Genomic DNA, 144,179 nt, shown 5'->3' with positions numbered 1-144,179 from the left:
CCTTGTGAGTCGTCTCCTGACAGAAGTTGGCTCCTTGAACACGATATTACTCACTAAAATAAACTACAAAGCCGTATCTAAAAGCTCTTAGGGTACTTCCAGCGGTTACACGCCATCCGTGACCTTGAGCGCTCCATCGGTCATGATTTCAGTGCAATTCGTTCCGGAGGATAACAAAGTAAACTAAGTGCTTGCTCTTTCACCCAAAAAAATAAGCTTGCTCACAACTATTCCCGGAAAATCTGCTCGCAATCAAATGCACGCCGCAGGCATTGACAGCGCTCGACGTCTGTTATTGTGGTCTTTGGATGGTTCCATAACCGATTTTTTAAGCGGTTTTCGTTATTCGGGAAGCAGAAGAATGCGGCAAGTCTTGCCCGATTGATCAGCGCATTCCACCATGCAACAACTCGACGGCTTTGAAAAAAAAAGGAAATTGGGAGTCCGCTAGACCAAATCCACCACGTCACTCCGCCAGCGGTGGGATGTTTTGCCCACCTCACCAAGCCACGCCCATAAACCCTCCTTTGAAACGTCATTCTTGGCGTAGCCTGGCAGAGTTCTATTGGCAGCTGGAAGAGAAAAGAGCCATCAATGACGGAGCGAACGGTGTTTTCTTATCTCTACTTCCGAGTCTTTCGGCGGCCCTTGACGAGGCAGGCATTGTATTTTAATCAAGCCCGAGCGACGAGGGCTTGACTCGAAGTTTAATCGACGGGCCTCCATTCTTCCGTAATGAAAGTGGCTTAGGCACCAAAATAGGAACAAAAAATAGAAGCGCGGAGTCTCTCATTACCTCCCCATTTTACTTCGTGTCGTCAAGGTGAGTAATGCTGTGTCTTAGCTGGCGCTTGACATAAGAGGACTGGGGAGAAATTGAAGTTTGCCTCCGTGGTCGGTGCGCAGCGCCGTGCCTTAGGTAGAAAGTTAGTCACTATGAAGCTTTGATACTTCGCTCGCAGGAATGATTTCGTCTGAGTATTATCAGCTCTTGTTCCCATACTAGCCTCCAGAGGAGCAGATTGGAAGCGAAATTGACGGTGAAATCACGTTTGAGTCGGATCCGAGTTCCTCACTCCGTCATAGTTAGGATATGAGGCGGCGACAGAAAAACTGCGCGATGGTCTAGGCACGTTTTACTAAAGATTTCGCTAGAAAAGACTTGTATCTTAGTGTTCATTTTTTTGTGATCACTCTACACTGCGTACTTTTGAAATTTTGATATTTTATATGCTTGTACAAGGGGCAACTCATCAATACTTTTAACACTCACAGTTTTAAGAGAGACAAGAAAGCGTCTTAGTTCCCAAACGACCTCTCCAATGCAAAGAATAGTGGATCGGCCAGATTTCTTGAAGAAGCTGCATCCTTTCCGCATGTGTATCTTTTACAGATATGTTGCCGTTTTACTGCAATATATACTGGACATCCCGCACTAGTTCACCAGTATTTTTCTTATGGAAGTACCATAAAACTAGGGAGAATATATATCATAAATGTTTTCTTCTATTCATAAGATACGCATGACAGAGTGCTAAGAGGATATTGAAAGCCTCAAGAAAGCCTCTCCTTAGTTAAAGAGAAGAAAGGCACGGTGAACGGTCGTGGAAACAAATGTCCATTTTCAAAATTTTTACTTGTCGCATTACAAATTAAATCTTTTTGTTGGCGAAGACAGGGTTAAGTGATCCTTAATTACACAAATTTAGGATTGGCTTGGTGTAGATATGAAGCACAGACATTTGCACGGAATAGAAAATGGCCACGCTTGCTGGCCGTCGATAATAGCGTGAGCAGAGTAGAACTTGTGGACCATTTTATTTCAGATCAGAGCAGCAGTAATAACGTACGGTACTACTGCAAGCATACACCACGCAGGTTTCGCTAGCAGAAGTCCTTGCACAAACTTCATGTATAAAGCATTGCCCAAGAGCGCCTGAAAGTGGATGCCGCCTAAAGAAACTTCTTACAAAGACTGAATGAGCTTAAAAGAAATCAAAACATTCACGAATGGGGATGGATAGCGTATATTTGTCTCTATCGCAGTCAGGTGTTACAGCATGTTAGTGCGGAAATCAGTAAAGGAAGCCTTCTGAGAGCTAACAGTTGACAAGATATTTATTTTCTGAACCCTTGCGCTAAGTGCTTAAGGATTAGGTCCAGTGTTTTCTCTCCTGAGTCTGCATACGTTTAGCGCACTATGAACATTCAGTCCCTGGAACACAAATAGGCTTACATATTTAGTTAAGGTCAATGGTTAGCTCGCTAAACAGGGCACCGCATTAAGCACTCGCAACGAGCTCTTCTTCTTATCCCCCAACCACCCCTCAACATTTCACAAAGCTAGAGGCAATGCGTCTTCCAACACAGCCCTGTCTTTATGGCGTATGCTGCTTTCGCCCTCTGTTCCTATTCATCCTCTCTATCTGCGTTGTCGCCTGGAGGTCGCTCTTACCACAGTTTTGGCCACAGATAACTTGTTTTTGTATAGAGGCTGCTTAGCTTCTCGTATACACATGCGGTCACATTGAAATGCCCACGCATGCACTCACATTGAAGCGAAGCCAGGGGTTAAGAAGATAACCGAGAATATACGAACAATGTTTGTGCAGGCGCTGTAGATTTTTGGTGGTAATGAAAGCAGAAGTTTAGGCCGTGCACGTTAAATTTCTATTCAGTTTGCTACTTGCTGTCCAGGTCATGATTTAAATACTTAGAAAGCGCATGCACGCCGGCGCAAATCACTTGCTAATGAAGATTTCTGCTGACAACTAAATGTGCTGAAAAATTTAGAGACCAGCTTTGATATTATCACTTTAGCACATCAGATGTTATTATGATTGATCTGTTCCTTGCATAAATCCATGCGCAAATTGATGAAGGAGCTTTTGAAGCCATATTAATTATGAAGGTGAAGCATGTACATTCATTTAAGTTTTACAGGAGCTAGGCCGGATCTCTGTATCTTGATAAAGTTTTTTTTTTTAGGTCCATGCACACTTGTGCTCGTTAGCATATTGACTTCTCTACAACGGCTTCTGTCGTCTACAGTTGTCAGCATCGAAACTTACCTGTTCAATCGCCAACTTTGCTCAGTAGAAAAGCCCAATTCGCTACAGGCTTTAGCAGGCTATGAATATCCATGGAGGGGCGTGTTCGGAGGACAGAAACAGCGAGAAAAACACGTGACGTAGGACACCGAGCTCGAGCTGGATGCTTCACCCGCACTAAGAGGCGACGGTGCTTTTGAAATTGCGCTACCAATTGCCGTGGGTGTGGTGGAATCCTTACCGGTAGCATTGCACCTGCTGCTGGATGGCTTTAAGACTTGTACAAAAGTCCCCTAGTGCTTCTATCTGCGACAGAACAATGCCCTCTTTTGGCTTCTTACATATTTTTTACATCTTTTTTTGCTGACCTTGATGACGTTTCCCAAGTTGTTTTTTGAACTTTGCTGCCGCGTTCCCATGCCCACATCGAACTTCTACGTTGGCAAGAGCTCAGTTTTGTCTTTTCAACGCTAAGAAACAGTCATGTGTAAATGGAATTGTACTTATGTCTTTTTGTCACAGACCAACAGGACTTGGCTCATCGGGTGAGAGCAGAGGGGGTGTTCAGATAGCGCAGTAACAGGCTCGTAGCACGGCTGTTGCTGGTGATCTGTCAAGGTCTCTCTCGAAGCTCGGCCGTCGGCGAACGAAGCCGACACTGGAGTTCCAGGAAGCGTGTCAAGTTCTAGGGCGGTGGTGCGGATGCGCTGTTTTTTTTTTTTTTTTTAAGTCGAGAGTGCCGGCCTGGCCAACTCGGCGACGGCTGTCACACAAGATATGTCTTTTCCGTTCCCTCCTGCCCTCCCTTACCGCGCGGCGCTCCGAGGGATCCCCTCTCCCCCGTCGTCACCGCGTTGAGAAAAGCGTCCCGAAGATGAGGGGAAGGAAAAAAAGTGTGCTGGCTGCCGGCCTGTCCGGGCTGCAGGGAGCTGAGGACCGTCGGGAGGAGACAGGCAGCTAAGGAGATTGGGTAGTGTGTTGCGGGCGTGGAGGGCCGAATTACAGACCCATGGCACGCATTCCATCGAGCAAGGCCCGCAGCCTTCGAACCATCGCCGCATCGACAGCCCCCCAAACTGGAGTCATCACCTCGGCCCCCGTATGAGAATTTTCCTCCGGACTTTTTCTTTTCCTACCTCTGTAACGTTTTGTATATTCCTACCTTTAATGCACTGTACGCCTTATTGTTGTTCGCTATAGTTGGATGAGTTTGTTTTTGTATTGTCTGTCTCCTGATTGTCGCGTTTCGTGTTCTGTATAGTTAATGCTACTGCTCTGTCTGTTTTTACCTTTTTTGTGTTTCCCTGCCTGTAAGTAAAGACTTGTTTTAAACCCTTGAGTTTCTTCTCAATGACCGACACACTTGCACCACGCACGGGCTCACCGAACTTAACAAAAAAATGTTGTCCAACACTCGCTTTTATGTCACAGGGAATCATAATGCGGCCCTTGAGCCTCAACAGCTTGCGACAGGAAGCCGGTTGACGAGCGATAGCTATGACAGTTGTCACTGCTGAAGTGGCGTTTTCTAGCAAGAAGAAAGAACGTAAGGGAGAATTGGATGTTGAGGTTTTTCATTCGGCAAACACAATCTACCACATTAACTTCTTTTACTTCTTTCAGAGATTTTTTTGCTTATTGTCCAAATATGCGTGACACCAGGTGGAGCCAGCAACACATTGTCCCTAGCCTCGATGCAGCTTCCTTCAGGAAAGCGTATCGCAGGCACCCTAGGGTCAGTAGCGGTGAGCACTATCTTATTCCTCTGGCACTCAAACTGCATTTAAAATAATAATGTCCAAAGTCGTGCCGCTTTTGGGTTATGATCACGCCGTATGCATCGCGTCAACGTGGAACACGCGTGCTGTAGTTAACGTGACAACAACGAAGTGATAACAAGGTTGTGATAAAATGGCGGTAACAAAGGGCAGAAAGTAAAATTGAACGTTAGTCTGCTTAACAATGCCTTACTTTGAAACAGCTTCCAAATATCTAGCAAATGGGCATCGCTTCTTCAGACTTCACGCCGACGTGTTCTTAGATCTTAGTAAAGAAAAAACAAACAAAAACCCAAAGCTGGCAACTTTAATGGGGCGCATTTTGCACTAACTGCTGTATTTCTCGAATTTAAAACAATTAGAACTTTCTTCCTAGGCTGTTTTCAGTAAGTATTCGTTTTTCTTTTATAAATGTTCGACGGCCAAATGTGTGTCATCTTCTATGTGTCCGTCTTCACGCGCCATAGATTCAGAAGGCTCCCAATCATTTTCTTTTTTCAAATACTACTTTCCTGCTTGGCTTCTTGAAAAAAACGAACGTAAGCCTACCGAAAGCGGCAAACTACGAGTTCCTTTATAGCGATGTTTTCATATTGTTTCATACTCTTTCCATTAATATCGACAGCAAACAAAAGAACATTATGTGATTTTCATAATTACTGAAGTTGTTAAGCACGGCTGTGCCGTGTAGATGCCCAATACCGAAATCAATGCCATTAATGCTATTGCCACGTATCACTATAGTGGCCGTTCGTTCGCGCTCAAGGCCGCAGGAAAGGGGTGTTGTCATTTTTGTTTGTGACGCAAGAAGCGACTGGACTAATCTCGATTCATCACAGGCAAGAACAGCTGCATCTACGTTTTTCCAGATTACTGTAGATGATCTTGGCCTGTGATGTCGAAGTTTCCTCGCCGGCTTTCAATTGAGCGATGCCACGAGCGGCGGGCATTCGTAGTTCGATGACTGACGAGCACGTTTGTTGCTTACGCCGCCGCCGAGTGATTCAGTTCTTTTGCGGGCGCAAGTCAGCCCAAATAAAGAGCTTCGTTTTCAAGTCTTGTTGGTGTCTTCCTGACCGCTGGACTACCGTCACTACAACGTGACACTATTGAGAACATTTCCGCTGCAAAGTGAAAGTAAGAAAGAATGCTAATATTTATTTGCGAATTTTGATTGATAGGCTTTTCGACTGCGCAGCCAAAAAGAAGGCGGGGGTAATAGTGCCGCGAACAGCTTCCTCAAGAACAAAATGAATGAGAATGAAAGCACCTATGTCGGGAGTGAAAAAATTACCGACGATTACGTTACTTCCTAATGCGAAATTTGAGCGCAGCAAATAAGCTGTTTCACCTTTTCGATAGATTGAGGCAAAGAAATCGAGCAACACATGTATGCGCTATCACAGAATTTTTTTTTTATTTTTCACACGTATTCGCAATTTCGGCTCGGGCGGTGCACATATACAGATCCGCCGCCACCGATCTGGCTCTCTGATTGCCACCGCACAGGGGTTGCATTGGAGGAGGAGCGAAGAAAGGAATTAAGTTCGAGCCGGCGCTTTGACAACCGGAGACTCGCAGGAAGAGGGGGGAGGGGGGCGGCGTGTACACCCAGCGGCAAACGATGGGGGCAGAAGCGCGCGCAGCAAGCGGACAACACGATAAAGGGAGGAGGGAAGAGATAGCAGCGACTGACTGATGCCGCTGACGCCGATAGCGCTGGGGGGATGAAAGGGGGGCGGAGCTGGTTACGAGGCCGACGCCGACGACGACGCGAAACCCAGGAACGGACGCCAAAGAGCTGCGCTCAAAAAAAAAAAAATAGAAAATCAACCATGAGCGATCTCTCTAAATCTTTACTTACGAATCGACACAGCACTGAGACCTTGCACTGTATCAAAAGCGATAGATTCTTTCTATCAAAAGCGATAGATATCGGAGCCCTACTGACTTAGAGAGAAGGGGTACGGGACGGTTTCTTCGTATTAATTTATGCGGCTGCCACGACTAAGCGAATTCGCTCCTACGAAAGGCAGCAGTGCTAAACCCACTACACCGCGAAAACAGCAGCTTCGAAAATCGCTCGGACCAGGAGGGAAATTCCTCCTTCGCATCTTATTGATTCGATAATGTACTGATGTGTGCTCCGAGCAAGAAAGAGAAAACAAGGAGTGTAAAGTGAATCGGATGAAGCAAAAGAGGCCTGCAGTTCGGTTCCCTCAGCGCGACTGCATACATGCAGGAGCGCAGAGAGAAAACCCATCAACTGAAGAACAAATGAGTCATAATGATGGGTGCATGAGTTCTACGACAGATGGGATATAGAAGAGAGTTCCACGCGAAAGCTGTGGACAAGAGGAGAGGAAGCACTCGAGAGAAAGATGGGATACAATAAAGCACTGCGACTTCGTTTCAGTACCACTTTGACAAGAACGACCGCATTTTCATTGTTGAAGCTGTTCAAGAAGCTTGATTTTTTTTTATTTCTTGAGGTGGTGCCGCATGATTTCTGTGTTTCGGGGGCGAGAGTAAATGGGCTGATTGTTGTAAATTCACTGTACATGATCGAAGACGAGCGTTCCGAGCCCTTACACAGAATTCATACTTGAAACAAAGAAGCAATATATCAAGCGACCTTCACCCTCGCCCTGTTTTCAGTGAAAAGTCATCCAGTAAAACATTCTTTTAAGAATTCAGAAAGCTTAGTCCTGGCCTTTGACTTCACATCAACATCGTAGTAGCTCAGTGTCGGTATTCGATTATATAACATTGATGCTCGATATATTGTACGTGCTAAACTCTGCACCGCTTCGGCGTGCACGCGAAAAATGATTTTAAAAAATCTCAGAACAAAATACTACTCTAAATGTTAGGAAATTAATGGTGTAGTTACTCTCACTAAAAAGAATATTCTGCCGCTAACCACGTAGTTTTTATTGGCAGAATGATGCTTCTAGAAGCCTTTGAGTGAACTAGAGAAACGCTAGTGTAGAAAGGAGTGAATCTAGAGCCAAGCTGTTCGCCCTACTGTTGCTGCTCAAACGTGATGGCAAGAAGGAAAGAAAATACGCGCTCAAATTTGCGCAAAGAACAGGCAGAATCGTCTTGGCGCCACATTAAAGGAAGGAGAAACGTTGAGAAGGAAAGAAGCAGTGCTGCTAACTTTACTTTTGATGAAAGTAAAATAGCTGCCCTCTTCACTACCTTGTTGCCATCCCCTTCACAAATCAATGATCCGGCTCCTACCGCCTTCAACGATATTGAAAATCTTGGGTAACTCCTGTCGGCACGTGTGGCAGGATCTTCCACTTGCGCAACAAAACACCACGCTTCTCGAAAAGGCCATTAAACGAAGCGTAGTCAATCGATGCGCTTCACATAGCACCGCTAGACATCGGAACTGAAGGGGAGAGGCCGCGAGCTCGGGAAGCGCTAGAATCCGCTGACAGGATCCATATGCCATGGTGTGTCATGCTTGGGATAGCACAAAAGCCCGATGAGCCGAAAAAGTAAAGACAGATGATGAAGAAAGATAATGAAGAGAATGAAGAAAGAGTAGAGCGACTTCGAAACTGTGCATGCTTAAATGCGCGTAAGCGTTTCTTCACCTCCGTATGTGCACGCTTGTGTTCCTGATCTTTGTAAGCCTTTTGTCAGATGACTAAGGACAGGAACTTAGAAAAGCTAAGTACCGAGAATACGTTGCGCAAAACTCCCGAAGTTTAAAGTCGACAGCGTTGCACGTTGAGTGTGCACGGAAGGTTAATCAGTCACTTGCTACAATTTCCCTCTTCGGTTAAAATAAGAGCAACGTACCCTGAAAGTCTCCGCAGCTCAATAATGCGAAAAGAAAAGACCAGTGAATTATCCAATTTTTCTGTATTCCATTTCAATTTTGGAAAGCGACAATGGGTGCGGGCTTTCTGAAGACTTTGCAGACAATGAAGTATTCCGAGTATGGTAACTCGAAGGATTAACTCCCCGAGGGCCATGAGTGGTCGCTTCTTGACTTTTCATTCCTGATTGAAGTCTAAGGTTGTCCTGACCCTATTAGCGATTACCTTAGTAAATACCTTGCAGGCAACAGACACTGAGCTGCGCGGTCTGTAATTCTTCAAATGCTTGACGCCTCCTTTCTTATTAATTGAGATAATGTTAGCGTTCTTCCAAGCTCTAGGTACGCTCGAGGTCAAAAGGCATTGCGTATACAGGCTGGCTAGTTTTTCGAGCACTATCTCTCCTCCATCCTTCAACAAATCTGCTGTTATCTGATTCGCACCAGCTGCTTTCTCCTTTTGCACTGCTCCTAAGGCTTTCTTTACTTCCTCCTTCGTTACTGGCGAGATGTCTCATTGCTGTGCTCTACTGTCTCTATCAATAACATTCTGATTACAATCGCTACTGTATAGATTCATTACATTATTTATTACTTCTATTATTAATATTATTTATTACTGTATTTATTGCTGTCCTATGACTGACCTCTCTTTTAGCTCAAGTATGCAAGAGCTTGTCTGGAGGGGAGAGACAATCTTGCCAGGGTTAATCACTGCCTGTTTACATTAAGTGACCTGAGGCCTGGACTGGAAAGAGTTGGAAATATGAGTCAATGAAGAATACCTAAGCAATTTGCGATTCGCTGATGACATCTAAGCCACTCAGGAGATGAACTGCCACGCTTACATTTTAATGCGGTTGCGTTAAAAGCCTCAACGGCGAAAAATGTCGACTGTATTCGGTGCTCGCAGGCCTCGTCTGTCATAGAATTCGCTAATTGGCTTGCGGGAAGTGACTTCACGATATTTTAAGTGATTGTGAAGCTGCCACCTGAAAACCGTGTTAGACAGTATTGACTAGTGACTAAGAAAATGTCTCAGACGACAGAAGGCCTACGTGCAAAATGGACAGCCTCCGAAAGAACTATTTCTGCAGAAGAGAGGCTTACTCGGGCTATTACTTCACCGCATTGCTCAGGAAGAGAAACCAGGGTCTCACAAGCCCCACCAGTAATTTACTCTAATGGCGCCAACAGCTTCAAACGCTGGTGCATTGCCAACACAAACATTTTTTGTGTATATGTAGCTGATTTGGCAAAGTCCTATATGTCCACCGAAGCGTTGGAACGAGAAATAATCTGACAAGACTCAACATCAACCCATGTTTCTGGATCAGCCGGTGCCAAAGTAAGCGCTCTGAAAAGATTAATCGGCGCAACCAGTCCACATAGGGCTCGGAATGTCAACCCGATCCTTGGGACTATGCCTAATGTGTTGCAGAAATAATGCCAGTGCTTTCTGCCTAACTTCAGCAAACACCTACGCATGACAGAGTGTTATGCATCTTTTGAGCCTTACGATATGGTTTTAAGGAGTCATTTCTACGGTAAGACCTTTCCACTCTTCTTCGAACAATCTTTATTCCTCATTGTCTCCATCGATGTTAGTGAACTGACCAGGATAGAGACTTCCTTAATAGAACAGCTCACTTCGTCTCATAGGAGCGATTTCAAACCATCCAAGCCAATGCCAACGCCAGATTGTTGCGATATTTTGGAAAGAAAAGCCTTTAAGTTCGCAGGGTTTGGTTTGGCGCCTTCCTGCTTCACAGCGTTGATGTGGGTTTCAAGGAGCATGGGAAGTGGTCGCTCCCACAGATCTGAATGTCTTTCACCAACCCGACAGCGGATGCAAGGTGCCTTGCAACAAGAGACAAATGTTTACATCGCTGATATCGGCTGCCGCTCGAAAAACTCGAAGAGTCGTTGTTAAACTCACATAGCTTAAATTTTTGAGGAGCAGACTCAACGTTCCTTCTAGGGACGTCGAAGTAATCTCCACCCCAAGTAGTAATGTGAGAACTGTATTCTCTACATATCAGCCAGTTTTAGCCCGACATTTCAGCTTGCAAGTGTCTTCTGTGCCATGTATAGAAGAAAGCTACATTTTTTCGTAGATAAGCACATATAATAGGACCTAGCAAGCAAGCCAGATTGAATCACGAGTAAGGCATAATTACCGAATTAATAGAAACACAAGAAAGGACCTAGAGAGACAGCAGTTGCTTCACAACCCAGAAAGCGGCAACGACCTGGAGGAAGAACACTCAGTGGTATCATTATTGCTAATATTTGGATCGTATATATCTTGTGTTCCGTCTAGATAATTCTATCCGCTCACTGCTCGAGCAAGCAAAAAAACGTGAAACATATATATTTTTTTATTTCCATGGTAGAGTGAACTGATGGTTGGATAGCTATTTACAAAGCAGTAACGGGCAGTTGCTCTAGCAATTAAAAAAAATCAACCTACGGCTGGCCTCTCTTTCAGCTAAAGTACGAGGTCTGTTAGAAAAGTATCCGACCTTTGGCCGTAGAAAAAAACTTGCATAACTGGAACGTTCCAAACCTAGTCACCTTCAAAGTAGTCTACTTGTGACTCCACACCCTTCTCCCAGCGGTGCTGCCATTTTCGGAAGTATTCCGAAAAGGCCCCTTTCGGAATGGAGTTTAGCTCAGCTGTCGTTGCAGCCATAATGTTCTTCCTTGTCTGAAATCGCGCTCCTTTCAATGACCTTTTGATTTTGGGAACCAGCCAGAAATCGCAGGGGCCATATCAGGATAGTAAGGAGTCTGTTGAACTACAGGAGTCTGGTTTTTCGCCAAAAAATCTGAATCAAGTGAGAGGAATGTGCACGAGCATTGTCGCGATGGGTGCGCCAATTTCCTGTTGACCTCAGCTCCGGGTTCTTGCGCCGCACAGCATCACGTAGGCAACGGAGGACATCCCTGTAGTAATCTTTGGTCATTGTTTGACCCTGTGGAGTGCGTACTCGTAGTCTGCCACACAGAGGGTGTCAAAGAAAGCAGTCAGCATCACTTTCACATTGCTGCGCACTTGGCGGGCCTTCTGAAGTCTTGGTGTCGTGTAATGCTTCCGCTGTGACGACTGGGATCTGGTTTCCGGGTCGTACCTGTACACCCAAGACTTGTCACCAGTTATTATGATGTTGATGAAGTCGGGGTCACTGTTTACGGAATCCAGCATGTCCTGCGAGACTTCAACACGAAGCTGCTTTTGCTCTACGGTGAGCAGCTTCGGCACGAATTTCGCCGCAACTCTCTCCATGGCCAAATCTTCGGTGATAATGGAATGTGCGGAAAAATTGCTCATGTCCACCTCTTCGTCAATTTCTCGGATAGTCACGCGATGGTCCCGCATCACCACAGCGTTCAGTTCGGCAATCACCTGGTCATTTCGGCATGTTGATGGCCGATTGGAGCGTGGCTCGCTCTCCACCGATCTCGCCATCTTTAAATCAATTGTACCACTGCTTAATCTGTGTGCTGCTCATAGCATCGTCACCGAACGCCGTCTGAATATTCCGAATGGTTTCCACTTGGCTGTCGCCCAGTTTATGGCGAAATTTGATGCAGTAGCGCTGCTCCTGTCACTCCGCCATTTTCCTTGCAATAAAAAACCGACGAGAGCACTGCGCACCGCCTCACTCAAATGCTGCGTGCCAGTGACTGACGCTATCGGCAGGCGGGAAAAAATTCGTGCATGCGCATGAAGGTTCAAGGTCACGTGATGCAAGCGCGCTTGTTTCATATCCATCGGGTGTTCGCAAAAAAAAATAAAGTCGGATACTTTTCTAACAGACCTCGTATGCAAGAGCTTGTCAGGCAGGGAGACAGAATCTTGCCAATGCTATTCACTGCCTCTTTACAGGAAGTATCCTGAGGCATGGACTGGGAAGAGTTGGGGATATGAGTCAATGGAGAATACCTACGCAATCTGCGATTCGCTGATGAAACTGTCTTTCTAAGCCACTCAGGAGATGAACTGCGAAACTTGATGAACGAGTTGGACAGGCAGAGCAGAAACATGGGTATAAGATTAACATCCAGGAAACCGATGTAATCTTCAACAGTCTCGGAAGGGCACAGCAGTTTACAATTGATTGCCAGATGCTGGAAGTGGTAGGGGATTAGGTCTATTTAGGGCGGGTACTGGCGGCATATCCGGCTCATGAAAGGTAATCTATTAGAAGAAAAAGATTTGGGTGGAGAGCATATGGCAGGTTCTCTCAAATGATGAACCTACCAATAGCCCTCGGGAGAAAAGTATACAACAGCTGTATCTTACCGGCACTGATCTATGGCCCAGAAACGTGGAGTCCAAAGAAAAGGATTCAGCTTGGGTTAACGACAACGCCGCTAGCTGTGGAAAGAAAATTAAGTATAACTTACGAGACCGGAAGCGGGCAGAGCAGGTGAGGGAACAAACGCGGGTTAATGACATCCTAGTCAAAATCAAAAAGAAGAAATGGGCTTGGGCGGGGCATGTAATGCGAAAGCATGACAACCGGTGGTCCTTAAGAGTAACACAGTGGATTCCAAGAGAAGGCAAGCGTAGCAGGGGGCGGCAGAAAGTTTGTTGGCGGATGATACTGAGAAGTGTGAGGGGATATGGCGGCCGTAGCTGGGATAGGACAGGGTTCATTGCTGAGCAATCGGGGACACCTTTGCCCTGTAGTAGGCATATTTTGGCTGATGACGATAATGCAAGAGCTACTATGATTGCAGAGTTGTGAGAACACGAAGGAAAATATACAGAGAGTGGTGGGAATTAAAGCTGAAAGTTTAGGATATGTTCTGAAGACCTTTCACATTTATAATACGACCTATTTAAGTGACGATACCTCGCTATAATACAAGCGTTGTTTACTTAAGATAGCATACAAAAACAAAGAATGCTCTAATTTCCACACAAATGCCCAGAAACATTTCGAAATTCATAAGAACGGTTTGGCCAAGTTCGCTTTCAGTGAGATAGAAAAAGTTTCATTGCAATTTCTTCTCTTTTCCCTCCGCACATTTTCTATGAAAGCATTCCGCATGATCTAAGGGCTTGAGGGCCGCCGTATAACATCGTATATATTTCCGCACGAGGTAGAGGGGCATCGAGCAGTGCAAAGTGAAAACACGAGCAATACAATTTTTCACAGAAATGGTTATTCCAGTCCCCAGCTATGGCATCGAAATTTACTTTGTTATACAGTTTTATTTGATCTGTTTAGCTTCCTTTTACTGCTGATCTCTGTATTTAATTTGGTCGCCGAACGCGTCTTTACACTTCATTGGCCTCCGCAGATATTTGTCTACGCCAGAAAGCAGCCCAAGGTGAGGAAAGCCGTCCATCACAGTCAAGGCCCGTTCACACTTGCCCAAAAATCCGGCGAGTGAAGCCGATTCGGCCGCTTTTGACGCCGAGTGACGCGGAAAGCGGCGCGGCGAAGGCGATCGGGCTGGACCCATTTCCGCCGCGCGGCGACAAACATGGCGGCGCGCTTCGAAGCCGGACCCCCCGCTTCGGATTGAATTCTCGTTGTTGCTGCCTTTTTGAGTACGTTCACTAGCCAGAAATGCGGCACAGCTCTTTCGCTTCGTCTCACCTCGCCTCCAAGGAAACGTAAAAGTGATAAGTTTGCTTTCTATTTTTTTCAGAGTGACGATTCCGCAGCTTTTAGGCGTAACAGCAGAGTCGGTTTGTTGACAGTGATGGTTCCCGGCCTGGCAACCAGATGGCGCCACTACACGCTGAGTTTATTTTTGCGTCTGTGCTAGCATACGCTGAACTAAAAGTGAGAATGTGCGTGCGTTGAACGTACGTAAGCATGCATACGCTTATGGTACGTAGACAGCAAAAATTTATGCTCTTTCGTCACTATATCTGTGTATGCCGCTAGCAGCGACGCGGTGTGGAAAAACGAGAAACAGCAGCGGCGCGGCGGATCTGCCTCACCCGCGCATGAACAAGTGAGAACAGGTCCTTGTTTTTGCGGCGAGCGAATCCGATTCGCTCGCCGGATTTTTGGGCAAGTGTGAACGGGCCTTCACTCTGAAAAAACAAGTAAGAAAGCCGGCCGACAATTAAAAAGTAACACAAAAGAACCCAGAGGAGATTGGTACAAGATACACGCGATTTGACGTCGGCTTTCAAAGAGAACAAGGACTGCAATAGCCGGGGGACACAGAAAAAAAAAGGCCTTCGGTACCAAAAACAAAGAATAATAATGCGAGCTTCCGGGATACACTGGGAGGCATTGTTCTTCTTTTTTTTCTGTGTCCCTCGTTTTTCTCTCTCAGTAACTGCTAAAGGCCTCTGATCTCTGAAGAAACAAGTCTTTACGCCCGACTTCCCTTGCCTTCAGTGTCGTGCTCTCTACCGATTTTCTGCAGAAGCCTTTGCTTGTCTTTTTCGGAGGCTTCTGTTAGGGCAGTAGTAGCCATTCAAACATAAGCGCTAGTGCTTGTTTAAGGTTGGGCCAGCGATTAATTATCAATGCTGTGGCACGCTCGGCTATATCGAGGTTTTTGTTCGTACTTGCCTCCGGGATACTGGTATTTGCCCCGTACGCCAGGCGGCCTATATCGATTAGCGAAGCCGCCGACGCGTGAAAACGCCGCCTGTGGGCTCAGCGCGCTCCACTTGCCTCCGAGTCTAGCTCACTGACTTCCCCGTCTGCAGGCGTGTCTTTGCTTTGCTCTGGTGAAGCTGCAGCGACGCTTATGTGGGATTCGCAGAAGCTGAACGCAGCTGTACGAGCAGCTGCGATGAGCAGAGATTTATGCAGACAACGCTCGTCGCTCCTGTTCTTGCATCAGTGCACTAGGCGCCTTTTTTTTTCATAGGCTTTAATAATGCGTTTTAGGCACAACTTCACGCCTTGCTTTCACCCTATAAAGCGTGCCTTCAGGGTAGAAGTTGGTGAAAGGAATAGGCGGCGGACACGCCGTACATACAAAAAAAGTAGCAGACAGCTATTTTTTTTTTTCCTGCGCATTCTTTTCTACGATGCCTTCTCCGGTTTTGTTTATGCCGGCGATGGCACCTTAAACTCTTCGCCAAGCTGTCCTCCTGTACGTACGACACCTAGAGCACACCGTGTACCCTGGTACAGTTACCGTAATAGTACCGGAATCGCGCCCACCGCCAATGCGCATGCGCTGATTGGTCCCAATGCGGCAGACTTGCCTGCATCTACCGGGCACCTGGTGCCATCTGGCGGCTTCAAAGCAATCTGCGCACACGCACTCATGGCGCGCGAGCTCCCCGTACTCCGGCAACGGTAACATGGTACACACTATGCTATGGTATCTAATGTCGTAGTCTCACGGAGATGTGTGATGTAGTCTATGCTGACCCGAAAAATGCGCGAAAGAAAGGTGCACTTACATAAGATCGCATCGAACGCCCCGATAACCTGCTGGCCTTGTCGGTTCATTCTCACTGAAGGCTATAGCTAGAGGTTTCCACTCCATGCTCCTCTTCTGTTTACCATTCACCGGCATTTCTTGCCAAGACTGGACTTTTCGTTGCATTAGAGACGCGTTGGGTTTTTTTTCTTCCTGAACCATTTTTTCCGGTTTTTGTCGCCGCCATGGAATTAGTGTTAAGTGACATTTTTGCGTTGTTGTCGTGAGAGAGAGAGAGAGACTCTTTAATGAAATACAGAGAATTTAGCCGGCGTTAAAAAATCGCTGGCATGCTACTCAGCGTAGAGAGGGGAATTTGGGAGGTAAAGACAGAAGGAGAGCAGTGTGGAAGACGTAAAAAAAAAACAAAGATAAAATGCGGCCATGAAATGGGTACTAAGGATGAAATGGCGAGTATTGATGTAACCTATGGAATGATGGAGTGCATAGTCCGACTAATGGGCTGACGAAGTTCACTGCATGAAGAATGCATGAAGGTAATGTGCAAATGAATTTAAAGCTTATCGAGATGTCCAATGTCTTTCTAATATGTAAATAGAAAGTTCATTGCAAGTCTTTGTTGCCTAAGGCAGGCTAAGGGACCTAAAATTTTGTCCATTGTTAGGGGCACTGGGCAGAGCTTCTGCATGCAATGTTCATAGTACGCACGCTCGTTAGCATACGCACGGCACTCAAGCAAGTTATGTTCCACAGTTTCTATCGAGGCACAGTTGTCACAGTGCGGACTGTCCACTTGTCCAAAACGGTATCGCAAGCCGTTTGTATATGCAGCATTCAGACGAAGTCGATGATAAAGTGCTTCCAGATATCGAGGAATTCTGGGTGAGAGTCTTGATCGTGGTGTAGTACGCCACCGGGAAAACTCATTTATAGCCTTGACCACGACAGCCAGAGTGGCAAATGTTAGTAGTGGACCCTTCTAAGTTTCAAAATAACCGCGCTTCAATCAAGGCACGCGTTTGACAGATAAAGCAAGATGCTACCGAATGAAGGAAGCCCGAAATTTGAGAAGCGCTTTATGTGCGGGTACTCGTGACAGCAGAAAACTAAGCGGATGTTATGCTCTTGCGACACGCCCCAAAAGATGATAGCAATGAGAATGGTGCAAAAATTATAGGGTGAGTGAATTGCGTGCAAGCATAAATGTTTTATTATCTAGCGTATTAAAAGCAGACCCCTCCTTGCAAAGAGCACGTTCTGGTTTCTCAGGGACGCAAGCGTTCGCATGGGTCAAGCGCGAATGTCTGTGCTCTACCGATGTTCGTCGAAGTCCATTGGGCGCTCCTCAAAGTTATTTGTCCTGAACTTGTCAAGCCGCCGTGAGAAGGAGCTATAAGAGGGCAACTAACACCGTTCTGTATTTTATGTATCAGATGACAAGGAGAGCAGGGCTACCACCGGCAGTTCTGGACAGAATGCATAATCGGCGGATTGCAGCGCCGTTTACCACTCCACAAACATAGTAAACAGAAACAGTCGACTTTTTGAACATCATTTGGCCGAGCGACGGAATCTAGATACATACTAGCTCGGTAAATAGGAGCGCAAGAAGGCCTTACTCTGGTTCTTATTGAACTGACTAACGAGATGAAAATTTCAGCCATGGGAAAAACGGTGATCGCTTGGAAGCCTAGCGGATGAGTCCTGCTCTTGCCATGCTCCCTCAAATATTACTTCATATAGGACTGTGAATTCTTGTCATTTGCCAGATATAAGGCGGTTATTCTTGTGGCTTCTCCCATATTACATCCACATGGCTAGACAATCTCAGCTTGATTGGGTTGAACGTTCACAATGCGGACACCAAGTAGTACAAATGGCTGTTTCCCGACCCTCTAGCCTTCCCGCTACTACGAGAAGAATAGTTTATGGCAAAATGTGCGGCACGAAGCACGTGGTTGCGACCAAAAGGCGTTTTCGCAAATTAAGGTCGGTTGACAGCGGTTTGTTTGGATGTCATTTAAAATTAGCATACAGTTAAAGCTCTGCGAAAAAATGTATCATAAAGGCGCCAGAACACTGCAAAAATATTATGTAGAAGGAAACAGCCAAGATCAGCTGTTGAAGCGTTGTCCCTCATTTCGGTAGGTGCTCATCTACAGTGCCTTTAAACTTGGGAAAAAAATAGACTTCATAGACATATACTGCTAGTTCTTGGCAGCTCACAATGGAAAGGTGACGACGAATGTTCGAGATCAGGCGCCTACCTGGAACATCTACGATAATATCGAACATTGTAAAAAACGTTGCCCAATTAAGTCATTCCACTGAAACATGATCACCTCTCGCATGACAAAAAAAAAGTATGGCGTTTGCTGGCGGCTTTGAAGACATAAAATTTAAAAAAGAACATGTTAAATGTGGGCGCTTATGTGGGGGAAATCAATGCAATAGACAAAGAAGTAAAAAGTAAAGCAGAAAAAAAACAACAGAGCGAGTAGCTGCTGCGGAAAACAGATTTGTATGCTCAACATACTGCTCTCGTATAAACTATTCGCAATTACGCTGCAGTGTATAACTGCAGATATCTTTCTTAATGGTGGTATATAGTGGACATTATTATCAGACTGTACGGTTACTGTAGTTGTAGTGCACTGTTTTTATTAGGATATGTTAATGAATTAAAACGGTTTGGTATTGTTTATTGGAGTTTAACGTCCCGGAGCAACCCAGGCTATGAGGGACGCCGTAGTGAAGGGCTCCGGAAATTTCGGCCCCCCCGCGGTTCTTTAACGTGCACTGAGATCGCACAGTACACGGGCCTCTAGAATTTCGCCTTCATCAAAATTCAGCTTGCCTGGCCTTTTTGTAGCTCCGCTCCTGAAGGGGTCGCGGAAAGCGAGCATATCTCTATATCCCTATGACGAGGGGTTCACAGTAAAACGATGCCGAAGGTAGCACGTCATTGCTAGCCAGTTCCGAAGCGCAATCAGCTACGGCATTTATGTGAAATCGACTAGGTATAGCGACGACAATGGCAGCAAGGAGCAGCGCGCAGTTCGTAGCCCGGCGCACCCACGGGTGGCGTCTTTGCCGAAAGCTCGGATCGCTCAATGATTGGCTCCGTAGCTTGCGAATTGCGCACGCAAGGTTGAAAATCGAGCAGCGAGCGACTGGCCTGCGACTGAGCGAGACATTATGCCCAAGTTTGAAGCACAGATGAACAAATTTAGCACTCATATATGCATGGAATGTCGTCTGCGCTGCGGGATTCCTAAGCTCGTCCTCGACGCCATCGGCACCGTTCGGGCGGCTACGGCCTCTTCCATAAGCAAGGCTGAGTGGTGGGCTTGATGGTATGGCATACTAACGATTTTTTTTTTACCAGCCAAAGAAGGCCCATACACAAGAGAGAACCACACAGGACTACGGCTTTTACCAGCCCTTAATTGTCCTGTGTGGTTCGGTCTTTTGTATGCGTTTTTGGTTGGTAAAAAATTCGTTAGCATGCCATAACATCAGGCCCAGCATTCAGCTTTGCTTATTAAGGAAGAAACCGTAGCCTGTTTTAAGTGCGCGGTTCTGGGCTTAGGATGCAATGTATAGGGCCCCAGGGTTGCCGTTGGTGGCTACTTTGCATCAAATTGGCTACTTTTGAAACCTGTCTGGCAACGAAAATTTTAGGTTGGCTCCCTGGCTACTTCCTGGCTACTTTTAACTTTTATTTTGGTGCATTTACTAGCCATTTGTTTTAACTCGAAGCATACTCGCCGGCAGGGTCGGTGCTCATCGAGGCACCCCTACGCAAGGCTAGGGTAGCTATGTAGCTTACATGCGCGCGCGGCGCGATGCTCAAGAAGGTGACATTTCCCGGGAAAAGATTTCATTAGGCCAAGGAGCCTTGATAAAGTGCTGGTTCTAGTTCTTGAGCAAAATGGCGATACAACTCCTGCACGGGCTTCCAAATGCCTCGCACTTAGAAATCTGCACGCCATCAATCCTGATGGCAAAGAAAGCACGAAGGGCTGTCAGAGCGTGCTGAAGCTGCCTCTGCATTTTTTATGGATGTTCCTCCATCGAGCCGGAGTCAGAAATGCCGCCACTGCAAACAGTAAGCGTGAACTTGATCACACATCATGCAATAAGCGTGAACTCCATCATACATAATGTTCAAGTTTATAGCACGCAGTGGCCCGATCGTACACAGGCACCTTCAGCGAATGGCGGTTTCCCCACCTGGCGCAATAAAGCATAAAGTTCTGTCACTTTGAGTTTCCAACTCTGATGCTGAGCGCGTTTTTCTGTGATAACTTGGTTAAAAAAAAGGTGCGGAACAAAATGAAGCTTGACTGCTTTTTGCACGAATCAAGTTTGATCACGGCTTCAAGGCTAAAACAGCCTCAATGTCCTACTGGCTTGCGTGCTAGAACATGAAAAAATTACTCTCGTAAGATCAAACCATCTATACATTCAGAGCATTGAATAATTCAACTATCTGCAACGTACCTGTGTCTTGAAGACCAAGGAAAAGGGCTAAATGTTGTGCTCTTTATTCCATTTCTCGCATTGATTTGAAATGTTGTGTTTCTTTGATAAATCATGTTCCTAATACTGCTTATATTATAGTTAGCTACAAATCTGGCGGTAAGGTTGTATCGAAAGGCTACTTTTGTCTACTTTCGGCTCAAGTTTTGTCTTCTTTTAAAATGTTTCCAGCGGCAACCATGTAGGGTCCTTTGTTTTTCGGTAAAACCTGGTTTCTCCCAATTCTTGCACCCCAAAAAGATTTTAAAAAATCAGGTCATCTTCTGCATGCAAATCAGCCTGAAAGAAAGTGTAGTTTGCTGGTGCACAAAGTTCATGAACCGTTGCAGAGTAGTGGATGTCTTCTATTTCGTGTGAGGTATATTTTTAAGAAATGCTGGTTCTTTTAATTTCTGTGTAATGCTTGTTGTTGTTCGTCGAGTTACATATAATTTTAGATTAAGTTTGGAACTACAGGTACTGACTGGTATTTAATTGCAATAATTATCCCCATAATTATTCAGCCCTGTTTGAAGGTAGGTGCGCATTTTGCATGTATTTCTTTATTTTAAGTCACACTGGTGGATGTGTCTTCTGTGAGTTTTCTTCAATGGAACGAAGGCCACTGGAGTGACTGTTTGTTACTATATGTCACCCAGCCAATACTTCTCCCACAGGACCAGCAAGCTTCTGAGTATCTATGGCTTAATGCTCGGAGCTGCGATTGCCCTCCGAGGCTGTCTGCGTGAACAGGTGCAAGGCCAGTGGCTCGGAGCTAACAAGAATTTCACACCATAGAACTATACGCAGCCGTGCTGGCGCCGTGAGCAAATCATTGCTATCGAGGTCTTGGTAAATGGCGTTTACTGTATAAAGCTAGTGTGAAATGAGACTAATTGTGCTTACTGAAAATGCTGTTTTTTCTCTCATTGAAACAATGCAATGCATGTCAAATTTATTATTTTTTGCTGATTCCTCAATTTTTTTCACGTTAAAGCTACCAAGAGTGGCGTGGAAGTGAAGAACGCCACAAAGTTGCGTGTGATTTGTACCAGCGACCATGAGCAGCCTGGGTAGATTGCAAATCGCCAGTGGTTACATTCCCTCAATAAAGCAAGCTTTTACTGTAAGTACAGTGCTTTTGGCACTGCATTGCTTTGGGATGCATGCATTGAGCTGAATGCTCTGCAGCTACCCATGTGTATGCAGCAAAATTGCTTCAAGATCAATAATGGGGTAGAGTAAACAAGACGCGAGATGGACAGCACGACAGACTACAAGACAACAAGACAGGCTACAGGAACACAAGACAGACTACAGGACAACAAGACAGACTACGGAACAACAAACAGACTACAGAACAACAAGACAGACTAGAGGACAACAAGACAGACTACAGGACAACAAGACAGGCTACAGAACAACAAGACAAACTACAGAACAACAAGACAGACTACAGGACAACAAGTGAGACTAAAGGACAACAAGAGAGACTACAGGACAACAAGACAGACTACAGGACAACAGGACAGACAACACATACGACATGCCAAAAACATGACAGAACAGAGACAGACAACACAACAGAAATTTTCTGTTGTAATCCTGTTGTGCTTTTTCACAGGCTAGGTCCCTGAAGCTGATGACTGGCGAAGGCCATCCGTGTAGGAGGAGAAATGCGGTCTTATTAGCATAAACGGACCCACAGTAACAAGGGGCGTCCTCAAAGCCTCCACTGTGTAGTGTATCATAACTCTTGTTTTGCGCATTATGTCAACCGCCGAAACTTGCGCCAAATACAGACAACGAAAGCGCCGTGACGATGAGCCATTCGCGCCTTGGACTGCTGTTGCCAGGCCGAGTAGGGTATGAAGGTAGCGCTTTTCTCCTATTGTGGATTTTTAAGTTGGGACCGAACGCACACGTGTGCCGCCAGAAGAGCAGAGAAGGTGCCGACTCTCAGGGAATGGATTAATTTCAAACAGCTGAAAAAGCCACTTTGGTAAGAAAGCCGTAAGCATCCGCTGATCATTGAATGCGTCAGGTACTGAATGGGAGTCGGCAATTCCGTCTGGTGCTTATTTGAACCTTTCATTTATTATCTGTTGATACCTGCCTGTGCAGCTTCTTCACCTAAACACCACGCTGCCGACGTCGGTAAGCATCCAGCATTTTTTTTTATTTGTTTCTGCTAGAAGCAGGTGCTACTGGCAGGTGAATCGAGATGTCTGTTCGTTTCTTTTACGAAAGATTCGAGTGATCCCGTTGAGTAAAACCAACATAGAATATGTTTTTTTTTCATATGTGTTTCGGGCATTTACTTCTATATCAGGAAGCAATATCTGATTGAAAAAAAAAATTCGCAGTAGCTTAGCTATGCTCTGCCAGGATATACGTAGCCTGAGATGATGGCGAGGCGTCCATATCTCGGTGGACACCTGAACCAGAGGGAAGGCGCATAATTACCCTCTTGGAACAGTGGACATATCAACTGTGCGTTAGGCTAAGTGATGGTAGATACAGGCGTGCGTTGCATGCGTTTGCACTGACAACGATGTGCCAGAAACGCAGTGCTGAAGCCATAGGCCGTCGGCGTTCATTGTGTTCATTGGCGTTGGCGTTGAGAACGTTTTACTCTCCGATCAGTTCAAGGAAAAGATTGCGACTACCCTCAGCGAGGCACGCCAGCTGTGCGTAGCGACGTCACTTGCTCCTCGCGCATGCGCAGTATGGTCGTGCTCTTAAGAGAGCACGCGAAACGGGGTGAGGTGGGCAATGTAGCTCACGCTACAAAAACATCCTGGTCATATTGGACCGAAGCTGGGGATACCTTGTTCTCTTTCAAAGGCGCTTTGGTATGCTGCTTCCGAAGCAGGTTACGAAGTTTAGCAGATTCAAGCGGAATTAACATACTGAGACTAGTAGACAACGGCTGTCGAAGCTCGAAGTCGAAGCAACTGCGCCTAACGGTAAAAGGTGGCAAAATATATCCATAAATAAAACTGAAAGAAAAAAATTTTGTTGCTTCTTTGTCATGGCGTTTGTTTCCTAACGAACAAGACTCCTTTGCAGCTTCATTATCATCATCATCAGCTTGACTGTGCCGTATGCAGGACATAGGTCTCTCGCATGTCTCTTCAATTAACCCTGTACTTTGCACTGCTGCTGCTGCCACCGTACTGCTGCCACCGTATTCCCTCAAATTTCTTATTCTCATCCGCTCATGCCGCCATCATTCTCATGTCGCCCCTAGCTGCTATGCTTGCCTTCTCTTGGAATCCAATCCGTTAAACTTAAGGACCAGCGGTTATCTTGCCTTCGCAGTTTGCACAGCTTTAAAAGCATCACGTGTGGAAGTACTCGATGACTGTACGCTGGAATTTCACTTTGCATTTAAATGTTTTGTTCTATTTGAATGGAGATGTCGAACGCTATGTAGATATCTATCTTGGCTCCCGGCATCATCAGAGAAACGTACACTTTGCTACTTTGAGAAATCAATCAGAATTTTTTTAGGATTCGCGCTTTAGCGCAAAGAAGGCATCCAAAGCCTTCCGTTTTTCTCATAAAGTTTGTAAACAGCCTACTGTTTAAGCCGAGATATCTTTGCTTCCCAGATATTTCGTCACCCATTATCGTTGTTACCGCGAGCATAAAATAATGTGCTTAGCGAAGAACGTATGTCAAAGAGTCGCCAGACCTTTCCCCTGCTTGGCGAAAGAGAACTGGTCTTGCGGCTGGGGAGACAGTAGCGAGGCACGCAAGGAGAACGGTGAAAAAATAGGGGCTGCGTGAGACTATATAGTCTGCAATAATGCAGCACAGATAACTGGGTGTTAGAACTTGCATACGGAGCAGCGCTGTAAGGAAACGTGAGGTCAGAAAGGAATCTGAAAACGATGTGTCGTTCTAGCCCAATGAAGATATCATCGGAATTTGCCACGAATGTGTGATTAGATAAAGTAAAGAAGTGATCTGGACGAAATGAAACTTGTGATAAAGTTTTGGGTTTTGCAGTGTTCCTTAATTGCGAGTTTGTAGGCGATCGTCTCGCCTAAGTTCCCAGTGTATGCCTAGAGCAGCACAGGTGACCGGAACTGAAAATGCGGGTCACCTAATGAACCACACTAAGGAAAGAACCTTCGTCGACAACGTGCACTCGGCGACTTCGTTTTGGTGAAGCTATCTTTGACATGCTCTCGTTCCCTGCATGGAAGGAAGACAGCCAGCGATGGTAGCCGGAACGTGATGTCGAAACGTATCGCTATGTTTAATGGAAATAAACTGGAACGAGGTAGAAATAAAAATATTATCCGTGTAAAAAATGAATAAAAATTTCACGTCGATTTGTTTTTCTGCTGCGTAAAAGACAAAAGCCGAGAGAAGCCAGACAAGGAGGGCACATCTAAGGCAGTAGCACCATGAAACCAGCCAAGCGAGAATGCTCCACCGGTCGTCAGTCAACGTCCATTCGCCTTAGCAGTTCTGTCAACACAGAAGCGTCGGTGGATAGGCTTTTTCTTGCTCTGTTTGGCAGTCTCACTCTTAACTGTTTGCAATAAGAAAAACTAAAAATAACACTTGCCGGCCTCGAGCGTGGTTTTTGTACCGGGAACAGGTCGTACAGGCGGACCGTTAAGGTTGCGCTTCAACAAGCTACACGCCGAACAGTAAAATAAACAGCGAGCTTAGTTGCCTGTTTCAGAGAATAAGCAACTCTTGTGAAAATATCGCGAATCCGAATAAAGAAATAAAAAAGAGCTGCTGTTAAGGTAAGTGGAAACAATACTGAGAGAATGAGCCGGAAGAATACATGAATAGATGATAAAAAGCGCCGCACAATAATGGAAAGAAATTGATGTTCCACGTTAGTTTAACAGCAAAGAGTGACATAATGTTAAGTGAAAACGCAGACTATCAGGATCTTTTGTCGCAGTTCGTTCTGTTCATGGTGAATGATACAGTGGGTAGTTGCTGAAAGACCAAAAACAACCGGATGCGTAAGTAACCAATGCAATGAACTGAAATGCTTCCTCTTTGCCTGTCCTCAAATTGAAAGGTACGCCCTCCTGTGTTTGCTACGATAGCTGAATATCTGCTAATCGTGGGAAACCTGCTACGAATTGAGGCTCCTGAAGTAGTTCAGCAAAAATTGAAATTATCAACAACAGCTGGAAGCGCTATAAGCCCTTGTTCTCCCTGAACATAAACCCTACTGTGCGAATTGAACGATTATTTTTTTATTTGAAATATTGTACCATTTACTTGTCCGGCATTATCAGAAATAAAAGACGGCGGCACCGAGTGAAAGGGGAGATACTTAGGGCTAGTGATCTAATTAATGGCCTTTTTTTGCCGGCGTGGGTTTTCAGTAGTTTTGGTTCGGTATCACAAACCCGGTACGACGAGACCTGCTGTTTGAATATCGCTTAGAAAGTCATTTTTATCATACAGCTCTCCCTTATTTTGAAGCCTTAATGTCCACCCGCAGAAACTGTTTGTCGTTTTGTAAGTGCGGACTTGTACAGCTTGCAGTCTGCTTACAGCACTTGATCCGGAACTTCACACGTTAGAGTGCTGCCTTTCGGTAACCAATGACATCTTAACGCGAGAATTTTCTTTTTTTTTTGCCATTATGAGTCATTGCCTACTTCTCCCCACTTATCATACGAAGTAATGCTACTTTCATGTAATCGCCAGCTTGAATTTGTGGAGGAGGGTTGTTGGGGGAAAGACGTAATTTTTCCTATCTCCCGCCGCTGAACAAACAGTACTTTGCTCACACTACATAACTTCTTTCCGTCCCTCCTAATTACTGAAATCTCTAATGAGGATGCCCAGTGCCTTAACAGAAGCGGTAAGAAATCTGCTCAATCTAGCACCTGCAACAACTGGACGACCAAAATAAAACACAGCTGCTCATACGAAGCACGCGCGTGCCGTGTTTAATTAATGGTCAAATGGCAAAGCACGTCTGTGTGATATGCAACTCGGGAGCGCTGACTCGAGAGGCTCAGCCATTACTTGGCTCTAGCCCTCATTAAATCCATCCGTTTTACCCCTGGGTACAGGGCCGAAAAAAGAAAACCTCCATCATCACTTCTATCAAATAACGGGCTTTTATGCTCAAGTAATTAGGAAGGTTTTTCCTTTCCCAGGCATCTTTCTTCGCCATTACCGTTCTTCTTATCCCTTAACTCTGCTCAGGAAGCTTTATTCTGCAAGTAAGGCAATAACGTAGATTTCTGCTCCATTCTTATATTCAAATCTTTATTTCAGCTATACAAAGATGCAGCCGACCCGCCGCGGTGGCTCAGTGGTTACGGCGCTCGGCTGCTGACCCGAAAGACGCGGGTTCGATCCCGGCTTCGGCGGCGGGATTTCGATGAAGGCGAAATTCTAGAGGCCCGTGCACAGTGCGATGTCAGTGCACGTTAAAGAACCCCATGTGGTCGAAATTTCCGGAGCCCTTCACTACGGCGTCCCTTATAGCCTGGGTTTCTTCGGGACGTTAAATCCTAATAAACCAAACCAAACCAAAGAGATGCAGCCTTCGGGATAATAACAGCATGCGTAGTTAGAAAATGTAATAAACAGCGATTAGAAACGAAGTTGGGATGGAACACGGGAAGATTGGGAAAAAGCTAAGCAGCGGAGCGGAAGCAGTCTTCATTCCATCAGGACCAGCAGGTACCTTAAAATCTGGTAGAATTTTTATCCTTGGGTTAACAAAACTAACATCAATCAACAAGCCTTAAAGCAGCACGCCCTCGCTTTCTTTTTTTTTTTTTCAGTGTGCGTTAATGCACTCCATGAATAAAGCTCTTCCACTTCCTCCTCTCGAAGATGCAGTCAGCATTTACTGCCCTTTCGAACTGAGAGAGAAATAACACGCGCGCTTTACTGGCACAAAAACCTTCTCTTTTACATAGCGGACGTGTTCAAAGCATAGCGTTCTTTTGTCATAGTTTCAGGCGTTGCAACGGATGTTTATTTTTTAAAATAAAGTCTTCTCGCAGCGGATAAGCGGACTGTGTATTGCATTCTGACGATTATTACGAGGATTATGATGATGATGGATTTCTATGGCGTATGGGGCATCTGTAGCCAAAGACCGCCATGGCATAAGTTTTTTTTTTTTTTTTCTACTCAAGGTGGGGTCAAAGACCCATTTCTCAAGCATTTCACCCTAAAGAAGCCGAGCACCAGGCCAGGGGAAAGCTTGTACCCACTGTATCACCGGTAACTACCTGGTGTAACTGAGGATCGAACCCCGCGCGTACCGCATGCGAGGCGGATGCTCAAACCACTAGGCTACCGCTTCGGTACTATTGCATTCTGAGGATGGCTTCCTGAATAATAGGAAGAAGCAGTTTCCCCAAACCCGTCGTGTCTGTACCGGAAACAGACAAAACAGGGGTACCTTCGAGGAACTGGCAAAAAAACTGGTGTAAGGAACAAACTGTCCTTCTATTTTTTTTTTACATTAACTAAGATGCTGTATGAATGGCAACACTGTTACAGAATTAGGCAGGTTCTTTATGGAAGAAAGAAAGGTGCGTAGCTATTTCTCGAGCTGTATTTGTAGGCCAGAATTCCAGGAACTAGTTTGTACTTAATAATGAGCGGCAAATAAATATAATACGAAAGTAGCGTGTGGAATAAGTTGCAGAATAACAGTGGTCAGCGGATTAACTAATAATGAAAAAAAAGATGCGATTACCTCTCTTCACACACCTGGAAGGCATAATGCATCAACGGCGATTCTCATAATCCTCATGGCAGCCGTTGTTTAGAGGCCTGAATTTTATTACTTACCTGCACAGAAATGTGCAAGGCATCGTTTACAAGAAAGATAAGAACAGGTGCCCTAGGAGCGGCGACAAAGATGACATTTGGCGGAGGTAGAGATAAAGATATCTCTACCACCGCGCAAGCAGGAGCGTCGGACTGTGCAGCACAACGGATAATATTTGCGCGAAAATCTATAACAAATATATGGTGCATGAATCAATATTAACTAATGAATGTTTATTTTATAGTTTAGAGCTCAAAATTATTTTGCGAAATTGCATCCTGTCCATACCGAAATGGAGCTTAGTTTTCAAACTTTCGAAATCTGATTCACGGCTCAAGATATCATCCGTCAGAGACATTAGCAGCCTCCTGGCAGAAGTTCAACAGGCAGTCAAAGTCAGTGAATACGGTATAGGCTGTCCATTAAATTATTTCCAAGAGGAACTTTAAGACAGTCGTCGGCTACCAAACCATAACTCGCCGAAATTGTAGTTCTGTGAAGAAGCCGCATGTCTCGAGAAATGACACAGGGAAAACTTAGTTCAGGATAACATTATTATGAATAACACCATCAAAGCATACAAGTAGCAGTTTCTTTTGTGCTACAAAAAAGAAATTCTCGTACTTTATTTATTTATCACTTTTAATTCTGTTTCTTTTTATGCTATTCTTCTGCCGATGTAAAAACTTTGCAGCCAGCAGAGTGCTAAGCCTCCAATAACCTACCACTGACAAAACCTGCCTGCCAGGGAATGGCAATTAAGGGACTGCATTACGAGCTCGTGCTAATGAATTGCAAGAGTGTTGCCCATGGCGTCTCCGGCATAGAGCCATTAAGGCACCCTTTCTTTTCGCCTTCTGGGTCCTCTCACCTCGTTTATATATTTTTTTACACCTTTTGATACTTTAGCCTGAAACATGTATGAGCTATTAGGGCGGTCACTTTGTCCTTTCTTGTTCTAAGCCTTCCTTGTATCTCTGCAAAACGTAGTCACTCGAGAGTGCCAAAACGCCAAATATTCAATAGTTACGAGCTACTGCGTACTTCGTGAAGAAGTCATCTCCTCGTACATTGGGTTAAAAACAAAATTCATTTGGTTGCTGCACTCTGTGCCGATTGCAGAGCATGGATGATTGATATGAAAAGGCGGCTTACCCTCAAGGCAGCATAATTGTGGTTGGTCCCGGGCTATTAAAAATCACTTTAAAAATTTATTTCGTTTTTTTTTTGTGAACGATCATTCGTGAAACAACGTTTTGGAGCGGCACAAAAAAATGGCCTCTTGAATTTGACGTCCTTACAATACTTGACATGTAGCATTCATTCAAAATATGTAGTAGTTTCGGTGGCATATAACACCGATGATGGTGGTGATATCTCCTGATAATCAAGAACCTGACTACAAAACATTTTTGTTCTTGCACGAAAAATTAAATATATTGCTTTGAAGAGTTATTATACATCTTCTCCACGGACGAGATGGGAATGGCCCAAAGTAACCGTCTATACCACATTCTTCAACACTGAAACAGCTGATATCACCTACGCGAAGCACAAAGCGCAACGGGACTGATCGGCAACCCGGGTGAAAGTGAAAATAAATTTGCAGAAAATTTTTATGTGTTCCAAATTCGGGAACAGAAGAATTTCTACGTATATTCCACGCTCCATTTTTATTCCTTCTCCACTCTTGGCGTAAGCACGATAGACAAGCAGCGCCCATGAATGAATAGCCGATTTCTTTTCTGCTGTCAACCCTAACAATACTCTAAATGTAATTTCATCAACTCCTGATAGAGGCTATGCGCAAGCGACAAAAGTGAACATTTGTGTTCCGGAATATGCAAACAAAAGATCCGAAGCTTTGGGAGACTAAACAAATTTCCTAACGACGGTTCTCACCCGGAGATCATTCCAGCCCGGGGTGCTCCATGCTGCTACGGTCTGCTCCTTCTCCTGCCTTCAGAATCGAAGGGCAGTCCGGTGAAAATAGTTGACTGATAGAAACCCTGCGACGGTACAACCTCTCTTCAGCTCCCAGCGCAACCCACGTGGTGAGAAAACCTGTATTCCTTCATTGCACACGGGCACACAAATTCTCTGGGTTCAGGAGGCCCGCCGAGGATTCCATTCAAAGCGCTCCTATGTGGAATAGACCTCTTCGCAGGGAAAATCTCACCCGTGCAGCATGAAGCTTCCGTACGTTGCAAGAACAGCCACGAAAACATTGAGGGCTTAGGAGGGCGTCCTACGTGCATTTGATGCATATAATACGAGGGGGTACCCAAAAGAAACCGGACTAAATTTTTTGGTCGGCAAAGCTTCTGTGGTACCGCGTTTCGCCCCTAGGAGCGCATAGAACGAACATTCCGGAGTCAGTAAGCCGAGTGCCGTCGTTGAAGGAGGTCAGACTAGTTTAGGCAGAGTTTTAGAGTGACGACTGTTTTGTGTGAATGTCGTTTTTGCAATGGCTGATTTTCGTGAACAGCGTGCGCCGGTGAAATTCTGATTTTTGCTCGGAAAAAGTTGAATGGAAACTCTTGAAGTATTAAGAAAGACGTACAAGGACGATGCTATGGGGACAACTCAAGTGTTCCTGAACCGAATCGTGAATCAAAGCAACAATCATGCCAATAGAAAACTTCAAATTCATCTCGCCTCAAGAAAGCTCATCAGGTGAAACCAAACCTCAAAACAATGCTGATTTGTTTTTTCGACCTGAGAGGAGTCGTCCATTGTGAATTTGTTCCGCAGGGTCACACAGTTAGCCAGGTTTTCTACGATGTTTTGAAAAGATTGACCAACAGTGTGCGGTGTAAGCGGCCAGATTTGTGGCGGTCGGGTGACTGGTTTTTCCATCATGGCAATGCTCTTGCTCACACAGCCCTGTCTCTACGACAATTTTGGACCAAAAATGGCATGACCCCTATTCCTCAACCCTCATACTCTCCCGACCTTGCCCCGTGCTACTTTCTTTTTTTCCTAGAATCAAAAAATAGGTGAATGGAAAGCGTTGCGCTGATGTTGCTGAGGTGAAGAAAAAAACGACGTAGGCACTGTCAAGCATCACAAAAGATGAATTTAAACAATGTTTTGAAAAATGGAATGAAAGATTCGACAAGCATATCATTGCAAGTGGGGAATACTTTGAAGGAGATTGAAGGTCTGTGCTTAAAATGTGAACAAATAAGTTCAAACCAAAATAAGTCCGGTTTCTTCTGGGTACCCCCTCGTATTACCCAATTTTCGCGTTTCCGTTCAACACTACGCAAGGTGCCCATGGACGTTTTGAATTTAATACAAAAACTTAAACTCGCAGCAAGGTTACCTTTCCGGAGTGACTCACAGGGGTGCGAAAAGCGCCAGGGGTGTCGACACAATCTTCGCCCTTTCCTCGCAGTTAGAAAAGAAGGGAAAAGAACATAGTTGAAGAAAGTGGTAAAGCTCAGTATTGAAGGAGCGGATAGCCTAATGGGCACTGCATGACCGAAAGGGAGCTAGTATGCAAGAATAGGAACAAGAAAAGAAGGTGTCGGGAATCATCCTTCGTCGTGCAGTGATCGCACAGCACGTGAAGCGTGTTTCAAATAAAAAAAAAAATGGCTGGAAATGAAACCTGGAATGAAGGATGGAGGAGCCTGAGGGAAAAAATGGGCAGAAGGAAAGGTTAAATTGCATGGACAGCCAGCTATATAGAGCGCAGATTTAAGGCTGAAGGGCCCGAATTTGCATTTTAATCACCACAGGCACTCGAAGCTGACCCGTCGGCCTCCGAGTGCTTCTTTCTTTCTCTGCGTGGAAGAGGTCGTTCAAATCGCCGCCGCCTCTCTTCTAAAAACATTTGTAAGGATACAAAGGCGGTGCTTTAATGAACTGAGTCTTGGGCGCAAGGCTCCTTCTTATACACCACGGGAAAGAGAAAAAACTTCCGCGGAGCTATGGGCCTACAGCTCAGCGTAAATGCCCTTTCATCGCCCACTTTTTTATATTGTCGTGACTGTGTGCAGCAAAACATCTGCTGCACCCAGGGGCGCTCTTGTTTCATTGTTAGTGCGCGCAGCTCCGGGAACTATTAATATGAGAAGTGCATTCACGTTGGAGTCACAGCCTCTAATGAGGATTACCGTGTGTACAAGAGAGAAGAAAGTCCACGCAGGCGCCTGACGTCACAGCGCAAAAAAAAAGAAAAACAGCAGCGCACAGGCAAACTCGGAGATCAGTTCGAAAGCCATGTTATTTACTTTCATTGTAAAATTAAAGCTCTTTCAGGATATAAGTAACTTAAAAGACACTACTCTTTTTTTCTGAAACTGCTGCCCTCTTCCTGCACCAGTTTGCGGGGTCAGGATGCGTCGTAAAAATAGAGCAAAACGGCTAGGCCTCTTCTTTTCTTTTATTTTGTGTTTCTTTCCAGTGCAGGGGTACGTCATCGGGTGATATCGTGCTGGGCACCAAGTAATTAATTTGTGTTTTAGTACATGCAAAGTACTAGGTTTTTGCAGCATGAGTGCAATATTCCTAATAAATGTAGAACAAATACTTTCTATGCATGATTCAGTATCGATTTCCATCTGACCGAAACACAAAAACTAGAGCTCTTTTTTTGCACCGGTACATTCTGTGGAATGCATTAATGCGACTTTGTTTTCCCTCATATAGCTAGTGACTTCATAGTGCATGATAGATATTGATATTTTTGGGAAAATCTACAGAACTTATTTCGCTCTTTGCTGTCCTAAGTGAGACTCTAAATGCCTAACTTTGGCTCCTAAAGTATTCCTCCCTCGTTTGTTTTACGGCCCGGGCGAACCAGGACTCATTAACTGCCAGTCGGCGACAAAACTGTAAGTATGTGAATTTTATTTTCTGCGCCGTTCATAGTGCTTTTCCTCTGCTACCTCCCTATAGAGGCGCAAGCAAACCATCTCTAATTATGACAACTTTCCTCTCTAAAGGGAGCGTAAGCCAGAAGCTATTTCCCGGCTTCGAACAAGCTCAGTAGGTTGATAACACATACCCAGCCTCAAACAGCGATGCGGAAACTCCACTAGCCTGCTTTCAGCGCAACTTGGTCTCTATCTTGAAAAAAGCCATCGACAGCCTTTCTGGACACTTCTCGGTTCCTCGTTCACCTGAAAACTGCCGGCTCATTCCTGGTCTGCTCCAAGTGCACCCCATATCGTTTCCGGGCGCCAGTTTGCTTAGCAAATGAACTCTCGGTGTTCACAACTCAATTGCGCACATCCCTAGCTGGCTCGAAGCAAGAGGTCACACCCCGTTCCCTTCTCTTCTGCCCGTTGAATTCCTTTTTTTTTCTTCCAATTATTGCATTGAGTTATGCAACAAACGACATGTAAAAGTTCGCTTCATCGCGCAATGCCCCCTTCCTTGGTTTCTCCTACAGACTGCAGAGTATCCATAATCCCCTCTTCTTGAATTTGCTTCCGCCTTCCTGCGCCAGAGCCGAGCCACGTTGGCTCAGTGCCTGCGCTCCTTGATTCATGTGCGGCAATTAAACTTTATCTTGCACACAAGCCAAGTCGTAGCGCGGAAAGTCCTAGCTATTTAGCATCTTCACTTTAAGAGAGATGTTTTTCTGCATCCAGGCCTCTACTGCAAAAAGGAATTTTGTCGCCTAAGTAGGACGGAGAGACAGGCTACGGAAAAAGGGAAACACGACGGCGTGGTAGCGGACTAGAAAAAAAGTCGGATAATATTTCTAATAATAATTCATCCCTCCTTTTAAACACACGCACATAAAAGCGAAGTACGGGAATACGATGTACACACATTCACGATGAGGCCGTCGTATAGGGTTCGCACTGTCTTTTGAGTTTTTCTGATGCTTCCTACTCAGATAAAACTTCATTTACTCTTTTCACTCGAACATCACTCTAATCTTCGTCATTTTCTCTTTGCCTATCTGTCCTCTCTATCGTCTTTCTTCTCATTAAATACAAACCATCTCATCTTACAGCACATTAGGGCGCCTTTACGAGCCAGCCGAGTGTGAAGGAGGGGCGAATGGAGGACAGGCGGAAGCAGCTTGGAAGCAAAATCGGACGTATGTAAATGCATCGACTAAAACAAGTTTTCCTCCAATGCTGCTCGGGCCGCCACTCATGATATTGCCGCTCTTTCTGGCGAGGACCCCGCGTGCATTTTTAGCCGGGCTGTTCCTTTGTGCAATAAAGTTCTCTAGCCTCCTCTCTTAAAGTGCCCTCACTTCCCCATTTCTTCGGGCCCTGCTTTCCCTTGGCGCCATTTCTATTACTGTCTATTCTTTGTGTGAGATAAAGAAATCCCGGCAGCAGGCATGAGTCTGTCTCGCTCGACCTGTTCTATGGTTTCAACTGCTTTGCGCCCGACTGCGTCATATAAGCCGTGAAACATGTGTGGGGCATTACAACCGTATACGCAGTATTGGTAGACGAATTCGGTCCGTTCATTTTCCACTTACGACTGAACCAATGACTCCAATAAAACGGAAATATGGTGCAATCGGCACTTTAATGCAGACCGGTAATTTCCAATTAAAAAATCAGGTCAGTTTAGAAATAACCTCATGTCACAGGAAGAAAGGCATGAATTTAGAAGTAAACAAAGGGCAAAGCGCTACACGTGGCATTAAAAAAGGCACTTGCGCCAACAGCCAACTCATCTGCAGTTCTATTTTTTTTTAACATACAGATAGCTATGAAGAGCTCCAACCCCAACATTTTTAACTGTAAATTAGGAAGGCACTAAGCATTTTACGAAAAAATCCAATTTCTTACAAGGAGTAAGGTCGCAGAAGGAGAGCAATATTCATTCTCCGACCACGGCTGTCAGTGAAGCCCCAACTCCAAACCCGCTATGGCAAGCACAACAGTGCTCAAGCGGACCGCGGGGGGCCATGCTCTTCGTGTAAAAAACAATACGATAATGTGCAGACAAAAACGGGACTTACCGGTGCTTTGAATATTAAACCCGGATAGCGACATCCAGCGTGAGATAGATAATTTTTATTTAAGATATTCAAAGTTCATGGACACCATTTGGTATTAAGGTTAACAAATTAAACGTCGTGCTTTATGCCATCGACCGCTTTTTTAAAGTCAACAAAACCGCGCCGGCACATTTACCTGAGTTAATTGCCGATCTAATATGGCCAGCGAAACATGCTACGACAATGTGTGTAGCTAGAGGTGCTTGGTGATAATGTGTTTATGGTAAAATTGAACAGTTTAGATTTCAAGCAATTTGTAGGTATCTTGATAAGAACGAGCGGAATCGAGATAGACCTTCACGGAGTTATTGTAGTGCGTTATTGTACCAGTTTAAAAACTGGTATTATCTTTGCCTGTTTCAATACTTGACGGAAAGTATTAGTTGTGAAAATAAGAATAAATATACGAATGAGCAGACATCACACACGTATTTCTTAACCAATGTAATGTGAGCAGAGTGTATGCATTCTTGACCAGGGTATGTTTTCCTTAGGTTTGATTCTAATGGTTGCAATATTATGAGGTTATGTGCGATTAATAAAGAATGAATAGAATGAGAAGAATGAGACGAAAGAATACGATTACGCGGGGGAACGGATTGCATGCGATACTCAGCTTTGCTGCGGAGTATCGCATACTCCGAAACAGGGAATACGAGGTCTGTTAGAAAAGTATCCGACTCTATTTTTTTTTTTTGCGAACACCTGATGGATATGAAACAAGCGCGCTTACAGCAGCCGACCTTGAACCCTCGTGCGCATGCACGAATTTTTTCCCGCCTGCCGATAGCGTCAGTCGCTGGGAAGCAGCGTTTGAGTGAGGCAGTGCGCAGTGCTCTCGTCGGTTTTTTGTTGCAAGGAAAATGGCGGCGTGAGAGGAGCAGCGCTACTACCTAAAATTTGGCCAGAAACTTGGCGATAGCCAAGTGGAAACCATTCGAAATGTTCAGGCGGCTTTCGTTGATGATGCTATGAGCAGCACACAGATTGATTAGTGGTGCAACTGGTTTAAAGACGGCCGCACATCCGTGGAGAGAGAGCCACGCTCCGGTCGGACCTCGTATAAGCACTGTCAGGATTTGCACAGTCATTACTGTTGCAGGCAACCGTAACTTGACGTCTACTGCCTTAGAGCTTCTCTACGTGATGCCATCGCTTTCATGACTATATAGACAAGTTAAGTCGCAGGCGCCAACCGCCTCGCAGCATGAAGAGGTCCGGGGCTGGTCAATGCTTGCTCTGCAGCCGATGGGTGCACTTTTATATTTATTCAACCCCTTTACAGATGGCCTCTCATATAAAACACGCCCTCAGAATTTATTGTATTTTCACGCAGCCAGGCGCGAAGTCTACAAGACGTACCTCACCCTATGACTCCGCTATCGCAACTCAAAGAAAGGAAATGCCATTGTTCGAAGAAAAAAAAAAACAAGAATACGAAAAATAGACACACTCCCTTTCTTCCCATCGCGTTGGCGCTGCTAACGAAATCTGGCCGGCCAATCTATCAGAGAGTTGGCCATTCCGAAGTACAAGTAAATACAGTGAAAAAAAAAAGTAAAGAAACACATGTAAGAGCCCGCACATTCCTTATCGCTGGCTTCTCATTCGAAAACGCCGGCGTGACTCCTTTCAGCAGGGCCATACATCTACAGCACTTTGGCTATTGCCGCGACTTCTTCGGCAGAAACAAACTAAAAATAATTGTCGCACCGGCCTCCAGCAACGCAATCTCGATGGGAGGAAAATTGTAAGGAGTGGCAGTCATAAAAAAACAAACAAAGACTCAATATAATCGTCAACAGCCTTCCCAAGGCATAAATGTTTGCAATAAAAGGCTACTCGGTGGGTTATAAATCCCATATATAGTGGGATTCTGCTGTGTATAAACTAGAAAAAATCAAATTCACACCGGAAAGCATCCCCTATTCTTTCCTTATGTGAAAAAGGAAACGCGTGGCTCTATTCGCTCTTTTTTGCTCTTCATGGCGGCCGCAACGACACATCTCTGCTTCAACGCCCTGTCCCACCTCTTCTACTGCCGCTCCAGCTCGCATGGTGTAGCTAAATGTGGATAACTGTGAGAAGCAATGAAAGAACGCGTGAAATCAAAAGAACACACGTATAGAGATTGTAGATTCAGGCTGATAGAAGTGGCCTAACCCGCGTCGTTGGTGTATCGCAGGTACATACGGACGCAGCTGGAAAAACGCGAGGAGTAAAAAAGTCGCCGTCCAGAGGAACTGAGGAGCAGGCGGACGAAAAGACCACCTCATTTTTCATAGCAGGGTGCAGCCTGCAGCGGTAGAAAATTTTACGAACCATAGTGGCTATCTCGTTCGACAAACAGGGTGTCCACCGCACTGGCTTATCGAACCTCCTCGCTCTCTCTCTCTCTTTTGCAGTACAGCACGAGTGACTAGATAAAAGATGCAGCAGCAATATATAGGGAGAAAGAGGCGAAGACCGCGCGTATGTCGTCCCAGCTTGCGTGGCTTGAGGACGAGTACCGGCCTCTGAGGAGCTTGCGCTTTCGAAGAAAATAAATACGAAGTGCAACGCAACCCCACACAGACAGGACTCAAGCAGTCTAGCTGGAGCCGCCGCGGTGGCTTAGTGGTTATGGTGCTCGGCTGCTGACCCAAAAGACGCGGGGTTCGATCCCGGCCGCGGCGGCTAGAATTTCTTTGGAGGAGAAATTCTCGAGGCCCGTGTACTGTGCGATGTCAGTGCACGTTGCACTGACATCGCACAGTACAAGGGTGGTCGAAACCCCAGGTGGTCGAAATTTCCGGAGCCCTTCACTACGGTGTCTCTCATAGCCTGAGTCGCTTTGGGACGTTAAACAGCATAAAACAAACCAGTATAGCGGGGCACTCTCGTTACAGTGGGTTGGAGATCGGCCCGTTCGGCCACTACTACGTTGCATAGGTGATATCACGGAAAAAATAGCAGCATGACGCGGTCCTTCTTCACCCTCGATTCACCCGCAACGTTGTTGTGTTGCTTTTGGAATGAGAGGCCGGCCAACAACTGCCTCTTTTTACTCTCTACCATCCTGTTCTACACTACATTTAATCCGCCTTCTTTTTTTACCGCCACTTTTCCTTTCTCTGTTATCCTTGCGATCTAAGGCATGGTGCTTGCCTTCGAAGCTGCGACCATCTCTTTGCGTTGAGGTGCTGTTGGACTGCATGCGAAAAGACACTGATTTCTGACGCCCTTTTTGTTCCATGCATCCTCTGCGCCGTTTGTTATAGCTCTGAGTAAAGTTTTGTAATTTTTGTTCTTTACGTCTTTTCACCACCAGGTCCACTTGTTGAAATATTCTTTTTAGGAATGAGCAGATTTGTTCAGATGTTTTCTTATCTCATGGCTTTCCATGGATCGTACACTTTCTTTCGTAACAAACCCGGTTTGCTCTGAATAAAATTACATTTCCCATATTGTAATTTTCTTCTTCATTAGTCTAAAAATTTCAGCCGACTTGTCGTGATCACCCCAGCTGTACCTTGGCCTTAATTTAAAAAGTGTGTCGTTAGAACCTGCATTTACCTTTTACGCCAAAATTAATTCATGCCTTAGAATTTGCCACATGCTTTCGAGCGACTAAATGTGGTCATTCAGATTTTGGCTGCTCTTTTCACGTAGACCTTCTTGTTTTACTTTTTACAAACCGAGATATAAGAAGCCGGCAATGCATTAAAAAATTAAAACTGAAATTTGTTGCGAAAAATGTATGCTACTTTTTGGCCCGTATATCCGCTCATAATCTAGAGGACATAACGAAGCATACCGCCTAAAGTATGTAAGTCTTCTGAATTAGCGGCCAGGGGTACTTAAAAATGTGGAAAAAAATTTACACGTATACCAGGCTAAGAGGCACATTAGTAAATTGAAATTCATTTAAATGGCCCAGAGGGTTGTCATACTTGGGATATAATATTGTCGTTGCATGCTTCCAAACATCTGCGCTGTTGTTACATGATTACCTGAATTTTTTCTCTTTTAAGGTAAAAACGTGGTTGTTTGTTTTTGCATGACCAGTGATTTAAAATGCATACCCACTATCTGAAGCAGATCGCGATACACTAGCTGTAGACGTATGAGAGCCAAAAAGCCGAGATAATTATTTTTCACCAGCGATGCTTCTAGTTATGCTCGTAGTTATGCTCCCTGAAACTTTATAAAATAAATCGATCAGCTTGAGCCCGCTTTCTGGCGGATTTAGGCGAGTTGGCTAGTAGTGTAACTTCTACAGGCTAATCTGCTCATGCTTAAATCTTCAGCTATTTGTTCTTTTGCAACGACGCTTTGATAATAAATTACGTTTGGTCTTTGGTCATTTGTGCTACTGTACTGTGACCTAGTGTACAATGTGCCCACTCGTATAAGCACGCAGAAAAGTCAGAAAAGTGTCTGGTTGCCACCGTTGGCACCTGTACTGCAGTTCATTTTCATGAAGGATTTTCAAAAAGCTTGAAAGCCTCATCGCGATTTCGCTGTGGGAAAGAGATTTCTTGCCCAGAACCAAGTGGCATTCCTGTCCTCTTCAGAGAAACAAGGAGGACCCGCCGCTTTGTGTTGAGTTCCTGGTAGTGCCGAAGATAATGTTGTGAATCATATTGTCTTATGTATCCACCATCAAATCAGAGTAGGACCCGTGCGAATGTGGTAGGGTGATGTGGTTCCTGCCCTCTGTCGCCTTTTGGTTCCGTATGGCTTTCTAGACGGGCACCAAATTGATATAAGACTGCATGTGGAGCATAGGATTTCCGTCGCAAAGATTCCGCCGTAGTTCTCTGCACAAGGTACGCATGTGAAAAGCATGAGCGTTGTTTTCCACCTTTTAAATGGATTCCTTTACGCATGAGCCCTCTGATAAATTAGGTGCTTGACAGCTTCGCTCTTGAAGCACCGTGTGCTGAGCCAAAAGTAAAAATTAAGAAAGTTCCTTGTTATGTAAAGCAATGCTTCGCAAAGAAATAGAATCTTTGTGAGCAGGACTCCTGCTTACCCAAGAAAGAATATTTCCCTCCTCGATTACTCAGTATGCGACGTTCACCCTCAATACATTCAGGAGTGGACGACCCCCTCCACTACTACAAGATACTTACATTATGCGCAGTGAGAATGGCTCGGAAGAAGGAACAATGTGGGAAGAAATTGCTTTCAAAATAAAATAACAGAAAGAGGGAGCGCCGCCAGGCTCCAATCAATTTTTTTTACCTTCAAAAAATGATAGATGGAGCTTGCCGGGGGACATTGAAAAAGTTATGAGCTCTGAAAGGCCGTTCCGATCGAATAAAAAACAGGCCTTAAATCCAAGGGTAAAAGCAAAGTTAAAGGCAATGTAATAAAGGTGCAGGAGTTGCATAAATAACACAAGCTGCAAGCAGTGCAATAAGGGCGCAGGAGTTGCATAAATAGCAGAAGCCGCAAACATCAGCCGCAAACTTAATGGATGTCATCACTGACTGTGGATCTTATTTTGCCTCTTCTCTCTCCTCCAACTTGCTCTTCTTGTCTGGCACTCTGTTGTTCTGTTAGTACGTAAGCCTATTCTTTTACCTTTTCATAAGTGAGCTGTGCACTTACCGCCGCTACTGCAGTCCTTGAGCTGAAGTGGTGCAAAGTCTGCGAATGCGAAACTGCAGTTTAAAGGACTGACTGGCATATTTAATATCTGCCAAGCTCCATTTTTTTTTGTTCCAGTTTTGTCTTTTGTACATGCTCCATTTCTAACGCCGCATTCATCATAGCCTCCGGGTTAAGGACGGGGTCATAGCAGGAATATATGCCATTGAATAATGCGGGTGAACGTCAGAAAAATCTAAGTACTTTTTAATTAGCGCTTCATTGAGTTTATCTGAGAGCCTAGATATTTTTAGTCTACTAGACACAGGGTGAGCAATTGCCCATGGAACTGGTGTGCATTTAATATTGAACATAGGTTATAAACACTGTCAGGGTTAATGTTGAGTCGCTGTTTGTTTTTGCGATCTATATTGCGCTACCTCAGTTTTTTTCTAACAGTGAGGTCTTCTCACATGTTTCATTCTACCCCAAAAGTATTCTGCATTAAAAATCAACAGCCTGTAAAGCAAGCCCCACCACAGACCAAATAGCCTAGCTAAGAAAACAAAGATGAGGCGATATTACGTGACGTCTCGCGACAATGATTTTGCGACCTCCCCGGAGCTCAGTGTAGTCCAATCTTTTCAGCGAAGTTATTTTTCGGTGCCTTTTATCATCAATTTTTATGGATCTCCCCTTTGTTCCAAGGCACGTATTCTGAGAACAAAATCCCCTCATTTCCGCAGCGTTGCTCCCGAAAAGAAGTTGAAATTACAACGGCCGCAAGAAATGCCATCTGCTAACACTTTGGAGGCTAGCTTTTTAGGCGGGTAAAAAAATCTTCGTAAATGGTACCTTGTAGCAAAATAATTCAGCGGTGCTTTGCAACACGATCTACAACTTCGGATTCTACACTTTTTTTCCAATGTCAATAATTGAAGCGTTAGTTAACTAGTCTTTAGTAATTAACTAACTTTGAGAAACTAAAAAAAATATACTGCACACTAGGCCACGCAACCTCAAATGGCTCTCAGCAGGCCTCACCCGCCTAGGACACGCTGTTTTCTTTAAAGCGACACTGAGGAGAAAATGAAGTTGGCTTGTATCGACAGAATACCCGCTCCTGATTACAAAAACGCCACCCACATTAACAACAAAGCTCTTGTAGCGTAGAAAAGAGCAAGAACCAAAATACAGGTATTGCCGCCACAGGCCAAACTCGCAAGTACGAGCGTGATGACGTCGTAGGACAAAACAGTGTTGCTAGAACCAATAGTTCTAGCAACACTAGGACAGGTGATGTCACGAATCACTGAGGTGCAGCCAATGCATACTCAAATCTCCTTGACGTCGCCAGATGGCGCCACGTACCCGGCAGCTATGCGCGTGCCTGCATCATCGGGAAAAATCAGCACCTGCTCACCGGCGGTAGGCGGGCTCCCGGTATTCCGCTAACGGTAACAAGGTGCACGGCATGCTAAAGGTGTCAATTTGCGAGAACTTCGCTGACGACTTCGACAGCGGGATCTATCGTAACGACGGCAAAATGCCGGTGCAAACGTAAACAAAGCGATGGTAGAGACGGCCGCAATAGCCGATAGATGCCTTCAACGTGCGGCAGGCGGTAGCTTTCTTTTCGGCTGCTGCTAAGCCGCACCGCTAGCAGCCAGAAATCACGGAGTCTGCGTTACGTCATGTGAACGTCATGTTTCACATCACTTAGTCCTGTGTCGTCATAAGACAATCCCAAGTTTGAATCAGAGCGGCGGAAAAAACTTTTTCTACTTGGAATCCAAATTTCTCAGAAATAAATGCATCTTTCGCTGCCGGCCAAGTGTCAACAAAGCGATGAAATGCCGAACTATCGGATCTTGCTTTAAAAAAATATATTAATAGAGCTCTCTCCTCACTGTCCCTTTAAGTTCGTTTCATTTACCTGGAACACCTGGTAATAAGTGGTTCTGCCGTTAAAAGAATTGCAAATATTTTAAAATTTAACTTGTGTTCATTAGGCTCGACATTTTTCTTCTCTCTTTTCGAGGCCTAATCGATCAGCACGAAAAGGAAACCTTAAACTTAATCAGATAGTTAAAGGTACTTGTACACCGCGCACCATCGCCTCGCACCCCAGGAATTCTTCTGGAAAACTAGCTCAAAACTTCGCTGGGCACATCGGCCACGGCGTGTTTACTGGCGGGAGCAAATATGGTACGTGTGTATAGGAACATCTTAGACATGTTTCATCGCGCGCCAGGTTTTCGGACTTTTCGCTAAGCAGGAGCAGGGCGGACCGAAATGAGGAAGCTAACATGCCTACTATAAACCCTTCCCTTTACCACTCCTCCCTTTTTGTATTTACACCAGGCATGGCAGTACAATGCAGTCAAGTTGAAGCTACCATCGTATACACAGCTCTGGACCCGACGGTAGTTGTCCCGCAGACAAAACTATTTGTACAATAAATGTATCCTGTCTGTTCCATGCAGGGCTACGCTTAATATTCCTTTGTTATTTTGGTCCGATAACGCTCGCAAGTGCATGAGGTTACTCCCCGAGTACGCGTGCCCACGAAGCCATCTGAGCATTAAAGAGGATTAAGCTGCCAGCGCGTAAGCTTTTTTTGTTTCTTCGGTACCGAAAGTCTGCCATTTGGTGAAGCAAAAAAGGGCGCCAACAGTTAAGCTCATTTCCCACTAGCGTTCATTAGTAAATCTATGTAAATACGCTGCTGCGCGCTGAGTGTGCTTACGCTGCAACACCACAATGCCGACATGTCCGCCTCTGTCTGTCGACGCGTACGACGTGTGTCAGAACAGCCTGTTTCTATATGCAAATTGAATGCAGCCAGCATGCTCTCCAGTTTTACGTAAGCATGCTTTGTTAGTACCTGTTAACGCCTCGTAGACGACACTAGAGCTGTGCGGGGCATAATCCTACACAAGAAAAGTGGCGCTAATGGGTGGGCAACAGACGTGCCAGAGCCCGTTCTTGTTTTGTTGCCCGTACACCTGTTTAGAGCACTTCAACCGTGGACTCCGGGATTCATGGGTGACCTTTGCCCCAGCCTTTTCAAGTCAATAGAGAATTTTAGGCACATTAATCAAACTCCGATCCATAGGGAAACCAACGAACGGTAGTAAAATGCTTCTAGTTGTAGACTAGTCTGTTACGAACAACCCAGTATGTCTTTCTTTCCACACACTAAGAATTGAAAAGCCCTGTTCTCAATGAATAACACCGAAAGGTGCTGGAACTGAGGTAGCGGAATAGAATTTCGAACCAACACTCTTCTGGTTGCCTATAAGGTTCTTTCGACATTTATTATCAGAAGCCCACATAAGCGCTGAAATCCAGTCGTTAAATCCGCGTTTCTTGGGTAAGCGTACGAAGTGAAATAAACCAAACAAGTAGAGATTTAAGGCTTTATCCTATCATATTGGACACCACTGTACACAAACAACAGAAAAATGAGAGAAAAACCTTAAAACAGCCTTTTGTACACAGAGAACGGTGTTGTATTGCTTCACTGTAGCGCTCGGATATTCCGCTTTATATACGGAAGTGTGGTGTCGCAGGGTAACCTACGGAACAGAGTTCAATCGAGCACTGAATCTCAGCGCATGGCACGTCGTACTCTCTACACTCCTTAGTCCAGGGGGAGGGGGGGGGGGGCTGCCCCATATTTCTTTCTATGCGAACAAGGACATTAATAGCGGCGTGCTCAGCCAGCATGGCTAGTTATTAAATTTGAATTTCTTTTCTTTTAATCCTCTACTTATTTGTTTCCATCGTACCAGTCTATCGTACCTATAAAACAATGGCATTGTTCTCTGTGCGCGTTGAAGCTCTGGCACCGAGTAGAAAAACACAGCTTCGGCGGTTCTGTCGACCCGCCACGAGACATGCCGCCAAATGCCTTCTGCTGTATTTCTTCTAGTGTTCCAGCTGTAGTAGAGTGTTGAGCATTACGATGATATTGAAGGCAAAGTAAGCCGGTTAAAATGGACGCTTCGCATCTTTCCTCTCGTAAGCGATCATTAAAACAGCCGCCGCGGTGGCTCGGTGGCTATGGCACTCGTCTTCTATCGCGAAAGACGGGGGTTCGATCCCGGCTGGTTTGCTGCGCGTGCTGCCCAAGTCGAAACGGAGAGCTGCCTCCCTTTGGCACGGTGTGTTCCGTACGCGGTAGCCAAAGGTTCAAGTATTGCATCAGCTGTGCACAATAACTGCATTAACGAATGTGGAGGTCAAATTTTGATGGAGGCGAAATTCTAGAGGCCCGTGTACTGAGCTATGTCAGTGCACGTTAAAAAACCGAAGGAGGTCGAAGTTTGCGGAGCCGTTCACTACGGCGTCTCTCATAGCCTGAGTCGCTTTGGGACGTTAAACCCGAATAAACCAAACCAAACAATGAAAATAACTGCCACGTCCTACAGAGCGCAGGATGCGATGACGCCCCTGCTGATCAGCTCACAAGGTAGACAGCGCTGTCTGTCTCTTTCTTTCGTCCTGTCTCAATCGCGCTGTGCCTTTACCTGATGATCATGTACCGACTAGCTCTAGAATGCACCCTTTGTCACAAGGTCACATGACCTCAATAGCAGGTGGGCCACCTGCTTCTCTGGGGATTTCGTTCACACCGCCACCATCGATGACTTCGAGGGCGTCGGAATTTCAGCTGAACGGCAATAACAATAACAACAGGACCATTAAAACTTTCGCGATAAAATATTCATTGCACGCGGTAGCGTAAGCAGCTCGTTCGGCTGAAAACGTGGCATCGGCCGCCGTCCTGCTTAAGCTTGAAAAATCACAAACGTTCCAAATGAAATAAGAAATAAGCGGCCGTTAGGGTTCGGTTAACATTTAGGGTTAACAGGTGTACTGATGTGATAGCAATTAAAGAAAAGCGAATATAAATATGCTAACTAGGCACCATAAATTGCGCTGACTGAAACGGCTCTGTTATAGCGCTTCGTTGTACTGAAACAAATGGTGGGTATGTGTACGTGGTGGCGTAGTATGTTGTGCAGTGTAAGTTGGATAGTCACTGCTGATTGGTCATCGATAATTGTGATTGGTGAAAGTGCAATCCGCCATGTAACCAGTAATTGTTATTGCATTCGATGACCACGACTGGTAATATGATTGTTGTGTGTTGTCTATCGGTGAAGTAAGAGATAGGAAAGATATAAAAAAGAGGAGGTGTTATTACTTCTACTTTGAAGACGAAGGTTAAGGGCCCTCCTAATCTTACACATCTCATTCATGGCGAAGTAGAGGAAGCGATAGCTTTAGCTTTAACGGACCCATACCCGGTACTTACACAACTGTGTATGCCTCGCGCTGTGTGTGTCTCGTCTACTTTCTTGTCCCAGTGTAGGTTTCGCTGTACCGCCTCCCGCGATGTGTTATTCATGCATAACTGCAGCTAGTCAGACGACCATCAAGTTGTTCGCATAACTACACGTGGCATATTTTTTGGGGTGTCTAACTTCATTCCCAAATGTCCTTCACTGCTCTAATGCATGTGGTCTGCATGTGTTTGGGCACCAGGTGTTAGGGGATTTACTGGCAGCGTACTGCGACCAGGATACCGATGCCGTAGTAAGCTTGACATATCGCTGTCGCTGTAGCAAGCGCCAACAGCGACAAATGTCTCTGTTCTTATAGCTCTGCATATCCGCAGTCTTCATCCCAGCCGCATAAAAAACTTTAAATTTCGGAAATCCGGGAGAGCTAATACGAGGACAGAGAGGTGTATGTCGACCGACAGAAGGCGATTGCATTTCCGCCTTGAACAAATCTGTGCGCCGGGCGCTGCGGTTTTCCCCATGGGACCCGTAGGGTTTCGCCAAATCCTTCTTTACTGCTAACTTCTAGTGGAGGGCAAATCACTACACGGTCCGCAGAGTTGGCCAGGAGCTGCAAGGCCCGCGGAAGTCCCGCAGCGCACTCAGCGAAAGCGGGCGCTGCTCACTTTTCGACAGGCAGGATTATTCGCCGTAGGCGGCTTCAGCGCAAACGACAGGCAGTCAGTGCACCGCTGAAACGAGTAATTACGAACGCGGCTAAGCGTGCAAAAATTTCGTGTCGGATCAACCCTGCGCGAGAGGCACCTTTGCGTGAATTCGCCCTTGTTGGGGTAGCAGGGAGACGGGGCTGCAGCCGTATTCATACAATAACAATTTGTAGTAAGGCATGCAACGAAATTGGATTGCAAGCATTGCACACAAAAACACGTTCAACGGCCCTCTTTGTCTTATTATTAGCATATTTGTCCCTTCGCAATATAACAGATGTCTGAAAAATCTGTCGGCTTAACTATTGCTGCCCGTGGTGGATCAAGAGAGAAGTGACCAGACTTCCTACTAATTAAATTTTGCTGTGCGCTGATTGCTTCATTGGGAAACGCGGCAAGGCGAAAAGAAACGGTGTTGTCACGAATCGTGAGCTTCAATATGGCGCATCAGCGCGGGAAACGGCTAGTTAGAGCGACATTCTTGCAGTGTGAGGTTTTGTGCCGTAGATCGAAGTGTTCAGTTGTGAGAAGAAGATGAAGAGAAGGGAATCGAAATGTGTAAAACACCGGTCGTCGACTTGAGCGTGCAGTGTAATGAATGAGATGTTATTTACTTTTTCCAATGCCTTGTCTTCTAAATACAGACTGTTCACAGTTTTACTGCTCTAAAAGCCTGCATTTATATGAAAATTCGTGCTTCAAATGGTTGGTTTTGGAGTTTTACCGTTTCAAAGCGGCTCAGGCTATGAGGGACGCCGTAGTGAAAAGCTCCGGAAATTTCGACCACCTTGGGTTCTTTACAGTACACTGACATCGCACAATACACGGGCCGCTAGAATTTCGCCTCCATCAAAATTCTACCGCCGCGACCGGGATCGCACCCGCCTCTTTCGGGTCAGCAGCCGAGCACCACAACCACTGAGCCACCGCGGCGGCGTCGAGCTCCGAATGAGGTACTAGTTATCTCTAATCAAATTACAAGACACTCTTGGCATTAACTGGAATAAAAGCATAGGATCCGCTTCACGCATCATGCTCCATCTTTTTCCACGTGATACTGAGAAGATACAGGCGCGCTCCTTGACGGAAGACCAACCAACCTCGATTTAAAATCTTCTGCGCCTTGGATTTCTTTGATTTGTGCATATCCTGTGCACCTGTGTCATGTACTGTCTGTGAAACAAATAGCTCCGACCAGTGGCATGTACAGATAAAGTTCTTTGTGATTCATCAGGATTGACATTGGGGCCCTCAACGTCACCTACGACTGCCATCGCCAGGCCGTCAACATTCAATGTCACTATTTTTTAAGAAGGCCACTTCTTAATCTCCGTCAGTTTCTTGACATGTGCCTTTGTGGTAATACAACCGATTCCGGTTGTAAGTCTTCCCGCCATTTTTGGCGCTCCTTTGCACGGGAAATACTTTTAAAAATGCCCTTTGTCGACCTCTGTTTTTAAGAGTTCGCGCTGTCTTTTTTTTCATACTTTTGATAAAAACAGTATCCAAACCTATTCTACTCTCTCGCTTTCTAATCTCCTCAGCAGGTACCAAGGTCTAACTGGCCAGAATGTCTTGATGGAATGAAAGATTTCAGATTGCACTCCGTCGACAGCTGATTATTGCCATTCTTCGTGGTGCAGTTAGCACGCACGCAAAATCACTTGAAAGTGTGTTGTGTTTTACGATTTAAAGCCAGTCTTCCGCGATTTTACTGGGCTTCATAAGAGTAGCGCGGGACTGTGGTATTGGTGGCCTCTAAATGTGGAAAATTAAAAGCCATGCTCGCAGTGGTGGAACACACATTATTCATCAGGGTCCGCTGGCCTCTGACAGTAGTGTTTGCAATGCTGTTGAATTAAACCTTCCCAGTCATCACATGCGACAGAGCAGACTGCCCACATGCCACTGATAAGAAACAACAGTGGCTGAGAGCTTAATATTCCCGCAAGAAAAATCCTTCTGGACGGGCGGGACTCTGAGCTCACGTCAACTTGCCGTCTCCGTACTTTTCACGTGCTTCTTAAGAATACGTTGACCACACGACCTCTGCGTCTTCGACCGAACTTTGTAATGCCAAGTGGTAGCGGTTGCATTGCGAGGTACTTACTTATATCTGTTTTGGAATTAGAGGCAACGCAAGTGCAATAGGTGAGGGTGTGCTCAAACCTTTCCCGTGTGCCCTGTGCATTTTGCCTAAATCGGACATTCCATTTTGGCTCACGTAAATGGTCTAAATTAAGGTGGGTAACATTCCTTTCACAAAGGCACCATGACATGCACCATCGCCCAGCCACCGATGATACCAAAACTCTTTTCAATCCCGCTACTATACTTGAAGTTAGCAGGCCCGAGGCTCCATTCTAATTTACAGGATGGCTACCTTAGTGCATAAAATTTATCTGTAATATTTCATCCCTTTCCAGTGGTTTGGTCCGGTTATCCGACGTACCCTAGTGTTGGGCATTTAATGTGCATAAATCGCGCTAAAGTTTCTGTTTGCACTCCTTGATACAGATACTACTTCTTGATAATCTGTAGATACTCCTCCATAAGATATTCTGTAGAAATACATTTTCAAAAAAAGAAATACACAAACACTGGTGCAGAAATACTGGAGTAGACTAAGTGCACAACAGATGGTACTCCTATGATAAGTGTACGCCCAAGTCAGTTTTTTTTATTGCGAAAGCAATACTAGTTGCACTTTCAGCCCGTCGCGTAGCGAGGCCGGTAGCTACCAATGACCTTTAGCATGACCCCCTGCTGTGACGTCACGCTATCTGCCCCAAAAACCAGGGGCCCAACTCGCGCCGTCGCGTAGCGAGGCCGCAGCTACCAAGCGCGGCTTAACTCCTGCTCCTGCCACGCGCGGCGCGCTTAGCGGTCTGACGTCATGCCACCTGCCGCAAAATCGGGCGTGCAGCGCGCCGGCGGCCAGACGTTGCAATGCCGCCTACCGCGAAAGCCGCTCGGCAGAAACAAACGCTACTAGTTGTACATAGAATAACCAGGTAACACCTTTAATTAAAACACCATGCCATATCCAGATTGAATCACTGTATAACCGATGCATCACCACAAGTCTAACCACAAGCACCACCACCAGCTACACAACCAGCGGAACCATGGCGTAGCTACGGATATTGCTTTCGCAATTACCGGGCTTAACCAAGCTAAGCCACAGCCATTTTATCTATTTTATTTCGGCAGCATGTAAATCCCCAAACAATTTCAACACCACAGAAAAAGCGTCAAGACGAGAACACTATTTTAGTTTAATTTTTTAGTGGACTCTTTTCAAAATTGTTTGTTGCGATTTTTACATATGGGACCTCTACACCCCGATTTCCTGAGGAGCTTAGTGTGTGCTGATCCAACGTGGTGCGTTGCCCGTAAATACCAAATAGATATCTACTTTTACAGAAGAGGTGACCGATATCTAAGACATGTGCAGATGCTTAGCTGCTTCTGTACTACTGCAATCGCCGATAGCAACAGTAAACGTTCGTTCGGTGTGCCTTAATGTTTCGAATAAAAGTGGCATCAGTTATGCAATACCAACATACTTTCATCCATGATAATTCTGTGAGTACCACTGAATATATTGCAAGAATGTTTTATTGCTGCATTCTTTGTTATTGTTTGTAGTCCGGATAGAACCACACGCCTGTGCTCCTTCAGGTCATTTCAGACATTCATATCTTTTTTTTTTCTAGTGCCCAGGAGCTAATGAGGAATATTTTCCTTCTTTTACTTACTCTTACGAAAGCAGATGTTTCTGCAGCTCTAGAAGCGTACGGACGCCAAGGCAAAATAAGAACCGCTGCAAAATATCCCATCGTCATTGCACAAATGCGAAGTGGCGCTAAGGCACGTGGACGAAGACAAAAAGACGGGAGTGGCGCCTATCCTCACTTCTTTCATAGACTGATTCTCTTATCACAGCAGCTTGCTGTTGCGAAAAAAATGAAAACAAAAAAGAAAAAACGTTTCCGACGCCTGTTGCAGGTCTGCTGACAGTATCAAGCTTACAATCAAGCATTCAGGTTGTGCACCCGAGCGAAAAGTGCGAAAGCAAGGCACGCAATCCTTGATGTGATGGCCCTGTAATGATGGCTGTTTCGTGTCTTTCTGTGATGTGACTTCCCTAAGAAGAAGAGAAGAGGAAAGGCAGGGATTTTAACCGATGACTTCCCTAAATGACAAATTAGCGCTATGGTAAATTAATTTGCGACCATAGCTCAATTAGGAAAGTGTAAATGTCACTAGTCTGTGCCTTGACGTTGTCTAATTAAGACTGTATTAATGTTTGTGCGATTACAGGCATTTCCTTCGCAGTGGTAGTGCTTGTTGGTTCCCAGCGGAGTCGCTGCCCGAAAGTACGCCATATAAAAGTAAAGATTAATTGGAGCTAATGTGGACATAGGGCCCTTTCAGCAGTTGCCTAACTTGACCAATGAGTGCGCCCCGTTGCAGCATGGCTTTTTTTTCCTACCCACCGGCTTCTTCGTGTGAAAATGGTCGGGTTAGCAGAGCACAGAAAAATTTTGTGCAACGGACTGTAAGGAGGCCGGTCAAAAATAAAATTTGCAGACTGTCACAGGGAATGTCCTGCGAGTGACAGCAGCAGCTGACTGCAGGCGCAGGACATACTGCGAGTCTTAAGGAGTTCCGCGGATGCTCTTGCAGTTCTTTAGACGGGGTGGGGACTTTCAGTAAACTGGACGTGCCTGGAAAAAACTATGGTGATTGCCCTTCCGGCGAGAAGGCGCCTGCAGTGCCGCACATTAAAAATGGATGAGGCTTAACTTGGTTAAGCCTGGAGCGCGTCGCGTAATTTGGAGGCGCACAACCACAGCGACGGCGCGAGGTGGGCCCCCGTTTCTCCACTGTCGTGACGTCATCGTGTCACGTGGTGTGACGTCTGTATCACGTGATTTGGAGGCGCACAACCACAGCGACGGCGCGAGGTGGGCCCCCGTTTCTCCACTGTCGTGACGTCATCGTGTCACGTGGTGTGACGTCATGTATCACGTGATTTGGAGGCGCACAACCACAGCGACGGCGCGAGGTGCGCCCCCGTTTCTCCACTGCCGTGACGTCATCGTGTCACGTGGTGTGCCATCATCGTGTCACGTGATTTGGAGGCGCACAACCACAGCGACGGCGCGAGGTGGGCCCCCGTTTCTCCACTGTCGTGACGACATCGTGTCACGTGGTGTGACGTCATGTATCACGTGATTTGGAGGCGCACAACCACAGCGACGGCGCGAGGTGGGCCCCCGTTTCTCCACTGTCGTGACGTCATCGTGTCACGTGGTGTGACGTCATGTATCACGTGATTTGGAGGCGCACAACCACAGCGACGGCGCGAGGCGGGCCCCCGTTTCTCTACTGTCGTGACGTCATCGTGTCACGTGGTGTGACGTCATATATCACGTGATTTGGAGGAGCATAACCACGGTGAAGGGCTGAAGTGGTAGCTAAAGTAGTATGCTTCGCATAAAACGGGCATGTTTTCGCTAGCAACGACTAATCACGAGGTTATGAAAAAGCAACGAAGGGGAAAAAAATCGAGTCGATGAGAGTGCAACACCGTGCCAACACGAGTTCATCATGTGGCCTGATGATGCTTTTTCTTTCAAGAAATGCTCCTTCATTGCTTCTTCCCTAAACATGGGCAATACAGCTACAGAAGTAAAAGATGCCTTATTCATTTGAGTTTAAAGACGAGCTTTTGGTTATAAATGCTCATATTTGCCTGTTAAACCTAAACGCACTTTTGATCGAAACAGCCTGTGAAGAATTTGGCGGAGTTTTTCTCAGAAAAATTACCAAACAAAGGCGTGTATTTCTGGCACTTTTGCAACGAAAGCAGTTAATATACAATGCAAGGCATTTAAACAGTACAAAAGGTTAGAAGAAGTGTTGTGCATGTGTCTGGCAAATTCTCTTCCAGGTATGGCAATATTTCCATCCAGCTCACTAAAGCATGAGTAGCGCCGCGGAATTGGACAGACTCTCGTCATAACCAACACGAGCTTTTTGCGGCACTTATTGCCTCATAAATTTGCCTTTATCACAGCTATCTGAAATCCGATTGTAGGTCGGATTTGTCGAAGTAGACGACAAATAAGATATTGAGCTGCTTTAGAGAGAAACAAACAACGATTGAGGAGTAGGAGGTTTGTGGTTTATAGTTTATGGCGGTTTAACGTGCCAAAGCGACTCAGGATATGAGGAACGCTGGAGTGAAGGGCTCCGGAAATTTCGACCACAAGGGGTTATTTAACATGCTCTTTAACAAGCACAGTACACGGGTGTCTATAATTTCGCTTCCATAGAAGATCGACCACCTCGGCGGGGATCGAACCCATATCTTTCGTATCAGCAGTCGAGCGCCTTAACCACTGAGCCATCGCGGCGGCTACTGAGGAGTAGGTGGATAAGAAGGGTAGGCGAGGAGGTTAATGAGGAGAAGAAACCGGTTTGCTACTCTGCAATTGGGAAAAGGAATGAGAGGGTGCAAAGATGAAGAAGAGAATGAAGCTAGAACAAAAGTGAATTCACTACGCAAAAAGCACGCGGCAAAGTAACAGCTCATCGTGCAGGCTCGACGCTCTCAAGGAACCGCAGCGATGCCTGACCAACTTCGCCAACGATCGCTGCTCGCCATACTCCCAGCATTTCTGTCTCCCTCAGCAGGAGTAGTAGCAATAATAATAATGCTTTACTTATGAATATTTCTACGAGGTCATTTCCAGCCCGCTTAAGCAATCGAAGTGGGCTTGTGAGCTGGACTGGGCAGTGAAGCTAGAAGCATTGCTGACAGAAAAAAAAATTACAATCTTTCTCTTCGTCACAAATCAACGAAGAGCTTTTGTACAGGCTGTAGATGAAGATGCTCTAGAGTACGACATAGATACTGTTTATCGGCACTGTATGTGGGACATGCGCCAAGATTATTTCCATATTCCCGTCGTACCTATAGATAGCACGTACAGGGCTACCAGGAATGCCGATAACGAAGAGCAGTGGTTTGTAAATGAGACACCGAGCCAGAGGCGATGCAGCAAAGTTGATTCACGTCGGGATATGGCGGGTGTAAGATGGAGCTTGAGGTCACGGTCCAGAAATTGTAGAGGAGTGTTTGAAAACCGTCCAAAATTTCTGCAGGCAAGGGTGATCTCCCGCGCAAATGTTTAAAGTTAGCCCGCTACGCCCACGCTTTCAATTGATATCGATACACAATCGTCCGTTGTGATGGGCAGTTGGAGCGGACTCGTCCCTGCGGTGATTTCCTCCCATGCCGCTACGTTCTGGAGTCGCTGGTCGATAATATTTGCGCTTTGTTGATGGCAGAGTGGTATGGGTGTTTGATTTTACTTCCAAAAACAAAAAAAAATAGCCGGGATCTGCACTTCTTATATAATTTGTATGAGTAAGAGCGCAGCGCCTATCGCTTCGCATTCAGAAGCGCACTTAGGAGCTGACTCTATTTCACACACTGTGCTATAAGAACTGAACGCATGTACTGTGCCGGGCTTTAGCGTCGCGCTTATACAGCCGCCACCCTTCGGCCGCCCTATGGTTACAACTTCGCCCCGAGGCCGCCGCTAAACCGTGTGACGACTCCTTAAGTGGTGCGCTTTAAAAGAGACAGGTTGATAAGGGTGAAACGGTTAGAGCGGGAAAAGCAGTCAGGGAGAAGTTAGGAGTTTGCAAGCGAATGGTTTAGCATGTGCCACCTAATGCTGATGGTGTACTTACAGGCTAGTCAAGACCAGAGCGCAAAAAAAAAAAATCTTAAGAGGAAAAGTGTTTGAAATTGCGGCGTGATCTTTGCGATGATGATGTTTCCAATAGTCTTAGGTACGTAAGAGCGATGTGCCTGTTACAGAATGAGAACAAACAAAAATCATTCTTATATCTAACAACGAACATTATTGGGTTTCAAGGTATGAGAGTTTATTAAAACGAAATAAAAATAAGTTGTAAGTTTCATAAAAAAGTTAGTACGGTAGGAGGTCCCAAAGTGAAAACTGTCCTCCCATGCTCCAATGTGACCGGAAGCAACCAATCAAAATATGCCTGATATGATGCCACCATGCATGTGATTTTGGTTATTTGAAAAGATTAGAAAAAATAAACGCGAAGATATTTTACGCGAAACCAAATAAGGATAGCAAGATCTTTGGAAGGAAAGGCTCTGGCATTCGGTGTGCGTCGACTGTTCATTGCTCTACAGACGCTCAACGCGGCAGTTTACTATACTGGCTTTACAATAGCATTACTACCTCTACATGCCACGTGATGGAAGGTAAGTCTTTCATTCATTCAAATATTTCTATCGACAAGGATGGCCGGAGGCCTAAGACGCTCGAGTAGTTTTTACTTAGCCTTTCCTCAACTAGAAGAGCTACTTAATTTGCATTTTTTATTTCACTTCAATGCCACTTCAATGCCAAGGCATTGCTTTGTATATTTTTTTCTCCGTAGTGAGCGGTACTATAATAAATGACTTAAATGACTCTGAAAGTGAAATATTTAGGTAAATTAGTGGCAGTGGTGACCATTTTAAAGTGGTTCATCTGCGTGCAAATCAGTGTTTAACGTTTACAGATCTCTATACTCGAACTATCTCTAGGGATAAGTTGCTGGCGGCACGCTAACTTAATGTGTTTTAGATTCACTATCAAGCTAATGGCATACTAAAACTCTTCTTGTAAAGCGCGTACAGCTCTAGCAAGCAAGAACAACAGTTCTCTTCTCCTTCTCTGCTGTCCTTGTGTGTTAGCGCAGTAGCCCTCTTTATAAGATGACCTTCTACCAACTAGCGCAACTTGCCGGTCTCATACTAAAACTCTAATATGATTTGCGGACGGAATTTCGAAGAGACCGAGCAGTGACTATGTTGACGTGTACGGTTAGGGAGCATTATTTCTGCCTGCTGCTTAGAGTGTTAGCCGCCCATTTGCCTTCAGAGAACTTGAGCTGCATGCTCCCCTGTTCGGCGCCTGCACACTGTGCTCTGATACAATAGCGGAGTCACGACAACGACGGTGGGAGAGAGTATCTTGCCCTGCATTGGCTCATGGGCGCATCAGTGCACAGCGACGCCTAACAGGGGGAGGCTGGGTGTCGTCAGACAAGTAGGCGCAACTCCGCCGCCCATCGTTTTCACCCTAATCCGATGACACGCACTGCATGCATGAGCCGTCGAGCCAGTGTGTGCTCAGCAAACTATGCATTGCCCTCCATTTTCATGGCGTGCACGTCTGGCGGAGGAACAATATTCATTAACAGGCATTCTTTCAGAAAGGGCCCAGACGGAAGGCGGTGAACGAACGCTCATGGCCGCAGGAAGGTGCGGTAGAAACTGAAAAGGGGCCCCGATTGACGGGAGAGTGATGCTCTGGGGCGCCAATGGGCGGCCTGACGAAAGCGCCGGTGGCTGCACAAAAGGGCGGATCCTGTCCCGCCTGGCTCCTTCCTGCGGTAACGACGCCGGCGGCTGCTCTGGGTTCAATTATTCTCGATCTCTGGCTCGGACCAACATAAACGTCGTCGATATCAGGTCGCAATGCATAACCCGGCGGCCGTACTTCTGCCTTCTTTCTTTGGGCCACTCGTTCTACGATTAATGACCCCTGCATGGGTGTCGTTCTTCTCCTTCCTTCCTTCTCGTGGATGCGAGTCATTCTCCACGGCTACGAATGGTCGTTGCTGGTGCGGACATATTGGGCGCCCGTCATCTCTCTTCCCTGGGAAGACCTGGGCGAATCGGAAGAAGGTTTGGTGGAAAAACTAAGGGCCTCTTTATCCTCTTCAGGGTGAAGAAAAATGTCGGCGTCCCGTCGGCAACATTTATTCGACTGGTCAAGTGGTGGTTAGCGTTGCCCTTGCCAGAACTGGGACACCTTTAAAAGTGAGATCGCGTATCGCTCAATAAAGACAGGTGAATTTTTGCTGAACATAAAGGAATGTGAGATTGCTGACTCTCCCCCTGCTGAAAATTCATCTCATTGGGGCGACTATCTCAATATTTCCCACCTGAGCTTCTCCAAAAGTTGAATGAATAGAGTAGCACCCCATTTTGAAATTAGGTATGCAATCAAGTTTTTATGATGTCTGAAGTCTCAGAGGGTTTTATGATTTTAGAATCAAGCATAATAGGTTGAGGTTTATTAGGGTTTAACGTCCCAAAGCGACTCAAGCATAATAGACGACCCTGAAAAACAACGTGCGAAATAACTGCGTCCATACCTTCCACAAACCGACTGGGCGAGACTGCCAGATCACCTTGCGCACCTTCATACGATACAAGAAAGCGCTTCGTTCAAGTGTTATATCACCCTACGACCAACGTCCCGACCGATCCTAACAAGACATCTTGATCATCGGACTTTTAATAATGTTCGGTTTCAAGAGTACATTCATTTAAAGAGACTCTATGAAATTCAGCAATTTGTGAATTTGACAAAAAAAAAATATCCTCATTATAATGCTGATTAAACTTCGACCCTCAGTTCGCCTCGAAGCCGTGGTTTTTGTCACTTTTATACATTCGGAGCTCGAAGCAGGGAAGAAGCTTCCCGTCAGTCTGTCTACGCTCATTAGTGCGTCATAGTGAGGAATATAGCACGTGCATGTTTCTCTTGCATAATAACACAGCCTATGTCTCTTGTGTTGAGTGCAGCTGTAAAGCTTCGTTGACCTATCCGATATTCAACTTTCTTAGGTAAAGAGAGCCAATGGTACCGGTAATTCGAGAGGCCTGGGCGTTCACGGAGGAGTGTGGAGGGCTCAGTACCGGAAACGCAGAATGTCTTCTCAGCATATACTGCGATGTGTAGTGGCTGCATGTTGGTTACGGTGCTGGCATGCTCTTTCACTTAACCGAGAGGTGAATGTGCTTTCGAAATGATGCGTCCGGCTGCCGCGGCGCGATGAATTCATTTTTGGTAGCTTCCCACTCTGTCGCTAATGGCTTTAAACTTGTACAAATAACCTCTCATCCTTCAATCTCTGGCCCGAATAATCCTTCTTACCAGTGCCATCTGTATCCTAATAGTTCTTTTTGTTTATCTGTAGGGAAGCTGCCACGTTATTTTAGGATAGTGTAGCATATTCCAGTGCTGCCGTCAATACATATGCATCAGAATGCACACTGTCACTGAATTTCAACACTTCTTCGAAGGTGAAGGGCCACACGAGCACCGTCCACCAAGAAGCGTTGATGTGTAAATGGGAATGCTCCATCGTGATGTTTGGCTAAGATTTTACTTAAGTTTCCTTTTTATAATAATTAGAATCATTGGTGCGTGGGCTGCCACAACAACAGAGACTTAGCGTGCCTGTCCCGAGCGCTGGGAAAAATGAAATGGAAGAAATTGACAGTTTCATGTGACAAAAGCATCTCGCTTTCTGTAGCGACGAATGAGAAGGGGAGAGGTGGCAGTTCTGGCAGCCGCAATAAGGTTACTGAAAGTTCAACGTTCGATTTCTTCGCTTCTCGCAAATTTGTTAGCTTGCTGCACACGAGGCTCATTAAGTCATCACTCTTGTGTGCCATTGAGTCAAAAAACAGTCTGAAAAAAATATATATCGAAGGATCTCGACCCTGAAGCTTTGTGGGCATCACACGCGTTTGCACTATTCAAGCACTTTTAGTCTCTTCTTTATGGTCTACTTTTCAGCATTTTTCCTTTCGCGAGAAGCCGAACTGAATTTCTTTTCAGTTTCAAATCTTGATCTGTCTCTAGTTCAATGTGTTTTGAACGAAGCTCTGTTTGCAAATATTTTCTTCATGGTTTGTTCCTAGAAAAAAAAAAAACAAGCCTTACGCTAAAGGTAATCTTGCGAGGTATTTGAAATTTGTGATCAGATTATTTGTTTATTTTGCACATATTTTAGGTGCACATCAAATTTTAAAAAATGCGCGTATTTATTTTCAAACGGTAGTGCTCTGTAATAAACTTTGCCGGGTGGTGGTGTGACACTTTTTCTTAACAGCCTTTAGGTTAGGCGTTCAATAGGTCCTGGGCCAAGGTGACGAGGGCGCGTTGCAGGTTCAGGTCCCGGAAGGCAAGCCGGATGGACCACGGTTGGGGGTGGGGAAGGATAGGCGGGGCACTGGAAGGCTGCATGGCACTATGTAAGGCAGTGTTCTATGTCTGCATATGTGTGTGGACAGTTTGGGCACTGAGGTGTGGAAGTGTGCCGGTACAGCTAAAGTTTGGCTGGTGTGTGTAGGAGATTAAACTGTATTCGGCGAAGAATGCGAGCTTCACGGATCGATAAGGATGGGTGTGGTGGTGGTAAATCAGCTAAGTCAAATTTTTGCTACGCGTAGTATTCGTCGAGAGTGCGTTTGTAAGCCTTGACCGCCTGCTCCGTCGGTGGGTTCGTCCATGGGATCCCCAGAGCCCGGTGTACAGTTTCGCAGGCAAGCTGGTGAGCCAGCTCATTGCCGGGGATGCCCATGTGACCAGGGATCCACCGAAGTGTCACCGGTCATGGGCTTAATGCTAGGCGACCTGATGTGATTAAGCTCATAAAAGATGTTCGAAAAGATATACAAGATATGCGAGCAGCTCTCGAGAGACAATTCAGAAAAGAGTACAGGAAGGTGAAAGCTAGCCTTGAATTCTTTAGCAATACCTTTGAGGACATGACCGATAAGATGAAAGTGATCGAAAATGACAATGCAGAACTCAGGGCAGAGAACGCTTCACTGTCTTCTGAGTGCGCAGTCCTAAGGAAGCAGATGACTGAGCATGAAAAGAAAATAACAAATCTTGAATAATACTCAAGGAACAGGAACCTGGAAATTAAAGGCGTTCCAGCAACCGAAAATGAGAATTTGCCTACCGTCTTGGAAACCATAGGTACTCTTATAGGAGAGCCGATCAACAGCTGTGATGTGGAAGTTTGCCACAGAGTGCCTAAGAAAAATTCCACTGAGACTAACATCATTGTTCAGTTCTGCAACCGCTCAAAACGGGACGCTGTTTTTGAAAAAGCACGGAAAAAACACGTTTGCACAACTGATCTTGGCTTTGAAGAATCGTCTCCTGTGTTTATCAATGACCACTTGTGCCCGGAAATAAAAAAGCTTTTGGGGATGACTGTCGCGAAAAAGAAAGAAATGAAGTGGAAATATGCGTGGACGACTGGCGGCAAAATTTTTGCAAGAAAGACTGACAGTTCAGGCGTACTGCACGTGACGTGCTTAAGTGACCTCGATAAGATAAAGTGATTTCTGGTATCAGATGATGCCGTGTGCTTCCTCGGAAATGAACAACGCCTATCGAACTCCAGCTGAAGTAGGCGCTTTGCGCAAGAATAATCATGTCAGTCTTTCTTTCATACACATCAACGCGCAGTCGGCACGCAACAAGGCAGATCAGATTCTTGCACTTATTTCCACCTTCGGTTTTGAACCCGATGTGATTATGATCACCGAAACGTGGTACCGGGATGAGTCTGATGTTCTTAGGCCTCCTGGCTATACAACGTACTTTCTCAATAGAACCTGCCGGAGGGGAGGTGGCATTATGGTGATGGCAAGAAAAGAGATAACATGTCATGTTGCATCGAGTTACAGCTCCATTAGTTCCGATTATGAAATACTCACTATCCGTTCCAATAAAACTGTATTCTGCACTTTGTACAGACCCCCTGCAGGCAGCACAACAAATTTCATTAGCTTTATCGATGGTTACTTGGGATGGATAAACGACAATGGTTATGAACTAATACTAGCAGGAGATTTGAACATTGATTTGAGCAGAACTTCTGTGCCACAGGTTGAACTTCGCAGATTGCTAGACGCAAATGGATTTTCCAATGTTATACATAACCCAACGCGCATTCAGGACCTTTCCTCGACGTTAATTGATGTCTTCATAACAAACATTCATGACTCAAAGCTTATATCGGGTGTTGTAGGCGCACATATAAGTGATCACTTGCCGATATTCTTAATGACCACTCACTCGACTCACACGCTAGAAGTACAAGAAAATATTCCTGTAAGAGTAAGAGACATAAATGATTTCACTCTAGATACTTTTCGTTGCAATATAGCAAAGACCGACTGGTCAGAAATTTTGAGCATGAAGGACCCTGAAGCTGCTTACAGCTGCTTTCACACAACATTTGTCAGTATTTATGATGAGCATTTTTTGTATAAATCATTCAAGCCGTCACGCAGAGCAAAAAAAACCCGTGGATCACAAGGAACTGCATAAAAGAAATGCGCAGGAAAAGTAAATTGTACCAAGTGTTTTTAAAGAATAAAAACGATAACACGCTCAAAGAGTTCAAAGCACAAAGAAACAAAGTAAACAGCCTACTGCGCTACGAAAAAAGAAGGTATTTCCACAACTTATTCAATAGTGAAGTAATGAAGAAACCTGACCTCGTTTGGCAGCACCTTAATCGCGTTCTCAATCGTAGCCCTGAATGTGCAAGCAAAACACACTCGATTACTTTAGAAGGCGAAGTAATATCAAACGAACGTTTGGCAAACTCATTCAATGAATATTTTGTATCGCTATCAAGCAGTACTCATGATTCAAGCTGCGTGCAATATTTAGGTGCAGGGACGAGCGACAGTGCGTTTTTAGCGCCAACTGATACAAATGAAGTTTTCAGCACTTTCATGTCAGTAAAAAACAGCAACTGCTGCGATATTGACGGGCTTCAAATACGACCGGTCAAACATGTGTTAGACCTAATCTCTCCTATACTCGAACATATTTTTACCCTCGTTTTTCAGCATGGCATTTTTCCGAAACAGTTGCAGCTTGGAAAGGTAACAGTTTTGCACAAAGGCGGTGACAAAAACGAACTCACAAATTACAGGCCTATTTCAATTTTACCAGTTTTTTCAAAAGGTCTGGAAAAAATAATCCATTCCCGCGTAATGTCATTCGCAACAAAACATAAACTAATCACAGATGCGCAATTTGGGTTTATGAAAGGGCTGTCTACCGAGACGGCACTTTTGACACAGAAGGAAATAATATTAGACGCTTTCGAGCGAGAAATGTGCGCATTAGGCATATTTATAGATTATTCTAAGGCCTTCGACAGCATTAACCACGATACCCTGTTATTAAAGTTGCAACATTATGGCTTCCGTGGCGTTTTTCTTCAGTTGCTAAAATCATATCTTCAATACCGTCGCCAGCAAGTTGTTATCAATAATCATTTGTCTCATGTACGAGCAGTTCACGCAGGAGTACCTCAGGGAAGTATTTTGGGGCCTCTGCTGTTTTATTTTTACATCAATGATCTGGTAAACATTGACAACACAGCAAAATTCATCATATACGCTGATGATACCAGCATAGTTTTAATAGGGTCTGATGCCGAGCTTCTTATCTCACGCGCAAATGTACTTCTAAATAAACTACATTCCTGGAGTATCGTTAATTCGCTTGCCATAAACAACAGTAAGACAAAAGCTGTTTTTTTCAGGCCGAAAAACCGAAATATAGACACGCAGGCCATACTCCATGTCGGCACTGCAAATATTCAGATAGCGTCGCAAGTTAAATGTCTTGGTGTTCTGTTCGAAAAAAATATGTCCTGGAATGCTCACATAGATGCAGTTGCAACTAAAATTTGTCGCATTACAGGGATCCTGTGCAAATTGCGATATTTTGCTCCTGTTTGCATTCAACGCCTTATTTTCAGTGCCCTTTTTACTTCACATATTAACTACTGTCACCTAGTGTGGGGTACAACTACTTTGTCAAATATTACTAAACTTCACCTCCTACAAAAAAAGGCAATTCGTATAGTTGCAAACGCTGCATACGATAGTCACACTGCACCTCTCTTCAGGAAACTAAACATTATCGCACTTCCTGACATTTATAAAACAATGCTCCTTAAGCGTTATTCTAACGGAATTAAACAGAATAAAAACATTTTAGGCGGCATAGCAAACCTCACACCTAAACGAAAAACACGGAATACCCGCAGTACTGAACTGTGGGAAATACCTCGAGCACGCACTAACTATGGATACCAGATGCTGCATAATATGCTCCCGTCGCTTCTAAACAAACGAGTTGTTTCATAGCCACAATACTGTTTTTTTTTGTAAATATATCATAGCCACAATAATTGCACTTTCTACCTTTTTCTGTATTGCACCGTACTTTGTATACTTCATTAAACACTCTACTAATCTTGTAATTGTTTTGCTTATGTCCCGATTTGGTGCCACATCCTCCCATGTCTGATGCGTTGTGTTTGTATTCTAGTTTTGTTGCCAATGCCATGATTTTTAGGGGCCGTGAACCCCGTCAAGCCCAGCTAGAGGCTTTTTGTTCACGGTCCTCAGCATCTGTAATGTTGATGTTAGAATAAAAATGATGATGATGATGATGATGATGATGAAGAGGGCGGCATCTAAGGCCGATAGGGTAGGGAAAGGGAGGGCTCTTTCATGGAAGGCACGCAGAGCTGCCTGCGAGTCTGTGTAGACAACGTATTGGGGGGCGGCGGGTAGGGTGGCAAAGTGTGGGATGGCATCGGCGATCCCATGTATTTCTGGGGCGAGCGTGGAGGGTGGGGAGGTGTATGGACCGGTTGTGTGAGTGCTGGTTGAAGATAGGCAAGGGTGGAGGAAGAAGGCTGCTGTGGAGCCCGCGGTTTCCGTGAGACAGGCGTCTGTGTAGGCCACCGCCGCAGCGTCCAAGTGTGGCTTGGGGTTGTATGCGTATGCCTGGCGGCGGCCTGTGTGTGTCTGGGCGGACATGTTGCGTGAAATAGAACATGAAAAGAAATTGTAGAAAAGAAGCGAGAATATTAAGGACGAGTTCTTGAGGAGGCATTCAAGTTTGAACGTGCTGACAAGGCTCTTAGCTGCTTGGAGACTCAGAAAAAGAAGAATTTATTAAGAAAGAGAGAAGCAGAAGAAAACAATAAAGGAGTGTTCCCATAAGAACCTTAATTGGGGACCGATCCAACAGCGGCCACTGGCGTTGCATCAGTTAAAACCATTCTTCTCTTTCTCAGCGAGCACCGGCGCTTTGAATAATTAAAGGCCAATGTGTACGGCGGGAGGAGGAAGGGGGGGGGGGGGTGAAGTGAGGCGAGATGCTGTTTTTTTTATAATTATTTCGAAGGGCGCTCACGCAATGAGGGCGCTCTTGAAGCCTCCAGCAGTGGTCAGCTGGGTTTTCGACAAAACCGAAGGCGCGAAATCATTGAAACCACGAGAAGTTCATGCTTTATGACTTCTTAATTCCGAGCACTAGGAACTAATTTTTGCTTCCACGAGAAAAAAGAAACGATGGGCCGAGTGAATACAAAGATGGGGTGCCGGTGGAGGGTGACCATTGCGAAGGCGACTAAATTTCATTGCCTGGAGACGCATACATACTGCGCGCAGACTCAATAAGGAGAACAAAAAGTAAGATAAGAAGTGCGTATACAGAAACTAATGAATAACCAGAGTGGCGAGAAATGCTGAAGTGGCATTGAATCACTCTAACCTTTTATGGGCGAGAAGAAAAGCTGTGGCGGCGTGGGCGAGGTGACTTTCTCTCGTTGCTTGTGCGGCTCAAAAGCGATAGGCTTTGCGTACGCTGCAGTAAGGGTGAAAAGGGGCTGCTTTCTTATTCTTTAGCACATTTGAACTAATATGCTGATTGGGTAGTGCGCATAGGACCCATATTAGGTTTTTATGCCTATCTGAGGGAATTTTGTGAAAAAAAAATAAACGAAGAATAACGCTGTTCTACGCTACCTGTCGCAGCCTCATTGCTTTGTTTTGGACTTTTATATATAAGATGAAAGGATACAATGGAGTCGGTTTATCCAAAGAGTGCCACGGAGTTGTACATTAAAATAGGACACTCCAGGTTTCATCGCAATGTTTTAATTAAAGACAGTAACATGAGCTACGCTTTAGAGGAAATTGTACCAGGAAATTAATTTTCTTGCAACCATTTTAGAGATCGTGCACGCACTTTTCGATGAAGCACAGAATGTCAGAATGTGAGCGAACTAGTGCATGTTCTTGATTTAAAATACTCGAAGACGACAACACATGAAATACGACACATTAGCTCGCATGAAGCACACAGTAATTTTGAATGTGAATATGGCGAATTCTTGCTGTACTCCAAGGCTTGTATACCAACGCATTTTCGTGATGTTTATTATAATGAAATATTAGGGAAACAGACGCCTTGACGGTACACATCTTCACTATTCTTAAATCACGTATATCTCGGCGCTTCTAGATTATCTCTTCCCACGCCCCTGTCCCTCTCAAGAGCTCCGATGCGCTGCTCCCTCGGGCATCCTACCACTCTGGCAGGGAATACATTAGTATCCTGGACGCCAAAAAGCAAGCGCCGTGCTCAATACACTGCAGGAAATTAAAAAAAAAGGTCTGCCGTCGTGAGCCGTCAACAGGAATGTCTAAGCAAGAGCAACACAAGGCACACTCCGTTGTCTGGTTCTGAATGAACACCCTACGACCTTTTAGTGTGACGAAGACGACTTACTGCAATTAACGCCTCGCGTAGCGACAGACAGGAGACAAAGAAAATATGCAAAGCTGTAGTATTTCCAGTCTGAAATGGAGGCTACGGTTACATTCGGCTCTGGGAAGACACTCTTCAGTGGATCATGTCTTAGATACCAGGCGCCCTTATGAACTGGACGTTTAGCTGGCCGCGTTAATGCCCGAGCCACAGCGGGAGCAAAATATGATAGAGCTAAGCTTAACGGTTTTGCGCATTATTCAGCCAGGCAAGGCTAATGTGTTTAAGTATACGGTGGCGAAAAGTGATGGCGAGGTGGCCAACCTAGACCGTTTCTTTCCGTTGCGGATAGCCCATATTTAGCAGAAATGCAACTGCTTGCAAGTGTTTTAGGCTGAGCCCATATTTGCGGTGACGAATGCCTTCCGAGTAAAGCAAGAATCAAAGCACTTAGTCTGAGGTTTATTCATAGAAAGTACCTATCCAGCAAGATAAACAGCGTCATATATTGTATACCGCGTCTAATGAGTCCTTTAGTGGTACAACTGCTTCCAAGATGAAACGCCAAACTATTTATTATATCTCAGCCATCGAACGTTGTTTCATTCCGTCACTGGTATTGCTGAGCAAGAGCACGTTATTGCCTTTGTTTTGCAAAACTGTTTTACGACGTCATTTCTCGTGTAGGTGGCTAGGACACACCGGCACTGTTTGCTGGCGCTAAACTGACATCCGACCCAGGAGTGTTCCCTCAGTTTCAGTCGCACGGCGGTGCAATTGCGGCTCGCGACCGCTGACTACTCCATGGCAGCCATTGCCTCACACTGTCGGCGAACTGTCAAAGGCCGAGTTGGTAACCCTTTCATCACCGAGTTTCGCGGCAGAAATCGGAAAAGAGGGGGAAGTGGACCCCATACCCATTGTAATCAGATTGTGCTCCAGAGCGTGCAGGCGGATGCAGCGGCGCCTATTTGGAGTCTTGGGCTGAGGTAAGTGTGCGTGGATTGGGAAAGTCGCATTGCGAGAATGCGTGGAGCACACGCGCTGCGTTGGCTAAGAGAAAGCTGCTTTGAGTCATAGCTATACAGTACAATAATAGAGAAACGTACTTACGTAAGCATGTTTCTCTATGGCACAATGCATAAACTGTGAGAATGAAACTGGGAAGAATGTAGGAAAACATAATTTAAAGCACGAAAGGACATAGGACACATTAAACTGGAAAGACACCGTAGTCCTCTGGGCCGAGTCTGCGAGGTAATGTAGACACTAAGAGACGGTTCACCATGAAACGAGTATAGAACGATCGGATTAACACGATGGATTTTCAGTGCTATACGTTTACAACTGCAGGCGTCTCTTTTCTCTGTACACGTGCTCTACACAGGATAGCTCCGCTTACCGCGCGCGCTTTTGTGCTGGCATATGGCGACAAACACGTTAGTGTGTATGGTGTCAAGAAACACCATCTGCGTTACAGCACTTCACCTGCACCCATAGTACTCTCCAAAAAAACAGTTTCGCCATACTTGGTGCTCTTTAGAGAAATAACGAGTTTACATCGCAAGTTTTCTCACACTGCAGTAAATGCTTCTGCGGTAAAACATTTTCATACAAGTATAGAATCCATGCTCACCAGTCAGCATCTGTCCACAAAGAAGTGCAATATTAAAGTGATAAGCAGATAGAAAATTTTCTCATAAATTGAACACTCTGCATAACAGCTGATATGCAGGCCTTTCAAAGACACTTTGTACGATTGCTATGGATTGGAACTAAACAGCGCAACGAAGAACATTACTGGGGAAAAAGCGCGGCAGTGCAGCGGGACAAGTGCATAAGCGTGTTCTGGCAAAATAAAAACAACTTTGACGAACTTACTTTTTGAATTAAATAATTTACCAGCAGTTTTCAGTTACTCGATTGTTTCCCTTATTGAAGACATCAAGAAAGCTGCTGAGGAGAATTTCAATACCTTCCAGCAAATTCCCCTAACACTTGATGCGTGAAATTCAAGGACGCCTATTGTTTGTGGTTTTCGTAGATATTAACTGTTTATTGGGCTACTAAAACTTGTCATTCAGCACGGAGAACCCAACACGACCTTTCAACTCCAGCTGATCGATGTTGTCGTGTGCTTGCATTCGAGCTTTCTTTCGCAATACTGAGCCACCTCCGCTGTAATGCTTTGATTCAAAGCTGGAATTGCACCGCCCGTTTTGTTGGATAGCATTGTCTGATGTGTCTGTATCATTCTATCTGTGGCATACAATCTGAAGAAGAAAATAAAAAAAAACGAAGAAAAGAATAAAGCTTTGCATTTTTCCTGTCTGCGTTAGGACCTGCGTAACTTTAATAATGCGGCACTCTCAAGGCCACAAATTGGAATTACCCATGACTGCGAAAATCTCCGCCAAACACCAGCACCAGAGCTCCAAGTGAGAACGACGGAGTACCGGCCGACCTCATGTATTTTCCTCCAAGCGCATCGTTCGTGCTCCGCCTCCTACTTCCGCTCGCGCCGCTTCTTGGTTGGGTGGCGCTGCACTCGGCGAGGCCCGAGATCGGTGGCGGTAGTGGTGGCGGCGCAAACATTTCAGCGAACGCTGAAAGGCTCCAGCCCGAGTCGAAGTCGTCCAGAAAACGAGCGGCGACTGCACGGAGAAGACACCACGCCACAGGGCGCTAGTATGCGATGCGCCACGCGCTCCGCAGTTTTCTGCGCGTTGCCGCCCCGACGCTCTTACGAGTGAGTCCCTTCTCATCGTGCCACGACTGTGTTGGAGCTGAACTTCTTAGGACTCAACTTATGTAAAGCCGTATTGGTTTGCACGCGCTATTCTTTGAAGGCATTCGTTTGAAAGTCGAATGAATCAGACACTTAGGCTGCATGAGACCCACGCGTTTAAAGAAAACGATGCATTCATTCATTCGGTGTGGGCTAGCCAAATTTTTCAGGATGAACGAGGAGAGTTTGAGGAACCGTGGAGTTATGGCGAGAAAATCGCCTTTGATTGTGCAACAGGATCGCGAGAGTCGTTTAAGCCTTCTTGTCATTCTTAGTGGTTTGTGATTTATAATCTCAGATTGAAGTTTTGTTATCGTGCATAGCTGCGTAATCAGATCATATCAAAGTTCAGAATGGAATTGCTTCTCCGGTCTCCAGTGTTAAACACTGCCTGAGTTGTAATATTGACGATGGTGGAAAGTGTCCTTATGTAAATTCCGTTTCATATCTTGGCAACGCCTATTTATTCCGATGACTGTTGTTAAATACTTTCTTTCTCACAAATATTTCTGTTCTTTGCCTGAAAGCTGCCTCAACTAACTACAAGATGAGATATATCTTGTTCACTAACTGTGCCGTTCATGTCATTTATCTTCATGAGGATATTATCTCACGTTTTTCATCTGTTACAGGAACCTTTATACTTTACAAGTAAAACCATAAATTACAAATAGTGTAAGCAAAGCCTCTGTATGCCAGTGTTGTACTGGCCCTGGCCCCCATCAGGTGTAAAAACAGGATACTAGATTCTCACTTGTGTGTTTAGCTATTCACCGCTGTTTCCTTTCTGTTTTGGGGTTCATAACCTGCTGTCATAGTTTTAAAGTTTGGATATGTACAACATGATAGAGCATTCATGAAGTCAGTGGCCACTACTAGTGGGCAGTAAAAAACCTGCTCACTATTGATATCACTTCCTCGTAGCATGTGCTGTAGGAGAGGGTGTAGTAATGGTAAAGGCTTGGTCTTGTAGGGTTGCATTTTAATTGTACTTTCATATGTTTAGTACTATGCTGTCTAAGAGCTGAGCTCCGAAACCATTTCGTTGTACTTTGGAATGCCAGCGAAATAGCCACCATCTCAGTTAATGCACTGATATTTTTATGCGATTTTTGTTACTTTGCTTTGGAAATAGTTTTAAAAATTGCGCTGATGTACGTATGTTCTCATAATAAATGTAACAATGCAATTGGGTTTACAATGTGCGTGGCAAAAAATGCTATTTCCTGCGGCATTGAAGCTTTTATCCAAGCATAAACTGAGCAATGCATTCATCACTGCCACATACTACGTGGTCAGCCAATTTTCTTGTGAGCATTACGCCTATGAGATGGATAACAGGGGATTAGTTGCTGCGTTACAGGGGATTAGTGTCCTGAAGGTGACCGGCATTATATGTCATTAGTGGGTACCAGCCCTGAGAAAATCATCAGTATCATTCCTGACAGCGACACCAGCAAGAAAGTAGCTCAAACAATTGGAAGAGATTGCAGGAAATGTCACCTTTCTAAACGTCAGCTTACTTTCTCATTATCAACTGGTCTGGCAATCATGACGAGAAAAAACTGACGACATACGAATTTAGCACTCATGATTTTTAGTTATTTGACAATGAATCGCCTTTTATAACAGGGTGTTAGAAGAGTTTCTCTCAGGTTGGGACAGAAATTGCATTTATAACCAAGGTGGAATGACTAAGGAAATTATCGTTCATGTACGCCAAGAACTCTCCCTAGAGAACATTAGAAGTTCTGAAAATCCTCTTTTTTGGGTCATATAGGTAAATTTAGTTCGCCATCATAGGTACTTATGCGCGGATATATGATAAATGCCAGTCTCCATCCATAAAAGTCCTTCAAGCAAGAGCTGTTCTGTAACTTCGCTAGTGGCTCCATGAACGTATTGAAAGTTGAATGAGACTCCTTACATACGGCCACCGGAACTAGGAAGTGCACTTTAAAACAAAATGACAAATAAACGTGACACCTGTTTCGACATTCGCTCCACATGTGTTCAGTGATATCGCCGTAAGTTGAGATCTCTCACTGCGAGAAATGCTACATTCGAAACGACTATGGCGACTTCTTCTAACAATTTCTTCAGTCCTTTGAAGAGCAGAACAGAAGACTGCAACTTAGCGTTATTTATTTCAGTCCAGAAAACAGCTTCTTTAAAAGTAGTAGCTTCAGACCCCTATGGCGCACATTTGGATGCTATGCTGGAAAGCATTTCAGTATTCCAGACTCAACATTTTTATTAATGACTTGTATTTTTCATTTGTTGCAGCTTCCAAGAGGTCTTACCCTAAAGCCACGGATCTAGAGCAGGCAAACAGGATTTTTATTCATTTTCTTAAAAATCAGTAAATGAGTGGTTTAATAATTCGTTACAAAAAAAAACAGAAACAACGCATAATCACTTCAGCATGCTGGCTACACTGGCGGTCTCATCAACCTACACAATGTGCGGATTGCACATATATGGCGGCCAATAAATGCAATAATATTCGCTTGTCCTTGTTTTTTTTACCGCCATTAATTCACTGTTAGAACAGCAGGAAAGCCTCACTTTTCCAAACGCTGACACTGCAGCTAAAATGCACAGAAGGTAGCCAAAGGCACTTCATTACAGGAGTATTTTCCTAGTACTGCCAGCAAACAGCTGTTCCAGTAAGGAGCAGACACTAACAGTAAAATTTATACTCATGGGAGATATATGAACCATCATGTAAATAATTTAGACCCATAATAAAAGGCAACACAGACAGAAAAAAGGTAAAATAGTCAAAGCAAGAACGAGCGAAAAAGAGAGAAGAAAAGGAATATACAATAAGCGAAAGAAAATCTGCTGCAAACAAGAAAGAAGGCAAGAGAAGACTACAGGTGGGAAGTGCTACTCCTTTAGGTCTCGGTTTTGTGCAAGAACTGCCTGCTCATATGGCTCTTCCAGACTGACCTTTGTACGTGTGCTTAAAAGGGCGTTCTTTTTTTTTTCCTTCACAAGTGCATGTACATGTGCCTCTATGATTTCGCCTGCATCGAAATCCGACCGTCGTGGCTGGTATCGAGCCCAAGCTGATTTGGGCAAGCAGCCGAACAACTCAACCACTAAGCCACTGGGGCGGCTCAAAGGGTAAGAGAAATTGAAAGTACTTTCCGGCACCCAAGTTCAAGCCTCGTTCATAGCTCAGAAGCATGCGACACTTAGTGCCCCGCCACCTCGGGCAGCAGAAGGAGAAAAATGGCTTTTATAGCAAAAAGAAAAAAGACAACGCCTGTTAGTCTCAATTTAAACTGTGCAGTAAAAGTGAGGCAGCTCCACGCCGGATGTAACCGAATTTCGGTACCCATGCAATAAAAGCTGATCATTAATTACAAAATTATTACAAGGCGCTATGAAATCCAGAGAAATTGCCGCACATGACATTCCCGGTACAAACAACACAACATGCCTCGAATGAGCGCAAAATTGATTAAGGAATTGAGAAATACAGACTCAAGAAATTCCGAGTGGTTATCTCGAAATTTTTCACGAGAAAGGTAACTATCCTGTTTTCATGTATACTGAGTATGTGCACCACAACTGATGCTTTTGCCATTAGCGTTCATTAGCCCATCTTACAGAAAATGAACTCTGGAATACTAATAATAGCGCAGTGCTCGCCGTAAAGCCACATTATCGTTTTCCTTAAAAAGTTGTACCCGGCGGCTGGTTTCAATATTTTGAGTAAAGAGATAAAACTAAAATGCCATTACCTAACTTCGGAAAACAATCGGGCTCTTTTTCATGTCTTGTTTTCAGTGTTTTGTTGTGAAACAAATATCATTTTTAGAACACGCAACGCGTTAATACTAATGGGGCAGTCGACGTAGGAAGCAAGTGGTGTTATTTTTTATGGAAAGCATAACTTTCAGTTAGTTCGCAAGATAAGGCGTAAGCAAGGTTCTGCGCAGCTACATGACACGCTCATCAATATTCTTCCACATTTAGAACGCCATGCTTTTGTAGATAGTGGTTAGAAATTTTGATAGGCTGCTAATAAACACTCATTCTTCATTGCTTCAAGCCTCTCTGGTATAGTAACTTTAGGGTGTACTCCAAGGAAATCGTTTTATGCGTGTTCTAAACCAAGGTTCTCACTGAGCGCAGTGGTCTTTATTGCAGCAAACTTACGTTTTAGGCTTCGCTCACGAAGCTGAACTAAAAAAAGGTCAAGTGTGACAAAATTTCACATTTCCGTTCCATTTTGTATTCCCTTCCTACCTTTTTGCGTCAAGGCGCTTTTTATTTGTCAATTAGCATGCTGAGTAAATCATCGTCATTTCACCGACTTTAGTAGAGTCAGCTGGATAACAAGGCAGTTTGCAATGACTTCCACTTAATAGTACTTTCCACCGCAGTTGACTATTCAGCAAATTTCTCGAGCTCAGAGAATCTTTATCTAGACCAGCCACTTCTGCTATCAGTTTCTTCCATCTGCTGTATTCTTACACTGAACCACCGGTTCTAGATGCTAGATCTTATATGTCCAGCTCAAATAAGTATGCATTCTTTGGAACCCAATGCGGTATCTTTAAGTTTAAGCTGATTTTAGGCTTCTTTGTTGCCTTCTTAAGTGACCGCTTCCACCCGGTTAAGTACTGCCCTGAGTTGCTGGTTCTGCCCGCTTTCTTATGCTGCGATCGAGTTTTTTCTGTTTCCTTGATAATTTAATCATATATAGCACTCTCTCAAATCTCTTACCAGCATGTCATGCCTCTCAGACCTCAGCAACTCCTTTCGGTATTAGGTACACGAAGATTTTCTCTGAGGAGTGTGCATTAAAAACGCAGAAACTAACGTGACTTTCGGTTTTGGGCTACTTCCGGACAGGGTAAGACTTCCAGCGCTCCCTTTTGTTTTGCAAAGAACGCTTAGTGAACAAAATGAAGAAAAAAATGTTCATAAATAAAGCACTGGAGCGGAAAACATGACAGTTAAAGCAACCCTAAAAGTTTTTTTTTGTTGTTTTAAAGTGGATACAAAAGACAGTGAGACCATTATCCAGGAGGAACAACGAACGTATGAAGATATAGCAACATTTACGGCTCCATTCGGACGAGTCCCTACTGTGCAGCCATCACTTACAAAGATTCGTTAAAAGCATGAGATAAGTGAAAAAAATGGCATCGGTAGTTTCATCTTCTATGTCTGACTTACTGCACAACAGGTTTGCGAAATTCAAAGCTTAAAACTTGATTCATGACCTTCATTAGATGCTGGCTTCTTACGTTCTTTTTTGACTCAGCGGAGAACCAATTGTGTAAAACTAGGTTGGCTCTCATGGGGACCCTCACGTGCTTGAAAAACTTCGTTGTGCATATGACAGCTCCGCAAATCATTGCTTTGGTACATATCTCCCCAGCCTTCCTTGCTGCACAAACGGCACTGCGGCTGTACAAAAAAGAAAGACCACCAACCGAAATCTTGAATACAGCAAGAGTGCTGGAGGGGAACTATCATGCAGACGTCTAAAAACAACGAGGTTGAAAGAAGAGTTTGATTGTGAAATCTATTTCACTAATGTATTCGTAGGCCCTACTTCTATGCCTTGAAGGGTGTACCACCGGCTGCTAAAACTAATAAGTCTTCCGTCTAACCTCTGTTATTCTCCCTATACGCAGTAACAGAGGCACTGGAAATCGCTAGCCCAAACCTTCTAATCGATTAGAAAAGAAGGGCAGCGGACTTCTGCTTCTAAAGTTAGCTATTACAAGCCAAAGATAAGTTAAGACTTCAGGTTTGGACAGAGAAATTCACAGTGAATTTCGAGGATGAAAAGAGTAAGAAGAAGTTGAAGTAGGTTAGACTGAGTCTTGGTGAGCATCAGCAAAAAGGTAAGAGTCATTTTGATGTTGCGCAACAAGACTGACCATTCAAGTGCGCGGCTCTCAAGCACCACACATTTATAAGCCCGCTTAACACCACAGAAGATTTACGGGTGTTTTATTGGCAAGAAACCCTGCCCCGTTCATTACTGATGAGTAAGGGCTGAAAGGCACGTCACCTCTCTCAACTCATACTAGCCCGACAAGACAGGCAAACATGAAAAAACGGACTGATCAGCTGGATTAATGCGCAGGAAATTCGATAGGAATTTCTAATTCTGACCCCACAGTCTTTCACTTACTAATCTTTTCCTAAGTCTGCCTGTACTTCTATTCTAATTCTATTCTTGTTCTGTTTTTCTTCGTAATGGCTTCTTTAATCCTCTTTGGTTCATTCTGATTGTTTTGATATTCTTATTCTGTTTTCGTTCTGTACTTCTTCTCATCTGCCTTCTCTACTAATCAGGCGCTCTATTACTACTTGACATACGCACCTACACCCATTACAACAAGTCTATGTACTTTGGTATGGCATTACGAATATTCATTAGTAATTACTTTATAATTAGAGGCTATTATTTACATTACTTGCTTGATTCGACTCACTACTATATTACTAACGCTATACTACCAGTACAATCTCCTTTAATGCTCTTCAACAAACTTTGGACGTATTTCAGAGGCTTCAAACAGACGACAATGACGCCCAACAGTTTTTTCTTTCATGATACTCCTAACTATATCGCATAAAAAGCTGAAAAAGGAAGCAAATAAAAGCAAGCGAGTGGGTTCTGAATCCACATCGAACAGTTTTAATCTTTCCTGAGTTGCTATAGAAGAAGAGCGAAGTAGAAGCCTCATTACAAATGCTTTACTTCACTTTTTAATGCGACAGTGTTAAGAAACTCATGTCAGAGAAAATCCTGCGTCACCGTCGGCATCGGCTTCGTCGGCGTCGCTGACCGTGAGCTAAAGATGCGTAAATAATCTCCAGAGACGCAATCTAGAAGGCAGGTGGGCCAGCTACGCCTAAATAGCCGTTTTTAACAAAAATTTTCTGCTCACTTCCAGGACCAGAGGAAAAGACACAACTTTTCCAATAGCGTATGCACCCTTCCTCATTGAATCACTCTCACCTTAAAGTGAAATCGCACTTAAAATAGTCTAAATAAGCTCTTTTCTCAGTAATTTCGCTGCCAGTTATTAGCATAAATGCAAGGATGTATTAGTTAATAGTAATAGAATCGCCACTTTAAGACAAACAAAACCCCCACCATGGCTCCCGCCCTCCTTAAGATGTCTTCAAAAAGAACAATCAATTTTAGTTTTAATGCAAAGCAGAAATCCAGAAGAAGTAGTTGTTGCCTCGTTACAGAGTCCTTCAAATCAACGCCACTGAGAACCCTCCTTACTAGCCTTCGAATTTCCACTGCCTCACCTGGAAGGCCACTTGAGTCCCTAATTAGGAGCAATGACCAGTCTCGCCAACCCTGTGCGCATAACGAACGCTCTCAGAGGATGGATAGGACATTCTGAGTGGAACCGTGTTTCACGCTCTTTCGTCATTTAAGGCACTCGATCGACGACACGAGTGCGCAAGGAGCCAGGAATTGATACTTCAAAATAAAAAGTGCAATTGACGCCGCATTTAGTGCCTTCAGATTCAAGTGTGCGAGACAACCAACCGTTGCCAAGTTTACAAGTGGCAAGCACTTGACCTCAGGAACGAGAATAGTAAGCACGCTACGAAGGACGAGCGCGGGTCAGAAAACTCTACAAGAGGTCATTGGCCGCGCGAAAAAAAATAGAAGTGATGGCGAGCGGGCCATGCACTTGGGCGGCGAGCCACCTGCTCTCTACGGCGCGATGAACACCTGCTACGATGTTCCTAACTTTTTGTAATGCTCCGGGCATGGTTTTGTTGGGGTGCCGTCAGTCGTTCTGGAACACGAAAGTTAAATAAATGCCAATGTCTTGGTAGTGTAAACATACAATAGAGAGCTGAAGGATGGGCTCTGCACCTGTCTGATGGACATGGTCACTCACTCCACAGTAGAATGAACAGTGACTCAATGACATGTTGCTCTCTCATGCGAAGGAAAATGCAGCTTTCTTGTTGCTTCTTTCTTCTGAAAACTCCAGGGGGCTAAGCACGGCAAACTGAAAGCTTTTCTTAAAATCTAGCTATGTCAACGTTCTGATTAAAAAATTTTATTAATGTTTGAATCGTACTTCTTTCCCTTTCTTTCTACAGGGCTCGCCTTCATTCGGGGCTAATGGATCAATGACTAGTCCTAGCAGAGCTAGTGCTTCATTTCATGAGGTCCTACAGAAATGGGCCCAAATAAGGCTTTTGCTTCTCCTAGGCCTGACATCCCGTGGCTAAAAATAGCCATCTGAGCCAAGTTTGTGACGCCGAGTTTGTCTCTCGCAGGGGAAAAATGTGAAGCGGTTTCATGTTCCCTACATTTGAAAAAGAAGATATGCTAGAAAATCATTTATAGCGTTTTTTTTTTGCTTTTGGAATGATATAAGTACTAGCTACAAAAAAGAAAAGGGGAAGTGGCGACGCGCTCACGAGTTCATTCCTGGACGCTAATGCTGATTTCCTCTTCAAAGTGATCACTGCCGGCGATAAACGTCAGCCCTGGATGTTGCAGTCTCGTCAGCTCGGGCATGACTGCTATGCAGCTAAACAAGCAAAAGGAGTACATCTGAAATCAATAAAGCAGGCGGGATATTTCGCTCTTTTTATTATAGGCTGCGAGGGGTTTCTACGTTTAGGGGTAGTGTGCAGAGAAAATTTTTTTTTTTTCGTACGTCACTCACAATGGTGTCCTAGCAGTGTCTCGAAATCATGACATATCTGCATGACAACGAGCAGCTCCTAACGCTGGGCTCTTCGATATAAAATGCCAGGTGTGCCCGATCCCGGAGCTGAAACATACCAGGACTGTGTAGGCCAATACCCATAAATTTGAAATTCTCCAGTGCCGAGCGAATAGAGCACTCTCAAGCCGTCGCAGCGATGAGTACAAAGTGCTTTGAAGAATGCCCTCAATGACCAAAGCTTTGCTTCTACGTGCTTAGTTTCTCATAAGCGTGTTAAAAGTGTGAGATTGTGTGTCCTACATTTAGGGAAATAGCGTTTGAAGCCGCAAACACGAAGAGGGCCCGGTCTCAGACAGCCACGGACGTGGCTCTTCGCAAATGAGGCTCCTCGCTGCTCCTCGCAAATAGGGCTCTTTGCTGCCAGGCGAGGAGAACGAGGTTAAAAAGGAGAAGTGAGACATATGCAGATGCGAGGAAAGAAAAAAATGGAAGAGTGGTAAGCCAGCAAAAAAGAGAATTTGAAACCTAGTATGCCAGAGAAGAGGCCCGAGATAGAGCGAAGGTGAAAATGTAAACGGTCGGCGAGCGAAGGTACAGCACTCCATTCATCCGGAGACTGCGGGCATCGCTGCTGGTCTACGAATTAGAAGGCCAAACAGCGGCGCTACATTCTGTTGTTTGCTTGTGCATCTGCGCGCTGCGAAGTCCGGCTGACACTTTCGGTGAAGTGCGCTAGAACAAGTAGCTGGGATGAAAACAGGGAACAGACCTCACACTCCGTGTACACCCTCCGGGGAAAACCGCATGTGCGAGATCTCAACCGGACTCTGGCTCTTTGTATCTGCGGATTAAGCGTCAACTGACAGCCGGCTGGGTGAGTAATCCTGTGTGGATGGCTGCGCCTCGGTAGCGCCCTTGAGGGGCTCATCTTTCCCTCTCCCACTAAGAGGTGCTGTCCGGTTTGGGTTGGCTACATTCTTTTTGCGCCGCCAGTGAGGGCGGATGCGTTGGCAGTTCTGATGCCCTAGAGGATGTGTGCTTTGCGACACAGTGTTGGGGACGAATATAGAGAGCCATCTAAAAGGAACGCGAGTGCCTATTAACATACTTCGTTTTTTTTTTTTTGCGACGTTGACAGCAAGCTTACGCTGCAGACCGATTCGTTTGTGCACTGCCCCTTCGAATTGAAAGACACCGGCCTGTATGAAAACAGCTTAGTATAAGGTACCACGAAAAGCAAATTAGGCGAGGACGCACCGCAGTTTCCACGCCTATAAGCGCGGTTGCACACAAGAATTCACAGCTGTTAATATGAGCTTGCACTAACCAGTGTTAGTGTAAGTACTGGGTACTAGTGTAGGCTGTCCGTGCAATAATGTTAGTGTAGGCTGGCAGCTTGTTAGTGTTACAGTAGTGCAGTGTAGTGTTAGTGTAGTGCAGTGTAAGCACCGAGATGCCTGTTGGCCCATCATACTTCGGCTATTCGTTTAAGTGTTCAAGGCAGTGACAAAATCAGTGTATTAAAATTGAACTAAATTCAAATTCAAATTCTTTATTTCTGCCTTGTAAAGATAGAGACAGCGGAGGCGCAGAAAAAGCTGTGAGAGACAGCTTGACTAAGCCGCAGCCCCCTTTCGCTTGGCAGCAGCTTGACAGCAAGGCTTTTAATACAAAAGGCAGTTGCAAAGCGTGATAACAAGTATACAATAATAAGCAGGTACAAGAGAAAGCGAAAGAACATTATACAATACTGACACAATATTCACATTGGTTAGACTCAGGTAATGGCAGCAAAGAAAAAAAAAAGAGAAAAAAACACACAAAACAAAAATTCTACATGCTAGCATACAAAGCACGCAAAGACCTGTTTGACGAACTGAAAAGGTCAAAATTATTATATATATACGCGTTTAGCAGGGACGGAAGAGTGAACTGCAGGCGTTCTCTACCTGAGTTTAACCGTGGGGTCGGGACTATCCATGTCTCCGCATACCTTGTTGTGTAGCTTGCATCTCGGGTATGTAGTTCGGCAAGTTTACGTATGTGGTTTACATTTCTACGTGTTTCGAGTTTAAACCGGACACTCAAGCGATATTTATACAAGTTGTGTATTTTTAGCACACCACTTTGTAGAAAGAGATCTTTGCTTGGCGAGTCCCAGGGGACATTGTAAACATGACGAAGGAACTTTTTCTGAAAAATGTAGATACGCTGAAGACAGCTAACCGTAGCTGTGCCCCACACTAGATGGCAGTAGTTTAAATAGGAGTAGAAAAGTGAATTATAGAGGAGTAACTTTACTGTTCTTGGAATGACGTATCTGAGCCGACTTATGACTCCGGTTATTGAGCCAGTTTCGTGACAATATGGTCCGTGTGGTGTTCCCAAGACATGCTGGAAGAGAAAACTACTCCAAGGCATTTAAATTGTTCAACTATGTCTATACGTCGTGAGTTTAGTTTAATCTCGATGGGGGAAGGAAGTACTTTGTTTTTAGGACGAAATATGACAGCTTTTGTTTTCTTCTCATTTATACGCATGTATCTGGATTCGGACCACTTTTGTAATTCACTCAAGGTGTCATTGCATTCCCGAACAAGGAGATCAAGATCATTTCCAGTAAAAAAGATGCTAGTGTCGTCAGCGTAGTTAATAAATTTAGCGGCGGAGTTAATGTTGGAGATATCATTCAGGTACATATTAAAAAGTAATGGTCCCAATATACTACCCTGGGGAACGCCAGAAGTAACAAGTTTTAGTTCAGATGTCACATTGTCTATGCTTACAGCCTGTTTTCTATGCGAAAGATATGATTTCGGGATCATTTGAGCCAGTCAACGAATACCACAACGCTCCAAGTTTTTCAGGAGTACACTGTGGTTTACTAAATCGAATGCCTTCGAGAAGTCCACGAAGACACCAATAACAAAGGCCTTATTTTCAAACTGTGTTAGTATATATTCCTTTTGTTCGAGTAGTGCTAACTCGGCAGATTTATTTTTACAAAACCCAAATTGATTAGGTGACAAAAGGTCATGTTTATCAATAAAATCAGACAACCGTGTATACAGAACTTTTTCAAAAGTTTTCGAGAAGATTGGGAGTATCGATACTGGTCTATAATTTCCTAAATCATTGCGGTCTCCTTTCTTATACAAAACTGTTACTTTGGCTATTTGCATTTTTTTAGGAAATGTGCCCGTAGTAAAGCATAAGTAAAATATATCTGCAAGAACAGGGGCAATAACTCTTATAACATGCTTGACAGGCCTCACTTGAATGCCGTCAATGTCACAGCTATGGCTGTTATTTAGGTTTTGTACGACTGATATAACCTCCTCTGTCGTAACTGGGTTCAGAAATATTGTGTCCCTATTGTAAGAGCTAAAATAGGTGTTGAAATCACTTGACGGGGTGTTATGGGCAAGGGTGGTAAAAAAGTTGTTGAAGGCATCTGCCAACTCTCTGCCGGATACATCTTTATTATCAAGCTTTAAAGCCCGCGGGGCAGCCTGTGGTTGCTCACGCCTCAGTAAGAAATTCAACCTTGACCACAACAGATCGTGGCGACCATTTTTAATTTCAAGAAATGTCGCAAAGTATTCCGCACGAGCGAGACGTAGCTTTTTTGTTAATCTATTTCTGTATTTGTTAAAAATGCTTAGGTCATCTGTTGAACGTGTGTTTAAAAAGATTTTGTACAGTTTGTCTTTCGTTTTAATTTCTTGGCGCAACTCAGAAGATATCCAAGGTTTGCGAGTTTTACGCTTTATTGCACGCACTTTTAGCGGGAAAGAGGAATGGTAGAGCCGTTTAAATACTTGGAGGAACTCATCATAAGCCTCATTTGCGTCACTGGTAACGTCAATACTATCCCACTCAACTTGTTCCAGTGAGCTGTGAAATGAATTGAGGGTAGCATTGGTTATACTTTGGTACTTCGCTTTCTCCTGCCGGTACTTTACCAGTCTAGTCTTATTTATGCATGCAAACACTGGAAGGTGGTCACTGATCGCACATGATATTACGCCCGACTCAACTATCGGTTGGGAAGTGTTCGTAATCAGCAGATCAAGAAGTGACTCACTTTCTTGTGTTACCCTTGTTGGATCGTTAATAAGATTAATAAATCCGTTCGAGGCCAAGACTGCGTTAAAGTCTCTAGTAGAGGAGTTATCTTTCAACATATCGATATTAAAATCACCTCCAGCTATTAGAGTGTATTTGTTATCTGTTATAAACGAAAGAATACAGTCATAAAATTCCAAAAACCTAACCATATTTTCCTTAGGTGGACGATAGCAGACCGAAAACACGAACCTGCCAGTACAGACTGATAGCACTTCAAAATCTTCAGTAATAAGACTGTACGAATCCAGCTTGTCGCATTCAATGTCATCTGACACCAGTAAAGCCACTCCACCCCCCCCGGAGGCCGGAGCGGTTGAAATAATAAGTTTTGTTGTCGGGCATCCTGAAAACGTCGGAATCATCTGTGCTCCAAGTCTCACTGAGCATGATCAAAGAAAAAGCAAATGAAAATTCGCCAAAGAACTCCTCTAAACACATTATCTTGTTTTTTACAGAGCGTGCGTTCAGGTGAATAGCGTTAAGCGTTGTCAGCGCAACACACGAAGCAGTGCGGTTGAAGTCACTCGGCAGATAATACATCTGCTGCATGTCGATTATGTTTCAAGAAGAAACTCGAAAGATACCATGCTGAGTGCTATAGCCGATCCAAATCGCCCTTTCCCTTCACATGAATGGCACTCATTCCCTCACTTCGCCTAACGAAAACCTTTCCATTGACATACCAAGTGAACTTATAGCCTTTTTCTTTGGCACAGACTTTAGTTGCCTGAAGCAGTTCTCTATTTCGGCTTGTTAAATTTTCTTGCATGAAAATGGGCGGGTCGCTATCTTTTAGGTTCTTCTTATTCTTCAACCAGTTTTCTCTTGTAGCTTGCTTTGCAAAACGCACAATGATGCCTGGCGTCTTATCACGTTTAGCGGGAAGTCGAGGAACAGTTGCTATCTCCGATTCCATCAAGCGAGGCACTCGAAGTTTATCAGCCACGTTATTTAATATGACTGTTAGATCCTCATCCTGCACTTCTTGTATGCCATGCAGTTCCAAGTTCAGCTGCCTGCTTCGGAATTCAAGATCGTGTTGAGGAGAGCTGCGCTGCGATTGAAGCTTTCTAAATGCGAGTTCCTGGTACCTAAGGTGGAATAACTGGGGCACGTCATCAGTGCAGCCGGTCTACAACCGAACCCAACCAAGACTGAAGCCGTGCTGGCAGCGCCAGTGCCTCGGAATGTGAAATAGCTACAGAGCTACTTGGGCCTGATCAACTTTTATAGAAGGTTCATGCCAAACCTCTCTAGTGTGTTGCACCCCCTGAACCGCTTGTTGGGGGCAGGGGCCGGGTGGTGCTGGACGTCTGAGGAGGAGCAAGCTTTCCGGAAAAGCAAAGAGCTGCTTACGTCCGCTAGAGTTTTAGCACATTTTGACCCTGCAAGGCAGGCTGTGCTGATCACAGATGCCTCACCTTACGGGTTTGGGGTAGTCTTGGCACAGCGCGAGACGTCGGGGGAGGAGCGTCCCATTGCCTTTGCGTCTCGAAGTTTGGCGGCTGCAGAAAAGAACAACAATCTAGTCGAGGGCATGCAACGCACTGACTAGCTCAGTCATGCGTGCCTTTTTATTTACCGACGTGGTGGCGCCCTCCAGTGATCAATAACGTCACAACAGTTTCTTAGATAGGCCATCCTTAATGCGCATCTTTGCGGGTCAGGGAGCAGTTCTCTTGCCCCTAAGATGCTTTCAGGAAGGACGCCATAGCTTTCCCACCGAGAAGAGTTAAAAGTTACACACCTAAATGGGAAACCTTCCTGGAAAAAAGCGGCAATGAAACAAGCCAGCAGTCATTGGTATCAAAGGAAACGCGAGACGCGACATGTGCTGCTGACTGGCTGTCGGTCAATGCTACACGGGTTCGCTGCGCACTTGATAGGTAGAAAAAAATTCGCGCTTGTTCTTCAAGACAGTGCTTTACGAAAGGCAGCGACAGACATCAAGAAGGCTAAAGCTGTGTAGTGGCAACGAGAACGGTGTCTGCAGAAAGTAGCCGAAGGTGATAACTGCTCTCCATCGCACCAGCATTCTTGGCGCTGTACTCCGGGTCCGCCTATTTATTAATAACGACGCTGTGCAATAAAAGTAGGATGACATGCATACTAAAACGTGTGCATGTTAAGGTCGTTTTTATGTTAGCGACAGCAGAAAAGTGGCCTGGCAACACTCGGTTGGTTGCTGGGGAGAAGGCAACATGGCAGCTGTGACCCGTGCGCCTGTAATTGTCGAGTAAGTTTTTTTTTTTTTGGTGCTTGAATCATTAAAGGAGTAGAAAAGAAAATTTTTGTATACATAATTTTTTTTGTGCAGTGATTCGTTGAACAATCCCATACATGAGTCACGACTAGAAATTCACCTACAGACGCTTAATGTATAATTGAAGTTTTTTTCTCGGGCGGTTTTGATTTCAAAGCCAAATGTGGGCTCTGACGTACAAGACCCGTTCAGGACACGTGAGGCGGGAAAATAATGCGGTATAATACTTGTTAATTCCGTTCTAGTCATTTGAACTCTTTGGCACTTTCGTAACAGTAGATGTGAATTAAAACGAAGAAAGCAGCGGCCAAACTGCAGTGTTTGTTATGGGTTATGTGGGTTTGACGTCCCAAAAGCGGCTGAGGACGCCGTTGTGAAGGGCTCCGGAAATTTCGTCTACCTGGAATTCTTTAACGAGCAGTCACATCGCACAGTACACGGGCCTCTAGGATTTCGCCGCCATCGAAATTGGACCGCCGTGGCCGAGATCGAGCCCGTGTCCTTCAGGTCAGCAGCCGAGCGCCCTGACAATCGAGCCACTGCGGCGGCCAAACTGCAGTTTCCGTATGCCTTGTATGAGCGGGGGCTGTATTCTATAAGCTGGGCATTTTCAGCTGTGTATTTTGTGTATATTCGTTCCTCTGTCTTTGGCCACTCAGGTAAACCCGCGGCTTTCAGGTAACTGCGGAAGCAATCCGGACATTGGTTGGTTGCCGACAGGACCTCACCATTGACTGTATAGTGCCGCCAATGTCAGCGAGTGGTTAGGTCCGGTCGAGTGCTGTTCACAGAGTACTGCCATGCACTTGAGCATTGTGTGCACATTGCATTCAATTTCAGCCAGCGATAAATACCGGTTGCCAGCCACCGGTACAGCCAAAAAACATTTGGCATACCTGCTCATATAAATAATTGGGATCAATCGCGAGATTAGAAACACTAATCAGTGATCCAATTTTTTGCAACGTTTGCCAGACACCGGGAGCAGTGACTTCTCTTTTAATACTTTTGCCAGCAATATAATCTACGGTTCATAAGCTATATAGCTTTGCATTATCTCAACGCGAATTTAAGATGCAACGCCCAAGCGAGCAACATTCTCTACACATGATTGATTAATATGCATCACACGTCCGTACAGATGTTGAAATAATACATTTCCGCTGCTCCTGCACCTTCCTCTTTCGAGCACAAGGCTAACAGAAGAGTCCTTCATAGCAGGTGAGCAGAAGTTTTAGCACCACCTACAAAACTGCAAGCTATAAATGTTTTCAGCCTGTTTCATTCGAAGTTTCAGCTGACACTTTGATGTCAGTTTCAAGAAGTGGGTGATTGGCAAACTATCCAGAAACCCCCTCTTACATGCCCGAATTAGACTTGCACTAAGCTTTACTACGATTCTCATGCAGAAACTGGTTGCAACAAAAAATGAGATTTTCAAACTGCTTCTAAGTTCTTTTCGTCACAGATGCGTTAATGTGATTCCGCTTAGGCGCGGCGATGACGCTGAAGTAGAGCATAAAGAGAGCATATCCCATCAATTACTTTCTCTGGAGAGGCTGAGTAACACCTGATAATTGACCTTCTCTGGCCCCGGCCGCCTCAGAGCCATTTTTCAATGTCAAGTGCAATGAATTTAATAACCCAGGCGAAAAAAATTATTAGTGTAAGTTCGAGGCAGGGTTTACCCGCAGAATTTCTTGCTAAAAAGCAATCTCGCTTTCAACACCATGAAAAATGCAAAACCGAGAAGCAGAAAGGGAGAACTGTATGCCATGGACAATCACTTGCGCTTGTTTTCTTCTTTTTTTGTGTGTGGTGATGAACAACCGACCCCCCCCCCCCATATTCAGGGACTGAACAATGGAAATATATCATCAATGCACAGATTAATCAACTCAAAATGCACGTAAGGAAAAAAGAACTGCAAAATACATTGATAAATGGGTGTAGTGCAAAAAGAAATGAAAAAAATACTTAAAAAAGCATAATTTATTTGCCTCCTCTCTGTTACCTCTCCCACCTCTTACCGCATCTCCTTATATGTGAGCCGCCATGGGAGCTCAGTGGTTATGGCGCTCCGCTGCTCACCCGAAAGACGCGGGTTCGATCCCTCCCGCGGTGGTCGAATTTTGATGGAAGCTAAATTGTGGCAAGATAACCGCTGGGCCTTAAGGGTAACGGAGTGGATTCGAAGAGAAGGCAAACATAGCAGGGGGCGGCAGAAAGTTAGGTGAGCGGATGAGATTAACAAGTCTGCGGGGGATACGGTGGCCGCGACTGGCAAAGGACAGGGTTAATTGGAGACACATGAGAGATGCATTTGCCCTGCAATGAGCTTATTCATGCTGCCGCTGCTGCTGATGATGATTCTCATGTTTGTTTCAGATTTGCGCATCCACCGAATATTTGCGGAATTGATTAACACCCGGAATATTCGAATTTGGAACACCAGGGAATTCCGCTCGTACGTTCGCTCGCCAATCGTTTTTTTTGTTGTTTGCTGAGTATTCTGAAGTTCTGCCACAAATTTCTCAGCTTCCAACTCAAGAGGCATCGATGCCTGGGCCCAACATCTCCCTTATTTGCCACAATTATTGTAATCAGTTGTTACCGATGGAAAGTCGTCGACTAAAAGTTCGTGTGTTGGAATTCATTGTTTTTGGCCTTGTCTAGCTTGGTTTATGGCGGTTTAATTAACGTCCCAAAGAGACTCAGGCTACGAGGGGCGTCTTAGTGAGGGGCTGCGGAAATTCCGACCACCCGGTGTTCTTTAACGTCCACTGACATCGAAGAGCATACGGGCCTCTAGAAATTCGCCTGCACTGAAATTTGACCTCCGCGGTCGGGATAAAACCGCGTTTTTCAGGTCAGCAGCCGAGTTCCACCGCAGCGGCTCAATATTGGCGTTGTCTGTGCTCTGAAAGTTCCCCCTGGCCTACACTTGACTGCCCTTGGCACTGTTGTTTGAAGGGCATTGTTTGTTTTTTATTGGTTCCTTTATGCGTCCCTTCTCTTTTTTTTTTTTGGTCGTAAGAGCACGCAACGGCCCCCTACAAAAAGATACACGTATCGCGCGACATGTGGCGCGCCGGTACCAAATCTGTAATTTTATAGGAATGAGGTGACCTTTAAAGCCATCCTGGTTGACATTTTGAGTAACATCCACCGTCCCCATTGAGGCTGCTGAAAACAGAGAACCTCTCCTTACCAGTGGCTTCGGAGATGACAGCGCAGAGTGGCGTCGTTTGGTAGGGACAGCGTCGGGGGCGAGGGACTTGTCCACCACGAGGTGTTTTGTGCTATTTGGAATTTCTACTGTGCAGCTTTCAAATCAAAGGCATGGCCTCTGCCAAATATTTGTAATTTGCAGTAGGCCATGAGTTCCAAAATTCTTCTCTGGGAGCCATAATGCGCTCTCCAGAAGAAAGCATTCGATGAGAACTTTCCATCGGTATACGATGAATTAGCCTAAGGTGAACTGTTTGCGGCGCAATATCGTGCTTCGGCAATTCACTATGCGCTTCAAGAAGACTGCATATGTGTTTTAGACGCAATGGCTGAAATGCATAGTAGGATTATAACATACATCTTCGCTCAGGCATTCAACGACGCCAATAAGCTTGCACCTCCTTCACTATTACTACTCGCGCAAGCTCTCGAAACGATCGAATCCTACCGGCGGTGACGATTGGGTTAGCTGACGCAGACGCTCGATGCCCTGCCCTGCCTCATGTTTGCCGAGAAAAGCGCACTCAAGCAGCACATAATAACAAGCAGTGTTCAGTCAGTACTTTGTTCTTGTGTGCTGCTCTGCTTCTAGACTCCCGCACAACCTTTTAGCACTCTTCCGCCACAAGCCTTGAACAAAGAGAGCACAGCAAACATACCGACCGTAGAAGTTCCCAAGAACATTGGGCACAGTAAACGCGACCCTGAACAAGACACTCCTCACCTGCGACTCTCGTGTCTAGGGTAGACGTTTCCAATGTAGACCACTGAGTATGCCCGACTCTTTGTAGAAATGGTAGCAGTTTTAATGAAGGATATCTCGAATTTTACGCAATTCACCCTGATTCTCGTTTGTCCGGCCATTTTCGCAACCAAGGCAACCGGCGGTTTCCTATTCAGTGCTTCATGGAAGCAGCTTGGTGCACTGCTGGCCGCCGGGGACCCGAACTCGATGAACGTCGGCGCCGACAGGAAAGCAGACGCCGAGCTAACAGAGGAGTTACCCACTAAAAACCGCTTGGCAATCGACATAACCTCTGAAAAACTGGGCCCAGAATACCGTGGGCGTCGCTCGCAGTTGGCGATAGAAAGCGAGGGCATGAACTGATCCCTGGAACAGTATGTGGGTCCAGATACTTCGGAGCACTTGTGTTCTCGTTTTACTGCTAGGGTTTTTTTTTTTCCATTCACCCTAAGGGCCCCTGCACGGTCTGATGGCGCCGCCTAAACTGCAGAGAAAAAAATCGGGGCAGCGAGTAAAATAGAGCAAACGCGACTGATATCGGTTAATGAGAGTCTTAGGTTTGCTTTTCTACGTTTACTAGAAATGGGCCAGACCACCGACTCCTCTGCTATAGTCTCTTCTACTCTCCCAACTCTTTGGTGCATCGAGTTTGAAAGCGTCTCCGGAAATGCGAACAAAGCAGTGAAGCAACTCTGGCGAGTGTTTGATCAAGAACGCAGGCCTTCATTAGCTTTGTGCGAAACGCTGACGCAATGTGTATTCGCGGAAAGAAGTCACAGTTAAAAGTTCGATGACTCCTATGACGCTTCAATTCTCAGGTGTCACACTATGGCGCAATTTTTGAGTGAGAAGAGAGTCGAAGTACTGTTAGCGCATGACAGCAACTTTTGAGCCTTGCTGCTTAGCGAATCAGTTTGAAGTATCCTAAACGAAACACCTGAAGTAGAATTGGGAAAAACAAGAAATTTGGCCGATCACATACAAACGAATTCGTGTTATTGTAAATATGTGTCATGCAAAACTCCGTTTGTTCCCAATACAGAGTCAGCTGAGACAAAGACGAGACAAACGTATAATCCTTAACGTTACTCAGTCTATTTGACTGTTTCCTCAAGATACAATCCTCGCCATCAATACTGATACCTTCGTCGCATACCTGACATTACTTGAGGAACGCACGTAGACAGGTCCGCTTTGTAACATAAAGGATGAAAAAAATGGATGAGGCTTTACTTGGTTAAGCCTGGAGAATGCGAAGCATCATCGTGTCGCGTAATTTCGAGGCGCCCAACCACAGCGACGGCGCGAGGTGGGCCCCCGTTTCTCCACTGTCGTGACGTCATCGTGTCACGTGGTGTGACGTCATGTATCACGTGATTTGGAGGCGCACAACCACAGCGACGGCGCGAGGTGGGCCCCCGTTTCTCTACTGCCGTGACGTCATCGTGTCACGTGGTGTGGCATCATCGTGTCACGTGATTTGGAGGCGCACAACCACAGCGACGGCGCGAGGTGGGCCCTCGTTTCTCCACTGTCGTGACGTCATCGTGCCACGTGGTGTGACGTCATGTATCACGTGATTTGGAGGCGCACAACCACAGCGACGGCGCGGGGGGCCCCCGTTTCTCCGCTGTCGTGACGTAATCGTGTCACGTGGTGTGACGTCATGTATCACGTGATTTGGAGGTGCACAACCACAGCGACGGCGCGAGGTGGGCCCCCGTTTCTCTACTGTCGTGACGTCATCGTGTCACGTGGTGTGACGTCATGTATCACGTGATTTGGAGGCGCATAACCACGGTGAAGGGCTGAAGTGGTAGCTAAAGTAGTATGCTTCGCATAAAATCCAGAAAGAAGCAAAACTACCAGAATCATGCGATAATATTTCACTACCCAACCAGAAAAGATGTTTATTCCGAAATTACACGGCTGATCATTGCGCATGTGTACTCGTAAGCTAACGCTTTTAAACATGCGACCGCTTGAGGGGTCGTTGAGGCCTCCCTGGCATGAGCAGAATTCAGCACGTATAACTCACATAAACGAAATTTTGTCCCCTTTCGGCTCAATGTGACGAGCATAGTACTATTATGCGCTACATGTTGCATAACTGTGGCATGTGCATGCCACAGTTAATTTGATACTTAACGCATAAAGCCAGCGTCATGTATGTTCTTGATCATTATTGGGACATCAGCGCAACGAACCTGATCAACACGCGAGAACACAAGGGACCTTTTTTTTTCACCCACATAATTACAACGCCTCAAGGATGGGCGGTGTTACCTAGATTTTTATTAATTATTGTGGACACTTTTCCTGTATAAGACAAAGAATAGTTTGGGGAACCGAAAAGAAAATAAAAATAATAAGCCCCTGCCTTCACCAATGTATAAGACAAGAAACTCAGCATATATTCCAGCTTACTGGTCAGCCCTTTCACGTTGAAGGTTGAAATATGTTTCAGCAGCGTACTCTAAGCGCCAACAAAAAGAAAAGCTCATGCATATTGATATATATACACTACTGACGTACTCATATGACTCCAGCTCACGCATAGCCTCTTTAAAATCGCGTCGACACGACCTTGTATACGTGCTTACAACGTACAATGATCGGTGGCCTGGAGCATGTATCCTAATCAACCCGAAAGGCTTCTAAGTCGACTTTCGAACCAATGCAGAAAATGCTCCAATATTTCCTTACAAGTGACGAGGCAGAGAAGGGGAAAGCCGACAGGGCGAAAGGAGGCCAAATAGGGGTGAGAGAAGATAGCTTTAGGGAAGAGAATTGCGACTAGAAAAGATAGATATTATCACTTCACACTTTTTTGCTGTGTGTGACATGATTTCCTCGCAACATCAATAAAGATCACGCATGGAACGAGACACATCATCATCGATTACGAGGGATCGCCCGATAATGAATCACTCAATTTCCGCACGAACTCACTTAACGCTCACGCCATCCGGAAGTTTCCACTCACCGTAGAAAAAAACAATTTCACACTTAAATGCGTCCCCCAGCGTCTAGCGATAGCTGGGCGAAGGTTATGCTTTCCAGGAATGGACTGGTACACTTTTTTTTGCGCGTGCGTTTAACCACACAGACACCACGTTTAAATTCAGTAAATTCTTTGGCTGCGTGTGAGGTGAGCCTCATGCTTTCCTTTGAAGAGAGAGTGAAACATTTTTTTTATCACGAAGTAGCTGCGTATAAAAATAGCTGTGATCAAACCCAGCGGAACCAAGTAAGACGAGCGAAAGCTCTTTTAAGTTAAGCACAACAAGGTAAGCACACGCCACACGCTTTTATATAGCGAGCTGCCCGTCACAGAATTTCCGGCAATTGCGAGAGTGCCGTCGGCTCCGCATACGCACATGTCGCAAAGCGCAGCGAGTCACGTGATTCATAGTTTCGAGGCGAGCGAGCGCCGTGGGCTCAATGCGCGCAGCTGTGGCGAGGCGCGGCGAGTCACATGGCATGACGTCATAGCCAAGACTCTGCTCCTTCTGGTTTGTAGGTCAAATTTCATAGCCACATGACCTTCAGCTTTTTACGCGAGAATACAGCTTTCACTACAAAAGGAAAAACAGAGCCCGGGTTCATAACGTGGCTTATGGCCGATACCGTTAACCCCCAAATCTTTGTCTAAATCAAGCGCTAAATTTGCTGAAGGAGCAGCCGCCCGGAAAGCCCCACAAGATACCAAACTAGATAGGCGCCATTGACTACCGGACGTCTTCTAAACTTATTGCAATGAGAACACACCGCGCTCGTAGTTTTCCGCCAGGTGCGGAGGCACGCGCATAGACGCCGCGCCTCTATATGCGCTTTTGCACCGCATCCGCCGACCTAGCTTTCTGAGTGCTCTTGGCGCACAGTCCTACCGTGCCGCTTCCAGGCGCCCTGTCGCTGAAGGAGGAATGCGCTTTGTAAGCATCGCGGAGAACAAAACTAGGAGGAACAGTGAAAACGAAATCTTTAGGCGCCGAAGCAAGAGTTAGGCTTACAGTCCGCGTTAGATTTCACAGAAGGCTAAAGCTCTCAAGCAGCGCAGAATGGTTCCTCGTGCCATCGCGTAGAAGCGTTTCCCCCAGCCTGTATTTAGTCCTCCTCCGCCTCTTGTGAACGGTTCTTTTCTCATTCTCAAGAACTCAGCGCAGTTGTCAGCATGTCAATCAGTTACATTGCGCTGACAAATATGACGACAAATGGTCGCCTGAGAATCGATACTGGATAAATATTTGCCGTTGAATTTTTGACACTATAAAAGGTATTTTTTGATACTCCGTTCTGTGCATTAAATGCCAATCAAGGTAGCAACGTGTGACCTTGTTGAAGCTTCTGTTGTTGAAGCCTGTGACCTTATCCATGGGAAAGACTAATTTCGCGAACCTACCTGCAATGCCAGACCATTGCATGCCTTTCCAGCGAAATATGTTCTTTAGTCGGATACAAAATGCTTCAGTATGGTTGGGTTTATTGTGGCAGCAGTCGTCAGCGCCATCCACGGTAATTGTAAGAACCGTTTTGGTTTTACAATATCTTTTGCCGTGATTTACTTTAAATTAAAGGCAAAAGTGTAGACAAGGACGACTGTACAAAAGGAACTGTTTGGCACGCCGCGATGGCTCAGTGGTTACGGCTTTCTGCTGCTGATCCGAAAGACGCGGGTTCGATTCCGGCCATGGCTGTCGAATTTCGATGGAGGCAAATTTCTAGAGGCCCATGTACTGTGCGATGTCAGTGCACGTTGAAGAACCTCAGGTGGTCGAAATTTCCCATGCCCTCCACTACGGCGTCCCTCATAGCCATTTTTTTTTTACCTCAGGACGAGAATTTTAGGTTGCGGTATGAAACACCATTCCGCATACACTGGGGCATTTTGATCGTGATTTCGAACCACACCATTAATGTGGCGTACCAGGAGGACACAAGACAAACGAATATATCCGGTTGTGTAATTATTTCATTAACAACGAATTGTGCGCTACTGTGATATTAATAGTGCGATGCCATAAACGACTCTACAGGTACCCTTTCTTCGGAACGAACTTGTCCTGTAGCCGCAAAAGGAGTGCGTCTCTGGTAATAGTAGTCTTTAAATGACTATACTACATTGAACTTTTTGACGACACAAGAAAGGAATAATATTTTATATAATTTACGGAGGGGTCATATTTCACCAGGCATTTAAATGTTCACAACTACACTTTGTGCTCAATTCAGCAAAAATAAAATATAGTAATGTAAGAAATCTTGGCTGGGCAGCCTGACACGGGGACTGTTGTATCAAGGTAACATAGCAGTCAGGATGTCGTTTTTAGCGTTATTGAACAGCTTTCTAGTGTTTCCACTTATCTGTAATCGGCGCAACCTAAAAACCTGACCTTTCGGTCTTGCCCGTGACGGTAACCATCTGTCTAAGCGTCACTTCCGTCCAAGCCTGCTAAACATAAGTAAGCACTCACTAATTAGCGCTGCTGTCTTCATGTTCAGGGCCCATGATTTCGTTTACCAAAAATGATATGTAGAGACGACCGTTTCGTTTCAAAACTTTTTGCGGTTTGTACTAGTATAAGAAATCAGCTTTTGTGTGCACTGTTCGGAATCAGAACCCGATGTCAGCTTTGCTTAACACTTGCGAACATTTTGCATTTTGCCCTTTTTGTTCTGTCTGTCGTGCAGATAAAGAACCAAGAGCGACGAGGAAAAAAATATTGGGCAAGCTAAGCCTAGATGCTTAGCACATTACTCAGTGGCAGAGTATTCAGGTCATTGGAATTATTTGCAGGCCATCAACTAGGGTGTCGCTGCAGTTGTTCCGCAGCTTCATGGGTTAAAGGATTGGCTTGTAGCTGCCGTAATTTTGCTGCATCCCTAAGAATACTGGGAGATGCTTTGCTTCTCCGACAGATTAGTGGCCAGTGCCTGGTACAGTCGGGGACAAAAGTCTCCGGACCACGTGTTCCTCTAACGAAGCCGATAGCTCTGCTATTAGTCTGCGGCTAGAGAGCGCAGTTGTGAAGGTCGAAGTTAAATTTTTTGTTCTTTCATCTCCACAAGTGCGGTCTCCAGCCGCTGACTGATAGTGGAGCTATAAGCTTCGTTTGAGGAACACGTGGTCCGGAGACTTTTGTCCCTGACTGTACATATACTCGGCCTCTGGCGTGATGCAGCTTCGACGTCACGTGAAACAAAAGCCTTGTTAAATTTTCTTGAGCTTCAGGGTTTGACGAGGTTTGACAGGGTTTGGCCCGTGTACTGTGCGATGTCAGTGCACGTTAAAGAACCCCAGGTGGTCGAAATTTCCGGAGCCCTCCAGTACGGCGTCTCTCATAGCTTTAGTCGCTTTGGGACGTTAAACCCCATAAACCAAACCAAACCAAACCGAAGCCTCTTTAAGACCTTTGAGCATGTCTCAGTGCGAGAGCGATTTGTATGCATGTGTGTCGTTTTTCCTTCTTTGTCGCTCTCATTCGCAACAGACTGCCAGGTCGACTAGCAGGGAAACCACTCCGAAATTGATCAAGCTATGCTTTCTCTTCGTCCTTCTCCTTGATATGCTACCAGTGACGATTCAAGGATTAAGATCTATAAAAATTGATTTGCCACTGTCAACTTTTTTTATTGTGCCCTTCTTCATTTAGCATACTACAAGGTTCATTGAGACATTAAAAAATCGTTTTCAAGCCTATTTTCCCCTGAAAATATCCTTTAGGCGTATTTTATAGTGCTTACCCTCAGAACCACACCCCAGGGGGTATACTTAAGCAGGAATGCTTGTGCATGATGAAGAAAAAATAGTTGGCACGTGTGTGTACTCTACAGGCTAAAGCCTGTTATTACGGCACGAATGCATGCTCTTTTGAAGACTGACATGAAACGGATTAACGGTTTTTTAAAAGGAAGGTTAAAGTGAAGGCAGTACCTCAGATTCCTGCAATGCACGTTTCTTCTGCTAACAATGTGAACATTTCGGATACTGTGCGTTAATTCTATATGAATGAAACAAGAAGAGAAATGGCGCCTTCAGTCACGTGAGGGCACTGTAGGAAAAACAGAGACCATTCGTAATATTGCGCCTATTTACTCACTTTGGCAAGTAATTATGAGCTTCATGATGTTTGCTCGAAATAATGAAAGCCTGTGTCAACGTTCTTTTTTTTCAGCGCAGAAGTATGTATCATGTACAGAACTGGCAATAAAGGTACATATTTACTCTGTCATTGACGTTTCCACAGGTAGGCAGCACACACCTTCATTTCAATGTAACAGTATGTAACGCCGGTGGCCTATTTATCAAGAATAAGAAAGACACAGAGAACTTTAAGTTTTAGGCTTAATCGGTTCTTTGGCTTATTTCATGCCGATAAGATTAGAACAAAAATGTCCTCTTTGTATCAATATTCATCCACGTTCAACTGAGCGTATGAGCTTTCTTAAACTAAACGAAGTCATCGTCTACGTATGTACTGCTGGTGCTCCCTACTGTGCTTAAACTTCTTGTCTTGTCGCTATGAAACGCAGACTGATCAAAAGGGACAGTGATGCCTGCGCTACCGGTCCGATGCATCCACGATGAAGAGTGCTTTTTTAGCTGCTTTGAAGGCCCATCATTGGCATTGTCGGGTATTTTGGCGTCGTGATCGCGTCTTCCTTTCACGGTAAACAGTTTCCCTTGTTTCATGGGTATAATTTCGGACGTTGTGCTGGCTACGTGCCCTGGGTGTGCGGTAGCCACCCTGTAATCCACGTACGAAGAATGCGTTTTCATTTCACCATTTGTCGCGTTCGTAGCGACCTCCACGTTTGCGGCTTTGTCCGACGACTGGTCTGACAGAAGGCCCAAGCGAAAGCTAACGCGTATGGTGAATACGCTCGCCACAACAAACATTGTGACCATTATACCCACGATGAGAACGAGGACGCATCCGCGATCGGGGTGCATCCATGCTTCCACATCGATGAGCTTCATAAACAGAGCTGGTGTGCGGCCAGGAGCACGGGCCGTCTCACTAGTTGGTAGGTTAACACAGAGTGCAAGCCCTTCATCGTCCGGTAGCGTGGTATTCGATATCCCTGCTGGCGCAACTCCTAACTCTCCACGAATGGTGGACATGCTCTGTAAGACACCTTGGGCTGGCATTTCCTCGCGACTTCTAGAGACCGCCGACAGCGTATTACCGAAATAGACACGTGGAGGGGTATCGAAGGTGTTACTGGATGCAGGAACCGCTTTGTCCTCGGCTGCATCCACTGGGCTGACCTCTTCTGGCTGTGCCCAGTTGGTGCAGCAAATCTCCTTAGATCCACTCTCCCCATTTTCCTTGGTCAGTGGCGGCGTCATGCAGGCTTCCGAAAGGAGTAGAGGCTCGGGCATGTCCTCTTGATGGCAGATGAGTATCTCCTTCGACGCAATAACCGCGGCAGCGGCAGGCGCTTGCATCGTTGCAGCTGACGAAGAGCCGCCAGCCGCGGAGCACATATCATGGGTGAGCGTGGATATGTTAAAGGCCTTTAAGCGCGACGACAAGGAGCGGCTCGTATCCTGTTCTGCCTGTTCCATTGTTGGATGCTCAGAGATGGTGGAGAACTGCCCGGTCCAGCCAGAAGCGATCTTTTTAAGTATTTTTGTCCCACTTCCTTGTTCCGGACACGGCTTCAGGGAGCTAGCCGTCTGCTTTCCCATCGCAAACCTTTGACTTCGTTCATGGTCGTGGCATTTCGAAGAGCTGCGCTGTCGAGGAGGCATGCAAACGTTATCATCGTGGTCTTCAGCGAAGTCGTTGAAACGCCGCGCCTCTGAAACGTCGCAGAAATAGCGCTCTTCGAAGTCGTCGTACCAGCTCCTCCAAGATCGCGACTCTTGCCTGAAGTCTTCACTGCGGTGCGCCATGACATAGCTGGGCCCAGAATCGTAAGCGAACTAGGTGCGAATCTCAAGTTTGAGCTTGGTCTTGCCGTGACACTTACTTCCTCTTTTAATGAAAGCTGGATGCAGAAATGATGCCAGCCGCTTTAGCAGCCATTTCTTCTTCTTTTGAGTTTGGGTTTCAGTAGTTGAGTGAAATCAACTTCTTTTTAATTGCACAAAATTCTGTGAACTATAAATATTGAAGGCAAAAAAAAAAACTGAAGCTAGTGCAGAAGATGGGGAAGAAACATGAATTTTCTTTTTTTAATTATTCATTATTTATTGTTCGGACATGCATATATGACGTGTTTTTGTTGTTCCGCTGTATTTATTACTATACCTTCTTATCATATGTCACCTAAGTAGAGACCTGGAGTGTTCGGCTTATAATGATTTCCTATATCACGGTGCGAGGCAGGCAGGGATGCATTTTTTTACCGGTTTTACTGGAAGGGGGTTTTTAGCCCCTTCACCATATATCTCAGACAAGTATACAGGTGTCTATTTAGAATGAGGAAGCTACCGCGCCACCTGTACAGCTTCATTCCTCCTCCTACTCCTCCAGTCTCCGGATGACTTTTTTCTTTCAGCCTTCGAGCTTTGTAAGTTAGCGCGCCAGCAGCCTACATTTAGGTCGTGTTGAAACGAGGACTTTTCAAGCACTAAATTATCAGCGCACGTTAAAAACCCTAGGCGGTCGAAGGAGAAAAAAATAGGAAACACTAGGAATTCTATTAAAGCTGATGACTAAGATACAGGCTGCAAGAAATAAGAGTATATGTAAAAATGGCGTTCGAGAGGACACGGCTTTCTGCAAAAGTAGAATAAAAGATTTGTGAGCGTGCACTTCGCACAGCGACTGTAGGTAAAAATTATTTGCTGCAGGATTGCATCAAAATTGGGCAAAGAGAGGGTGACTCACGCTGATTTGTTTGTAACCCATTGAAGTAAACGCTACACTTTCATAAAACAATTCTCCTCACATGTGGTGCCGGTAGCATTTCGTTTTCGTTTGTTTCTGTATAAAGTATTCACCAAACCGCCGCAAGGGGAACGCATTCATTTTATGGAGGTCGTAGAAAGGTACAAAGTTATAAATTGCCTGCTTTTTCGCACATACAAAATTGCGAAGTGGTACCGTGAGGGCTGATCACAGGAAATATTTTCACAAAAATCTAAATTTAAAGGAACTTCACGTAGAATTCTTGGACTTCGGAAAACGATGTAGCGTTCGCCTTATGCGAAGTTAATAAAACATCTTTCTCGGCGGCCAGTTTAGTAGTCCCAGTAACCACAGTGAGCATACGCATTAAGGCACAGCACAAGTCAGCTGCAATGCTTCAGTTCCAACACCTCGTGCGTGCTGGCGGCTACAGAAATGAGCACACCGCCCAGCTCCACACGACTCAAAGTTTCGATTTCAATTTCGAAGGTGTATGCGCGGTTGCATCAAAAAGGACGACACCGTATTACACACCAGAACAAGAAACTACAAGGTAAACGTGCAATGCTTACCTGGGAGTTTCTCTCCGAGTACGCTTTACGAAAACCGCCAAGGATGTAGCAAAAGAGGATTGCTTGCAGTGTACGCAGTTTAGCGCGCAAAAAGAGGCATAACGGGGATGCTATAGACTTTCATTTACGCCTGCTTGTAACGCTGTCAGTTTCCATATGCTTGCATATAGGCTTCATGGCGGGAAGTAAATACGTGCTTGTTTTCTTCACCTTGTCCTTTATCTTTTACTATTGTTGGAACCGACACTGAGAAGAAAAAAAAAGGTAAAATAATTCGGGAATTTTGCAACAAAGAAGCAGATGGGTCTCATAAAAGTAACCTCTCACTGAAGGACGGTAGCTTTCCCTGAAAATGCAATCGCGTTGTTAACGAGCTTTTATAAAGGTAACAACAAGGTCGCCTTACACGCTCGCGTTCACCTCAGATCATCACTCTCGGTGTGGTTCAAGGAGCATGAAAATCAAGAAATATCGTTAATAACCAAGAGAAACACAGCACAAAAAACTTGCTTCTACTGCAGGTGAAGAAACAAAGTTGGGGGGTTCAGACAGACGGAGTATTTGAAGATTCCGGATTAATTTCTACCACCTGGGGTTCCATACCGCAGATAAACAACCTTTATGTTTCGTCGGTGGTGTCAGCCTCGTATAAGCCAGACTGTCTCTCTTTTCGAGGATGTAAAGAAATATAGAACATACATCAAAGAAATCGCTGTCTGGTGTCTTCAAACAGCCCGCGTGAAAGTGGGTTTTAAAGTGCTCAGCGCGAGATTTGAATAATATTTAAAATCAGTGATATAAACGATAATGTGTCTTCTACGACGGGAGGCTAAAAAAAAATAGGGGCATAATTCTTTTCATTTAACGCTACAGATAAGGAAGCCACAGTTGTCGCCATGCTTCTGGTGCAGAAAACAGGCTGAAAAGGTAGCGGTAGCTAATGTTCCGCTCCTTCTCCTTGTAGCTTTGGAAAATTTTATTATCCACATTCAACTCTGTGCATTTCAAATTGCGTGCGCTGGTGGAAAGTGGGAAGAATCCGGTCACTTGTTTAGGCAGCCTGTTTCATTGGTGCTATTAACCACGTTCTTTTCCCTCCTGTAATTCGCACATAGTTCATGAAAGACACGTAATGTATGTAAGAACGCTGTGATGAATTTATTTTTCTCTGATTCTATGCGTTTATTATCGTCTCCCAGTCTAACTGACTGATTCCGTTGAAAGCGACGGCTGAAGGGGCAAAAATAATGAAGTGAAAATATATTCGGAATAAAAACAAATTATAATAAAATTGTTACCTCTTCTTTAACCCTCTGCTTCACGTGAGCAAAAATCACACCAGTATACACCATATGCCGTAATGAGTAGTGTGATTCACAAAGATCTCGGCACTATATATGTGCCCGTTAGTCAAGTGGACTAAACGACATTTGCTAACAAAGAGCGCCTCGTATTTAGCAATAAGCCCTTATAATCCGTGCAAATAATCTATTAAGAAATATAGCCTAACTGCTTTTTACCAATCTAAATGAACAGATTTCATACAAGATGTTCTAGTCAGCTCTCACCATGCTTTTTCTGCACACAGGTTGGCACGAACATTAATATTCAATCGGGCTCTGTACCGCACCGCGAATCTGGTGAAAAGAGGCTCTTCGTTCCAGCCTTGCCACGTCCCTGGTTGAGGAGTAGAAAAGACAGGTCATAAAAAAGAAGACAATAATGAAGTAGGACGAGTCGGTCCCTCTCTTATCGTAGGACGGAGGGGAGGACTTATCCCTGCGTCAAACACAAAGTGCACGTGGTTGACCGTGCCAGTCCATCGCTTGTGCATTAACCTCTTTCCTCAGCTCTCATACTCAACACGCACAGATCGCAAGCAAGACGACATGTGGACGATTGGCCCAGAGGATGTGTACAGCATGGGGACAAACGGCGCGGTGGACGAATACGACTCATTGTAACGCAGTAGACTCATCTTCTAAGATGTAGACAAAATAGGCCAGAAATATTACACATAAAGAAGGAAACGATAATGTGCAAGCGCTGTTGTAGAAGAGACACACACGAAGTAAAAAAGGAAAACCACAAACACAAGAGAGATGTAAATGCGTGCCACGATTACGACAGCAAGGCCGTGATGGCTGCGGTGCCAGTCGTCGCCAGTAAAGATGGTCTACATGTTTTTCAAACTTTTTGAGGGAGCAAAGATATTATGTTCGCGTCAAAGAATAACATTCTCTTTCTATATTTTGGAAAAGCATGGTATTCCTTCGTTAAGGTGCTTTTTCCTTCCGCGATTGAAGACAAAAGAGAAAATGGAATTCTGGAAAGGCAAGCATTGCAAAACCAAGCCAAGGCATTGGGAGGGAGACAGTTTCTTGAACTCTCACTAATGTCTTGACATTAAGGCAAAGACAAAAACACAGGAAAGTCCTTTTGCTGAAACACTAGACAGAGTACTTAGGCTTGCCACTTTTTTCCTCTTACATAAATTGTGGCACGAGCCTGCGCACGCGGTCTATGCCCATAATTCACGCTTGCAAACATGGTAGTCTGCCGTTTCTTCGAGTCTATGCCGTACAACGTGCTTGTATGTACATGGTCTGTTCTGAAAGTAGTAGGACTCATTTTTTTAAACAAAATTTATTCAAGAGAATAGTACAAACTATTACAATTTTTCAAGGTAGCACCTTTCCGCACCTACACGCTGCTGCCAATAAACTTTACAGTTTTCGTACGAATCCAGGAACGCCTGGACCGGAATGCTGTTTAGCTCCCTTGTCACGACCTGTTGAACCACCTCTACCGATCCGTGATGTTCCCCCTTGAGCGTCGATTTTATTCTCGGGAATAGAAAAAAGTCTGGCGGGGCCAAGTCGAGGCTGTAGGGGAGCTGAGGCATTGTTGCCGCCTTGTGCTGGGCAAAAAATCGGGGTCCTCATTCACATGATGAAGAAGATCCTTCCGGTTGGCCTTTTCCTCCTCTGACAACACTCCCGGCACCAACTTCGCGCACGCTATCCTCATGGATAAGTTTTCTGTCACGATCTGAAAAACTTGGGTTTGAGGAATGCGCAAGTCATCAGCAATCATTCTGATACTCATTCTACGATCACTCTTAAGTAAATGTTTCACTCGCTACACATTTTCGTTGGTCTTGCTGGTCAAAGGGCGCCTGGAGCGGTCGTCTTCCTCCACTCTTTCTTTACCTTCTCGGAACAGCTTGTGCCACTCAAAAAACACCTGATCTACCCATGGAAGCGTCACTGTAGGCCTCCTTAATCATGTTGTGAGTCTCTTTGCCTGTTTTACGAAGATTTACTCAAAATATGATCGCGTATCGCTGATCCAGCAAACGCACGATGATTCTGCGTGAGGAGACGTTTTGACAGGGGTTCACAGTACAAGCGACCTCCTCTCTTCGACGGCCGAGAGCCGACTGCCCATTTTCCCCAGCATTCCCAATATCTCCCTTCAACGATCCTGCACGCGCAAACCACCTCTCGTCCGCCCGTTCGCCCAGGAAAAAACCAGTCCTACTACTTTCAGAACAGACCCTGTATATCATCAGCATTTTCGATTCGCCACGTGTCCTGCGCTCAGTAAAAGAATATACTTTGTTTCTTTTCCTTCATATTCCACTACAGTGTGAGACGCGCAACTGCGCAAAGCGGAAAAGAATGACATGAAAAAAAGACAGCTACGCGTTCAAGCAAGTCATATTTCATCCCAGGGCATTCCTCTGTTTTCCCGGAGTTGGCGCCAGAATTTTGCTTGTTTTGGGACAGTTTTCAAATTTCAAGCCGGGCCATTTGTTTCTTTGACACTTGGGAGCAGCAAGCTGAATTTTCATCTTTCGCGCTCCAGAAGCAGAATGTTTGTTTCCCTTCGCTGCGAAATTAACCCGCCTCCTTTTTCGCCAATTCGCGAATTTTGTTTTCTCTCCAAAATCCTTTGTTTCCGCAGGGCGCATTCCCCTAACTTCATCCTGCTCCACTGATTCTGTGCTGCATGCAAGGCTTCTTTTCAAATTAGAGCAGCGGAGAACTTAGTAAAAAGGAAAGATTAACACATGCGTTGTATTAGCTTCGCGTCGCTATGACTCATTTAGCCTTCATTCTCCTCGAATAAAAACTGTCCTCTTATTTTATTTATCATGTCCGCAAATGCCAGCTGCCACTCAGCTTTTGGCGTCCTACTTTATAGCCTCTTCTCTATAACTTTTTCTCGACCTATTTTTCTCGTGAAGTATGGAAAAAATCCATCCTACTAACAAGAGCAGACAGGTGACGGTCTTCAGCTCCTAGGCTGTTTGCACGTCTACTTTACAGACACACATGTTCGAATCCTCCCCCGGATACCTTTTTATATCTCACTCTTTATTTTTACGCCCCTCCCCCTTTGCGTTCCGTGCTGCTCGTATGTTACTCGAGCTATTGGTGCTCAACTGTAACCCCATTCCTCTCCTTTCAGGTGAAGGCTGCGGGAGCACGTGTCGCCAAGATTAAGGAAAAGGCAATGCCCGGCACCGGCTGTGATAGATTCACAAGCGGGCGAGAAACACAGTAGTGTTGGCACTCGTCCCCTCATGCTGAAAAATAAATGGTCCCTGAGGTCCCGTCTGTCTTAGTTTGGAAGTGCGCGTTTGTTCGATTTGCCTTACAATTCCTCCCTCCCCAGCCTCCCCTGTTAATGCACCCCTCCGCTACCGCCTCCTAAGAAACCACCCGCAAGAAGCTATGCAAAGAAAACAAAGAAAAGAGAAGCAGATGACTCGCCATAGCCGCAGCTGCAAAGCAAGGACAGCGTGGCAGATGTGAGCTCTGGAATGATTGCATGCAAGCGCATAAATGTTGAGCGTGAAAACTGAGATCTTGAAAGAATGTAGAAATAGAGGAATGAGTAAACGCCAAGGTGGTTCCTATAAGAAAGAAAGGTGAAAGCAAAAGGAAGTGCGAAGGAAAATAGCTGAAAGAGTGTACACGGGAGAAGCGCAGCAGCAATTCACCATTTCGCCCAACGTGAACCAAAGCACATAATGATATTTTCTCCTCTCATTCTGTTTACTACATCCGTAAAACCAAAAAATTTCGTTTCTTGCGTTTCATGTGATGTTACTTCTATATTACTCCATGTTGTCTATGCTTGACGGATTTTTTCATAAAAGTGGGATGTAGGGTCAATGAATCAGGGCATGGCCTAGACGCGCAGCCCCTTCTAATTACAACTGCGGCTAAGGCATATGGCTAAGCTGAGGATAAAACAACAGCTTATGGCAGCAAGCTTATGGTAGGGCGGGAGCGAATTGATCAATAACTCGAAGTGGGAACAATGTTGGTCAAATGTTTAGGGGAATTCCCCAAGGTGGAGTAGATTTGTAATAAGGGAGTATTTACTCATTGATAGAGCGACTGCTCCGGTGACTGGCAGAGCGACTGCTCCGGTGAAGCGGTGGTCTCTGGTTCAAACCCCGGACCAGGACGAATTTTTCTTTAACTAAGAAGTTTCTGAGAAAGCTGTATAGCTTTCCTTTGTAGCCGTATGGCTGCGCTTGGGTGGATATCAATGAGTAAATACTCCCTTATTACAAATTACATGTTTGTTGAGGATATTTATGCTGTACACAGATCAGCGGCTGGAACCTCTTGCAGGCAGCAACACCAATTTTTTTTTGTTCAGAACATAAAAGAAAACAAAAAGCTGGTAGTGAAATCCTCAGCTTCGGTACCACTTCAAGCTTCCTGACGACGCCTGACATGGTGTCGTACGGCGGCGTTTCCCTTTGTGACGACGTCCAAGAATTTCTGCTGCAGAAGCTTCTCGATAGCCCATAAAAAGTCACATGCACGCATGAATGCAAGCATTTGATCGGAACACAGTTCGCATGCAAAGCAAAGATGCAAATGTAATGCGCGGTGCAGGCACATGCAAGGGAACAGCAGTACGCGCGCCGTGGCTGCGATTCAGTACGCACGGAGTTCTGGGTTTGGAGAAGTAAATGCAAAAGAGATTCCGTTCCATCATCCTCTCCAATCTGTGCAGTAGTCAGTGAGCTGTATTAGCTTAGAGCGTTCACTGTGCGCGTTTCATCATCTTAGTGTGGTCACCACACAGACAGGTAACAAATGCAGTCTTTTTCATCGTTTCCGGAATATTTCTTTGCATCGATCCATGCCTTCAGATGGAACTGTCTGTGCCGCAGAATATCCTAGCACTTAACGAATGATAAAAATCGATCAAACCGAAATCTATATAGCGGTTTCAAAAGCGTCTATGGCTTTACCGGATGTCGACATTCTGTCCTCATAAACACATGGGCTCTTTTCTTCTGCCTTTCACTGCTGAAAAAGCCGTTCAGCCATCTGCTGAACCACTTATGACGCAGCAAAGTTATACTGTCGAAGGATGAAGCAAATAGAGGAACAGTGGCATCAGCGCACGGCCTGTTGGTGCCCCTACCAGCATCTCCGGCAGTAGCCAAAACGACGGCGGCAGTTCTCTATCCTCGGCAGCGCAAGGCAGGCTGGAAAACAGCACACGCAACAATTGCGGCTGCTGCCAAGCGAAGCGAGATGGATGGGTAAGCGCAGCCGAAACTCGTAGCCTTTGTTCCCCACGGACTTTTCTACCACCTTTTTTTTGCCCACGCCTCAACAAACTGCACGGCGAGGTAAAAACGAAATATCCAGCAAACTTCGCCACAGAGTATTGGCAAAAAGGAAAGAAGAAAAGTGGTTTAGCAACGGTTTATTCAAGCAAAAAGGAACAAGCAATAGGTTGAAAATCCCCGGCACAAACTACCCCTATTCAATGCTGCATTATGGCAGCCGAGTATGAACAATGTGGCTTAGGGATCATACACCTCATTTCCGCGCGTATCTGTTTGAGTCGGCCTCCTTCCTTGCTATGAACTTTGAATATCGAGATGAAAAAAAAACAAACCACTTGTTTCGTCAATAGTTCTCTTGCAGAAGTACATCATGCACTTTGATATATATGCAAACAATGCTGATTTCTCTTTCAGAGATAGATTACGTGTGGGTTCGTGTTGCTCTGATCCTTGAAACTTGTTATCAGTGAAACACTTCCACGTCTTCAGCTCCATGTCCGCGGCGAGTGACCGCCATGCTTCAATGAAACATGGCCAGAACAGTGCATTAATGACTACGTAGATTGCACACGCCTGAAGTGAAGGTGCACAGCCCTGTGAATTCGAAACTTTTACGGAAATTCTCATTTAACCCGCATCCTTAATTCTTACCTTACTTTTTTTCTTTTGTTTTCACTGCAGCTAGTACGCGGGAAAAGGCAGTAAGTTTTCATAGACGCGGCAGTCGCGGTTGCTCAGGGCTTACCGGCCAAGCGAGGCGTGATGAAAGGGCAGTGGCCCTGCGTGGATTAAGCGCTCTTTCCCGTCGTGTCTCCTCCTCTTTTTTTTTTCCACGCGTTTTCACCCTTCGCTTTCAGCACGACTCTCGCCGGCAGAGAGCACGGGATTATCGTGTCCGAACACTCTCGAGCGGGCAGGTTTTCACGGCGGGAAAGCTTCGAGAAAACCCTTCGAGAAAGGTTTCATCTGACACTGATTCTGTCCCCGCTCCGTCGACTTCGGCTCGAGACGGTGTCTTAACTTACAGCATGAAAAGTACTGCTGAGTACCACGCTTGCTGTCATTTTAATTTGCGGGTGCAATAAGGCTCTCTGCGCTTCAAACTTCCAAGAGAAACTTGAAAAAAGTAATGCAAATGCATAACGCTTCTTCAACTCTCTATTGCCCTTATAATCCTGCACTCGTAAAACGCACGCAACTCCTGCTGCACTGACTTAGATTCAAAGAAGTCGATCACTGTTTGCTAATCCTCTCCCTCACCTGCGCAGTGAGTTGCAACAGCGGCCATGGCATTCGCGTCATCGTGGTGTTGAGCTCAAGAGAATACCTTTAGCTTTCTTTTATTAAGGCGGAAGCCTTTAATGCCTCATCGATGTAAGCAGGAGCTGTCGACAGAAATGTCACGCTTTTCAATTGGTCGAAATGGTCGTGACGCCACAGTGCGCGAATTTCAAACGGGGCCAATTATACTTTGGCTACCAACCATGCAACCAATTAAAAGAATCGTATAGTGATGCTCCAAGCAAGTTCGACTGAGTTTAGTTAATTGCTTACTTACAAATTAGTCTAATTAACCTTTCTAGTCAAACCAGATAAATAAATAAAACCGAGCAGGTATTCAGCCGAGCTTGGGAATCGAACCCCGGTCACCGGAGTGAGGGTCGAGCACGCTACCACTCCGCCATGCCAGCTTTTTTTTTTCTTTATTGCCTTCAAAGGCGTGGGAATACAGTGCATTACAACAAATGTGACTATTTACATGGCTATTTACATGGCTACAGCACTCCTCCGTTCCAGCGACCATTCCAACTTCTTCAGTTGGGATAGATTCTGGAAAAGGGATACAATTTCTTCGTCAAAACCTCGGTCTTTTAACACATCGTAAATTTTCAGGACACTCTCAACAAAATATTGATACACAGATCTGGCTCCAGGATCGCAGTGGCGATATGCCATGGCACTACGCCACACAGCATGCAAGCCAAGTAGAAAAATGGTGTCATATGGAGCTCCATCGTCTTCGACAGGCAGAAACCTAATGCCGTGCGGAGTGAGCGGCAAATCTTTCTTTATGGTTCGCTGCAACACGTCCCAAAAGAAGATTGCATTATTACAGTCGACAAAACATCGAGCTGGCATAGCCGGTGGTGGTGGTGAAAAACATTTATAATACAATAAATATTTACAGAGAGGTGATTGGGGTAGGCCCTATTGGCCCTTTCCCCTAACAATACTAGGTGGAGCCCCTATTCCGGGGCCCCATTGGCAAGCAACGCCGCCCGCGTCCGGTGAACCAAGGCCTTTTGGGTCTTTAGGTCCTGACAGCCGAGCAGGGCCGCCTCCCAGTCCTCTCTGGTGGGGTTGGGGTTGGGGGGGATAGATGGGTTTGACTGACACGCCCAAACCATGTGGAAGGTGTCAGCCACCTCCCCACAGAACTGGCACGCGCCATCAAAGGATGTATTGAAATGTTTAAGCACCGCCGGGCACAGTACAGTGTTAGTAAGAATTTTGATGAGGAGGCGCTCGTCAGCGCGATCCAGACCCTTACAAGGGGCCGGGTAGCGCCGGTGCTCCTCCTTGTAGTAATCGGTGATTTGTTTGAATGTAATGGCCAGATTGTCTGATTGGGAGTACCCTTCCAAGGACAGGGAGATAGCCCGGGGAGAGAGTGCGCGGGCGGCCTGATCGGCCTGTTCGTTTCCCTGGAGTCCCTGGTGACCGGGGGCCCAAATCAGGTTGCGTGGAGTTGGATCTTCAGATCGACAGCTATATTCCAGTATGCGCCAGGCAAGCGGGGGAGCCCAGCCCAACTCGTAGTTCCGACAGGCCCCTCGCGAGTCGGTGATGGTGTGTTTCGACTTGGGAGTAGTGAGAGCAAGAGCAATGGCAATCTCCTCCGCGTGTGTTGCGCTGTAGGCTTTGAAAGTGAGCCCGTTGACTGTGTTTGTGTTGTGTACGACTGCGGCCGTGTACCAAGTGGTAGTGACTCCGCCATGCCAGCTCGATGGTTTGGAATGAACAAAGGTGCGTCTAGTGAATACGGTGCCTTCGTTCACTCCCATCTTCCTCCCTTCCCGTTACGGCGAGGTTTAGGTGTCCACCGAGATATGAGAGACAGATACATTTCCTTTCCTCAAAATCCAATTTACCGACGAGCGAGGCGTAATTGTCCGCGTTTCTGATTGGTCCAAATTGTCGTGACATCACCGCGCGCGAATTTTGACGGGTGTCCATCGAAATATGTGAGGCAGTTACTGCGCAACTTCCTTTCCTCAAATACAATTTTCGACTAGTGTCTACTGAGATATGTGAGACAGTTACTGCGTAATTTCCTTTCCTCAAATACAATTTTCATTTTCTTCATTACGGCCCCTCTTACTTCTTGCACTCACACTTCTTCCCTTCCTGTACGGTGCGGCTCAGGTGTCCACCGAGATGGCAGAGAATTGCAGCCCCATTTCCTTTCCTCAAAAAGCGCTGCTTTCAAAGGGCAACGCATCGCGCCGAACGGGTGGTGGCGTTCCTTGGACTCTGTGGCAGCGTTAGAACACGCTGTCGCGTTCCACTCCTAAAGGGGAAGCTTAAGCGTCATTAATTGGCAGTTAATTATTGCACCAACAAAATGTGCAGTGAACAATCGCGTAGCAGAATGCAGCACTCAGGCTTTCGCCTTTCACCTCTTTAGCCGCTAAAGTTCCTCGTAATTTTTTCGTGGTTGACCGAAGAAAACCTCTTTTTACCGTTAATGTTTGCAATATGTTACCCTTCTGAGCCAGAAGTGCCAACAACATCGTTAATCTCATCTCGACGACATTGGTAGTCCGGGGCTACCCTAAAATCTAAAGACAAATAAGCCTTAGCCAGCACCGCTAATAGCCAAACAGCAAACAGGGTCATGTCATTAACAGCCGGAGGCAGCTGCCTGTTTGACGTGCCGTTTTAACGAGGCGGCGTTAAGGGCCCCCTATTGGAACGGCGTGGGAACGCGTAGATAGTCATATTATAAAACAAAAGTGAACAAACGTGGACAAAATGGTGGTATTGGGATCAACAATGAGCTGGATTAGAGGGGAAGGTGAGGGAAATAAAAGCCAAGGTAATGAAAATGAATTAAAAAATGCGAGTGAAACAACAATGACCGCATATACATGCAAATTAAGATCAAGTATTGGCTCGAAACGGAGGTGAGAGAGAGAGAGAGAAAACTTTATTTACAAAGGAATTCGGGGCACGCCCCAGGGTCCCCGCACGACCCCACTGCACTCAAGTGTTTATGTTCCGAAGGTCCATAACACTGGCAGCACGGCCGGTGGCGATGGCCTGCACGGCCTGGTCCTCCGAGCGCAGCAGGGTCTCCCAGTCCTCCCAGGTCTTGAGGTTCTCTAGGTCCCGCGGGGGAGGGTCCGCCGGGCAGAGGGAAAGGATGTGGAGGGAAGAAGCGAAGGGATCTGGGCATAGGGTGCAAGCAGGAGTGGGGAAGGAGGGATGATAGTGGGTTAGGGTAAAGGGCCAGGAGAGAGTATGTGTTTGTAATCTGCGCCAGAGTGTTGCGTGTCTGTTATCTAGGGAGGGGTGGGGCGGGGGGTAGAGCTGGCGAGAGGCTCTGTATGCCTGGGTCAGCTCACTGAATGAGTGCATGCGATCCTTCGTGAATCCCCGATCCGAGGCCACCTGAGCCCGGTTTAAAGAACCTCGGGCTAAAAGGTTGGCGGCCTCGTTTCCGGGGTTCCCGGAGTGCGCGGGCACCCATATCAGCTCCACTTGGCGGGGCGGGGGGGCATCGGGCGAGTCCAGTATGCGAAAAGCAGGGACATGGACTCGGCCTCGAGCAAAATTTAGAATCGCAGTTTTAGAATCGCTTAAAATGTACCGGGCTTCCGTGCGGGTTATAGCAAGGGCAATGGCGGCTTCCTCTGCAGCCTCTCGGGACGTGTCTGGAGGGAGAGGTAGTGTGAGGTAGTGGAGAGGGCAGGCCTCTATTCTGATTCGGCGATATCAGCGCCAGCTCTATGCTTTCCCATTTTCCCCAAGACAAAAATAATAGGAGTAGAGAAGAGAAACAATTTCGCCCGCCGCAACCTGCCTTTACTTGCGTGCCTCGTTTTTCATTGTTCTTTTTTTTCCTTTCCTCGCCCTTCCCTCTGTAGCGATGGTTAACAAAAGCCAGTAACACAATGGATTGAAGAGTTTACGCCCCGCTTCTGTCAGGAGGAGCCTAAAGTGTGAAGTTTTCAGGGGCGGGAAAGGGCTTTCTGACTACGCGCTTGCTTCAGAACAACCATGCTTGGGTACGAAGAGAAAAATTCCCACCACTCAGCCATGCTGTGTTTTCCCTTCCATGCCAAGGCACTGTGAACACCGACTTTGCAGACTCTTCGTTCCGTCATCACTTTCTGCCCACCCTCAGTTCTCTGGTAACTGATGATCCCCACGCACTGTGGCTTTATTATATCGGAAAGCATGCACAGGCTGGTAGTCATATTTGATCAAGTTTTTTAATGCACTTTCATCCCGTACTGCTTGACTTCTCGAATAATTTATGCATTCTGTTCGATGTCGAGACCCACTAATTGCTCCTTCTTGTTATCTCGAATAAAGAGATAGACAGATGTCTTGAGCTAAAAGCAGTTACACTGACTGCTTCAGAGCTTTACTGAGTACAATAAATTATATTATCAAGAAGGTTTATTAATTTCACGTTTAGGAAAGGTTGCTCCTGTGCCTAAGCACCACTTTTCGTCAGGTTCCTCAAGATTCCGTTCTACAATGCGCTCATTCTCCTGCACGCGACTTGGAGCGATGCGCACACATGCGGCCATCATTTGTTTAAGTGCATTCCACTGAGGATAATGTACCTTTCAGCATGGCTCAGTAAATTCCAACGTGTTTCAGCATGCTGCTTGTTCAATAAGTGCCCGTGAGTGGAACCTCGAGTGAGGTCGTGAGCATAAGTGTTCCCAGTGAAAAGAAGCCTGAAAAATATTCTCCTTTGGCTTTTCAAGCTGGTCCAAGAATGCGGGCATTGAGACCGATGACGACATTTTATCGAACGCCATGCGATGGCTACGTAAGGCGCTGAGATGCTGACTTCCGAAGACATGATGTACAATATTTTTTTTTTTGCTGCTTCATTGATCTCACGGCTTCCGTTGCGCGGAAGACCTGAGCGACCACCACTCCCAGCTTGGGTGGCGGTTTTGTCAGCACGAGTAAATTAATGCGGAAAAGCATCTTTGCCTCTAATTATACAGAACATCGGTCTTCACCTTGAAGAAAAGTTGCAGTGTAATTCATTACGCATCCGAGCTCGCTGTGTACCTTCTGTTAATTCGTTGTTTTGTACGGTAACTGGCGGTTTGTTGTAGCTGCTGTTTTTATGTAACGGCGGATGCTTTTCGTTTTCGTCTCTCGTTAGTCTCTTTTTTCAGATGGCTCTGTATCTAAACGTTTCAATCGAAACTGAACGCCTTGATAATAACTCCGTCGCAGGAAATTCGCAGGCATTCATTTTATTCCTACTTTTGTTACACTATCTGCCAACTGCGCTAAGGAATTGTTTTATTACAGCATCTACCTATTCGACGTTACGCATTGTAAGGCAACTCCAAAGTCTTCAAACATACGCATGACAGAAGCGAACAAAACTAAACTGGGCCAATTTTCCATGTCGGTAAAAGGCAACTCAAAGAATACTCGCGCTGACTGCGTTCACTTTGGTTGATAATATTGAAACCGATAATCGTTGGGAAGACGACGTAGAGGAAGTGCCTGAGTGGTGCTAGGGTGCCTCGATGCCAGCGCCGCCGTACAGGGTGGAGACAACATCGCGGGCGCCGCCATATTGAATCGCACGGGATCAGCTGCGCTAGCGTGTGTAACGGCGCCACTCTTACTTTAGGCGGGCGTGAGAGTGCTTTTGACTGGAACTGTCTTTTTCATCAACATCGCGCTGCGTATCTTTTCACTCATAATAGCCATTTTAACATCCGAGGGTCGAAGACGTAATTGCATGACTTAATTTTACAGCCCCAGGTGGTCGAGGTTGAACATTTACTGTTCCGTCTGTTGGTTTGAAAAACGCGCTAATATTTTAAAGATCTGTTGCCGGGCAGGTGCGGCTTCTCCATGCGGATAGAAGAAATTGCTGCCTCTTTTTTTTCACGATATTTTGAATTTTAATTCCCACGTTCTGTTTACGCCCGCGTATCGTCAGCCGCTCGAGCGCTGCGGGTGGTTTCGCTATCGTCGTGCGGGCTGTTTCCGCTTCTTCTGCTCGCAAAAACTGGTGTCAGTTTGCTTTCTAATCTTTCAAAGGGTAACTGCGAGTTGCTCGCCGTTTATTGCTCACAAGGGCGCAATTACATCTGCTTATGGGGCGGGCGCTGGTATATACAAATGATGCCGCCGTACACCGACGTTGCCACTGCTCCTGCGTTTTCTTTCTCGAGGCCAAAGAAAACGAATCGCCCCTCGTTAGCAATAGCATAAAGGATTATTGGAAGTTTCTCACTCGTTTCATTTTTATGAGGGGCGCAAACCACCGAATGTTCTTGCGTGCGCACGCATGCACACTTCGCTTGCGCCCTGGACATACGCACCGGTTGCTCTCCTGCGATTCCTCAGTTTGTGAAACACAATTCTACATATATTTTTTATATTTATTTTATTCAAGCCAATCGGTATTCATTAATAAACCATGCATGTAAACCTGCTCAAAAAAGATTGGATTTTAGCCATTAAAAAAACTGCAGTAATTCTGAAAATTTTAAATTCGCAATCGAATTAATCGACATTGAAAAGTCACGCTTTTCGAAAAAAATCGACCATAGAGGGTGTTGTTAAAAAAAAACAACGCGGTTTTTAACGTTGGCTATCCGTGTATTTCCTATTCTGTCTACAAAATTGTGTGCTGTTGGGTTAGGCTGTTCGAAAAATAACTCCTACCTAACAGTTGATCTTTAATACTGAGGAAGACAAATATGTAACATAGCCTTTCAGCCTACCCTCTTACAGAGTGTACAGAGAACAAAACAAAAGATAATGCAAATTAATCATTTAACGCCAACTGTAATTGCAGGCCAAGAAAAAAACACGAACTACAATATAAGCAAGCAAGACATTGGGACAGAAAAGTGAGGCATGTACCGTGGGGTGTAACTTTAAAGGAAAACATAAAAGCAAAGCATGAAAAAAGGTTCATACCACGAAATAAGTCAACAAGATTCAGGGGGAAAATGTTGTTGTGCACAGTGTGGTGTAACCTTCGCCGCAAACATGAAAACAAAGTATGAAAAAAAAGGTGCAAACCACGAAATAGTAGAACGAGACAGAGTGGTAAAAACGAGACAGAGTGGCACAGTGAGGTGTAACATTTAAAGCAATGTACTCTAGAGCTGATCCCATTTACTTGAGCTTCCCATTTTTTCCTTCGCTCGGAGTCTCGGGGGAAGCGAAATCAGCGTAGGCCTTTACGCGTTGACCGGGCGCTCACTGGCACACAACAACCCGTCATGCTGCCTCGTTGGACTTGACAAGCTCTTCAGTCATGCGGTAGAGCACTGTCAAACAAATAAAGCCACCACCGATCGTCCGCAGCCACTGGGCCTCGAAAAACGGAAGCTCAGCTGCTTGCACCAAGCAACTGAGGCCAGCCCGACCGACCGCTGTGATTCAAAATGGCGCCGCAGGGAGAAAGAGGCGGCGTTGGAGCGGTCAAAGGATGGCACCACCCTGAACGGCGGCGCTGGCATCGAGGCACCCTAGGTGGTGCGCTCGCTTTGTCCGGTGCTCCCTGTGGTCTGTGCCCTGGTAGCCCTTGCGACTCATTAGTCTTCGGACCACGTAACAATATGTAACAAAAATGCAGTGACGAAGCGTGAAAAGCAAATTTAATTAAACGAGAGCAGTGCTAAGCTGCTTATGTAAGCGCAAGAACAAGACGAAAAGACGGGGATGGGGAGGCTGCAGTTCGTTGGAACCGAGATGAAAAACAAAGAACAGTTTGAATCACAAAAAACAATTCGTGAGTTGTATTGAACATCGGGGCTTCAATAGAATTCCCTTTTTGTGCAACAAATACCTCGAATTTCAATTCTATCGTATACTGAAATTAGGACTGAAAATGTGAAAAGGTCAAGCTAACAAAACTGTGCTTCAAATCTAATACCAAACCCAATGCTGGCTTCTCAGTCTCGTTTATCACCACCCTTTCAACTGTTCCCACTTGTTTGCGTAAAGGGGAACTCAGGTCATGTGCTCAAAGCTTAGTAAAAAAAATAACAAAGAGGGAGGATGGTGAGTACTGCTATACAAACACAATATCAGACGAGGTATAAGTAGCGTGGTGCTTGCATAGCAGCCCATAGATTCAAAGCTTGGCGGCCCAAGCGGCGGAGCTTGCGCTCTCTTCGAAGTGGGCGGACAATTAAATAATGACATTATAAACGAAATAAGAACCTCATAGGCAGGTTATTATTAGCAGGATAAATAAAACCTCGGAAGTCTCGATGTTCTGTGCGACCAAAATCACAAAGACGAATAAAGAAGACACGACGAGCACAGCCTACCGATACTATTTTTAATAGTCCACGTTCGTTTTGTTTTCTTTCTTCATCTTAGCCTCGTATGGTGCGCAAATTTTCAAGGTGTTAGGGTACCGCCTTTGTCAAAAGTAACCAGGCAGGCACGAAAGGCCGGGGAGCGAGAGCGTGGTCGGTAGATGGCATTGCATTCGCCTCCGTTTGCTGGTGGGGTGATAAACACCACGCAGCATCTACTCAGACAGCGTGAGGGCGCAAAGCAACGTCATCAGCTGTAACCTCGAAGCAAGAACTCGCTAGCAAGCGGAGCCGAACGCGATGCCACCTCACGACCGCGCTACCTCTCCCGGGCCGTTCACGCCTGCCTGGTTACATTGTACAAAGACGGTACCAACAGGGCCAGCTATGTTTTTGGGCCCGAGAGGTACCGGTGCCTGAGAAGTATTGTTCTAGCTCCTCGTTTGAGAGCCGTTCTGAGCACCTCAGTTTGCGTGTAATGCGTTGTGACAGAATTGTGCCGATTGAGTTTAGTTCCCATAGAAAGCGACAACTGTGGAAATTTTTAACCAAAGTCAATTTTTTAGTTGAAAGCCAGAACACACACGCCTCAGTATAACGATGCAAGAAGAAGTTCCTAAACTAATCCAAGAGACAAGTTTAAATTTTAGACGAGTAGAGAACGAGCTAGTTGCGCCCTGTGCGTGAATGGCTTCAGAGTGCTGTAAGTTGAGCCACACTTTCCCAGTGAAATTAGGGCTTTCTTTTAGAACTTATGAAGAATAGACATTTTTGGCTGGTGTAGGAACTCAATGGAAACGGCAAAATATAGTAACAAAGCAACTCTAACCCCATGCCGTTCCAATGTGATGCCATCCGAGTGGTTCTTGCTTTTACACTTTTCTACGGAGCACCAGTTCTTCGCGTACTGTGCGCACTTCGTCTCGAGCAACCCCGTTTTTCTGAACGCAGCAGCGTGAGAACTCTGCGACTGGAACTGCGGCTGGTATGGCAGAAAACAAGCGCGCGCATGTAGCTGACAAGAAAGTAGTACAATGAAAAAAATAAAAAAGCGCTTGAAATCAACGCTCATAAAAAATGATCAGCCGCACACACTGAATTTGGAAGACGACAAGATACTCCTGCCATGGCCGGCAGTAACCGGCAGCTAGCGGCAAGCAAGCCGCCCAATAGTCATGGTGGAGGGCAAAAGAGCCGCTGGTCCCTTCTGTGGCGCACGCGAACCTAATAGAATTTAATAATCGAACCCCAAGAAAAGAATTAAACATTTTTCAAACGAGTAATCAAAATTTCATCTTAAATCGTTATAAATTACTAGTACATAACAAATTATTCCTTTTTTGTGGTTGTCCGCAACCTTCATTTTGGCGCTTCAGTTCCATAGCCTTACTAATGACGTTGGTGCATAGTTCTAGACCGCATTCGAGCTCCGCCATAGCGACCAATTTAAATTGACTTCGCATTAGATCCACAAAGCTCAGGGGCGCTATGCCGGAAGGCCCGAGTTTGGCGCTCGCCCGAGTTTCATCCGAGTTTGCGATGACGGCAGTCAGTGAACGAAGATAGCGCGGAACGTGCGCAGGCAGCGGACAATAAAATGTAGAGATAAAGCCACGTAAAGGCGATACAAGCGCACCCTGCGCGCCTGTTTCACACTTCAAACACAATACACTGCGCAATACCAGGCCGCAGCGCTACCTGAAGTTATCAGCGCCATATCAGCAATCGCGAAATCGTGACTTCTCTGCTATCTATCTGCACACTCGCCGCTAGCTGTTTCACACCCCTTTTCGGGCGCGTCAAAGGCGGGTCTTCTCTTTCAGCTCTATCTGTCTCTCCATTTCCGAATACGAGCAGTGCGCACTAGGTGCACTCTTGTATCAACCTTTTCTCTTCTCTCGAACACGTCAAAAGGCAACAGATAATATTGTGAACATTTTGTTCATTTCCAAATGTATTTTAAAATCTGAATTCAATGAAGTGTTGTTGAAAAGCATAGCTTTAGGAAATTAACAAAGATTTGACACTTTCTGCCGCTAGAGGCGATAGTGAGGCAATTGCTTGCAGCGTGGCTTGCATACGAACTAGAGCGGCAGCCCACCGTGTCGAAAACGAGAGAGCTCCTGCGCTGACACGCCGCCGGTAGCGCTGCCTTCGACTGGAAAGACTGGGCAACTACTACACGCTGAATCTGTCTTATTTTTCGGCCATTGCGATAATATATTTTATTGTGTCGTTTATCAAAATATAACAGTCATGCATCTTCTGGCTTGCATAATAAACAAACGCAAAAACTGAGCTTCACTGCACCCCCGCGTCACTGCTGCTCTCTGCAGTGACCTCAGGTGGAGCTCTCCGCTGCTACGGCCGCTGCCGCACCCCGCTATGGCCAACCATTGCTTTTAGTACGCTCTTGGCGAATCTCAGCGCTAGAAATTGGCCGTGCGAGCGGCTGTGATGCGGTGTGAGAAAAAAAAATTGCTGTTTGGCTGTGTTCAATGATTCATTACGTATGCCTGTTGTGTGTGACGCCTCTTTAGTGCACTGCGGATGCGAAGAGCGTGCTACCGAGCGACACAACTCATCCTATGTCATCAGACGCTGACTAAAAGCTGTGAAGGGGGTGGCGCGCGTATTTGCGTAGTATTTGTTAACGTCGCGCACTTCAAGGTTTTGCGGACTGGTTTGGTCACTAACGTCGATCGCCGTTGTACACCGCAGGGACATCGCATTAATATTGTCACGACCAGAGGAGCCGTGAAGGTAGACGTCGGGGAGAACCCAAGACCGGGAGCCTTCTTTTTAATTATCGAGCCAGCTTCCACGACACAGAACAGAACAGCGCGCCACGAGAGCCCACCGCCGCTTCGTCGTCGTCTTCGACTCAGCGCGGAGGCCGCGCGGCGCGTTAGGCGCGTGGCAATATCATTCGGGCAGGTGAGGGATCCTGTTTGTAATAATGGAATCGGACTTATAACAGAGAAAGGTGTTACGGTTCTGAAGTACGCAGTGCTTGCGTGCTAGAAATTACAAACACTTTATTGCACTGGGTCTGGAGCAGCGATCGTTTGTCGATCCCAGATGTATTTGACACATTGATGCTGAGCTTTATCACCGATGAAAGGACGGCCAAGCCAAACACCTGTGATGCGATGTTGTTGGAGTAGGACGTGCTCCAAGCACCGGTTCGTCGTCGTGCTCCGTGTTTGACGCCTTGCAAGCAGGTGTGACGTGCTTTCAGCGTTGTGCTGTGTCTTACGTGGTTGCAACAGGCTATAGGGTTGTGCAATCTTGGTATGCGAGCGAAGAAATCGGCGGCTTTCGCCACGTTGCGTGTCCTTCGCAGAGGTGCTTAGATTTATCAGCGACGACGTCCGTTTTGCCTGTTATATTTCGATAGTCAACATCGTCGATGTCTGTCAGCAATCAGCACAGCCGCGCAGCATACCTGTAGCCGGCAGGGATGTTGGAAGTGGCCCACCCATAGCGCGTACGCCTATAATTTATGTACGGCACGCCGGGGGCGTGACCAATGGTTTTGATTGACAGGTGAACTCGGAGCTAAACTCGTGAACGGTGAAGTGCCCCGAATTCATCTCGGGACTGTCATGGCGGCAGCAGCAGCAGCCTGGGTAATCGCTTCCTCTGACGGCAAATGTCAGTACGGCCGGCTGGACCCGTTTACTGCCTTGGCCGACGACGAATTCTAGCGACATTTTCGCCTCTCCAAAAAATCGGTACGATGGTTGTGTAAATAGTTAGGCGACGACCCACGCCTGCGGAGAGTGCGTACCGGGCTTCATTCGCTTTCGGTCGAAGAGCAAGTCCTCTGCGCCCTCCGGTTCTTCGCGACTGGGAGCTTCCAGGGGAGCGTCGGCGCAGACCGCTTTATTGGACGCCAATAAAGCACTGTGAGCCGCTGTGTGAGGGACATCTCCAACGCGTTTATCGACGCGGCTGTGCAGAAGCGGTGGCTCGCATTGCCCACGACTGCGGCCGAGAGTGCGCATGTTGAGGAGCGTTTCCTTCTGCGCGGCGGCATCACAGACGTCGTGGGATGCGTCCACGGGACCTACATTGGCGTAAAGGCCCCTTCGAAGTCGAGCCCTGACATGGTGAAGGCCAACTATTTCACGAGGAAGGCACATTATGCATTGAACATTGCAATCAGTAAAAAAAGATAATTGTTCTCGCCAAGTCCTTTGGGCTATCTCTACAGCACAGTGCCAAAGTCGGTCCCAGACTCTTTTGGCGAAGACTGGATCAGCTGCTAACCAGTTCCACAGAACAATTCATAACATGCCAGGTACCTTAAGAGAGGCCCACAAAAAAAAGTGGGCTCCTCGGCAACGGCGAAATCGAAAGTTGAAGATGGCCACTTGTTAATCGGGCCACTGCAGAGCACTCACCACTGTGCTAATTAATTAAATCCGACGAATGAATGTCATCTTTCGCACACACCTCTCACTTGCATCTAAAAAGTATAGCCACAATGCTGCAGAATAGGGAAGATAACCGCCACTGCTGACCAAAAGCCGGTGCGAGCTCATTGACAACGAATTTCGGACAGCTCACATTAACGCGGTATGCATGAAATGAACAGATGCATGCAGTTCATTTCAGAACACGGCATAATATTCAAGCGATTCTGAACAAACCGAGTTTTCTCATTCAAGTCACGCGAAATTCAACTTGCGATGAAAAAAAAATGTGTGATAAAAAAGTTTCACCATGCGGGATTTGAACCCATGCGCTCCCATGGCCTGTCGACTCTCCGCAGCGACGCGTTAGACCACACGGCCACAGAACAGCGCGGTGTGATACACCTCTCTTTATTTTATTTTTTTGCGGACTACTTCCGTAGCGTTGCGGATGTTCGTCGCCATTGGCGGTCAGCTGATCACGGGCGTTGGTAGCGTTCCCTCGCGGTACAAGGCAAAATTTAATAATGCATAAATCACTCCAAAGCGCTTTAAATCCAAATCTTGCACACTATAAAATGCTTATAAAGGTGTATTAAGTGCATTATAAAATTCAACAATCCTTGTTTGTCTAATTGCATACGCAGTGCACTTGGTGGAGCGACACACAAATGAAAAGTGCACCGGCGGTTGGCTCACGTGACCCGTTCTTTGTAGACCGCCCAAGAAGCCGATGAGGTGGCGCCGATGTGATGATAATGCACGGAATATATCCAGATAACCCAATGAAGTTGGAGGCGTGACGAGGGTGGGATTTTGTCTAGCTACCATTAGTTCACTCATCTGAGGGCGTCGCCAGAGCTCGGGAAGATTCCGAGTTTCAGCAAACTCGGGCCTTCCAGCATAGCGCCCCAGGTGTGGTTTAACGTTCTCAGATGATGTCACGAACTTTTGAGTACGTGCACCTATCCAAGCGACATTTGTAGGCAAGTTCTGTCAGAAAAAAAAAAAACACAAGAAAAAATACGTGCAGAAAAAGGACGACGTTCATCTTTACAGCGGATGAAAAGAAGCTAAAACAGCCTTCTTTTCATTTTTTCGCTTGGAATGCTACAACTCCGCCTTTATGAAGCGGCGCTGCTGAACACTCTCGAGGTTATGCTGCACGCAACGCAATTAATTACTTTCCAGGTTACAAGATTTGAGAGCCGTCGCCGAAGCTAAGTCGGTAGAGCACCGTAAGTGAAGTGCTGAGGTCGTGGATTGGAATCAAACCGGCGGCATGTGATTGCAATTTTTACTACTTTTTCACTAAATTATCTTGCATGTAAATGAATTATTAATCTACAAATTTTCTTCTGATCAATATAAGAAATAAAATAAGATTCACCGATGCTTTCTGTAGTTTCGATGACTGCTGCTTTCGATCAATCCTCTTCTTAGCATGCCCTTCATCTGCCTACTCTTCGGTACTAATAACGTTCCCCTAGACCAAAAAGAGCCTGCGAAGGCTGCGGTCCATTCGGCCAACACGTACCACGCAATTTCTTACGAATTTTAGTGCTCTAAACCCAGCTTAAAGGCTACATCATCAAGCTGCTGCCACGGTCCTAAAGGCTCGCAATAATAATTGTTGGCAATCTGTCTCACCAGAAACTGCCTTTTGAAAAAACGAAATAGGGTAAAAAAAGATATGAGATCGAAAAATTCCGTTTGGCTTAAAGACAAAAAAGCTAAACGAAAGTTTGGGGCATCCGGGTCGAGCTAAGCAAGTGCACACAGTTGCAGATGAAACAAGGAAGTGCTTTACTGACTTCACCAGCACGTTTGACCCAGATTTGACGGAAGTCACGTTTTGGAGAGTTTTGGAAGACTGTAGGGAGCTGGAACGCAAGGAAAACAGACGAGAAGAGGCGTGACGCTGAGAACCAGAAGAAAGGAGACCCAAAAGCAACCCAGAGCAGAGCGACCTTAGGGTGCGCGTAAGTGCGAATGCATGCTCCAATCCGAACTTTCGTCATTGATCTTGCCTTAACTTCTCTCTTTTGGGGTAACCTGATTCTGCCTATTGGCCCTTTCTACTCTAGCACCCTATTATTCTGTAGCACTTAGGTGCAAGCTTTACTGTGCGAGGTCAGTCTCGGCATATTAGGCTTGGGGCGTCTTAGAAATTAGGAGGTCATGTTTTCTGCTTACGATTAAGTTGCTCAGGCAGTGCTAAGTGAGATATGACTGGACTATGACCTTTTCAATTCCCTCATTGAAGTTCTGACCTTGTAGAAAGTCAGTGCAAAAAAAAAATAGACTGTTGTAAGAAAGCTGACGACGCGCATGTCTAAGGGAAAGGTGTTCCCGCTCTCTCAATATGTTTTCATGAAGCGTTATTCGGATTTGAGGTAAAAATCGTATACACAGTGTAATAATACTAAGCAACAGAAAGCATATCTCGAATTCTTATTTCAAAAAAGGGTGTACGCCTGTCTGCGCGCTTAGTGCTATGCCATGAGCTCTATTTTAGGGTAGAGAACTCATGTGTCGCCGATAATTACATGGCTGCTTCGCCCCATCTTACTTGACTCGGGTTGACGCAATTGAAGAAACAAGCTTCCTTCGATATTGGCGCAGTATAATGGTGAAATTGCATACGTTGAGCTTTTTTTTTCTCGAGTCAGCATTCGAAGAATTTACTAATCGCGCAGTCAAAGCCACAGAAACAATGCCAAGATTGGCTACAACGCAATAAAGCCGGTGTCCACTACAACTCAGAATTCTGCGGAATTGCTGGTGGATGCGTTCGTCAGTTTTCGGCGTGAAAGTGGGTAGTGTCTGCCAAGGACGTGGCTTTTTTCAACATCCTTGTCAAAGTTACTAAATCACACTTCTCATTGCTATGGATTTGTTGTCGTTTCATTTTGTGGGGTGTAACATCCCAAAGCGACTTACATGCACAACGCCAGTCACCCATATACACCTTTCGAAAAGCGCAGCATTTGTATCGCCTCATTCTGAGTTCCCGAGCACTTCGATGCCACTAAGTACTTCGTGGATTTGCAGTCGATAGCGACTTCTTGGAGTAGCTCACTATGCCTCCTTATCATACAATTTTATTTCTTTCCTTGCCTACTTTTGGGAACATCAATACAAACGGCTTCAATTTAAGAAGCGGCAATCATGCAATCAAAGTTGGTGACTGACTCGCACAATCTTCATGAGGGCCCTCACATGTCAGATGCAGTATAAGACAGCATATCTCCCCAGGGCTCCTTAGCAAAGGCGACGCCGCCAAAGCCGTCACACCTGCTCTCAACAGACAAACCCGTAACCACAGCTACTCTTCCTTCTATCCACATGCTTGCTATGTCAGCAGGCGCCTTAGTCTGTTTTGTCCCCAACTGAACGATTGACTCTTCTGCGGCGGCGGCAGAAGAATACTGAACCGCGAGTGAAAGAATAGCTTCCGACATCAGCATCCGCCAGAAACCTTTTACAGACTTCACCGCAGAAGTTTCGCGGAGGTCACAAAGAGAGAGCGGTCCCTCGACTCGCCAACAGGGCGAACATGCTTTCGGCATGTATTGGGTACGCTGATGGAGCTGTTGGTTATCTCTCGGGATGTTTGGTGTGGATGAGGAGTAAAGCTCAGCCGCTGATTGAGTCATCGGCCCTGGCATGGACTCCCTCTGCGAGGTTCGCTTTCACCTCCTGGGTGTTACTCGTAGGCTCCAAATAGCTGTGTGTGTCTTCCATCATCTGATAATTCGTCGGTGACTGTCCTTTCACTGATTTGAATTTTCCGTCCTCCTCAGGCGGTTCCTCCTTCTCGCTTTGTTTTTTCTTGCTTTCACTGGGATCCTCATGGCTTTCCTTTGCTTCCTCGAAGTTGGGGGCCGGCCTTTTCATAATCTGGAAATAATGAGTTGGAAGCGGAAGCAGCGATACCTACTCTTGAGAACTCGTGGCTGTATCAGCGTACTTCAGAGCTTCGACCATTACAAGGACGCTTCAAGCATCTCGAGCACACGGGAAAAACAAAGGGAAAGTTCAACACAAAGGCTAGCAAATGTAGTGAGGGCATCTTTTCTTCAGTCTGTTTAGGCAAACCGAAATTATAGTCAACGGTTTTATTTATATAATGCAAGAGCGGCTTAAATGCTTTCAGGTACAAGTCAAACAGCTTCTTTCTTGCTGGACTAAGAGAAATGTTTCGATTTCAAAGTTAAGTGCTTCTAGACATCATTAGTTTTCGCGCCAAAAATACTGAATATACGAGAAAGTTTGAACAACGCATCGATTGTGAAAGTCATTCGTAATCGGCGAGCAGAACTCCAACTGATGTTGCACGTTGCGTTACCTAATTACTCCTAGCTACCTGTGGCCTTATTTCCCACTTTATATCAGAAACTAACTTCTAAGATTAGCGTGTGAACCAAAAGGTCATTAGTAAATAGATATTAAAAAGTGGACTTTTATCATTCCTCATGAAATTTCCCTTTCGATGACGCCTTTTTTAAACTCTGTAGTGGAGGAAATGTTACCCCTTTCCAATGTCATTTGTTGCAAAAAAAAAAGCGGAACACCGTTCATGATAAATGAGCGACAATTTTAAGAAAACTTTCGGGAAAGCCACAGAAACAAGCATGCAGTGAATTATTGTTCATTTGCTTCTCGTGGCTGTGCGTTCCTTACCCTAGCCCAAGGATCTGTTATAGAGAGTGCACGTACTGCCAGACTTGGTCATGTTTTCACTGTCGAAATAAAGGAAAACAACCAAGAGGCAAAGTTTTTGTTGCAACTCTCTTCAGGTGGCCAAAAGAATACAAACTCTTACTCGCCTAAGAGATATAGCTAGGAACCCCCGTGAACCGGCACGTGTCACGCTTTTCGTTATGTTTTCTATGGTTCGGCTTATTCTGCAAGAGTGCGCGTCAGATCGCATCCTGATAAGCGTCTGTATTGTGCCAAGACCAGCAAAAACATGAAAATTAGTGCACAATCACGTAGAATCACTTCTTCCCTCTGCCAACCAGACACCATAACTTCCACTTGCCAGGAGACCGGAACCCGCTACGAGCACATATGAAAGATCACCTGAGCATGACTGGCCACTGACGCGCCAATTCAGCCACATCAATAATCTACTCCACCGAAAACGCGACGACGACCGTGTTTTCCCACTTTGCGCTTCGTCTTTCACAGTGCAAAAGGAAATTGCATACGCCAGCACGGGCGCCGAACTTTCCCCGCCCAGGAGAAGAGTTGTTCACATTCTTCAGAACGAAGTAGCAGGATACTGAGGCGGGGAGCATGAATCGTACAACAAATGGCCAAAAGAAAGGAGCCGTACACGGATGGTTACTGTGCTGTGCCCCCTGGTCCTAGATATCGATGGCCTATACAGCAGTCATGGCAATGGGCCGAAGCCCCAGCGGATGCCTCTGACGTTGCACAGGAAAGGCCTTCCCAGAGGAGAGTTGAAGAGAGCGGAGCTTGTCATGGCGCTACACGAGAGGCGCATCCGGGGCATCACTTTCCCCCGCCCATCTTCAGGTCTTTCACTTGCCGACGCCTTCTACCCCTGCAGCCAGGACATTGCCTCAAAGTTTGCCCACAAAGCACCATTGTTCCTGCGTCCCAAGTGCACTCCGAGCGTAGAGCGCGCGTTGCACTATTTGGCGAGCACTCAGCGAGAGCGACTCTTCGGCTAATGCAGGCAATCCGCCTGTATAGATTAGAGTAGAGAATAAATAACTGGTAAGGTGCGCCAGCGTGTCCCCTTACGTGCAGCTGCCGTTCGGTTGAGGCTGTCGACCAATGACGCTCGAGGCAGCAGTGAAGGGCGGGATGTTGAATCCTCTAGCCTGCTTCGTTGCTCCTTTGTTCTTGCAGTGCACGTCACTACACATCGAGTAGGATTGGGTACGGAAGGTGTCCATTGTGGAGCTCGTATATGGGGGCCACAAGGTTCCTGACAAGCAGATCGGCAACACACTGGTAGCATTCCCATTGCCTGGAAGCAAGTTTGCGGAAACGTCAAAGCACTGCTGTCAGCTTACGGTCTCTTTCGCATGAAACATGACTCTTCGTGAACAGGTCACGCAAGCGCTGCTACATAAATTTGTGGCAGCCTAATGATCAGTGTGCACTCCTGATTGAACTAATACCTCGGGCATAAATGAGCCTCCAACATGGCTCAAGTATAGTGACACTTCCTTCTTCGTTGCGCTCTGCCTCTAAATTTCGTTCCAGTAATCGGCCCGAAAACTAAATGGACCATGGTTCCGGCGGTAGGAGTGGCTGCAAGGCCTCATCACGGCACTGCTATCTTTCGCCGCACGCTTGCGGCCGGAGAGCCCAGAATGACGACAAACTTCGCCCTCGCTCTTGTGCTGGTGCTTGTCATGCTTGATAAAATTTTAGTGGGAGTTCGGCTGCTCTGCTGATGACGGTCGCGAAGAAGGGTAGCGCGCACTGCCAGTAGTCAAAAAATTGTCACTGTAGAGCAGTAGCGGACCAAGCGGTTGGCGGCACAACATGACACCGGTGCACTCCCAAAGAACTAAGCCCTGCTTTGTTTTACGTTGGTCATTTATATCTTCCATCCCCACTAAATTCATGTTGTGTTTTTTGCCTACGCTCCTGACATGCGAACTGGCGTCAGCATCACTCGAAAGCGTCACTGCTTAGTTTGTTCTTTTCACCAACGTGTAACGAAAGTTCTTGCACAAATTTGCGATTAAAAATGCACAGTATTATATATTGATGGCAGAGGTGAGAGCTTTGTAGATGGTGCAGTCTCTTTATTTATGAACAGTCCTGCCAACTTTTTTTTTTGGCTTGCATGGTGGTGCCCATTCTGATTTGATGATGGTGTGTAACTTAAGTGATCTTATCACCTAAATGCGGGTTCGTGTGCTTTCTATCAAAATAGATAGCTTGAAAACTGCCACTGTGCTTTGGTCTAAGAAAATTTTAGCAATCCACAGCATGGCGGTTAGATTCTGTCATCAATTTGAATGTGTGTTCACTTTAATTACTGGCCTCCTTCATTTTGTCTTCTATCCCAATCATCTTAACCTTACGACACCAACGTAAAGAAAGTCTCGTAAAAGTCCGCGTATCATAGCAGCCAATGAAATCAATATTGAGAGGCATCAGAAAAATTATAAATCTTGTGATCGAAACTGATCCCAAAAGAACAATATCAAAAGAGGAGCAGCAATCGTAGTAACTACTAAAAAATTTTAAGACGACAATTGATAGCAGTATTCAAGCTGTTGACTGGAATACTCAGCCGACTAACCTGTGTTTAGGTGACAATCCAGGTAGCACCAAGTCATTACAACAATGTAACGTTTTGTTTTGTTGATAAATGGAATCAAGGTTCTTACTGTACGTTTCTCTAAAGATTTTGTGATGTTAGAGATAAACACTCGAATATCTTTTCCGTACCGTTAATAAACATATAAATAACATGAAGGCAACATTCTCGAAAGTGTATAGCAACCCTGCGCAAGCATGCTTATGAATAGTTGGGGGCGCGCAAGTTGTGATGGCACACAACTTACAATGGTTTGGGACTAAAAACATCGAATGCCAAACTGTAGCTCCACTATACAACGCATCATGCAACTCGTACATTCAGCTCCGAAAGGATAACAAAGTGAAGCTTACATACCCATTAGTGAGCGGCATCCCATGAGTTATATTAGACAACGGGTAATAGTCAAACTTTTTAAATAAAATAATGGCGCTCTGCACGCAATCTATGGCAAGCACTATATAAGAAATGTAGTTGCAAAGTACTGCTAAATAAAAAACAACTTTGCTCTAAAAAACGTGGAAAGTTGAGGGAGCCAGTGCATTTGAAATGTTCTATATTTATGACTCGAAATTTGTAGTAAGCTTAGGAAGACCGTAATAAATCAATCTTTACTTAGAACAATAAACTAATGTTTATGATACAAGATATAACATTTTATTTTGTAACATTATAGTAACATTCAAAAACAAGCACTGAAACAATTTTGCTTTGAATATTAAACACTTTTTTTTTAGTTATAGCGTTACATGTGAGTTTTTAACGCACGTAACGTTCCAGTGCAACGTTCCAGGGCAACTTACATAACATTTTTATAGCATAATTTTGATGTTCAGTGCTGCCGGGGAAGAGCTACCGAAGTACACGACGCCATAATGTGGGAAGGATGCCAATAGGAAAACAAAAAAAAACGGTCTTCTAGCGGTCACTAATAAAAAAAAGTAAATAAAAACAAACAGTGGCCAGGAAACGCTTTCGCCTTGCAGCACTTTAGAGAGCCAAAGTGCCTCCTGAATTTTTGAGGAAAGGAAATGGTGCAGTAATTCTCTGTAATCTCGGTGGACACCCGAACCGCACCATAAAGGAAGGGAGGAACGCCAGCACCTGTTCGGCGCGATGCCTTGCCCTTTGAACGCAACGCTTTTTGAGGAAAGGAAATGGCGCAGTAATTCTCTGTCATCTCGGTGGACACCCGAACCGCACTGTAAAGGAAGGGAGGAACGCCACCACCTGTTCGGCGCGATGCCTTGCCCTTTGAACGCAACGCTTTTTTGAGGAAAGGAAATGGCGCAGTAATTCTCTATCATCTCGGCGGACACCCGAACCGCACCGTACAGGAAGGGAGGAACGCCACCACCCGTTCGGCGCGAAGCTACCGGCGCTTGTATGCCGGTCCTGTAGGAGGGTTTAGAGTGTCTCGTTAAATCTCGTTAAATCACGTACGGTGCCCGGATGTTCTCGTTTCAGTGCCCGGATGAGTGGAATTCAGTGCCCGGATGTTGGCTCTTGGTCTCGGCGTGACGTCACCCCACTGCCGACAACGGGAGCTAAAAGCATTTCATGCTTAAAAAAATTGCGCGTCTCCCGTAACCGAGAGTAGAGTAAGCATGAAATGTTTACGGGCCTAACACATGCTCCATCGCTCGGCTTAAGCAGCTGTGACGGTGGCGGCATTGAAATCCAGGACGATGCAGAAGCGTACGCGGACACGAGAGAGAGAGAGAGAAAGCTTTATTTACAGAGGAATTCGGGGCACGCCCCAGGGTCCCCGCACGACCCCACTGCACTCAAGTGTTTATGTTCCGAAGGTCCATAACACTGGCAGCACGGCCGGTGGCGATGGTCTGCACGGCCGGGTCCTCCGAGCGCAGCAGGGTCTCCCAGTCCTCCCAGGTCTTGAGGTTCTCTAGGTCCCGCGGGGGAGGGTCCGCCGGGCAGAGGGAAATGATGTGGAGGGAAGAGGCGACGGGTTCTGGGCATAGAGTGCATGCCGGAGTGGGGAAGGAGGGATGATAATGGGCTAGGGTAAGGGGTGAAGGGAGTGTGTGTGTCTGTAGTCTGCGCCAGAGTGTTGCGTGTTTGTTATCTAGGGAGGGGTGGGGCGGGGGGTAGAGCTGGCGTAAGGCTCTGTGCGCCTGGGTCAGCTCTCTGAATGAGTGCATGCGCTCCTTCGTGAATCCCCGATCAGAGGCCACCTGAGCCCGGTTTAAAGAACCTCGGGCTAAAAGGTTGGCGGCCTCGTTTCCGGGATTCCCGGAGTGCGCGGGCACCCATATCAGCTCCACTTGGCGGGGCGGGGGGGCATCGGGCGAGTCCAGTATGACAAAAGCAGGGACATGGATTCGGCCTCGAGCAAAATTTAGAATCGCAGTTTTAGAATCGCTTAAAATGTACCGGGCTTGCGTGCGGGTTATAGCAAGGGCAATGGCGGCTTCCTCTGCAGCCTCTGGGGACGTGTCTGGAGGGAGAGGTAGTGTGAGGAGGGCGGATAAAGAGGAGTCCACCACAGCTGCTGTCGCTTCATCACCCGTGCAGGCAGCGTCCACCCACACGGCGTCCGGCTGGGGGCCGTACGCTCGATGAAGTGCCTTCGCACGGGCTCTGCGGCGCTGCTCATTGTGGGACGGGTGCATATTCCTCGGGAGCGGCCTGATGAGGAGCTCTCGGTGAAGGGATCGTGGGATGGCGAGGAGGGTTGGGTCGTTGGCCGGTATTTTGATTCCGAGGGTGTCCAGGATATGCCGACCTGTGGAGGTTTGTGTGAGCCTGATGTATTGGGCCTGTCGGTGGACCTCCACCAGTTCCCCGATCGTATTGTGGAGGCCCAGGCCTAGTAATCTGTCTGTGGGTGTGTTGAGGGGAAGGTGAAGTGCTACCTTGAATGCCCTGCGAATCAAAGCATCCAAAGCGTTTATGTCATGTTTGGATAGGTGTAAGTATGGGGTAGTGTACAGCACACGGCTGAGGACAAAGGCATGAATGAGGCGACATAGGTCGCGCTCCTTCATGCCTCTATGACGTCCTGAAACCCTGCGGATGAGGTGCGATATCGCGCCTACAACCTGCTTGAGTTTCTTGAGGGTGGTGGTGTTTTTGCCATCGTTCTGGATGTGCAGGCCCAATACACGGAGGGTTCCAACCTCAGGTACCGGGTCACCATTCAGTTCAATGGCAATGGGGGAGCGGGGGCAGCGGTGGTTCTTAGGCCGGATGAGGAAGAGTTCGGACTTCTCTGGGGAGCAAGACAGTCCGATGGTCCGTGCGTAATTTTGGGCGAGGGTGGCTGCTTCCTGTAAGGTGTTCTCTATGTCTCCGTCACTGCCCTGAGTGGTCCACAGGGTGATATCGTCGGCATAAAGAGTGTGCTTCAGGTGGGGAATAGTGGCCAATTTTCGGGCGAGGGGGATGAGGGTAATGTTAAAGAGAAAGGGAGAAAGGACGGACCCTTGAGGGGTGCCGATACTCTGAAGAGTGTAGGAGGGGGAAGACAGAGGGCCGAAGTGTATCTCAGCTGTGCGGTCAGTGAGGAATGGACACGACGAGACGCAGGCCTGACAAGAATGTATATGCAGCGCGTTCGAGTACTCCGCGAGCGTGTATACATCTGCCTGCCAGAGGGGGAAAGGGCTTGAACATCTTGAAGGCCGAGCGGCCGGTCTTTTACATGCGTGAGTGTGGGACCGCAGAGCGATCCTTGGGGAGGGAGCGAAAGTTTTCCGCCGAAAACCCTTCTCGCCCTCTTTCTCTAAGCGGCCTTCTCTCAAAGCCCCTAACAGATCACGTATGACAACGAAGTGTATTGTGGCATGTATGTGCTTCTTCCACGCGTTATTTGAAATCGGAAATTATAATTCCGTGCATTATCAAATGCACAGCTCGACTGATATCTTGATAAACATTGAGAAGACACTGGCAGCAGTTATTTTTTGTGACTCGTTTGGAGAGCAACCGGCGCTTGTATGCTGGTCCCGTAGGAGGGCTTAGAGAGTCTCGTTGAATCTTGTAAGTCTCGTACGGTGCCCGGATGTTCTCGTTCCAGAGCCCGGATGATGGCTCTCGATCTCGGCGTGACGTCACCACAATGCCGACAACGGGAGCTAAAAGCATTTCATGCTTAAAAGCCGCCTCATCTACGAAACTCTCACGTCTGGTGTAAATATATTATACTGCGCGTTTTTAATTCTAACTGTATGACCTGTGCTTACGTGTCAGTGGAAAAAATGATATCTGAAGCGTGACAGTTAGTTCATATTTCGACTGATGAGAAGGCCAGTTCTGGTATCAGGAGTTAAGGTGGAATACAAAGCAATAATTTTTAACCCGGAGGGCTATAAATAAGCAACGCAAAGTAAAACGGGGCTTCGTTTTTTACTGCAGCGGTTTGATGCCCTGTGGCCAACCATTTGCTTCACTACAGTGGGACAGCGCCGTATGCTCGACTAATGCGGTGCGCCACTTGTTCGTCGCGGCCGTCAACAGGAGAGCAGCCGAACACAGCACCATAAATTCATCAAGCGTGACAAACACCTGCTTGAGAGCGAGGGATATGAGATGGCAATACACCAAAATGACAGTGAAAACAAAGGGAAGGCGAACACAGTCCGTACCACGCACACTGCACAAGCGGCGCTCCCACCCCTTCCTGTTCGTCTCTAGGACATCTGGTCCTTCATGCGGTGTGCCGTCGAAGCCAATTATGTTACACGCGACATCCCTCGAAACCCCGGTGGTTCGATGAGTCTGCTACGTCTTGCAAGGACGGGTCTTTCAGCTGCCGGTTAACCGCCGCTGACGCCATCAGCCATGTTTCTTTGAACGCAAACCCATTTCGAAAGGGCGGGGATGCCGACTGTTCGAGGAGCCCCGACAAAAAGCTACAAAGAAATCCAAGCAGCGCCAAACTGCGGCTGCTGGAGTGCATTGCCCGATGGCCCCCCTGCGCTCTATCCCGCGATTTTCACTGAGAAATTTTCAGGAAGCTAACTCAGCGTCACTGCTCACACTTGAAAGCTCTCAACCGCTATGCAGGGACATTATAGGACATTATTATTGCCATAGCGGGATTTCCTGGTTTGATATCCCTGTTTTTTTAATAATTCGTGTCATTTTTATCAGCGCTGATATCAACTTCGCAGCGAGGGTTCCAATACGTGCTTGACAACTTTGATGAACAGCTTTTGGCAGTTGCATCATTTTGAAACGTTTAGAACCAAAACTCCCTTCACGTTTCAGCATTTTCCTACCACCGTCTAAACCAGTGCACCTCGTTTAAGCTGTGTCAAATCCGCATCGCAACTGCAACTGAGCAGAGTGTGCGAACAGTAAGGTAGCGTATGAGCTCTGAATATGTCGCGAGAAATTTGGGGAGCCGAATTACGACAGTTCCGCTAATTCGGTCGCACTGCACACACTCGGGTGGTCTGGCAAGCTTTGTTGTCAAGCCTGCAGGCAGCGCACCATTTTGTAGAACTGGCCTTGTCAGTAATTACTTGAGCGGCGCCTTCAACGTTTCCTGTACACGTATTATTCAAAAAGTATTTTTTCTCTTACATGGTTGCTTTGTGTTTGCTAAACTCTAAGTAAACAGTGCTGCAAGTTCAACTGTGAAATCTAGAAACACAGAGCCAGTAGTCATTCATACACAAACCGAAAGAATGGACGCAAAGCAACAACGATGAAAAGCAGGAAAAAAGGTACGTCAAGTACTCTCTTATCCCAAATTTACAAAAAAGTAAGTGGTGAGGCTTTTTAAACAATGGTGTCTGCAGAAATAACAGTGGACAATAAATACCCTGCATATCCTTGAGCTGCCTTATACGGGCTTAAAAGATACTAGGAGGACGAGCCGGATGCACTCTTTAATGATAGCTGAATATCTTAGCCTGATAATCTCTAAAGCAGGCTGCTCCAAAAAACTAAAGTACATTCACATAGAACTAGCAATTACTGGCGTTTTGCTGGCGTTTATGAAATCGCCTAAATAAAGAAATCGTGCTGGAAGCGCGCTTTTAGTAACAAGCCGTGCATTAGCCTTTAGATGCTAACATATGAACTAAGAATAGAACAGTCTTCTGTGATAAAACAAGTTTGTTAGAGAGAAGCTAAGGTACTAAGGAGAGCTGAAAAGCTAAAGAGAGTGAGGAAATTACAAAAGAAGTCATCAACACAAGAAAGAATAAAGGGAAGCTGAAAAGGATAAAAATAAAACGAAGAAAATGGAAACAAACGAAGAGGCTAGCAAGTAGTGAAAACAAAAGGAAGTAAAAATTAAGAGTGTCAGGAGTTACTGTCTTTTATTTTTAGTGCGAGGGTGTGGTGCTCATGTGCGACCTCTACCTTCAACTTTGTTTTTGCACGAATGTTCTTTTCTCCTCATCGACTTTGCATGAATTCCGATGCAAACAGCAATATTTTGCTCTTCTGTCCTCGTAAGCACCGCATAAGACATATAAGGTGCTCTACTCTCGGCTTAGCTGGTTCCCTTCCAGAGCACGTATAGACTGGCGTCGCTTTGAGCGTGTGCTTCTCAGCATGCTACATACAGCGCAGTTTGGCCCTGTCCATGCCTTTCTTCCTTCTTGCGTCTCTTCCATAAGAAAATAAAAGAAAAGAACTAAAAAACGTAACCTCCGCTTGCTTTTTGTTGGACTTCCAGGCAGTGGCAGCAAGGTGCGAGATTCGAAATACAATGCCGCGCCAAGCTCTTCGGGCTTATCTAAAAAGTCGTGTATATAGGCCGTATGTATTCGTGAACACCTACTATATATCGTGCCATGACGGCCAAACATATGAACGTTTGCTTTCTTTTTTTTAACCCACGGGTTGCTTTTGTCCTGGCGAGCCTCCGGCGTCCCCTTGACTGTGCCCTTGCATACTTGCCGCTCTTACTTTTATCCGCCTACCGTATCCAATTCTTCTTTCCCGAAACTCTTCAGTGCAGGAAGTGACGGAAAGCAGCTAAGCCGCTCTGTTCGTTTCGTATTCATTGGGGTCCCCGGGATTGTTCATGTAGGCTGCGACGTTCATGGAAAACTTTACGAAAAAAAAAAAGCGCAGTTCCCATTCCACGTCCTTTTTCGCCGATTTTCTCCTTCAATTTTTAACTCCGAATACTCCATATAAAGGGAGTATCGCCTCTCATAAGTTATGCGTTAAAAGACGGCGAGTGAGGTTACCAACACCAGATATAAAAACAACGCAAAGGTAAGAAATAGAATGTTTTTCTGTCGTGCTCCAAGTAAAAACACTTCACGAGCTACGGCTATGTCTCAAGAAAAATAGGTCGAAGTCGTTCCCGGTTGAGTAGCTATTTCTCTTCGCAACACGATATTCATTCCCACTGTATGCAGCCGAACTGTTAGCTTGTTTTCAGTGGAATAGAAGTATAACCTCCAGGTTGCCTCGGTGCATACGGCGTCGTCCGAAAGACATTGCGGGCATATAAAACGAGAAATCAAAGACATATTAAGTACCTGCACAGCTCAGTTGGCTTCTATAGGCGAGAAAGGTTCGCCGAGAGTACCGTGGAGCTAAGAGCGGCAGCAGTGACACTTGTATTCAGATGATCATATCAGGATCTTCTTTCTTGAAATCCGCAAACGTTCTCTAGAAAGAAATCAGTGGAGAAACCGCGTTGTTTCCAAACTTCTTCTCAGGGGAGTACAGGGGTGGCCGTTTTTCAACTTGTAGCTGGTTTACCCCAGCCCACAAGCGTAACACGAATGCTCTAGCGGGTGGCTTGGATTCACATTATCGCCGGTGAGCTTTGGCCACTGGCTCCAAGACGGTGCCAGGATAGCTGTAGGGCGCCCGCTATCATCGGCCTCTTCAAACGCGCTGCGCCGTACTGTCTCGAGCCAAGCGGCCAATACTCCGCTGGGCTACTGTAGTCCACGTCACGCGCCCTAGCAACCGCATTAAGTTTTTGGGTGGCTGCATATATATCTGCCGACTGTTGGCGCGTTCTTGAAGCCTCTTGCGTTGGTGAATGGCGCTGGGACTGCAGACAGCAAAGCTTGGCGCTGTGGTTACGAAAAGGAGGTTAACAAAAGCGAAAGATATGTTCGCCATCACGGCGCCGCACACACCGCGCGTTGCGATTTTCGGCGCTTCGGTGACGACACTGTGCTACTCATTTTTACTCGCGACTGTACTATATGCAACCAATGCAACGCAAACAAGAGAACATAAGTGCAAACAAAAAGACGCAGAGGAGGGTACCGCTTCACTTCGAAGGTTAACACTAAAACATCTCTCGAATCTTCGAAGTGAAGAAACCTGTCATTAGTCCTGAAGTACCCCGGTAAAGAGCGTCTCATTTTTGTCTATGGTTCAAGTGTAATGGCGTTTAATTTCTTGCCAATGAAACGTTATCGTTTATGTGATTGTAGCACACCCTCAAAAACCATTAGGTTTCCTATAAGCGATTTGCTGGTTGTGGCCATCAGTGCTTAAGAAAAAAAGAAGTGAAGTCAATTTGATTGGTTGGTTGGTTTATAGAGTTTGACGTCCCAAAGCCACTCAGGTTACGAGCGACGCCGTAGTGAAAGGCTCCGGAAATTTCGACCACCTGGAGTTCATTAACGTGCACTGACATCGCGACTACATGGGCCTCTAGAATTTTTGCACCATCGAAATTCGACCGCTGTGGCCGCAATCGAACCTGCGTCTTTCGGGTCAGCAGCCGAGCGCCACAACCACTCAGCCACCGCGGCGGCAAAGTTCAGTATGTTTTGCCACCATGATTATTACTGCTATACTGCTCTGCAAAGCTTGCCAATGCACGTACAAACTGCGCTTAGTCAAAATATTGTACCCATCGGTAGAAAATACCAAAACGCTTTCAACAGTCGGCATAATCCCTGTTCTACTCTACTCAAGCAACGCCAGCTAAGCCTCCTTTTTTCTCTTCCATTTCTCCTTTCACCGCTGGCAGAGCCTAGAACGTTTCCTCTTTAGTGTTTGACTCCTTTACTTTAAATTATTTTCTTATTACTGAGACCCTTACCTAATATGGAGCCCGCATACACCTTCGATGTCCGCGGGCAGCAGCAGATATTTGTCTACGCGGAAAAGGGCCCGAGGCAAGGAACTCTGCCCTCGTTGCCGGAAGAGTAATAAAAAAACAACGAGCCTTCTAAGAAGTAAGCAACTTGAAACACATGAGATGGCGGCACACGCTATCTGATGCCGCCTTTTGGAAGTAAACACTAAAGAAGAGAATAGCAGGACGAAAAGTACCTTCGGGATCAGAGGCCAAGATTAATTAATGCGCGTTTCCGGAACGTACACTGTCTGAGAGGCATTCTTCGCTTCCCTACCCTCCTCTCATCTTTATCTCTCTCAGCCATTCCAATGGTCCGCTTATTGGTGATATACAAGAGCTTCTCGCACTACTTTCCTCTCACTCCATACGGCCAGAACTCGAACAAATTTCAGCTAAGGCCTCCTCTTCTTTTTGGAGGTGCCCTCTATAATCAAACAGAAGGTATGATTCAGAGAGACACTACCATTGTAACATACCGGTATGTACGGCTATCTAGGGTTAAGCGAACCCAGTAAGCCGTGATTATGAAAGCCGCGCCATGCTCGGTTGTCTTAAGGTTACTGTTCGAACTTGCCTCTGGCCTTGTTTTCAAAAATGACCGGTGAATAAGAAAATTTTAGAGATCACTGCGGTAATCCGCTTTGGAGTAATGCTAAAGCATTGACGCCTCCTCAGCACTCGTCGCCTTCCACCAGGTGCCGTCACATCGGCAACTTGCTATGACATTATGACGTGACGCCATTAGATTTAATAAGGATCACACCGATTAATCGACACCACAGTTTTTTGCTTATAATTAATTCCCTAAATGTTTCAACTCAATCAATTTTTTTTTCATTGATTACCCTTCATTCATCAAACAATTTGCGCCGGGACATCATCTGTAACTATAAAATTCACCGCACCATTATTAACCCATGCGCGGACCGCGCAATGTACGAGACCAAAAAAAAGAGATTCTCCAGCTACCTGCGGAAAGGATTTAATTTTGTGCACGTAAAGTTATGCCAGCTCCCCATCACTCGGAATAGACGAAACCCCCTCGACACAGAATGAACTCGCACATTCTAGAACTTTCCCCGTCTAACAACACCTGGCGAAGAACGCCCCGGCAGGAGAGTAAGAGAACGTTAGAACTGTGAAAGTGCCTGTTTGGTTGAATTGTTTTATAGGGGTGTAGCGCCACAAAGTGACTCATGTTTTGAGGGACGCCACACGTCAGGACTCCGGTAAATTTCGACCACCTGGACTTCTTTAACGTGCACGGGGATCGCACAGTACGCGGGACTCTTGTTTCCATAGAAATACGACTACTACGGGCGGAATCGATGCCCTATTTTTGAAGTCAGCAGCTGGCCACCGTAATCCCTGAACAACAAGGCGGTTTGAAAGTGCGTGCGCGTCAGGCTTGGAGAGAAGTAATTACAGAAAAGACCTGCCTATCAGGAATAGACTTTCAGCTCTGGCTGCCAGCCTGTGCAGTGTTCCGGTGCCCGAAGACAAACGCTGCCTACACGGCTCCCGAGATTCATTACCACTGATTCCCAGCTCACGGACCAGCGAGGCAGTGAGCGCCAGTCTTGTTGTTTGCCAATTTCGTGCTCGTTCGATAAAAGGCAAACACTTACCTCGTGCAACGTCCTCTGGTCAATGCGATGTTTTCAGCCGTGCTGCAGCTGTGGTCATAAAATCTGTTTCCCCATAGGAAGGCTTCTATGAGACGTCCATGTGGTGCGAATGCTTGATTGTAGTTTGGGACCTTCATGTCAGATGCAAGATCTGAAAATTCGGGATACTTTTTGGCTCCATATGAGCCCGCTGGGATAACGAGCGTCAAGACAGCCATGTCTCTGAATGGAAAAACTTTGCCCAAGAATCCCCCCGGTATGGCGACTAGTACGTGTATTTTTCATTCTTTGTATTTTCTCCAACTTAAGCTTTTCTACTGACACAGAAGGTGTCAGGGAACGTCACTAGCAGATAATTTCTGCTTTCTGCAGTGCGAGCAGTACATTTAAGTGCTGTGCGCTGGCTTGAATACATTTCTAAAGGCCTCCGGGTTCTTTTAAGGAAGAGCCGTGAATTGTAAACTTTAGATTGTGTTGTTTAAAGTACAGATCGATACATCATCTATGAGTGCTGGCGTATGAGTGGGCTCAGGAGTAGTTTACGCCACCAGGAGTTCATTAACGTCAGCGGACATCGCGCAGCACATGAGCGTTTTATCGCGAAAGCAAAACTACGCCAGGTGTCGTCTCTTCGCGGTACCGCGGCCTACCCTTCACGGTCGGTGGTCGGTCATATGACTACTGACGTCATACCAGAGAGAGAGAGATGGGGCATCAAGTCGGCTCTTCAGCGTGCCGCAGCTAGACTTCGCGGCCGAACGATAGTTGGCGGTCGGTCATGTGACTACTGACGTCATACCAGAGAGAGAGAGATGGGGTGCCAAGTCGGCTCTTCAGCGTGCTGCAGCTAGACTTCGCGGCCGAACGACAGTTGGCGGTCGGTCATGTGACTACTGACGTCATACCAGAGAGAGAGATGGGGCACCAAGTCAGCTCTTCAGCGTGCCGCAGCTAGACTTCGCGGCCGAACGACAGTTGGCGGTTGGTCATGTGACTACTCACGTCATACCAGAGAGAGAGAGATGGGGCACCAAGTCGGCTCTTCAGCGTGCCGCAGCTAGGCTTCGCGGCCGAATCATAGTTGACGGTCGGTCATGTGACTACTGACGTCATACCAGAGAGAGAGATAGGGCACCAAGTCGGCTCTTCAGCGCGCCGCAGCTAGAACTTCGCGGCCGGTCGACCACCTGTGAACGGCAGCAAGCGATTGACGCCATACAAGTTGCAAGAGCTTGCAGGCCTTGCTGCGGTGATGGACGTGTTTTGCAGCGTGTGGTATGACGTCATCCACAGACATCCAGGTGCTATCGGGTGTAGAGAAAGTAGCGCGTGCTCGCCGGTTCTTCGGTATAGCTATGGAAGACTTCGGACGCGAGTCAAGATTCTTGTGTTGTGTTACCGTTTAACCTGATGGAGGCTATGGATATCGAAAATGCTGCGTTACACCACTTGCTTTCGCAATTACCAAGGCTTAATGAAAGCTAAGTCCCAGCAATTTGTTCGTATTTCGTCACCATCGAAATGCGGCCGCTGCTGCCGGGATCGAACTCTTAATCTTCTTGGACCTGCAACCGAACGACAAAGAATCTCGGCCATTTTTTGTTAAGCCACAGCGGTGGGTCCGAAAGCGGCATGAGTGTCAGTTTTCACCTAAGGATTGCTGCAAGGCCGTGGTGACAGCTTCTTTCTACTCTAACACCTGTAAGGTTCGGAGGAGTACACTAAGATGAAATAGCACTTGTATCCCTCTCACTTGAATCACGTGGACCACGGAGGCCTCAATATGGAACAAAGATGAAAGCAGGAAAAACAGGCCTTGAATGCGACATTAAGAAGCACCATATATCGGTCGCTAACCCAGCGAGCAGTCGTAAACCGAGAACACGCTGGACTGCACACCAAGACGGATCCGCTGAAGTACTCTGTTAGCATAACATTAGCGGGCTGTACTCAGATATGTACACGATCCTGGTGTGACGTCGTGTACTGGATGCAGTATTCACGGACTGCAAGCAGAAGCCGAAGACACTACCTCTTTTTATTCGCGGTCGCCGCATCATACTTCATCGTTCTTTCTCATTAGGGTGAAGACACATGCCGAACAAACTGGCTTCATTTATGAGCCTGGTGCATTATATCGGGCATGCGCGGAATGACGTGCGGGCCGAGAATGCCGTGTTCCAGAACACGGAGCTGCTCTGCTCGCGACAAAGAGCACAGGAGTACAATTATTCAGTAAGGCTTGCTTGGGAGCGGTAGGTACGCAGGTTACTAGAGGTTTATGAGGGTTCTATAGCGTCATTCTGGGGCCACAAATAATAGAAAATCGCCGGGTCCAAAGCGGGACAAAGTATATTGTTTGCTTTAATACCAATGAGACTTTTTTCTTTCTGTTACGTTGCATACTGCAGATTTTATATTGACTCACGTATCATTGATAGAAACTGCCAATAAAAGTCAACCTCTTCGTGGCTGCCCTGTTGTAACAAATTGAAACTGATGCTCCTATGACAGAACAGAAAAAATTACGACCGTCACCTCTTCTATATACCTCCTGTACATGCAAACAGGCGATGATCCCGACTTACTTAGCGTCAAGGGATTAACGTCGCTATGGCTACGTACATGTGAGAAAAGGGCAGAGCTGGCAAACAAATAAGTATAGTTCTTATCATTTTGCGCTTAGGGTAGCAGTTTTCTAAATGAAAGCCAGCAGGCGTTCGAGAAGCCGCCACGTGATTTTTGAGTTTTACTCTGGTTGCCGGTACCTAATTAGACAAGAGCTTTTGTGGAGTTCTACAGCTGCGCTGCTTCCGCCGCTGAGGGTCGCGGTAGTTGTAAACATTGTCGTTCTGTATCTGGAATATATGTCTGGAAGCACAGATATTCGATGTGGGATTTGCCTTGCGGTTGACACGTCGCGGTATATATATATATATATTTTAAGACCTGCCTTTTGAAGCTGAGAACTTTGGTCATATGCGCCCCTTTGTTTATTTTTTAGTCAGTTTTGTAAAGCTTTGCACAGGCGTACCAGGCGTAAGTCCTGGGAAATTTTTGTTGGACTCATTTACTGTGACCATACAGCCATGCACATATTTTTCGAGTTTTGTCGGGCACTATTAAGAACTGTTTTCTTCTCCTGCCTTTCATGCTACCTGCGCTAAAGTAATCCCAAGCCCCACTGATGCCTCTATTTGCTCTCGCTTGTACAGCTCAGCCCCAAAGGCTTGCTCGTGTAATGACTCATTCCACTACTTCTAACAGAGTAGTGGGCTGAGGAACCAGTACTTCGGCTCCAACGGAGCTAAAAAGATAGTGACTGGTTCTGTTCGCAACCATCACGACTGTCGTCGCTACCTGCCACCCAAAAAATTGGCGCCTGATTGGAAAACGATTGAAGCTCGCCTTGCGGTCTCTGTCCAGGCCTTCGGCAGGACACAAAAGTGCGCTGGACGAGGAGGCCGTCTCCATTTAGTGGGGTGGTCTCCGGCGAGCGCTGCTATCTGGCCGAACAAAGGGCCCTTTTATGAGAACGCTACATGAACGAGGACAGCGCACGGTCACTCCTGGCCGAAAGCCACGGAAAGTTTCTGCGGTGCGTGGCGAAATTAGGTTTGAGTACACTCTGTGCAGGTTTGCGCAAATTAAAAGGCATGGCACATAGAGTGCATGAGGTAAAGGATGTGCTCCTTGGGGTGAATTTTTTGTATTTTGTGGAGTATTATAGTTTATTCATCTCCAGAGTGCTTCTAGGGCGTTTATCAACGCCGCACCAAACAGAAAACGCATTGGGCACAAAGCGAGTTTCCCTGCTGCGAATAGTGACCACTAAGAATTTTTGGGAAGGCTTTGTTTGATTTCTTGCTCGAAATTTTAGCATGGCTTTTGGAACAATAAGAAAATTTAAATGAATTAGAAACCAGGCCACTTTTAGTATTTAGCGACAGATAAACGTGGGAGTTCTCCCAGTTTTAACGGTTCCGGGTTCCTGCAACATGGTAAATTCCTAAGCATGCCCGTTCACATGGGGCAAACGACAATGCTGTCCCAGTTGAACAGCGCCATTAAAAGGGATTACCATCAGTGTCTGAAGAAAGGCCAGCGAGACAAGCGAAAAGGGAAGCGAAAACTGAGAATTGGTATGCTCAGAGAGACGGAATAATCGGGCATTTGATTTTCTCTTCCTCGGTGGGAAGGCAGCTAGGTGAAAATATTAATGGTAGATCTTCTCCACCAACTAATCATTTTTTTTTTGCTCTTGTCTTAAAGTGTCAGTGATTCCGTTCGCCTTTCACTTTTCTCGAATGGCACGTGGTCCGGCGAGTGACCGAGAATGTGGCACATGTTGTGAAGAACATCTGGAGGTAAAGGAAGTGCGGGCGCTTATGACAGGGGTGCGGGCGAAGAGGAAAGTTATATGCCTGTAGCGCTTTTCTTTGCGAAGTTGTACAGTCTGCGTCATGCTTTTGAATATTCAAAGAGGTTCTTGGCGATTTATTTAAAACTCAGGTAACAACATTTTTTTTTGTAGTCGAAGTCAGTTCACAAGTCTCGTACAAAACCCCGTTCGCACCGAAACTGGTTCAACACTGGACGATGTCCTCAAGATGATAGACGGTATTTATTAATGGCACAAAATAAAGGTAAGTATCATATTGTACTTACTAAAACATTTGGAAACAGTACAGTAGCTGATGCTTGCAATCCAAAAATAACATATACTAAGACCAACACAAGACGCGACCTCAAACAGTTGTCAGTGCACGAAGTGTCGACGCCGAATGAAGGGTAACCGAGTGGTCCATGAAGCATTTATGTCAATGACATTACGTTTAATCAGGTAGAATTCACCTACCTCGTCAAGCCAAGAAAGAGCATTTCGTGCGCTTAGGAATCAGAGGAAGTGTGCTTGAGGCATAATTTTGCCATTACTTTCAACACCCTTGCTCTGTTTTGTTCCTGGGATTTCTTGTCTTCATCCACTACGTTGCCTGTTAAGCAAGAACATTTCTGGCATACTGCTTCAGTTATATTCGGCGCTAACCACTGCTCTTAACTGGGTACGAAGAAGATATTGCCACGTATCATTGTAGTGTTTGTTCATGCAGCTTGCTGACAAAAAGCGCTGCTGGCGGTCATACTGGCGGGCTCGGGCGTCGAGAGTTTTCTCCATTGTGGATGCCTCTTCTACGAATTCAGCGACGGTTTTCGGTGGGTTGCGAACGAGGCCGGCAAATAGTTGCTCTTTAACTCCTCGCATAAGCAACTTCACCTTCTCTTCTTCCTTCAAGTTCATGTCGGCACGCCGGAAGAGACGCTTCATCTCCTCAGTATACACTGCAACGGTCTCGTTTGGGTGTTGTATGCGAGACTGTAGCAGCTGCTGGGCTCTCTCCTTTCGCACGACGTTTGTGAAGGTCTTCAGAAGCTGTTCCTTGAAGGTTTCCCAGTTGGCAAGGCTGGCTTCCTCATTCTCGAACCAGACTCTTGCTGGTCCCTCCAGGGCAAAGAAGACGTACCTAAATTTCATGGCGTCGTCCCAGTTGTTGAAGACAGCCACACGGTCGAACTGCTCCAGCCATTCCTCGGGGTCGGCGCCAGGCGAAGCGTCGAAGGTTGGTGGCACCCGGGGCTGCTGCAGAATGATTGGAGTGGTCGTCTGGGGCAAGGTCATGATGGACGTTGGTACTTGCTTCCGCTTCCGGGTAGGGTCCGGCAGGGTCCCGAACTCAGGTGCGTCCCCTTGCAGGCGTCGGCTTGCGCGGTGGACTGGACTCAGGTCCTGCGGTAGATGACTCAAAGGGCTGGCGTCTCGACTTGTAGGGGGTGTCCGGAACATGGGAGGCTACCCAGCACCTCCACCAGATGTCACGTTGTAGTGACGGCAGTCCAGCGGTCAGGAAGACACCAGAAATACTTGCAAACGAAGCTCTTTATTTGGGCTGACTTGCGCCCTCAAAAGAACTGAATCACTCGGCGGCGGCGTAAGCAACAGGCGTGCTCGGCGGTCGTCGAACTACGAATGTCCGCCGCTCGCGGCATCGCTCAATTTAAAGGCGGCAAGGAAACTTCCAGATAACAGGACAAGATCATCTATAGTAATCTAGAAAAACCTAGATGCAGCCCTTCATGGCTGCGATCAATCGAGATTAGTCTGGTCGCTTCTCGCGCCACGAACAAAAGTGATAACAACCCTTTCCTGCAGCCTTGAGCGTGAACGAACAAACACTACAATGATACGTGGCAATATGGCCGATGTCAATATTTTTGTTTCTGGTAATGGATCACAGCTTTAAACGCAACTGCATTCTGAGGAAAGCAGGGGAGGATGGAAAAACATTTTGGGCAGTTTTTCACCACAACCAACTAATTCCTGTCGTTATCGATTAAAAGGAGTACCTTCACAAGCTGAATGCCGGACAACGTATTCCGGCTGAATATCACCTTTTTGGAGCTTTATTTTTGCCATTCGGAGAAATGCTGAACGTTTAGGGCTACGTTCATTTAGCCAACATTTGTCACTGGTGCTCCTGGAAGAAAGACATCTTTGTTTCCGGAAACTCTAAAATCATCGCGAACGTGAAACTGAACATGATGTTTTGTGCTGAGGCGCCAGAACTGGCAGGCCAGTGCCCATTTGATTTTTTGAAGTTTACGTGCAACTTCCGATAGATGTGTAGTATTCGGAAATAATTGGTTCTTAGTGACGTGAAGAAAAACGTAGTGATGAGAAATGCAATGAAAAAATGCGGGTGAAGTTAGTTTAGCGATATTATTAACAGTGTTTAAGAGAACTTTGGTTTCCAGAAAGAGGTAAAGTCATAAATGCTGCCCCAATTTTAGAGACACGAGAGAAAGTACGGGAAGATTATTCAAAAAGAACTTCAAAATAGTGGGGACCGAAGTGTGAGTGATACCGGCCTGGCAGACATAGTCGACGGACATAAAGGCAGTTGTAGAAGTAATGAAGTCAAGAAAATTTGTGTGAGAGAGACTTTTATTTTCCCACGCACGATTTCCACAGGAGACATTGCAAAGCCTAAATGCTTAGGCGAGGAATACAGAAAACAAACCACCATGCGAGATCGATGCACGTGACAGTTAAGTGCAAGTGTGGTCGTTAAGAGAGAAGCGAAGAGCTTCTATTGCAGTACTATCAACTATAATATTGCGCAAGTGGCATGTATGGAGCTGGTGACAGAATTAACGACATGTCCGAGATAGACAAGGATTGAAAACTGACATCCAGGTGTAAATCAATATCTCCATCCTATACAGGAATTCTCACAACACGCGTGCCATCGGCTGAAATGGTAGCGGTGTTCGCTGCAGCCCCCTTTCTGTCCTTACACCGACCCCAACTTTCTTCTGCTCCTCCAAAACTTTTCTTAATTTGGGTGATTTTGATACGAGGCCACTCCCTGGTGGCCCATGATACTCAGGGGAGAATCAAAACAACGAATAGAAACCTAAACACTGAACTAGTTTTGCCACTTCAGAGACAGTGCAACCAACGTCATTAGGCTTTCTTTAGACGTGAATATAATTTAGTACTGTAGTACGAAAAATAATAAGAGAAGCCCCGATATGTCGGAACCTGGAACCGACCAACTGCATTAGCACAGCTGTATTGAGCGTTAACTTTTCTTTACCCATCGTTTAATCAAACTGTTTTGCAGATGCAGTTTTTGAGAGGCAGCTATAGCATTGAGAAGTTAGCTTCCCGGCATTATTTTAGATCAGATGAGATGAGATGATGATGATTTTTGTGGTGCAATGGCATCTGCGGCCAAAGAGCGCCATGGCCCAAGGTATTCTCCTT

Source organism: Amblyomma mixtum, chromosome 6 (genome assembly GCF_055824585.1).
Source record: "Amblyomma mixtum isolate Tamu chromosome 6, ASM5582458v1, whole genome shotgun sequence".
NCBI lineage: Eukaryota > Metazoa > Arthropoda > Arachnida > Ixodida > Ixodidae > Amblyomma > Amblyomma mixtum.
This window is presented reverse-complemented; position numbering follows the sequence as displayed.